The following is a 144,179-nucleotide window of genomic DNA, read 5'->3' as shown; positions in this document are numbered from 1 at the left end:
AATATGCTGACCCAACCATTCTGTTTGCACAGATGCCAGCATGCAGTCAATCAAAGTTACTTCTTGATCCATCTCTAGACGGTGGCACATGGTGTCACATCAAACCTGCTTCAAAGTGGCTGTGAAGTCCAACAAATGAGAATCCTTGATACACTGGTTACTGTTCTAAGAGAATTTCACTGCAATCACCTTTGGGAAAGTGAAGAAATTATGCTTTTTAAATGTTTTCCAATTTTGATTTTGAAATGTTAAAGGAGTACAATTTAATCCATATTGAGAGTTACTCAAACTAGTCAGATCAAATAACAACATGTATCATTCAATAAACAAGATTGTGCATCATTTGAAATGTTTTATTTGATGTCCAGAAGAGCCGTTTCTGCATCCATCCAAAACGAGAACAGCATTCTTCTCACAAACAGAACAAAAGTTATTGATGGAGCTGTATGAGGAATCACCAAAAAAGGCAATACTGCTGCTATCAATAAGACGAGAGAAATATTCGCAAAAAAAAAAAAAAAAGCCGACAGACAAAATATATCTTATAATTGTTTCATGTTAGATGTGTATTTCACATTAATCGTGTTATTAATTATTGATTTAATGTAAAGCACTTCGAATTGACCTACATATTCATTCTTCGCTGTTACATCTCAACAGTAGCCAAAAGCGATCATGGCAACAAGTCGGCAAGTAGCCTATAACAATATATATAAAAAATAAGACTAAATAGGTGTTGAGCTGTAAATATATGTTGCCCATTATTGTAGCCACCAGAAAAAAAGACTAAGGCCACTGCCGCAGGTGGGGGAGGGGACCTCCGCCTGCTACATTCACATCAGCAGAAGATCTGCGAAATAAAACAGTCTTTTCCTTAATCCGGCTTGATGGAATACCCCCCAGGTGTCATCTCTTGTCTCCTTGCTGATGGATGGAGTGGGTCATCCTTTTCACTGATGCTTCAGCAGTGTCTCCAGCAGTTGTCTCCACCTATTGAGCAAGATTTTGAAACTTATGAGATTCTCATTTAATTAAAAATAAATAAACTAACATTTGACCTAGTTACTTTTGTTAAAGCAGCTAGGTGACAGTTGTCACCGGGGAAACAGCTGGAGGGCGGAGCCCGCCAAACACACCTGCTGCTCATCAGCCCGTCAGGCCAGGCTAAAGGCCTGGCAGAAGCAGCAAGGAGTGTCGGGTTATTACTCCGTGACGCTGCTCACTTGACTCGACTGGTAGCGCTTATTCAAGAATCAACTGTTGATCCCTATGACTTGCTTTTTGTCCGCCCTCGAGCGTGATTTTGTGTTTGTTTTTTGTCCGCCCTCGAGCGTGATCTTTATGTTTGCTTTTTGTCCGCCCTCGAGCGTGATTTTTGTGTTGGTTCGTTTTGGTGGATTAAAACTATGTTATCCACATCCCTGCCGTGGCTCTCCTACTTTCCTGCATTTGGGTCCTCCACTCACACACCGTGACAACAGTGACACTGCTCACATCTTAGTGATACAGATAGACTAGCATTTCAAATGTTAAATAGCCAATATTTAAATAAGAGTAATGTTACATTGGAAAATTTAGTAGAAATTAAAAGTGCAGGAAAAAAATACTTGCACAAATATTTGAGTACTGTGAGTGATGAGTAAACTAAGAGTGTAAAGGGTTGAGGTTAAAATACCTGTAGCGGCTTAAAGATTCACTCGCAGTAAAAACATTTTGTTTTCATTTTATTATGATAGTAAAAGTACATATACTGTAATTAAAATAAAATTATTAAATACAGAGGATAAAGGGTTGAGGTTAAAATACCTGTAGCGGCTTAAAGACTCACTCGTAATAAAAACGTTATGTTTTCATTTTATTATGGATAGTAAGAGTACAGATACTTGAATATAATGTTACTCAAATACAAGTAGCTGAGTACTGTCCACTTTTGGTTATAGGTTTAGGTCATCTTGTAAAACATTCAATAGGGTTCTGTAGCTTTATAATAATTTTCACATCTAAGAACTAAGCAGCAGTTTATGAGTTGTTGTTTTTTAGATTATTTTTTTTTTTTACAGGTACAAGCTATTGGTCGTATGTTTACACTGGTAGGCTTCAAATCTTGAAATAAAATTCGTGACTTCAATGTGTTCAGTTTTCGTGACAACAACATGAGATGACCTAGCTAGCACCGGATGACGAGCTTTGATTGTACAATTAATCTTACCTTCATACTAAAACTTCTTTCTTTCTGCCCACTTTGAGTGCTCTGCATGTCAACCAACGTTTAAGCTGTTCCACACAGTGTTTGTATATTGAACCATGTTGAAATTTTCATGCCTGGGACGTCCTCTTCTTCCAAAATGACGCATAAACTGGTCTGGTTACTCTGTTTGGAATTTCGGATTTGTGCATATTAATGATAAAAACGTGGCGTAATTTGAGTTCAACCCACTGTCGTTCGCTCAACCAATGAGGTTGAGCTTTAGCCCGCCCAAATCCTCCAGAGCCCGCCCTCTTCTTCTACGAGTACAAATCACGGTGCTCTACAAGTACGAATCAGTTTTGCACCATTTGTAGCGAGATATTTGGTGCAAAACTCACGTGACTGGACAGCAGCAGAAAAACCACTTGTGACTCCCAGTGGCGACTTCTTTGACTGCAAATTGTCATTTCTGCAGGTACAAATCACAACTTTTACAGATACAAATTTACACTTTTTTGTACAGGTACAAAAAAAAATTTGGACGGGTACAAATCATGACTTTTACAGGTACACATTTGTTTTTACTGATACAATTTTTTTTTACAGATACAAACATTTTTTTTACAGGTACAAATCACGACTTTTACAGATACAAATTTAGACTTTTTTCTACAGGTACAAATTTTTTTTACAAGTTTGTTCTGCACCATATTTACCTCCATACATACCTACTTCCAGTAAAGTTACAGTCAGGTCTGAGGAGAGGAAAGCCTCACATGTTCATTATAGGTATATTTCATCAATAAAAATAATTAGTCCTGTCTGGAGATTAACATTTTTAATCTAATTAATTACAGTATTTTTAATTAATTAATCTAATCTATTTATTTTATTCTCATATCTGCTAAAGGTCCCCAAATATATAATTTGAATTCTAGGACATAAAAAAATTGTAGTGCATGACTCATGAATTGAATACACCAAGAAGAGAAGATTTGAAATCTACATTTCTATTGTTGAAGTGTGCTTCATAAATGAAATTCAAAAGAAAACGTTTAAGAACATCAACAAACCAATTATTTTAAAAGATAATCTAAACTTCAATTTAGTTCAAAATTATATAATTATATAAACTAACAAACTGGTAATCAGGAAAAAATAGCGGTTGGAAGGAGAGGTTAACAAAAATATAAAGCTACAATATCTGGGTCATAACATCTCAGACCCAGAAGAGGAACTGGGGCTACAGTATCAACTGATCAAATCAAAAACCCACCCCAAGCGTTACAGGTTCTGACAACAGACTAACTAACGATATGTGTCCTTGAGTTTCTCAGACAAACAAGCTTGTTTACATTGAGAGTCTTAATTGATAAATCAGACTGCAGCTGCTTTTTTTCTTTTTTCTTTTACAAAATGTACAAATCACTGCATTCTTGTTAAGAGTCCCATCTTTGTTCTTTTTTTGTTAATAAACTTTCGTTTAACCACTAGCACTACCAGAATTTTAAAACAACTAGATCTCCCAGAGCCGTCATTTTGATAATTAATGGTTATCATTTGCTGTTTTGAGTAGCTAATAAAACCCCTCTCTTGCTTTTCTGAGGCGAACAAGGGGTGGACCTTTATTGATTTCCATTATCAGGCTTGTACTGTCAAAAACGTCATGACTCCATCACATCTAGCAGTCTATTTTTTTTACTATAAGCTACTTGAACTGCCGGGGGGGCTGCATGGTCTTGTTCGGACTTGCTGTTTGGAACTCCCGAGTAATCCAACGAACATTATCGTGATTCGTCAGACTCCCTGTCAGTTTTGTCTCAGAATGTCACTAGCTGTACAGTCTCCTCTGTTCAAGGGGGGGGGGGCTTAAGGCGGATCCCGGGGCCACGCGGGACCCGCATAACCCAAATGCCCTGACCGAGAGCTTTTCAACTGTGTATGTCCTGTCCATGACATTCTATTCTATTCGAATCGTGCCATTTTCAAGAATCGATCTATAACTTTAAGTATTGTGGTTTTACCGTGGGAGGCTGGGAGTCCGGTAACAAAGTCCAGGGAAATGTTGGCCCAGGGTCTGGAAGGAATGGGGAGAGGCTGGAGGAGACCCATCCGCGGTTGGGTGGACGCCTTCTTCCGGGCACAGACTGGGAAAGCGTCCACGTATTCACGTACCGATGTCTCCATGGCTGGCCACCATAATCTCCGGGTAATGAAGAACAAAGTCCTGCGGACACCGGGGTGACAAGACAGGCGCGAGGTATGTTCCCAGTGGATTACCTGCGGCCGCAGCCCCTCCGGTACATAGAGACAACGTGGTGGGCAATTTTTGGGAGGGTTCGAGTTCTCGAGAGCCTCCTTAACGTCGTCCTCAACTTGCCATCCTACGGCTTCCACCACACAGTTCCGGGTAAGGATGGGTTCTGCTTCAGTCTCAGCGGGCTCGGGTTCATGCCTGTTTTCTTACAAATAACTCTATTGCTGATAAAACTGTTACAAAAATACATCCTATTATTATTAGCGACCATGCACCAATCTCCCTTACCCTACAAGTTGATTATATACCTTTAAACCACCCCCGACATGGTGTTTTAACATCTCACTGCTAAACAACGCAGAGTTTGACAATATTATAAGAAGAGAGTGGGCAGACTTTTTGGAAATAAATGACTCTCCAGACTTATTTCCATCTTTTCTCTGGGAAGCTGGGAAAACAGTAATTAGAGATAAAATTATATCATATTTATCTTATAAAAAGAAAAATTTGAAAAAAATTAGAAAAAGACTTGGAAGATAAAATTAAACAACTGACGGATGAGTACGCAATAAACCCAAATAACCAAATATGGACTGACTTACAAAATACAAAAATACAGTTAGACGATATGCTATCTAAAAATACAGAGTTTATAATACAACAATTGAGCTACAACAACTTTGAATATAATAACAAATCAGGTAGATTTCTTGCAAAACCAACTTCAACGCAATCGGGAAAAATCTCTTATAACGGCTATTAACTCTTTGACTGCCAAAAACGTTAAATGACGTTTAGTAAAAACCTACGGCGGGCCACTAAGGACGTTAAAAGACGTTCTCCAATTTTTTTTTTTTTTTTGGGGAAACGGGTGGAGGAAAGCCTTGGCCAGCTGTGGTGAAAGTTTCAAGCAGATCTAGTTAGCCTAATGACTATTTTTGGCCCCTAGATGGCAGCAATGACTCTCTTTTGACAAGATTGGGTAGGCGTCAGTAGAAGACGTGAGGCGAAGCTAGAGGGGACAATGGCTGGGGAAGGGAAGAGAACATGGCTGCAAGCAGCTCACACTTGAGAAATTTTTTCAAAGACGAAAAGCATCGACTAACGCTAAAGAGCACATTGATGACGACGATGATCATCATCGATGATGATGATGGTGACTCCGAGGTTGGAAGCATTGACGCGGCAGTAGAAGACGTGAGGCGGAGCTAGATGGCTGGAGAAGCGGACAATGGCGACTGGTTGCAAGCAGCTCACACTTGGGAATTTTTTTCAAAGACGAAAGGCATCGACCAACGCTAAAGAGCACATTGATGACGAAGATGATCATCATCGATGATGATGATGGTGACTCCGAGGTTGACGCCGAAGTTGGCAGTGCTGATGCGGCGGATATGACGACGTCATAAAGGTTCACGGGCTAGCGATGCTAACACCGGAAAACGCGGAGCACAACCGAGCACGCTCAGGCGGACGCTCAGGCGGACGCTCAGGCGGACGTTCAATCGGACGACGAAGAGTGCCTCGAGTCCAATGCATATTCATCGGAGTAGTGGGTACAGTCTGCTACTTGCTATTCCGCGGAAAAAAAGGCCGTCAAGAAAGTGTAACGTCTGTACGCGAAACGGACAATCGAAGTGAAACGTATCTGTTGTGCAAATCCTGCTCCCTCTCCTTGCACGCAGGGCAGTGTTACAAAAAGAAAAACTGTATTTGAAACATCCACATAATTGTAAATAGTACCACAGTTGCACACATTTGTAAATAGTTTGTGAAATTGAAATAAACGTATTTTGCTATCTAAAAACACTTTTTCATTGTTGGTGGTGGTGTATTACAGAAGTAAAGCACTATTTAGGTGTTTGTGGCATCATTCATGGACAAAAAGAAGTGTAGAATTCACTATAGTGCATGAAATAACATCGTTTCACAAAAAGCTCTTTTTCTCCGCTTTTTGTTTCAAAACAGAGCATTTCGGTGAAACTAACCATTTTCTATTGTTGATTACTGAAGAACGGAATAAGGTAAAAACAAACTTTTTTCTGATGAAAGATGAGAGTTCAATCTTTCATTTGGTAGTATGTGTTTCTGAAAACGTCTGGCAGTCAAAGAGTTAAAGGGACAACTGGTGAATGCACACAATCACCAGAAGAAATTAATCACATTTTTTATAACTATTATCGCAACCTATACTCAGAAACTAACAAGCCTAACCCTGAGCATATTGAGGCATTCCTTAGTAGCTTAAATATACCTCAGTTAACTACTGAATATAACGATATGTTAGATGCGCCACTTACTATAAACGAGTTGAACAGTGCTCTAGATAGTATGCTTAATGGCAGAGCACCTGCTGGCCCTGAGGGTTTTCCTGCTATATTTTTTAAGCACTTCTGGTTAATGCTTGCTCCACTATACTTAAGAGTAGTAACAGAAATTAAAACTAATGGCTACATACGCCCACACATGAATACAGCAGCAATTAAACTTTTATTAAAGCCAGAAAAAGACCCCACCCTTCCATCAAGTTACCGTCCGATTTCACTAATTAACACTGATAAAAATTATCACTAAGGCTTTTGCATCTAGACTAGACACAGTAATCTCGACAATCATTCATAGCGACCAAACAGGCTTTATTAAAGGTCGTCACTCTACTAATAATATTAGGAGGCTCTTTAACCTTATTAGCATGTCACAGCGGCAAAGTTAACTGGTCTTTCCTCTTTGCTGTTTTAAATAAATTTGGCTTTGGGAAGTCATTTATTCACTGGGTGTCAGTATTATATGATTCTCCTAAAGCTACAGTTACTAGTAATGGGATTATAGCTCAGAGTTTTACTCTACAGAAAGGCACAAGACAGGGATGCCCACTGTCCCCTTTATTATTTGCAATATTTATTGAGCCACTTGCATTAGCTATACGCCAGGAAAGAAGGATTCAAGGAATTCACTTTGGGGTAACAGAACACAAAATTAATCTATATGCCGATGATATTTTACTTTATTTAAAAAAGCCTAATATTTCGTTAGGGGAGGTATTTAACTTAATAACTAAATTCTCACATTTATCAGATTATTCTATTAACTGGACAACATCAACACTACTACCTATTACAAAAAAATCATGGAACCCTGCAGACCAGGACCCACACTACTCATTTCCTATAGGTAATTTAAAATACTTAGGCATAAAAATCTCACCTAAATTAACTGATGTAATTCATTTAAACTTTACTCCACTTCTAAATAGCATTTATAGTGACTTGGAGCGCTGGAATAATCTTCCTATTTCTCTAATAGGACGAATAGCCACCATTAAAATGAAAGTTTTACCCAAAATAAACTATTTTTTCTCAATGATTCCATTTAAACCTACGGCTAACTGGTTCCAGTTGTTGGACTCGGCTGTGACAAAATTTTACTGGAATAAAAAAAAAGAAAAGATTAGTCTATCGACTATCTATCAGAAAAGTAAATCCAAAGGAGTCACCAAATTTTATGCACTACTATATAGCAAACCAGATACAATATATCATTCTATGGGCACAACCCAACAGAGATACTAATTTTTGGCTGGAACTAGAACAGAGGGATTGTAATAACCTCAGACTTCTAGATTTACTCTTCATTACAACATTGATTAAGCAACATAATTGTTTTAAGAACCCAATGATTTCCGCCACCCTGACTGCCTGATGGAAGGCACTAGAAATTACAAAAGCCGAAGTGGAGCCCTGCGGGCTTTCTCCCCTATGGCATAATTCCGACTTTCAATTTAACAACCAATCGTTTTATTTAGGTGTGTGAGAGCAGAAATGAATTACACATCTCCACCATTTTTTAATCAGATAATGTGTTTATATCATATCACATCCTTTTTCCAAAAATACAAATTTTTTTACATTATCTGCAAGTTAAAAGTATGATAAAGAAACAAATTCCAACACTTCGGGGTACGCTCCAACCGCCTGTTTTAGCTAAAGATATTACCAAGCTTTCTCCAACAACAACAAAAAAACTCTCAAAAATATATAAATTACTTTTGTATACTGATAAAATGTCTCTACCCATCTCGAAATGGGAGACAGACTTGTCTATAGCTCCGGAATCTGACTTTTGGATTCAAGTTTGTGAAAACGTATTTAAAATGACAAAACACACAAATTTACAACTTATCCAATATAAAATGATTCATAGAACATACATTACTCAATATATGATGAAGAAAATGGGACTCTCAGACTCCGACATTTGTCTCCAGTGTTTACAAAACACTACAGACACTTATTTTCATGCTTTATGGTTATGCACTCCGGTTATGTATTTCTGGACTAAAGTCTTAGAAAAACTTTCCGCTATCTTGGACTGTAGGATACCTCCAAACTTGTGTTTGCTAGGTGACCTAACAACAACTGACTTACCACGTAAACAATTTCAATCTACACTTGTAGCCCTTACTATCGCAAAAAAAACAATTTTTGTTAACTGAAAAAATAAACAAACTCTGAATATCGACCAATGGTCTAACCTCCTCATAAATCAAATTTTAATGGAAAAAGTATCTGCCTCAAATAAAAACCAAATATCAAAATTTATAGAAACATGGTCTACATATATAGAATATTTTAACCTAAATCTGGTTACTTAATTCTGCCTGTTAGCGAGAGCCACCACATCGCGATAACTTACATTGCTGTTTCTCTATTTGGCAATTTGTAACTAATGGTTGTGTTTTTATAGTCAGGAACCCAGTTGCTGCCAGCAGGATCGAGCAGACTACATCAAACGACACCTTACAGTCACCAACTCCTCAAGATTCCCCTCCAATGGGCAAGGGTTAATATTCGGATTCACTGCATGCCAGTGGGTTACTTCTATAGGTGCTGTCCCCCCTGGCCGGGCGTGGGCGACTCTGCCCCTCTGTTGGCTGCTGGGTGGCGGCTGCGTCTTGGCCATTCCCTGGGTCTCTTGGGGGGTGCTGCGTTGCGATGCTCTCCCTGGTGTCCGGGGCGGGGCCGCCCCGGCGCGGTCTGTCGCTCCGGGCCCGGCGACGCGGTTCGGGGCCTGTGGGCCTCCGGGGTGCCCCGTGGTTCCCTCTCCCCGCCCGTCCTCCGCCTCCCTGTCCTTTCTCCCTCGTCACCCTTCCTCCTCCTCTCCCCGTCTCTCTGCGGCCCTGCCGCTGCCCCTTGCCCTTCTTGTCGTCTCCCCCTCCCCTCTCCGGCCGGTGGCCCCTGCGGAGCCCGGGATTGTCCCTTGGTGCTGCTATGGCCTGGGGGGCCCTGAGGTGTTGTGCTTGCTCTGTCCTGGCCGGGGTCGACGGCTCCCCTCTTTGGTGGAGGTTTTCATGCATGCCAGATCCACCACACCAGCATCTATCGAAATTCAAACACAATCTGCTTCCTCCTCTGGTCGTTGAATCGGTGGAGGTTGATGTCTGTGGATCTTACTCTGCTTCATCTATCCTTCCTTCCTTTCCTCAGTCTCTCCTTTTGTCTCTTGAGGTCTCCCTAATTTGTTGGAATTTAGATGTTTCTGGGGTTGGTGAAAGACTCTGGTTGGTAACCCGGTGGGTAGTAGGTAATGTCTGGTCGGTGCTGGATTTCACTTTCCTTTCTTTTCTTTGATCTTTCCTCGGGTCTCCTGACAACCTCACGACTCTAGCTGGATTCTGAAGTATTCGGTTTAGGTGAACGGTATGGGATTTTTAATGTTTTTTAGGTGAACTAATGAGTACACACTCACACGCACGCACACATGCACACACATACAAAATAAAAAAAATAAAAATTATAAAAAAAAAAATAAGAGAGCAATGATGATGACATGTCAAATCGGTAAAATTACCGAATGAACAATACTGAGTTCTTAAGAAAAAAAAAGAAAAGTTGTTCTGCCTCCTCGAGCCAGTACCTCCACTCCTCGAGTGCTACTTCTACCGCCAGAAGTTCACGGTTGCCAACGCAGTAGTTTCGCTCGGCCTTTGAGAGCCGCCTGGACAGAAATGCGCAGGGATGGACCTTGCCATCCTCCTGGCAACGTTGGGATAGGACGGCCCCGATTCCGACGTTGGAGGCATCCACCTTCACCACAAACTGGCGCTTGGGGTCCGAAACTTTGAGTATCGGGGCCTCAGTGAACCATTGCTTCAGAGCATTGAAAGCGGTATCAACCTCCGGCGTCCAGCGGAATCGTACCTGTAGAGAGGTCAAGGCATGCAATGGGGCAGCAATGGAGCTGATGTTCCGGATGAAGCGACGGTAAAAATTGGCGAAACCCAGGAACCGTTGGACTTTCTTCCACGATTCTGGCGTGGGCCAGTCCCTTACAGCGCTGATCTTGCCAGGCCTCAGCTCTACCCTTACTGGTGATACTACAAAACCCAAGAAGGCGATAGTGTTCACGTGAAGGAGACTCTTCTCGGCCTTCACATACAGCTTGTGGTCTAGTAACCGTTGAAGGACTTGTGTCACGTGCTGCCGGTGGGTCGCCAGGTCTGAGGAGCATATCAAAATGTCATCCAGGTATACATATAATCAATGAAATCCTTTGGTACATAGGTGTCAAACTCCGGTTCTGAAGGGCCCAGTCCTGCAGGTTTTGGAGGTTTCCCTCTTCCAACACAAGCTGATTCCGATCAGCAGGATCGTTATCAGGCTTATGTAGAGCTTGCTGATGAGCTGATCATATATCAGCTGTGTTGGAGAACGGAAACATCCAAAACCTGCAGGACTGCGGCCCTCCAGGACCGGATTTTGACACCTATGCTTTAGTACGTCATTTATCATGGCCTGGAAAACTGTGGGAGCGTTGGTGAGCACAAAAGGCATGATTAGATACTCGTAGTGGCCCCGGGTAGTGTTGAAACCGGTTTTCCACTCGTCTCATTTAATCCGGACGAGATGGTAGGCATTCCAGAGGTTCAGCTTTGTGAAGACTTCGGCTTGTTGCAATTGGTCGAATGCGGATGACATCAGGGGCAGGGGGTAGCGATTCTTGATTGTGATATCATTCAGTGGACTGTAGTCGACACATGGTCGTAGGGAGCCGTCCTTCTTGCCTACAAAGAAGAATCCAGCCCCGGCCAGACATGAGGACGGCTGTATCACTCCGGTTTTCAAGGATGTGTCGATGTAGTCGTTCAGGGCTTTGCGTTCAGGCCCCGAGACTGAGTACAATCTACCCTTGGGAATGGTCGACCCTGGGATCAGGACGATGGAACAGTCATAGGGTCGATGTAGAGAAAGAGACATGGCCTTGGTTTTGCTGAAGACATCACGAAGGTGATGATAGCAGGAGAGGACTGTGTTCAGGTCCGGATACTCGTCAGCTGTGGTGGAAGCGAGAGACACATGGTTCGGTGGCCCCTGAGTCAATGAGGGCTGGCAGATCTGTGGTGACGGCATTGTGAGTGATCATGACAGGCGTGAGTTTTCGAGCTTTGGCTTGTTCGGGGATACATGCTCGTTTGGCGGGGCAGGTGACCACCAGATGACCCGATTCACCGCAGTAATAGCACCGGCCTTCCCGGCAGCGGCGTTGTCGTTCCTCCGGTGTCAGTTGGGCTAGGCCTAGTTGCATGGGTTCGTCGTCGCTTCCTCGGATCCCCATCTGGGTTGGTGTCGGGGAAGGAAGAAGCCGTGGAGCTACCGTGGCTGGTGGTCGCAGGAGAGGTTCTCCTTTGGGTCCCGCTAGCCTGAGCGAGCTCCCGCCACCGATGGTCTTTGCGGATGGAGAGTGAGATCAGCCAGCAGGTCAATGGGGAGCAACAGTTCTTGGATCTGCGTGGTAAGACCCTTCAAAAAATGATCGTAAAGAGCCATCGCGTTTAAGCCACTCTCGGCTGCCAGGGTGCGAAACCGGATGGCATAGTCTCTGACAGACTCCCTGCCTTGCCAAAGATTGCTCAGCTATCGAGCCTTCTCTCGATCCGTATTGACGGGATCAAAGACCTGGCGAAGGGTTGTACGAAAGTCGGAGGCGGTCTGGCAGGTCAGAGAGTTCCTTGCCCATTCCGTGGTGGCCCATGCCCTGGCTCGTCCGGTCAGATGAAAAACCATGAAGGCCACGCGGTAACGTTCCGTGGGGAAGACCTGTGGGGAATGTTCAAAGTGGATCTCGCAGTCGGTCAGGGAGGCCTGACATTGTCCAGGCTCTCCAGAGTAGCGTTCCGGGGAAGCCAGCCTCAGGCCCAGTCCGGCAAGCGAGGAAGTCGGAGCAGAGGGTTCTGCCGGCAGTTCCGGTTGTGCGGCGGATACAGTGGGGCCACGCAGATGACTCACCAGTTCCTGTACTTGCACAGAAATCTCGCCCATTTGGGTGATCATGAAGTGCTGGAACTCTTCCTGGTGTGACAGACGTGCCTCCTGATTCCGCAGCGTGTTTTCCAGGGTCCCTGCTGGGTCCATTATGTCTTGGCCTCAACGGCAGCAGTTTATTGATAAACTCAAAATCATCTCTAGCAGAGGGGAAAAAAACACTTAACACAAATTGCTCAAAACTGGAGAAAAAACAGGGCACTCAAAAAGGGACAACTAAAGGCACTCCACTCAGGAGGGAAAAAGGCACAAAAACAAGGCACAGGAGCAAGGAAAGGCAAACAAGGACTGTGGCTCAAGATCTGTGAGAACGCTTCCATGCAAGGCGTGTGACATTTCAGCACTTGGAGCTGGCTGATGCCGTCTATTTATTAGGTGGGAATTGGAGACAGGTGGAAGCAATCAGGAACTGGAACTGAACATGGCAGGAGAAAGGGCAAGTGACCTGGAGTGAGAGAGGTGGTTAGTTCTTTCAAAATAAAACCAGAAATGGATGGACCAAACTAAGAGCAACACAGGCCCGCTTACTGCGGCGTGACATTATTTTATTACATTTATTGGGTGACAGGTTTATAGCAAAAACAGGGCAATTATATGGAGTTCAAGTATTTAGTTTAAGTGAAACACTTTGTATGTGTGGTCTAATGTGTGACACAAATATACTTTCTAAATGTTTATTTGAAACATATCTGAAATTTCTTTCTTTCCCCCATATTGTATATCTATTTATTTAGAGCAAAATGCATCTCAAGTCTTTCTAAATACCTGTGTGTTAATTATTATCATTATTGCAATCATATATTCATTATTATTGTAAATGCCACATGGTAGGTGATTTGAAAATTCAATACATTCTTGAAAACTGATTCTGCTGTCTGTTATTATTCACACCACGAGGCTCCATAGCCGGACCTATTCTGTGTGCCTTTTTGAGCATCTTGGCAGTAGTCAGATCTAACCGCACTAGTAGCGTTACTTCTCCCAAACTGAAGGACGTGAGTTCATTCCTCAACCCTTGAGTGACTTTTATATTTTTTTTCCTAATTCTTTATTTTACTCTGATACTTAAGTGAAAATATTACTCTAAAACTGAGTCTATCTGGTCCCACTCTAAATCTAGTCAAATTTACTCTACAGAATTTACTATGCAGCAACTGTCCTGCGGTCGGTGCACTGGAACGATAACTGCCTTTCCAAGTTCAATGAGATAAATAAATACTTATCAATAAGGGGAAATACCACCAGCTGGACAATTATTGACTAGTTTTGCATCCCCACCAGGCGCCGTTGTCGTTGCTGCTGCAGGCTTTTAGTCACTGGTAGAAGCCGCTGACGCAGAAGCAGTGAAAAAAATTATTTTTTTAGTAACTTGGCAATAAACTTTTCGTTTCCTCTTTTTGGCCCCGCTGGGATGGCCTCTTTACATTTTTTACTTTCTCCTGTCTTCTCAGTCTCGCTCGCAGCTTTTTATTATCTCAACCATCTCAAAGATCAATAATAATTCATACTTGATCAAATCAACGGCCTCTAGTGATGTAAAGAATTATTTGCCCGTGTCCATACTGCTCCCTGAAAATCCCTGACATACCACTTGTTGTCATTGTAGGAATTATTTTGGAGGATTATTATACATTTGCCGTGTTGAAGTAAATTGCCTCTTGGGAAACACAAGTCAACGTAATAGTGTAGTAATTTCTGTTTATGATTGCTATGTATTGCAAAGGAGTGTTATTGTTATTGATAAATGTCTACATCTGAACCTGACAGTCATTGTACCATATCGTCAAAAATAATTGGTCTCTTGCCCCTGCAGCCTGCGATCCTTGTGACGGCCACCGTGCACTCAATACTGACCACGGTGCATGACCACAAAGAACCCTTCATCTCTGTGCAGCACGCACACACACACACACACTCACACAAGTTTGTTTTACTATCTTTGTTGGGCCATCTCATTGACATAATAATTTACCAAACCCCTTCCCCTAACCCCAACCATCAAAAATGATTGCATACCCCCATTCCTTACCCTAACTTCAACCATAACCCAATTCAAACCAAAATTCTAAAACCAAGTCTTGACCCTTAAAAAGAGATCTGAACCCAGCAAAATGGCCCCATATGGACGTGTGGGCCCCACAACTCTGTGAAATCCCGAAATGTTGGCCCCACTATGTAACAAAAACAAGACCATGCAAACAAACATACATGCACAGACACAATCCTTGGGAAGAGTGAATGATGCGGGAATGCAGACTCGCCAATCAAATACAGGACAAAACAAACAAAAAAAAATTGTAAAGACCCTCTTGGGAAGCATTGTTTTTATCATTCTTCTGATGAATTATTTGTGTTTGGGGGGGACCTAAATATAGCCCAAAACACACCAATTATACTATATATGAATAATTTCGGACTTGACTGTTAAGTGCCCGAGCTTGGTTAGGTGTCCCTTTTTTTTTCAACAAATCCAAGGTGGCAACCCTACTTACCGCTGTCGCGAGAAGTGAAGCCAGAGGTGGCACTCTTACGTTGCCACTCACTTACATTGATTTCTCTGCAGTTTTATTGCGTTATTTTTTGTCTCTACGCGGAAATGCTCAAGCACATTTAAACGGTAAAAAATTTGCATAATGTTGGCTATACAGGTAGTCCTCGAGTTAGGTCGTTCCGACTTTACGGCGCCCGTGCCTCGTCCGTAGCATCTTCTTTTTCGTTAATTTCTCACAGTAGCCACGCCATTTTAGGTCCCATATTATGAAAATGGACTTTAGTGGGGTTTTCCAACAATAATATGCATCCCCGGCCTGTCTACAATCCAAACCAGGTATGAAAAAAGTCCGTCCACAATTTCTTTAGCTTTCTCCTCCTTTCTTAAATGTGTGCTTCAAACTGGCAGATTAAACTTCTGTGACTTAGTGACGTCAAAAAGACATGGAAGTGCACTTGACCCAGCCCCCTCGAGTTAGTGGCACCACCTCTGGTAAAGGTTTGTCACACCCACTGAAATTCAAGAAGCTGGCTGCTCCTTTCTTTTTCTCTCCCTGCTCGGAAATGCTCCGTGAAGAGGGGAAACAATGATCAGGAACAAGTGGTTGCTTCCTTCATCCCAAGTCTTTGAGAAGACAGTGGATTAATTTTATTTTTGAACCACAAAATATTGGTTCCTCTTCCAAGTCGCGCAAATATATATATATATTTATAATTCGTTTTTATTGAAAATTTACATCATATAAGCATGAAAATTTACAAAGTATTCTTTACACACATACACAAATATGTGGGAATACATTAAACATAATGCCATTTTTATAAGTATTTTGATGTAAATATTGACTTTAACGGTCAAATCCGACTTAAGTCGAAATTCGGGTTACATCGCCAGCGTAGGAACGGAACTTGGTCGTAACTCGAGGACTCCCTCTATTTATTTACCAACTATACTAGGTAAAAATAGGTACGGCATGGTCAAAAAATTTAACTTCCGCTCTCCGCTGATTGGTTCTTTCACTATTTGGTCAGGAACGCCCATTTTGGTTTGGAATGGCTCCTTTTAACTACGCACACCAGTATGCTGGTTAGTGTCAATAATTAGATTCATTTACACAAGGAAATGTTTTGAGTGAACATTACCAGACTGTAGCGATGGAACAGTACACGGTCACTTACTCATGTCTATGTACCAAATGTTAGTTTGACTCTCTGATCCTCGTTACCTCACTTCACCTCGACCTCGTCTTGTTACCTCGCCTTGTTCTCAGATTTTTGTAAGTACTTTGTACAATAGGTATTTTGCACTTTTTCTGCAAGCATTTTTGTCAGTCTTTTACTTCCGTGTTTTTGTGTACACTTTCTGTTTTCATTTTTGTCCCTTGGCTTTTGGTAAGCGCTTTTTGTTAATACTGTAACTTAAGTTTGTTGCCCATTCTGTTTCGCACTGTTATGTCCGAGTGCTAGTAAACAGAAAACACGTTTCGGCCGTTTGTTCACGACAAATAAAAAAGGTGATATTCCCAATTCGTATTTGCTGGCAGCATTCTTGCAAGATGTCACACTTTTTGCCATTGTGTATAGCTTTGATTTTTTGGGGGTAAATAAACTTTTGTAAATCTTTATTTGTGTCTGGGTTTTAGGGATCCGCACACCCCTATACTTAACAGAAAGTACTGCCCAGCGGGACGTATATCTCCCGACACTCTCTTGCTTGGTAATTGGAGGTGCTGGCATGTACACCGGAGCGTTTAACATCCTCAATAAAGATTGAGACATAACTTGCTTTAGTGCATGAATTCATTCGTAGAAATACTGTATTGAAGAAGTATTCTTTTAACAGTTATATATGTGTAATTTCAATTGAAGTTTAAACATCACCTACATTTTTGTTCTTGTGTAGTTGCCATACTTAGTGACTTGCTGCGCATGCGCCCCAGATCGTGCAGGTGCCACAAATAAACCGCCATTGACTGGGCACTGGAGTTTTAACTTTATTACTACTTTACAGCAGTTTTGATTCATTCAATCAGTATTAAGTGGCAAAATTGCCATAACAACCAACACTACAGCAATGTTGATGACGCAGTTTGACCACACTAGCACAAGCCCATGGCGTCACACGCACAATTCTGCCATTTTTGAACGCTCGTATAAGTCGTAACCTTGCATTCCCAAACACTTCGTGCACCTCTATTTAGTGTACACTTCATTGAGGAACAAAGGGAGTAGTGTGGGTATTGGGACAAGGCCTGTTTCAAGGCTATATCATCTTTATTTTTATTTTTTGAGCCACAATTCAAAAGCAATGTCTTATTGTCATTGGTTAAGTTTCATTAAATTAATTAGTATTACTGCTATTACTATTTTTTTCTTTATCTTTTTTCCTTCATTTACAGTTGGGTCATCACTCTTGATGTCATTAACCCCTGGGCGTTATTTGTCCATTTTCTGGCTTTTTTCTGTTTTTCTGTTTTTCATCAAAGAAAAAGCATTTGAAAAAAATACGCTAGGGACCTGACATTTTACCAGGATTGTTTAAAAATGTAGAAGTTCAAATTGGCGCCATGCTGTAATTTATAATTATTACCAAACAGGAGGGAGAGATTCACATGAAGTTGTTGTAATAATGCCCGATTTTGGCTCATTGACTCTCATTATAAATCACAGTTTTTGATATGCTGTAAACCTGATGTGTTATAATGCATTTTCCGTGATTACTGATGCAATCGCTTCTTTGACGAGTCATAAACATGAAAATAGAGGAATTTGTGTGTTTAGAGTGTTAACACAAGAATCCACTAGGTGGCGCCAAAGGCTAATAAATGAATACAAAATGCATGCATAAAAAAATTCTATTGTTAAAATGACAAGTTTTGTGCTATTCGGAAAACTGCCATTGTGTGAAAACTGGGCATGCAGAAAAAAATTCTATTGTTATGACTTATGGACTTATTCAAGGCTCTAAATATGTCATATGAAATATTCAAATTAGTCTTTTATTTTATATATATATACAGCATAGTTAGTCTTGCTATTAGCATAATACCGCTACTATTGTCCATAGGGGGCATTAAAAAAATAAAATAAAATAAAAACTATATACGTATAGATAGGTCTGATGCCACTGAACATTTTGAGCGGTTGAAAGTGAAAAAAAATATTCATAAATAACTAAGTTATCTCACTTCAAAGGAAATGCCTGATTTTGGCAAAATTACAAGAGTTTTGAAAAATGCCATTGTGTAAAAACTGGGCATGCATAAAAAAAATTCTATTGTTATGACTTATGACCTTGTTTGAGCCTCTAACTATGTCATATGAAATATTCAAATTAGTCTTTTATTTTATATATATATATACAGAATAGTTAGTCTTGCTATTAGCATAATAGTGCTATTATTGTCCATAGGGGGCATTAAAAAAATGAAATAAAATAAAAACTATATATGTATAGATAGGTCTGATGCCACTGAACAGTTTGAGCGGTTGAAAGTGAAAAAATATTCATAAATGACTAAGTTATCTCACTTCAAAGGAAATGCCAGATTTTGGCAAAATTACTAGAGTTTTGTGCTATTCAGAAAAATGCCATGGTGAAAAACTGGGCATGCATAAAAAAAATTTATTGTTATGATTTAAGGACTTATTCAAGCCTCTAAATATGTCATATGAAATATTCAAATTAGACCTTTATTTTTTCCTTTATACAGCATAGTTAATTTTGTTGTTAGCATAATACTGCTATTATTGTCCATAGAGGGCATTAAAAAAAACTTATTTTTTAAACTATATATGAATAGATAGGTCTGATGCCAGTGAACATTTTGAGCGGTTGAAAGTGAAAAAAATATTCATAAATGAGTTATCATTCAGTTATCATATCATCAAGTTATCACACTTCAAAGGAAATGCCAGATTTTGGCAAAAATTACAAGAATTTAATCAAACTATAATAACGCCCAGGTCAAAAAATGTTCTACCTCATTTTGGGGGAATTTAACAGTATGGGTTGAACCAATAACAACCCCCCCCCCCCCCCCCCAAAAAAAAATAAAATTTGTAAAATTAGAAATAATGATGAACAAATGGATACACAATCATAATAAAATCAACTGTATCCTGAAATGGAGGAATAACTATATTACATTTTAAATTAAAGCTCAAAGTCTTACATCGCTCACATTATCTTGGGCATACAATCACACACACGCGCGCGCACGCACGCACACGCACACACATACAAAACTCATTTAATGTAGACTTCAGTTAAGGATGTGCTGTTTCCTCACACCTGCTGCTGTCTAAAGAAGCCATGCTGAATTGTGACCATTGACCTGTGGTGAGAACACACCACACCGTCTTGTTTCCGACCATCCATAATGAGGAAGAGGGTCATCTTCTGTGGGAGGTGTCTGCAGGCCACTGAAGGACACCTGCAGCCTTTATAAAGTGACCATATCACCAGATTTCCACTCTCAGAGCTTCTCACTGGCTTCATGTCCTCCAGACAGTGTTGCACTTCACTAAAGACTGCCCAAGGTGAGTTGGTATCCTTCAAAACCTCCAGATAGTGAAGAGTCCATAACTTTAAAAAAATGCCTTTCCAGGTGATCAGAAGATGATCCTTCTCATGTGGTGCATGCTCGGCCCCATCTTCTTTTCCATCAGTATGGAGGTTGTGCTGGATAGACGGAGTCACCTGACGAGGTATTTACAGTAAGTCTTAAATGTTTGCAAACATAAGAAAATAGTCTTGAGCTTGTTATAAATAGAGAAAGTGTATTTTGAGTCTCTGCTTTTTCCCCATAGCTGGCATTCGTATCAGTTGGAAAAGGGGCAAAACATAATCCAGAACTACAAGAGACATTCCGAGGGAACGTTCACCAATGACCTGTCTGGTCATCTGGATAAAATGAAGGCCAAAGACTTTGTGGCGTGGCTGACCAGCATCAAGCGAGAAGGGTAAGCTCAAAGCTGTCAAATTCAGAAATGGAGCAAACATGACAGTTTTGAGGGGAATGACTGATTTTTTTTTTTTCAAGTGTGTAAACTCTCTATATAGTGTAACACTATATTTTAATTTCAGATGTCATGGAAACTTGCTCCAAATCACTGCAAATGTGTAAGAGTTTGTCCAAGAAGCATACAAGAATATTGTATACCACCATTATTAGTAGTAATAGCAGTACTGGTGAGACTTGGATTTAATAATGCATCTGTCCTTTTGTGTGTGTGTGTGTGTGTGTGTGTGTGTGTGTGTGTGTGTGTGTGTGTTTAACTTTGAAATGATTTATATTACACCATTTCAGATTCACATTTGAGAATAAAGCCTTGCCAGTTTGCAATGTTTTTGTATGTTTTGTTGCAATAATTCATATTTAATGTGTACCGCATCGTAAAATACACAATAAAGAGAGAATTTTATATGACATGAAGTCCTTAAGTGTTGATCCTCTCGTCCTACCACACGGGGGTACTGTTGCTCACCAGTCACCACATCAGGCAATTTAGTTACTTAGGATGATTGTGTGTGTGTGTGTGTGGGGGGGGGGGGGGGGGTGTTTGTAAAAACAGGGCTGCAGTAAATGTGCGGTTATAAATGAAATAGGCTATAAAGGATATACCCTTTAAAGAGTGGGGGTGTTACCTGGCCGTTAAAAAAAAGCTCTTTTATTAACTCTTTGACTGCCAGACGTTTTCAGAAAAGGGATGCTGTGGGTGCTAGCCGATTTAAGCATTTTGACTGATCTTTCAAGGTCCACAGAAAATTTTGTGTTTGGACTATGGAAACACACATACTACCAAATGAAAGATTGGACTCTCATCTTTCATCAGAAAAAAAAGTTTGTTTCTACCTTATTCCGTTTTTGAGTAATCAACAATAGAAAATGGTTAGTTTCACCCAAATGCTGTTTTGGACCAAAATACGGAGAAATCAAGCTTTTTGTGAAACGATATTATTTCATGTACTCTAGTGAATTTGACACCTTTTTTTCCCATGAATGATGCGACAAACACCTAAACAGTGCTTTACTTCTGTAAAACACGACCACAAACAATGAAAAAGTGTTTTTTGATAGCAAAATATGTTTATTTACATTCAACAGTGTAACAATTTGACAAAACAATTTGGCAAACTATTTACAAATGTGTGCAACCGTGGTACTATTTACAATTGTGTGGATGTTTCAAATACAGTTTTTCTTTTTGTAACACTCCCCTGCGTGCAAGGGGACGCAGCAGGATTTGCACAACAGATTAGTTTCACTGCGATGGCCCCTTAGCGTGCAGACGCTACACTTTCTTGCCGGCCTTTTTTCCCGGGGAATAGCAAGTATATACTGCAGTGTGTGTTTGGCCATGTTGCCATCAAGTCTACTATCAGGATCATGATACGGTGACGTTACGGTGGTGTTACGTCTGGCTTCCTCATGTTCTTCAGTTCCGATACCGGGTGGTAGATGTTCTGATCCATCTTATCCACTCCATTCATGGTGGCATCGTAGTCCAGAACCAGTGTCTACTCCGTGATCAGACTGTACCCACTCCTCCGATGAATATGCATTGGACTCGGGGTACTGTTCATCGTCCGATTGAACGTCCGCCTGTGCAGAAGTACTCGGTTGTGCTCCACGTTTTTCCGTCATCAATGTGCTCTTTAGCATTGGTCGATGCTTTTCGTCTTTGAAAAAAATGCTCAAGCGTGAGCTGCTTGCAACCGGTCATCGGTTGTGCTCCGCGGTTTCCGGCGTTAGCATCGCTAGCCGGTGAGGCTTTATGACGTGATCATAGCCGCCGCGTCAACGCTTCCAACTTCGGCGTCAACCTCGGAGTCACCATCATCATCGTCGTCGTCATCAATGTGCTCTTTAGCATTGGTCGATGCTTTTCGTTTTTGAAAAAAATGCTCAAGCGTGAGCTGCTTGCAACCGGTCGCCATTTTCGCTTCCTCAGCCATTTTCCCCTCAACACTCTAGCTCCGCCTCACGTCTTCTACTGACACCTACCCAATCTTGTCCAAAGAGAGTCATCGCTGCCATCTAGTGCCCAAAAATAGGCATTATACTAACTAGATCTGCTTGATACTTTCAGCACAGCTGGCCAAGGCTTTCCTCCACCCGTTTCCAAAAAAAAAAACATAGTGAATGTCTTTGAACGTCTTTGGCAGTCCTTCGTAGGATTTTTTTTTGTGTGTGTTTTTTTAGCACAGGCTCCAATTTGTTTTGAATGCGCATAGTAAGTTCTGCTCAAGAAATCATTACTCAAGGACAAGTTGGCCTATATGCAAAGTACCAGAGAGCTGAGAGAGAATCTTGTTCACATTCTGAAGAACTGTTACTGTTCTCAACTGCTATCAATAAAGAGTGAGAAGATTGGATAACATAATTTTTCCCCTCAATATTTGAACTCCTTTTTTTGGGGAATACTTCATGCATCCCAGACACACCCAGATTTTCTCCAGCTCTCACTCAATTAGTCTTCCTGAAACCCCAGAACAGTTGAAACCACTTGTTTCATGTCCTTATAGGGATAATTCATTTTGGAAGATTAGATCTAATTAAAGTCCCATCCAGTCATTCTTGGTCATGTGATGTGGTTATTGTTTTTTATGTGTTTAAATTACAGCAAGCCAGAGAAAAATGGAGCTGTGGACTACAATTGTCCTCCAGGATGAAGTTTGGACACCCCCGCAATTCGTCATCATCATCATCATCATCCTCCTCCTCCTCCTTGTCCTCCTCCTCCTCCTCTTCCTCCTCCTCATCCACATCATCATAATCAGCAGCAGCAGAATATAAGGATTCAAATGCGACCTGATGTTTTAGGGATTTACGTCCAAAGAGGATACACATACTGTACATGTGACAACATGGAAGGACATGTGTATGCACGCGCACGTGTGCGCGCAGTTGTGGTTCGCTGCGAATTACGTCGCGCATCTCTTTTCCCCATACAGATTTTTTTTGTTCCACAGCCATTAGTGCGGTGCGTCTGCCGCTGCTGCCCCGCCTGAATCGCCTCAAAGATGGGTTATGGATGTCCAATCTCCCGGTGTCTCCACCCAGCAGCACCAACATCATCACGTCGGAGGATAGCTATATCCCCGCCCTGCACACGATGTAATCGTCCTCTCTTTGGATCTCGTTTCTTTTTCGAAGATCCTATGGCTTGATCTGATATGTTTTCCAATGCATGCGTGTGATGGACGCGCTGGCCTAAATACTAGGGGAGTGTGCTCCTGACTCCGCCTCAACTGCTGCATGAATTTATCTGCACTGCAGTGCTCCAGCCGGTACCTCCCTTCCCTTTCTCACCCTGCTTGTCTCACCTCACGACAACGGCATTCTGGCAGAGCCAGGATCGCCAGCAAGATGGGCTGAGGACTTAAGTGTCCGTCCTTACTCCTTTCCATAACGTGACATAGATGGATGTTAGATTCAAAATCCTAATGCAAATGCGTTCACTCTAAAAAATAAACAGCCTAAATGAAAATTAAAAGTAGTATGGCGGGGGTGGGGGGCGTTATTGCACTCCCCTGCCTCTCTTTGGCACAAGGGATGTTATACAGTATTATCACGACAATGGTATATTAAATATCCAAGGTTGACGCTACGATATGAGGTGATAAGCATCATACTAAAAGTCATAGGGCAGTTATCGGTGAGCCTTAGCGACAGTCATCAATCTTTAATGTTCTCACATTTACCTTCCTATTATTGCTCACAGGAGCAACCTATATCCAATTTTATATTATGGGGGAAAAAACACAATAAATCAAATACATAAATAATAAATCAATCAATCAATAAATGTTTATTAGCTGTGTTCTACTCATCGTAAATTATTATGCACAAACATCTTTACCAGATAAAAATGCACAAAACACCTCTCGCTGTTCAAATTCAACAAGGAAACGGTAATTGCAATTCTGAATAATTCTGCAGCATCCATTCGTCTGTTAGGTTTGTTTCCCCCCGCCATCGGGGCTTATTGGTTTCATCCTGCCTAAACAACGCCTGATTGGTCTGACCTAAAAAAGGACGGCTGCAAACGTATCAGCGGGAGCGGTACACGATGTATTCTCCAGAGTTTGTGAACTCACAAATACCACCAGAATTCATCTTGCTGGCATGGTTAGTGGGGGCTGGCCGGCGGGGCTGATGTTGGGTCACATAAACTCAACGTGGCTAAAAAGGCGGACAAACCAGCGTCCGACATAGGGTTGCGCATGATGCCGGACACATAACTGAAAATTAGGACTGTCCGCTCTAAATCCGGACGTCTGGCCACCCTATCCTGGCAGCTATTGAAAGCTGACTCTGTAGTTAGCCTTGCATTGGCCCCGCATTGGAATCATGCAGCCAGAAAAGTTCTGTTTGCGACCAGCAACTGCAGCAGTACGACGTGATCATAGCCGCCGCGTCAACGCTTCCAACTTCGGCGTCAACCTCGGAGTCACCATCATCATCATCGTCGTCATCAATGTGCTCTTTAGCATTGGTCGATGCTTTTCGTCTTTGAAAAAAATGCTCAAGCGTGAGCTGCTTGCAACCGGTCGCCATTTTCGCTTCCTCAGCCATTCTCCCCTCAACACTCTAGCTCCGCCTCACGTCTTCTACTGACGCCTACCCGATCTTGTACAAAGAGAGTCATCGCTACCATTTAGTGCCCAAAAATAGTCATTATACTAACTCGATCTGCTTGATACTTTCAGCACAGCTGGCCAAGGCTTTCCTACACCCCCCCCCAAAAAAAAAATACATAGTTAACGTCTTTTAACATCTTTGGCAGCCCTCATTTGGATTTTACTAAACGTTATTAAACGTTTTTGGCAGTCAAAGAGTTAATGCCTTTTAACAAACTAAATAAGCCCAGTTACAAGGTGAGGACTGCAACCACAATACCACTCAGCCACATTTCACCGAATGTTTTGTGATCCTCTTGTGTCCTTGCACTGCAAAAGCCAAACGGTTCGAAAGGAAAATGGTGGCTGCCATTCGGATTCATTGCGAGAGCGCCAACCAATTTGACGGTGCTTTACATAAAGAGGTCAAACCACAAGTTTGTACACAGCAAATGGCAAATATGCTGAAAAGATAAACGTAAACACATAGTTTGAACTGGAAGGCTGCTTTATTGGTAATAAAAAGGTTCGTGCTCAAACGAAGACAATCTTTCATTTTTTCTTTCCAAGAGGTTGTGCAACACACCAGCATATTGTATATCCTTTTCCCTCACATTTTTAAAACATTGTGACGAATGAAAACAAAAAACACTTTTTAATTTTTTCAGCAAAAACAAAAATGGCTGTCGTAAATAAACCATGCGTTAAGAAGAAATGTAATGAGTCCTACAATCAATAAACATCATTACAAAAATAAATTTCAGAGGGAAATGAAAAGGTGGAGGAACTTAAAGAGAAAAGTATCAAAGGCAAGCTGCTTTTTCACAAACCAAGTGGGTGACACACACACGCACGCACACACACAGCACTAGTAGAACAGGACATTGTTGACTTAGCTGATTTATTTTTCTCATTACAACACGCACACTTGAATATTGAGACGAAGTGAGGTGTCTGCATGACAGTATTTATGACACCACATCCCTGATGCATGTTGTGCTCACCCGCTCCACCCAAAGCCTCACCTTCCATATTTAATTATTTATTTTTTTAATGGTTTACAGGTGTGGCAGACATCCAAAAAGCAGAAAAAGGCACATGCCATTGAGTGGAACATTATAAAACGCAAAAGGTGAGGATGAGCTTTCATGGCACTGAGTTTGATGGTGGAAGAAGGAGTAAAAGGTAGGCAGGTGGTCGGCGGGGGGTGGCATGATTAACACCACTTGATGTCTTTGAGGAAGAGCTGACTGGCAGAAAATGGCAGTGTGCACAGTGTGTGCGTGTGGTGAGTGAATGACATGCTGGTAATATTATCATTATCATCATGATCGGGCTACAATTCAAACATATAAACTTCTCCCCACCCCTCCTCCATTAACATTGAAACATCCAGTGAATGTGTTGCACAGAAATCAAAATGTGACAGTATTCTTCTGTTTGATGTATATACATATAGACATATATGTATACATGGATAGATCTTTTTATATTATATATTTATATATATATATATATATCATTCAATTCAGTCACCAAAAGTGAAAAGTGTCTCAAAAAATCCAAAAGGTAACAAATGTGACAAAGGGCATAGCTGGAAGCCATTCTATATTATTGTTATGATTCTTTTTTTGTGTGTGTGATTAGTAGTAGTAACAGTTTTAAAATTCTTTATTTACAAAAACACAACATAGCATGCCGATAAAATAAAATTATATGTTACAATATTTATAGCTTCTCTCAAAAAAGTCGTTCTTTTCCAGCGATTGTGCCTTTTACATCGTCACCTGCGCTGTATATCCACGTCTTCTTTTTCTTTTTTTTTGGTCTTTTTTTGTTTGTTTTGTTTTGTTTGTTTGTGGTTGACGTGGTGAATTAGTCAGTCGGAGCGGATCCAGACGGCACAGCTCCTTTCTCTCATTGGGAATGTATTTGGTTTCAGTGTGCAGCAGCCAAACCTATTGGGAGACCTCATGATGTAAACAGACCTGGTTTCATGGTACAGACAAAAGGGGGTGTTTTCGTACAGGCAGTGTTTAACACACCAAAATGGCATTACTGGTGCGACGGCGGACGCTGGGCAAGTCATCCGCTTAGAAATAGGACCATAGACTGGCACGTACAAAATAAATGGCAGGAACACCTCAAGAGGCAGCTGGATTGACAAAGCCTCGCGCATCTTCACGGAGGAGAAAATATCCACAAAACATCTTTGATTGCTCGCACACCTTAGCCGCATCCACGTGAGGCCTGCTGATGTCTTGCTCTTGTCGCCTTTGCCCGACTCACTGGAAGTGTGTGAAAAAAACTTGGTGCCAATGATACACTGACAAACATGGCAGTTGATTCTGTTGTTGAGGACCACCCGTAGACAAATTATAGCGACCACAAGCCCTTTTTGTTGCATTCTCCAATTCCTTCTATTCCTGCTAGGCACGACAAGGTAAGTGTTCGGGGTCGCTGTGCGCTGACCCGCCCGCACTTTGCGATGCTCCGCATCTTTCTCCAACCTTGTGGGAGGACAGCAGAGAAGACAAACTCCCAAATGGTGGTCAGAAACACGTGACATTACATAACCACTCATTGGCTGAGAAGCTCTAATGCATCACAAGCACAAAAGAGGAAATCTTCCTCCACTGTCTACAACAGTAGTGGGGATCCCCTAGTAACATTTGTGCATCCCAGATCAAATCACTACAAACTCTGTGGCATACAAACAGCAAAACAACAAAAGTGACCCGAGCTTTGCACACCCGAGGGTACACTTCTGCCTCTTCGCCACCGCCATTCACATGCAGAGCAGCAAAAAAAAACCTTGACGTTTAAGCCGCATTGGAAGTTTGCATTGAAAGAGCTCACAAAGACTCTATCCGGCTGATTCTCCCCAGTGGGCAGCCGCCCCCAGCTCACACTGTGAAACCACTGCAGGGTTATGAGCATTAAGTGCCATGTGGAGTATGATTACTCATGCATGATTCCTGATCAAAACATGCCTTCATGCAAGTCACTTCTATGCATTGAATAAGCACAATAATTATTATTATTGATCTGAGCAAATCTCCTGCGGCTTGAATCTAAACTATGAGCAAAACCAGAATGTCTTTTCACTATGTCAGCATAGTAAAGAGATGAAAGTGACATGAGCTTGATCGTTTTTTTTTTTTTGCTGCTCAAATCATGTGAAAATGTACAGAGGTGTGAACAAGCTAAAAGAACGACACATTTGTCTACATTTCAGTATTCTGCCCAGAGGTGGCAAATCCAGGTCCAGAAAGTAAAAACCCTGTCACAGTTAGGCTTTAGCGGCTAAAGCCTAACAGCTAGCTAGCACCAGGGGCTAAAGCCACACTGTTGATGGGTTTTTACTTTCTGGACCTTTTGCCATCTCTAATTCTGCCTCCCATCTATCCATCAATCCCACGCTAGCTGGCTTGCTCGCTTGTGTGGTTGATTTGTGATTTTCTTCTTCTTCCTTTAGACTGATGTAACAGTTCTAGCGGTGCTCCCGCATGGAAGTTTTGCAGTGAGACTTCACATGCTCAGCAGTGGCAGGGACGATGCTATTCTCTCAATCGCTCAGCAGAGAGTTGTGTGCCTTGGCAAGTTGGTCCCCAAAACATACAGTATATCTGTATGTGTGTATGTTGTGAGTCACTATGTTCTAAGAACTTGGTCATTATGCAGCAAAGTTCCACAGTAAACTGATTGTGTTTGGTTCAGCTGTCTTTGATGACATAAGAAACCACCTTGCCTCAGTAGTCTGTAAACATTTTTTCCCAGTGTTTGTTATTTTTTATTTTTATAACTTGCAAATGACCGCTGTTTCTACCTCGGTGGCGCTCAAGAGTCTCATGGTGCCTAGCACTTAGATTCCCACTCGTCTTTTTGGTTTTTGTCCTTCTCTTTCCTGGCCCACTCCTCTTTGTTGTCGACCTGCTTCTCCTTGTCAGGTTTGGTCACGCTGTCGTAAGAAGGGAGTGAGGCTGTGGATGGCGTGCTCTCTTTCTTCTCCTGGTTGGTGCCGCCATTCTCCAGCTTGTTGTTGGCAAATGCATGGCGCTTGAAAATGATGCCGCGGCGGATGAGGTGAGCGCGATAAGCGTTCTGGATGATCCTGGCTGAGACGTCCTCCTGCTTGCGGCGCAGCGTGGTGGTGATGGGCTCGTACGACACCTTGGAGGGGTTGGCCGCCACAAAGCGCTCCTCCATCTGCTGCCTCAGCATGTCCAATTCACCGCTGTCGCCCAGCACACGCTTGGTGAAGGCAAACAGGATGTCTAGGCAGTGGATGCGATCGCCGCTCACCATGGGCATATCCATGGCAATCAGCTCGATGGTGTTGGGCTTGGGTACGCGAAGCGGGTGCTCGAGTGCGTCAGCAAAGTCGGACAGCTTGGCAAAGGTGATGAACTGAGAGGCGGTGGGGTCAAACTTCTCCCAGATCTCATAGAAGGTCTCAAAGTCATCCTCACTCAGTGGATCGGCGCTCTCCTCCGTGGCTACGCTGAAGTTCTCCAGAATGATGGCAATGTACATGTTGACCACAATCAGGAAGGAAATGATGATGTACATTACAAAGAAAAATATGCCCACTGAGGGGTTACCGCAGTCACCCTTGACCGCGGTGCCGGGGTTCTCCAGGTTGGGGTTGCAGTCTGGCGGGTAGTTGAGAATAGGCAGTAGCAAGCCGTCCCAGCCGGCCGAAGTGGTAATCATGAACAAGATGATCATGCTGTTGCCAAAGGTCTCAAAGTTGTACAAGTCGTCGATGCCAGCACCATGCTTCACGTAGCCAAAGTTGGACATGCCAAAGATGGAGAAAATGAACATCACCAGGAAGAGCAAGAGGCCGATGTTGAACAGGGCTGGCAGTGACATCATCAGGGCGAAGAGTAACGTCCGGATGCCTTTTGCTCCTTTGATGAGACGCAGAATACGTCCAATACGGGCCAAGCGGATCACTCGGAACAGTGTCGGAGATACAAAGTACTTCTCGATAAGGTCGGCCAGGAACATTCCTGTAAGGATAAACAACAACAAACTACATGTCAGCATGTACCACGGCTGGGTCAAAAGAAGTTTGAAGAGGACACATGTAAGACTTTTTTTCTCTTTTTTTTTCTCTAAAAAAATGTATAAACACGTTCTATTTTAAATATTGCCATGATCCCAAGAACGTATTTATACGTTTTCTTATATTTATTTTTATTTTTATGCTAGAGCATACAGAAGGCTTTGATGCCGCTTGTGACCTGAAAAGGTGGCTTAAAGCAATGGTAGTTGTTACAAAAACGGCCAACAGGTGGCAGCAGAGTATAAGAGATCAGCCAGGGCCATGTTGCAACAAGCTCTTTTTCCCAGTGTTTTAAACAGATTTGTGAATAATGATGAAAACATATACTATATTCTAATGCTAATTGCTGCAAAACAGAAACGGATCCAAATATACTTTTTTCCTGATGAAAGAGACTCTAATCTTTCCTTTGGTATGTTCCATGTTTTTATAGCAATAGAACACAATATTCTGTGGGCCTTGCAAAATCAGTCAAAATGCAGTAAAACAGCCGGGAGCGAAGGGGGTTGCTTCAGTGAAAATGGCTAAAAGTGAATGATTTAAAGGGGAAGTCAACCCAAAAATGTTTTGGGGACAATAATTTGTTCTATGTAGCCCCAATGGTCTAAATATGGTATTCTGGTTAATATTGCGTTAGTGGAATATGAGTTAAGCAGCAAAATCCAGCCGTCTTTATCCATCTCAGGGGACGGCCATTTTGCCACTTGCTGTCGACTGAAGATGACATTACAATTGATCAGGTCTCAGGTAACAACCAATCACAGGTCAGCTTCAGAAAACAGGTGAGCTGTGATTGGTCAGTGCCTGAGCCCAGAGCAACATTGATGTCATCTTCAGTGGCAAAATGGCTGCCCCGGGAAGGATAAAAATGGCTGGATTTTGCTTCATAACTCTCATTCAACAAATGTAATATTAATTAGAATGTCATGTTTTGACTAGGGGAGTCACATAGAATTTATTATTGTCAAGAAATGTTTATGGTTGACTTCCACAAAAAACTAACTTGCTGAGACAGATCGTTGGGTCTCTGCTGTGCCTGCCCACACAACAAGTCAAATAAAAAAAAACAAGTCAATATTTTGCTAGCTGGCAATTCTGAAAAACTGTCTGTGAGCGAGTTCTCAATTTGCGCCCTCGGTCTGCAAGTAATCATCTGGTAATGATCCCTCCAACATTTATAAGACATTGTGGTTGAAAGTTGCCCTTTCTAAGTTTCCAAAGTTTCCGCATTGCGCGTACGCAGACCAGAGCAAACTGTACGTGGATCGCGGCTGTGCACGCAGCTGTGTCAGTTGCTACATGCTACATTTTTACGTTGGTACATGATCTGCGCGGGTGCATTGGTACAATCGTCAATAAGCACGCAGACATTTGCATTGATAATTCAAAACCCCAAATGCAGCACAATGGCAGTATCTCATTTCTGACCCAAGTAGTAAGTCTGCACTTTTTCCAACCTTGGCCTCAGACTTAAAAGCGCTGATTCTCATCTCAGTCGCCTCAAACTCAGCTGTGAACTACTCCAGTGAGTGTTGAAGAATGCGGCTTGATGAGGCCAAAAAGGCAGATCTCCAAAATAGGCCTGTTCAACACCTTGACTAGAAATTCTGTCAATAAAAATTATAAAGAGTATCGTGACAAAAAGCAGCCTTGGCGGAGTCCAACGCTCACTGGAAACGAAACTAACTACAGTAGTTGCTGTCAATGGGGACGCAACTCTGACACCAGTCGTACAGGACCCATATTAAAGACCCCACACTCCCTGAGCACTCTACACAGGCCTTCTCAGCCTAACACATTACAATTCAGAGATAGTAATACTGTATTATATAACTAGATAGAATCTACTGCTCATGCTATGTAGTGGAATAGCAGAGCTGGCCGGACCGTCGTCAATGAAAACAGAAAAGTGTTCCAAACTATACTACGGTCAACAAAACTGGACAGCTTGAAGTTTCTCTGTCCCACAACTCACCAACAATCGAAAGGATGACCACCACCACATCAAAGATGTTCCATCCATTGGTGAAGTAATAGTGGCGAAGCGCAAAGAGCTTCAGCAAGAATTCTGTGGTGAAGACCACAATGAAGATGAAGTTCACCCAGTAGAGGACATTTTCTGTCTCATCAGATTGGTCGTCCGTTTCCACCATCATGGTGACCATGTTGAGACAAATGAGGATCATGATGGAGATGTCAAAGACTTGCTGTGTGACAAAGTCAAAGACCATTCCTTGGATCTTGTTCTGTGGAGACAAACAGACGTCACGACATATAATATATAGAGGACCACTGCAGTTTCAACATTCGTAAATTCACATATTAGTAGATTGTTTTTGAACCTATCCACTGATTTCCAGACCCCTGCTTAGTTGCGTTTTATTTAATTTTGTTTATATTGTTTTAAACCAATATGCTTATTTGTGATGCCTTTGAACCTGATCTAACATGATTTAATTCACTGTTTTCCCCTATTTTTTCCTTTCTTTTTTCTGTTTTAGCTAATTGTGGTCAAGTTCGGTCCCTATTCCCTGTGAATTGCACACAACAATAAAGAATCAGACAATAAGCCATGCATTTTTCCCAGCTCCCACTTCACTGAGTCTTAAAGTAGCACTAAGGAACTTTTCAACCTTAATAAAATATTTTTATAACCCTTCGATGAATCATCGACTTAAAACTCGTTAAATGGTACCTTTGCCATGACCCAAGGGGGTCTTTAGGGATGTCCCGATCCGATCAGAAATCAAGCCCGATCACGTGGTTGCTGACTCAATCGGAATAGGACATTGTCTCCCGATCAGGATTCGGATAAATATATAAGGGTTATTTTTTAAATAACTTTTTATTAGATCTGGAGTTGCGCGATCGCACAGAGTGAGACTTAATTTTTCCACACAGCGTGCGGCATGGCGTCACTTTGCAACAGTGATACTATGTGCATAATGTCACCGAGCGGCGGGGCTAAGCAAGGAAATGACGCTGAGGTATTTGGAAGTAGATAATAAGTTATCATCTTTAATGTGGAAAGCGGAGACGGTACCCCTTAGAGGCGCTCGATGTTAGGCATTAAACTCCAGTCGCTATTAATTAATTCCGCTCTTTAGAGTGACTTGATTACGCTACAGTCCAGAGGTGGGCAATCTCGGTCCTCGAGGGCCGGAGTCCTGCAGGTTTTGTAGGTTTCTCACTTCCAACACAAGCTGATTCCAATCAACAGGATCGTTATCAGGCTTATGCAGAGCTTGCTGATGAGCTGATCATATATCAGCTGTGTTGGAGAAGGGCAACACGCAAAACCTGCAGGACTGCGGCCCTCGATGCCCACCTCTGCGCTACACGGTGCTCCTCCCCATAGCCACTTATGCCAGTGCACATGGAGCTAATTTTAGAAATAGCTAGCAAGCTAACAAGGAATATATATATTTTTTTTAATTGTTGAATCAGCGGCAACATACGTCAAGTCACGGGTCCTCTTTGCCACTTGTACCGGTGTATTCACAAAATACAGAGCTATGACATAAAAATGAATGGGGGCTTAATGTTCAATATGCAGGTGGGACCCGACATGGCCGCCCAGCGTTATTGGAAGAAAGATAATTTCCATATTTATTTTGAGCAGAACAGAGATCCAATAACATCAAAGCTTATTTACATTTTTAAAATTTTAATGATGAACTGGCCTGTCCAAAATTCCGGGCATATTCCACCACCTACAGTCTTTTGAAAAAGGCAAATCTGGGGCCTTTCTAACAAAATTACTTTGCAAACCCAATAAAATGACAGACTATTTAAAAAATAATAATAATGCAGCATGGGCTCTTCAAGGTTAAACTTTATGTGACCCAATCAGTAATAATAAACGGGTCAGTTTTTGTACTGTTGCTGACTATTGTTCTCTTTATTAGCAATATCACTTGATTGAAGCATTTTCTAACAATCCACACTACAAAATAAGCCATACAAGTACATCATATGTAAGTATGATTTATACTGATATCGTATCAGGTCAAAATCGGCATCTTTCAATACTCAAAGCTGCAATATTAGTGAAGTGAAAATTATCTACGTACACTGAAATGCCAGCCAATCTGGTTACACTTACACAACAGAAAGTGGGGGCCACAGTATAAGTGGAACAATGCATCATATTTCTCAATGAATTAAATAACTAAAATACTAAGATTGTATTAGTATTGCCTTAAATTATTGTGTGGTAAACAGTAATTTCTTGAAGAGTGATTCTTTTCTTTTTAAAGCATACTATACCTGTGGTCGAGGGATGGGTTTCTGAGGCTTTTTGGAGCCCAGTTTCTTCATGGCATTGTAGTATTTCTTTTGTTCCTCTGTCATGAAGATATCCTGACCTCCAAAGTAAAGGGGGAAAGAACAAAAAAAAGAGGTCATAATCTTGTAGTAGGATTAAACAAAAACAAAAACAAGAAAAGAGGAAGGACGTGTTGGACTTATCTTTTTCTTTTGCTGGTTGAAGTTGTCAATGATCACACCAATGAAGAGATTGAGGGTAAAGAAGGAGCCAAAGATGATGAAAACCACAAAGTAGATATACATGTAGATGTTGACTTCATAGTCGGGCTGGTCTTCCACCTTGGGGGGGGGGGGGTAGAGAGAGAGAGAGAGAGAGAGAGAGAGAGAGAGAGAGAGAGAGAGAGAGAGAGAGAGAGAGAGAGAGAGAGAGAGAGAAATTTGTCAAAACTGGCAGAATGACCTGGTACAAGAGTAAAATAAGCCCTATCTGGCCCCATTTTGTGCATCTAATTTGAATTAATAAAAGGCACGACTGATGAGGAGTTAATCACTTGCAGGCACACTCTTTTTGGGCAATCCTCCCTTTTGCCTCACGCTAACCTGTCACTTTGGGCTTTCCTGAACCAATGGTGGAATATCCCTCTCCAAAAAATAACAAAAGCGGAGCGAATGGACCACAGAAAGCTGAGAGGATTTAAAAGCAAAGATACGTTTAGCATCTTTTTTTTTATTTTGAATTGATAGTACATTCCAAAAATAAGAACTCCACACCGATAACAATAAGAGCTTTATTTTTGTGCCCAGTGTAAGTCTAGCGCGAAGCATTGTCTAAATCTGCACAGAGGCAGGTTTGAATGAGTGTTAGTATTTTCACAGATGAGTGATAGCTGGCACATTGTGACGGATTAAAAAAAAAAAGGTGTTATACAACTTTTAGCAAGACGAGAAACAGAGCGTGCAAAGCATCTTATCAATGTTCATCTTTGGTGTATTTTGATGAAAGCATGTCACAAAACACCTGGATTTTAATTTGTATAGAAAAAAATGCGCATTTAAAACATTGCCTGTGCAGTTGATAACAGTTTTATGATCGTTATAGCTATTCCAAATATAATTCAGATATTAGAAATGTACCTCTCTGGAATCCACAGCTGCATACATAATGTCCATCCAACCTTTGAATGTGGCCTTTGAAAAGAGAAACATGTTTAGACATGCTAGTAAACATTAGTGGCAGAAAACACAAAGAAAAGCTAACATTTTAATGAAAGGCAAAGCAAAGAATATCCAAACTCAAACCAACAGTGCTGCATGTCCAGTTCAACAGCTTGTGAATGGAAAGAAAGAAAAGAATAACAGCGGAGAAACACTCAATACACATAATGGAAAGCAGCCTCTGAGAACTGTGGATGCATATGAAAGAAATGAGGCATGGCGGCAAGTTAAAAAAACAACAACAAAAACAACAACAAACAGAGAAACAACAGTCCAACAGGAGTTACGCTCTCACCACTTGTAGCAAGGCCAGGTAGCCGGCGCCCACATTGTCAAAATTTATTTTGACGTTCTTCCACCTGACCTCCGTAAAGTTTTGTTCAATGAGGGCCTCACACTGGGTCTTGTTGTTGACCACGTCAACAGGAAAGTACTCCTCGGAGGTCTCGTTGAAACAAAAGTAGTACTTGCCCGCAAACAGATTGACCCCCATGATACTGAAAATCAGCCAAAAGATGAGGCAAACCAGCAACACATTCATAATGGAAGGGATGGCTCCCACCAAGGCGTTGACTACCACCTAAACCAGATTTGCAAAGACAGGATACGACACTGTAAGCATCAAGAAACACAAATCAATCATTTCAACCTTTTGGCAGGACGCATCATACTGTTATGGCCGTACATTCACTCTTAAAAATGCTTTTTCATTATTATTCATTCATTGTGTTATTATTTATTTATGTATGTGTATGTGTATTTATGTATGTATTTATTAAATAAATTATTATTAGTTATTAAAAGGGGTGTCTTTTTTTGTCAATTTTTAATTGTAATTAATTGCAGGACTTCAATAGTTAACTCACGATTAATCGCAAATTTTATATCTGTTCTAAATGTACAATAAAATGTACAGTAAAATATTTTTTTCTCAAAATTTTCATACACTTGTTAACATAAAAATGTTAAACTATAAGAAATATGGCTGCATCTTTGAGTCATTGATACAGTAATTTTATAATAATTCATAAAATTGAATTAAAATTAAAAAGATGTACTGTAAATAACGAGTGTGATATTGATTGGCGTTAAGGTAATTTTTCTGCCACTAGATGGCATAATTGCATTTGAAAGTCGTTTGTGACAGCACAGTTTTTAACATGAAGTAACTTGTGAAATTCTGCACATTTTTAGAATGTTTTAGAACTTGACACCAGTCTCCACAAATATATGCATTATTGTTAAGTGCTAAATTTTGACGTGGATGTTGCAACTGGAATTCCCCTTTCCAAGTAAGGGGTGGTCATTAGTTATGGCGTAAAAGGAACTTTAAATTAACAAAAAATTAACGCACTCATTTTGACAACCCTATTCATAATATCATTGAGCTGAACTAGTCTCACAGGGTGTTGAAATGAGGTGGACTAAGTGCTATGTGGACAGCTATTACCTGTATGTAGAAGATCACTAGTGCCATATGGATAACTAGCATCATGCGGTGAAAAAGTACTGAGTGGTGTACTAGTAATGCTTGTTTGCACTAGCTATATTTATTTTTGCATACATGTTTTGATAGTATATGCTTAATACAAAAACAGTACACACTCAGCTCTAGTCTTTTAATATTAATTATTCATGTGGATTATTCCAGATTTTCTGAATTCAAGATTCCAAATTCCAATTATTCTTAATTATAATGATAACGTTTTACCAGCCTTTATATTAGTTCTGATTGACTATGTATGCCATACCAATATGATGTGTCCAACCTTACAGTATAGTAAGTCCATCCAATAGTCCATCTAATTAGTACATTGTTATATTCTCAATATGAATTTGTTCCATGAGTAGCTCAATTAATTCACACAATTCTATACCAGTCAAAATAATAATCAAACTAGGCCAAATATATTCTTAGCAGTGTAGTCTAATTCACTGAATGTTACGCTAACATAGCAGTGCTATTAAAATGGCAGGCTGACAGCTGAGCATGCATGTCATTGTTTTGTGAAGCCATATTCCCTCTCTGTGCAGCACAGTTCTCTCAGCATGCCACCGCCACTGCTGCCAATGTGCAAAAATCACGTGGACAAATCGGCATCCACAGTATGTGCGCAAATCAGTATTTAAAAAAAAGTATTTGTTGCACCTGCTGAGAGAATGGCTCGAGTTGCAATGTGAACAACAGATAAACTATTTTCCAAATATGCTGTTTGCAAAAGCAGGAGTTAAAAAAAAAGAGGGGAAATTGCTTTCCAAAACGCATAGTGTGCACCAGCAGTTCAAGTACATGCGTGTTACATGGCGTTGTGCAATCTCAAGAACCATTCAAATCAATAAATCAATAGAGGAATAAGTGGATAGAAAGCGAGAGCGATTCAAGAAATCATGGCAGCTAATGTGTTTGACATCTTTGTTGCCATTTGAAGTACATTTAAACGAGCAGATTAGTCAGTAAAAGACTGAATGCACTGGGCTAAAAGGTGGCAGGTGTTGCATTGCTCACAACAGAATCAAGGTGACGAAGCAGTGATAAACTTGGATTTACACTTCTACTGACACTTCAAGAAGTGTTGCAATTTGACTATTATGTCAACAAACTGAAATAGGCTCTACTAAACAAGTGCCTTATGACAAAATAATGATGATGATAATAATGATAACACCAATAATAGTAACTAGACAAAGTGCAATTTCTGCTGAAATTGCATGGGAATGCTGAAAAGCTGAATGCTAAGATTTGAACGCAAGTGCTTAAATCGTTTTAGTGAAATTATAATCCATTTCCGGATAGGATAGTCAGTTGGTATTGAACCATTGAATGTACTAAAAGTGTTCCAATGGCGTATTTCTTTTGAAAAGTGTCATCTGATGCTGAAAGATAACATTCAATTTAATAATTTCAGTGAAATTATAATCCATTTCCAGATATGATAGTCAGTTGGTATACATGTATATCACTTAGCATAATGACCATGGATATATTTGCAATGTACAGTCGCAGGAGGTATTCAAACCTGCGACCTCCTGGTTACTGGACAATGCACTTTACCAACTGCGCTACCGAGCATTATCAGAAAACTGGTAATGATAAGTTGTATGTATGGAAGTGGACGTGGAAAGTGGGACTTAGAAAAAGTTCGTTGTCAGTCCTATTGAAAATGAATGGGGGAAAGTTGATATTTAATGATAAATTGTGCAAAAACTGTAAGTAATGTGGAATCAGACGATATATTCCCAGGTTGGCGTGAATTTTTGAAGCAAGTTGAAATTTGAACGGTTGTCAATCGGATGCATTATATGGAGTTTTGCACGGCAAAAAAGTGGGAAAAATAAAATGCTATAATAAGTAAGAATAAAGAATCCCAATAACATATGTGTGAATGCTTTTCAGTATTCTCACAATAATAATAAATTCAACATTACACAAAAACATAAATTTTTTAATCTTCATTATTGCAACTCTCCTGAATCTCTTTCATCTCTCTATGCATCCACTTCCCCATTTATTTATTCATTGGTCAGCGTAGACATTGGTCAAACAAAACATTAATATATATATACACCGATGAACATCAACATTGTGGTCAACCTGATACAGCAGGATATTTTTCCCCTTTTGCCTCTCTTTCCACCCCCACGCAAAATGTCCTATCTATTTATTTATTGCACAAGAAAAGCATCTAATGTATGACATCCATACAGCCTATCCAGAGCCTTAAATGCTTGCTCATACGCTTTGCATTTGAGTCAATGGACAGCTCGTATGAATGAGCCTTGATGCACTTGATGATTGTACGCAGCTTCTCAATGGTTGTTTGTCATTTTTGGAGGAACTAAAACACTGTTTGCCGTTCTTAACCCACAACTCAGAGTGAAGAGTCGAACGGGGCCGTTCACTTCCCGTGTAAATGGAAGGCAACAGGTAGCCAGGGCCTGCTGTATGCTCTTTATGGTGTGCATGACATGGACAGCTTGTGTGAAATGGCAGCTGAGCAAATTTGCCAATCTTCTGCCTGCGCCCCAAAAAGGTGGGCACCAAAATGGAATGAGTGGAATTAGATGAAGTGTACATTGGCTGGCAGAAGAAGAACAAATACACAATACTGCCACAACACTGTGGGGGGGGGGGGGGGGGGGCGCTTATCTCAATCCCTGACACTCCCCAGGAGAGAGTGTGTCGAGCCTTCAGCAGAGGCGGATTATTGGTGGAACGGTAGGACGAGAGGGTAGGGAGGGTTGGAATTAAGTGGGGTGAAATTGGCTGGGGTGGACGCCGCCCTGTGCTACATGTGCGGGCCTGCAGGGGGCGGATGTGAAAAGAAAACAACCAGTCCAAAAGTAGGGGGTGGATGGAAACTTGTGATATTTGACTAACGGTATGTGATAATCAATCTATATTATAAGAACTGTGAGGCACTAGCTCCCTATTAATCAGCTTGTAACGAGAGATATCAAAGTAAAACAAGTCTTTTTTTCCCCCCACAACGCTTGTGATGTTATATAAAAAAAATTATTAGGGCCCAAGCAGCAGGACATATGAAGACCCTCTTAAATGGCGCAATTATTTTTCTTCTGATGAATGGAACGGAATTTTTTGAGAACTGCAACATAACCAAAAACTCCTTTAATTACACACCCACTTTCACCACAAAATTTGGTGTACATCTATCATAACAGCAGCATGTCGATAACATGCGTTAGGTGCAATGAAGACTCTAAATTGTCCTAAGGTACTTTATAATCAATGTATATGACTGATGCGTATAGTAAAAATCGATGGGGACGGGTTACTAACAAGCCATGGCTTCTACCCGCCAGCCATTCTTTCGGCTGTCAATGTTGCAAATGATATTATGTGATTGATGTAACCTGTAATAATGTGTCCGAAAGGAAAAAATGAATAAAACAAATAAAAACAAAACAAGGTGTGAATACAAGCAGGGCGTACTGCGCCTCTCGCCCAAAGTCAGCTGCTTTAGGCTCCAGCTCATCTGTGGCGCTGATGAGGATGAGCAGTCACAGTAAATTCTGTAGAGTACATCTGACTCTATTTAGAGTCAATTTGACTCTATTTAGAGTGGGTTCAAATAGACTCCGTTTTAGAGTAGGCTATTATTTACACTTGGAAGTATGACGGCGTATTAGGGGCACGTATAAATATATTTTTTTAAAGGGCGGGGGCAATATTTTGAGTAAAAAACTCGTAAATTTGCGACTTTATAAAGTGGCAATTTGCGAGAAAAAAACTCACAAACTTACGAGAAATACACATAGCGTAGCTATAGTCTAATGTGAGGATTATTTGGTGGCTAATGGGACACTGTTTATAAAATGAAAAGGCAAGATGGAGACGGATTTATTCTTAATTTAAACTTTACTTTACTCGTCATACACGGGAGCTAGAGCAACAACACTTCCTGATCCCCTATCAGCTGACTAAACACTAACCAATCAGAAAATAGCATACTTAAGGCAAATACAAGTGAATGACAGAGAGCAGCAGGTTTAGCCTAGCACTAGCTAGCACCACTAACTTGTACAAAAAAATACCAAAATGTATGAATGAGTAAATAATAATTCTGAAAACATAACTGTACAAGTAAATATTTATTATTACAAATTGGCAGTACCCAATGCTTCAAAATGTGAATACTTAACATGATATGGTTAAAGCCATTACAGTACTATAACCGAAAAGTACTGGCACAAACATCCGAGTAGTACACTATATGTATTTTTCGTAACTTTCTGAGTTTTTTTCTCATAAATCTGCCACTTAATAGATCGCAAATTTGGCACTTTATAAAGTCACAAATTTACGAGGTTTTTCTCGCAAATTTGAGATTTTTTTTCTCTGAATATTGCCCCCGCCCTCTAAAAAGATCTATATTTATACATGGCCATAATACACCGTCGAATGGAAGAGAGTAAAATGAAGTATTTGTAAAAATAAATAAATAAAAGTCACTCAATGGTTGAGAGGAACGAATTCATGACCTTCAGTGTGGGAGCCACACTACCACCTGATCTACCCCTTCTACTGTTTGCTAATCTCCAAGAGATTAAAAACAAGATTTTGGTCTATTTACTCAAACTATTTGGTCCCTCTAGAGTTACAAAGATTCCAGCTGACACAAGCGATTTACTAGCACACAGCAGGAGCTGCGGCTCAGAGGGTAGATCAGCATTCTCCCAAACTGAAAGTCATGAGTTTGTTCCCCAACCCTTGAGTGACTTTTATTTGTATTTACTTTTTTAATTTTTAATAAATTTTTGATTTTACTCTCTTCCAAGTGTAAATATTACGCTAAAACTGAGTCTATTTGGTCTCACTCTAAATAGAGTCAAATTTACTCTACAGAATTTACTGTGTGTAGAAAATGGGTGGATGGATGTCAGGACTCACAAAAAAGTCTCAAGGAATCATGGTTGAAAGTAGTCGAAACACTTTGACCTTCTCTAGGGAATTTACAAGTGTTGGCCTAAATATGAAGCAGGTATCCTTGCCAGATTGGCAACACTAAGATTATCTAATGTGGGTGGTGCAGGGCACCAAAATTTGATAATCATTCCAATTTGTTTCAAACATAACTGTTTACTGTTCACGGCATGGGCAGTTTAGATTCATAGTGTATCACATTCAAACTCAGTACAGCATTAACAAAATAGTTGGAAAGAATACTCAATACTGTATAAGAGGAAAACTATATTAAAAGTTGTGATATTTTGTGCCGCCTCCGAAATCCGACACAATTGTCTATTAAGCGAACCTAAAACAAGCTCCTTGCAAGCTTCCGTTGCACATATTTCGGGTGTTACTGGTTGTCTCGAGGCTTTGGCGTCCTGTGGCTTCCTGATGGTTGTTGTGAAAATGCACTGAGGGATGGTGTGTGCTGGGGAAGGAGTGGGAGGTTATGGGCATGTGTATGGGAAGGCTGTGAGGGAAGTAGGGAGGTAGTTGCGGGTTGTCATCTTCATTGAAAGCAGTGGTTGAGAATCAGGCCAGATGAGAAGCTAATTATTGATTTCATTGCTGTGTGAGATGGCGTGTAAGCGTTGACACTGTAACTGGGACACAATTCGGAGTCACCAGCTTGCAGCAATGGAGGAAGATTTCAGAATGTCTCCTTTGTCACTTATGTGATGAGGCAGCTTTACTATTAAAAAAAAAATCACTGTCTTTAGATGAGGTTTTTAGATAGTTTGATACAATCAATTGCAATGCATATTGGTCTGCTGTCACTATACAGTAGCTGCATCATGACTTGTTCATTAATGCTAACAAAAAATAAAACGAAGACATGGTACAGGATTGGAAAGGTTTGGCTTTCTGGTTTTAAGAGAAATCCCCCCCACCCCCTAATATTTTGTGTATTTCTTTTTCGTTGTTCTTTTGTTGATAGTTTTCAGTTCTAGCATGCTTGAAACTGTTGAATGGGCATGCGAAAGGATCAGCTGCTTAGCTTTGGATCTTACCCTCATCCCTTCAAAACGTGACAAGGCTCTGAGGGGTCTCAAGGCCCTTAGTGTCCTGAGTGATTTAATGGGCCCTAGATCGGAGTAGCCCAGCGCATTAGCGACAAGGCTGACTATAGACACCTACACAAAAACAGAGAAGCAAAAGAGGTTCCAAACTGTTAGAAGTGTGAGATTATTCACTAAGGAAGAGAGAGGGCCCTGGCTAGGGGAGGAGAGTTGCTTAACATACACACATAAATCTATGAATGTATATGTATGTATAACATTGCATTTATACATGCATAGACAATTGAGACAGAAGGTCAGTGTTTAGTATACGTTTTATCTGCATAATGTTTTTTTTTTAGTAGCAGAAGGCCAAGGAGGTTGTTAATGTCAGTTATTTGGGGCGAAAGTCCAGTGTACCTGTAAAGAAATGGAATTGAGCGAGAGTGATAATGTAGAGTAGAGTATAGCGTAGAGAATAGAGTGAGCGATGGTAGGAGCCAGAAAAAGAGAGAGAGAGAGAGAGAGAGAGAAAGAGAGAGAGAGAGAGAGACATAAGACTCAAATCAAGGGCAAATTAGGCAGAGAAGAACGTGGCACGGTTTAGTACAAGCGAGAGGAGCTTGGGGGGAGGGGTGGGGGGTAGACCTGGGGAGGGGAAGGCAGGATAAAGAAGAAGAGAGGTCGCCCTGCAGGAGTCGATTAAACACCCAACAGATTGGAGAGCCTTACCCTTGCCCCTCTAACATTGTCTCTCCGTGTCGTTCTTGGGCTCAAATCCCAATCACAATTTAAGACAGACAAACTAACGGTACCTAAGAGAAAGAATACAAGTCAACATGTACAAGTGTGTCACTGGGCTGCCATCATTTCTCATACATCATGTAAGTTCAAATGGTCACACACTTGTGTGAGGGGTAAGGGGTAGGGGTTTAAATAGGAGAGCCACAGTCACATGAACCACACACACACGAGACTGGGAAGAACGTTTAGGGCACACCCCATATACTTATAAACACTTGAAGGACAGCAAAACTTTATTGACTACAGTCCAGTTGTACACAATTAACAGCACACAAGAAGAAACGGATGCAGCCCCTCTTGTGTCTAATGTTTTAGGTGCAAAATACAAACATGTGCCAGGGACGGACTGACCATTGGGAATTTCAGGAAAAATTCTGAACGGCCGCGGTCCATCCTAGGCCGATATGGACCGGAGTTTTTATAATTATTATAACTATTTTGTTTGTTTGTTTTTTGCGTCCTTAGGTCCTATGTATTTTACAATACCATACGTATATGTACCGAAAGGGAAAGAAGAAGACATATATATATATGATTTTTACAAAATAATTATAATTTGCAGCATGCGATTTGACTACCTTTGATGAAACTTACTATATTGCATTCAACTGCACAAGAATTTTATTTATTTTACATTTTCACCTGAATGGAGTATGCTTTACTTATTTTTGCACGGGGTTTTGTTTCCTGAATTTCTAAATAACCCATTTCTGATGTTAAACTTTTTGAAAAATTATTCACATTTTAGTATAGTCTCAGTAGTTGTCTTAGTTTATTCTGTGTGAATGTCACCCAAAAGGCATTTTTTTTGTGTGGCAGTGCAACGTTAACATAATCATTATTATACCAAGTTTAGTAAGGCAGGCATCAACATGGCATTCTAAACGCGGCAAAATTGGCCTTTGTTCGCACTCATCGAGGGCCTCTCCAACTCAAATTCCCGGGCTGAATTTGGAGCCCAGTCCGTCCCTGTGTTTTCAAACAATATGAAATGAGCCAAAGTGTTTGTTAACCACGGAGTCCCTGTAGCTGCGGCCTGTAGAGCTGATCTAAGCCCAGTACATTTACAACACTACATTGTTAACAGGAGGAGGAAATGGACGATAGTGAGAGTGATCAATAATCAGCATTAATGCTTCTTGATGGCCGCTTGGTAAGTAATTGCAGGAAAGAGTTGACCGATCACCTCCAGTGTATCGCTGGCCATTAAGAAGCCGGAGGAAGGAGAAGGTCCAAAGGTTGTAAAGTATAGAGTTTTGCCAAGATTAACAAAAACAATTTTAGGGTTGGAACCGTCATCATATTTCACCAACCACCAGTGCGCCTCATTGGACTAATTTCAGCATGTGTGTTTTGCTTGATCTTTGACACGTTGTGACTTTTTGCGACACAAAAGCAGAAGTGAGCAAAAGTCTTGCTTCTTTTAAAGCCAGGTACAAACATACCGCTAATCAGGCTAAAATTCTGAGTTAGGCCCAATCCCATTACTTCCTCTTCACCCTGCACCATTTGTCTCGCTTATCTCTTCCCTCTCCTTTCTACTTCTTTGGGGTGGCAGAGACAAAAAAAATCCCTCTAGGAATCGAGAACGTACTATCGCTATCCAATCCGCTATGTCGTTACCTCGAGACACCGCAGCTGCGTGCTGATTGTGACGTAACAGACGCGACAATAGCGAGCGTTTACCAAAACACACAATTGTGCCAATTTCTGCCAAAGTATAGAACATTCGATAAAACCACTATCATTACTATGACATTCAATAAATATTAGCTTACTTACATTTACGCGTCTCCTGCGTTTTGCTGGTGTCACCATTACTTCCGCCATTGCTTCCCACGGTGTTGCCGTGGGGGCATGACTGTAGTAAAGAAGAACCTAGGGAGGTTGGGATCTATCTTCGTGAAAAGGGACCTGCAGTCCTCGTCTCTAACCCTCCCCCTACTTTTTATGGAGAATTGGGAAACTCCTTTGTCCCCGTGAACGCGCATTCATAAGGGGGAGGGACGAGAGGAGGGATAAGGGGCGGTATTGGGATTGGGCCTTATTCTGGCTATTCCACTTATTGTGAGCAATTATCCTGTGATGTTGGGAGTGTTAAGACTGATTTCCCCCCCTCCCCCAACCTGCTCTGAGAAAGTTAGGACCGTCAATTGTAAATGCGTATGCCATGACTATAATATGAACGGTAGCCAATCAGGAAATAACCGGAAGCTGGCACTGTTGCAGACTCAAAAAGAGAAGTGACTGTTTGTGTGAGTTTAAATGTGAGTGCGTTGAGTGTGACACAAGTCAGTCACCAGAATCAAAATGACCATAGGAGTTTGCAACCATTGCAGTTACCACATAAGCTAATAATTAGCCTTGCTTGTTTGATTTCTTCTTTAACTATTATTCTTTCTTCTTTGTAATTTCTGGCAGTCTGAACTGGATGCCCTATGGCATTGCCTACCATGTTGTCTCTCAGATTTCCGTCTTGGTACTATGACTGACATTTGGTTTTGGGGAGCTACTTGCAAATGTGGGCGGAGATGCAGTTATGTGTACAGTATGTGTGTGGTGTACTGTGTTGGTCATCCCCTGTACATCACAAACAGAGCAGTAAGTACACAGTATAATTGGCTCTCTCACATTTTACAAATAAGTTAAAATTTTAAATAAAAATACATTAAAATTGGTATGTGTGTACTAGGCTGAGCCCAGTTAAGCACGTTAGTCATTTCATTTTGGTAGGTTGAATTGTTACTTTCTGTTTTTGATCCATTCCTACTGTTATTAACAGTCAATCAATACTCATTTACTGAAGCTCACATTTTTCTAGTCTTTATATCTGCACATTAATATGAATTGCACATATAGACTGGGGACTGAGGGGTGTAGCCGTTTCTTACAAACAAGGAAAATATCAATAGTCTGTCAACACGTGTGAGCACTTCCAACCAGCCACTGAGGACCAAGTGGCCAAACGCACCACATAGAATACATGAACATCAAAGCTTACCAAAGTCACGTAGGGAGGATCGTACAGGCAAAATCTTCATTTTAACCGGTGTCAGAGGAAATTCAGTGTGAATGCTTAAAGATAAAATTATAGGGAGAAAAGCAGACTACTAATTGTTTCGGCCACGTCCATCTTCTCGAAATCAATGACCTAGTTTTGTGAATATCATATGCAGCCTTTTAAAATAAAGATTTTGCCTTCATCTACACTACAGTGTTTGGGGTAGTTGTCACCTTCAGCCTGACCCCATGGAGCGCACCCATTCGGGGTGCCCGGACTATGGCCCCCTGCTGGGCCAGCTGGGTGGGTGTGGCTTCAGTGTCTCGGCGTCCTTCTGCAAGTCAAGGCCAATGACATCTGGGGCTGTGATCCCAGGATGATGAAAGCGCAAAACAAACAGAAATAAAGCAAACTAAAACTAGAAGGGAAAAACACAACAAAACCATGAAACATAATCTGAGTGGAAAAAGAAGGAATGAACGAAGAATGACACCTGCTAGACTCACATACTGAACTTCAATTTTGAAAGTTTATAATGTATACATTTAATTCAAATATTAAAGGAGACATATTATTGGAAATTTTATTTAACTCATTCACTCCCAGTCATTTACACTGAAGCAGCCCTCTTCGCTCCCGGCTAGATTTTGACCGATTTTGCAAGGTCCACGATATTCTGTTCTATTGCTATAAAAAACACGGAACCTACCAAAAGAAAAAAAGTATATTTGTATCTGTTTCCATTTTGCAGCAATTAGCATTAGAATATAGCTAAATTTAATTATTATTCACAAACCTGTTGAAAACACTGGGGAAAAGAGCTTGTTGCAACATGGTCCTGGCTGATACTCTTCTGCCACCTGCTGGCCATTTTTTGTTATCATCATGTCAGAAGCTGTAGCATAGCCTTCTGTATGCTCTAGCACAGGGGTGGGCACACTCGGTCCTCGACGGCCGGAGCCCCGCAGGGTTTGGATGTTTCCCTTCTCCAACACAGCTGATATATGATCAGCTCATTAGCAAACTCTGCATAAGCCTGATAACGATCCTGTTGATTGGAATCAGCTGCGTTGGAGCAGGGAAACATCCAAAACCTGCAGGACTACGGCCCTCAAGGACCGAGTTTGCCCACTACTGTTCGAGCATAATAAAAAATAAAATAAAATAAACATTTAAAAAACAACAACATATAAATACGTTTTTGGGAGTGAAGGACAAAGTTTAAAAAAACTTAGTTCTATGTTTTTAGGTATGATTTAGTTGCTTATGTACAAAAATGTGGGCCTCTTGAGTGCCTGCCCACCAATCAATTAGAAAATATACAACCAAGTAAATCTTTTATCTGCCTATCCTCATCCAGGTGTAAAAATGCAATCTTGCAGTTTTTGAATCAGCACTTGTTTATTTATTTTCATACTAGCTGCTCACCCTCTTCTCACCTACATTGTCTAGCTCGAGCATGGGCAGTTAATAAAAAGTGCACTTGACATTTGTCATGCAGCAACGGGGGGAACGGGGAGAGTAGTGGCTCATTTACATGAAACAAAAATATCTCAAACAAAACCAAGTCATTGTAATCAGGCTGATGTAAAGTGTACTGTAATTCTTCACACCCTATGTCTATTTTGAGTGAAGAATATCAGACATTTTATAAGAGCACCTGAATTTTTTTTACCCCCCAATGCAAAATATGTCTCCTTTAACATGTACAACTTTAAATTAACATGTAACACTGGATTCTACATCTGAAACGCCCTGCCGTCCACATGAACAGAGCAAAACATACACAAATGTGTAAGAAAAAGATGCGGTAACACAAGGGTCATGAGGAAAAGAGGCATGCGCATCCACACAAAGAATAAGATGGGCTGGTTTAATGATGGTGCCCCACCACCCCCCCTTTGCAAGTCCACGGCCACAGTTGCATCCCACAACACAGCACAGCAGAGGCCACAACACCAACCACCACAATTCAAACTTTTTTTTCTTTTTTCTTTTTGCAGGGGGAGCGCAAGTGAAGACCAAACTTACCGCAGGGCGCCTGTCACCCACCATCATTACATCTCAGCAAAACATCATCACATTGCTGAGGGTACACTTTCCAGAGGGAGTGAGCAGGGGGGGGGTGGGGGGAAAAGGTTGTCACTCTTGACAGCACATTCACTGGCTTGGGAAGCTGCACCGTCCCAAGTGCTTTGTAACACACCTACTGAGAGGGAGACTCCAATAGCAACAACTTCGAATGATGCTACCTCGAAAGTCTATGAGGAATCTTAACTTGTAAAAAAAAGAAATTGGTCGCATGCACATATATTAGGTGTATGAGGTTATGATATTGCGGTATTCAAAGTACCTTGATATTGTTGTGGTCTTGTCACTGTATAAAACTATGGAGGACCAAAACTGCCAAAATTAAAAATAAATACATTAATAAATAAATAAAAGTGAAAATAAAAACAGATATAAAAAAAATGTCATTAAAAAAATTATATATATATATATATATACATATATATTTTTTTAATTATATATATATATATGTGAGATTTCAAAAAAAAAGTCGAAATAAAAAAATATATATATTTTGCAATGGCAGAGTCCAACCCAAGACAAGCTTAGGTCCACCCCCTCATTTGAATTACATTTCATCCTGACAGAGCGTCTGCAGCATGAAATAAATGTAAAAGCAAAGCGTTTTTATTTATTGATTAATACTTAATTCTATTTATATATTTATTTTGACTTTTTTTATCTCATTTTTTTATTTTTTGTAATTTTATTTTATGTATTTATTTATGGATATATATATATATATATATATATATATATATATATATATATATATATATATATATATATATACATATACATATTTTGTTGTTTTTAATTCCATTTATATTTATTTTTTATTTAATTTTTAAATTCGATTTTTTATATCCGTTTTTTATTTTCGCTTTTAGTCATTTATTTATTAATTAATTAATTTTTAATTTTGGCAGTTTTGGTCCTCCATATAAAACAATGGACCGTTGCGCTTAAAATTTTTATTTGGGTCGGCTATACATTGGCATGTCACTTAGCAGGGGTTACAGTGCTCTCTCAGATTTCTTACAACAGTGTATAGTGGTACCTCGATTTAAAAGGACGAAATAGTGAAATAGGAAGCGTGCTAAAATCGTGTCTCATGAGAGCGACCAAATGCGCACCAGTTGTCAGTACAAACAATAATTTTGTACTGTAGTTTTTAGGCCACCAAAATAAATCTTGAAAGAGTGGGCTTCAAGGGATGACGCCCTCCCCGCTTTTAGTCAATTAAGTCGAGATTTCCCTTCACAAGGCCGTGTAACCCATTTGACCATGTGACTACATCACAAGATACACAGATGATTGGCTGACTGGTCAATTTAACCAAAATGTGTTGGTAATGTGGACTGACGAGTAAGATTTATTTATCGTTCCATTCCTAATATACATGTAGTTATAATGGCTGCCAATTCGCTATTTGCAGTGGTGCCCGATCCCCAACCCCCGCAATTAGCGGAAATAGTGGAGGTCAATTAAGTATAATGAAAAATGCATAATCTGTCAATTTATATTAACAAATGACCTTTTGCAAAGCCACACCCTGTAAATGCAGACTAGCCAATGACAGTGCAGTACAAATTAGAGGTCAAACACACTCTGGTGGCACGCCATTGAATTCAATGTATAATGTAAGATTTTCAAAAGATATTTAAGTGAAGTAAAGTATCTACATTCTGGAAGTAACTTGCCCAACATTGATGATGATAAGCGCTATAGAAGATGGATAGATAAATAGTAATAGTAAACTAAGAGTATAGCAATCTCCACAGAAAGTTCTGCTCCTTAATCTCGTTGCTGTCTTAAAGTACATGGTTGACTTGCTCTTTTGTGAAATGTATCCGTTAGCTTGCATCTCAGGTTGTTTTGCATGAAGTGACACAATTAAGATTTTTTGCTTCCATGTGTCACAAGTGTATAGGACGTATCCCATGTCAGTATGAAGTGGAAAAAAATTCAATTCAGCACGGAATCAGACCACTAACAAATGTGAATGGAAAAAAATGAAGTACATATCAGATATCTGCCATGGTGAGTGCAACATGTAGATTGGACATACCGATTGGCATTTTGACTGCCAGTTGTTGACGCTTGTTGAATATTTTTCATGTAATTTGTGCATCTGCATGTGGGTTGTTTAATATATTCCATCACTTGAGATGTAAATGGAAATAGAGAGTAAAACATTTTGACATTAAATTGGAATTGGACTTGAACCTGCAATTTAAATCCAGCCTTATTTACTTGTGTCCCTTTGTTTAGGTAATGTAGCCTTCAAAGGCATACACAGCCTTCTGACTGCTTCAAATTTAAAACGGAATTTTTACAAAAATGGGATTGAATGGAAGCATCCGGGTGAAAGCTTAATGGATTTAGTAACAGTAACTAAAGGGGGTGGGTCTTAGCAAAAGGTCAGTGATAACTGTGGGACTTTGACGCTTGTGTTTGCCACTGTGCTTTACGCCGCATGGTAGTCACTGACAGGAGTCCATTCACAGGTTTGGGCGGAGGTGTTGGACACTGTGGAGAGGAATTTAGTTCAAGAAGAAGGACAGAAGTCAAAGAAGCTTTTGTCCTTTTTGTCTCCTTTTAAGTTGGATACTTATTATGGAAAATACCCCAGAGGTGGCAAATCCAAGTCCAGAAAGTAAAAACCCTGCCACATTTTGGCTTTAGCCCCAGGTGCTAGCTAGCTATCTCTCTAGCTAGTTCCCATGGTGCTCGTTTACCTGCTAGGGATCTAACTAGCTAGCACCCGGGGCTAAAGCCAAACTGTGGGATGCTAGCGGCCTACCCTTACCAAAAAGTATATTTAAGTATGCTTGAAGTATACTCAAAAGTAGGAGAGTATACATCCAGTTTGCTTTTCTTGTACTTATTGGAAGTATACTGCATCAAGTAAATGTTAAGTGTACTTATAAGTATACTAAAACATATACTAAAAGTTTACATAGTATATACGTTGAAGGCACTCGATAAGTAAGGAACCAAAATTTTAGGTTACATTTGTTTAGAAAGCCCTAAAGATCATGTGGCTGGTCAAGGTCGTTACCTTAAGTACCAGTGTTTGCTGGTTTGATCCCTGCCAATTATCACTGGGGTTTTTGCTGTAAACTAAACTGTGGACATAAGTTAAAGTACCACAAAGTATACTTTCAAGTATGCTTAAGTATACTTATTAATATACTTTAGAATATACTTAAGTATATTTTAATTTTTAAGTGCACTAAAATGTTCCAATTTAGTCCCAATGAGTTTACTTAAAGTTTATCTTTAGTACAAGAATAAGTACACTTGAAAACTAAACTTAGCTATACTTAAGTATATTCTATAATTTGTACTTAACGTATACTACTTTTTGGTAAGGGTAGCTAGCTCCCATGGTGCTCGTTTACCTGCTAGGGAACTAGCTAAATAGCTAGATAGCATCAATGACTAAAGCCAAACTGTAGCAGGGTTTTTACTTTCTGGACCTAGATTTGCCACCTCTGAAATTCCCCAATCTCTATACATAGAAATGACTCAAAATGGTAAGCTAAAATGGTTCTGTCTTAAAAACTGTAAGTGCTTAAGAATAGAATGATGAATCTTCTCTTGTCCTTCAAACTTGACACAAGACACAAGGAATAGAGAAAGGGGACATTGGCAGGCTCACGTCAACACCAACGACATCGTACAAGTCAAAGACACTTCTTTGAAACATCCCACAGCTCTGAGTGACACTTGAAAATAGCTGAAATCAGTAGGTGAGTTATTAATTGTTTGGTCCAAACATTTCCTCAAATCCAATTTCAAAATGTTGCATCAGGCAGAGAATTTGGTCGTGCAGTGAGTATTGTTGCACAAACAGTATAGAAGTGTCTCAGAGGAGAAAACCAAGCAGAAAAATTGATTGATTTCAAAGTTAGAGGCATGTGTCCATTTCATACGGACAGATGCAGAATGTTATTATAAAATACATTTATCAGGGCTCCAGACTAAATGGTGGCATTTTGTCCCTAAAATTTGTGACAGTGCCGCTATATTTTTCATCTACTCGTGCATGAGTGACCTATAAATTTGCAGATTTTTGTGTGTGAATTTATTTTGCAAGTCGATTTCTGATTCATGTATGCCTCTAACTTGTGCCTCAAACATATCAAATTAGGGCCCACTGTGCCACTAGTAAAAAAGTTAGTCTGGAGACTTGCTTATACAGAACTATATACATAACATCAATTAGAAGCTAAATAGACCACATGTCTATATACCAAGGAAGTTTTCATTTCATTAGCAACCTACCCATTGTCAATTGACAAGAGAACACTAAAAACATCAAATCGTATAGTATATCAGTATCCTAAGCATATTCATATTTATTTTTTAATATCCTCAAAACATTGCTTCACTAACAATATGTTCAACACAAGCAGTAACAGCATGGTATTTACATTTAGTTAATATAATTATTTACATGTATTAAATGTACCATTTAAAGGGACAGTGTGTAGAAATGTTTGCCATCTAGTGGTAAATTAATAGAATGCAACAAGATCGAAGCACGTGCATTTTGAAGCACGTGCACTACAGTGCCTCAAGAGACCACCAATTGCCACCAATTACTACGTTTGCAAAGTTCTTCTCCTTCGGCTATTGGTAGCAGAAAAATGGCAGTGAAACATGCCAGCCTCTTGTAAGGTGATACGCGACCTATGGAATAGGGATGTAACGATAACGGCAATATCGCGATATTACAACTGACACAATATCGTCATCGTCATGTCACGATAGGAAAAAACAACACATTTGTTAAAAAAAGTCAAGTTGATTTCCAATTGTGCAGTTCTAGCACACTCTGGTGGTTAGTTTTTTAGTGCAGTTTAATTTCCATATGGGATATTTTGGCCCTTCTATGTTAAAAATCCATGCTAATCGTCAGATGAAGGGGAATGTAATATGAAGTGAGTCAATATGTGGAAGAACTCAATATGTGCGTGCATTAACAAATAAGTGTCTCAATATTAAGTGTTATTAGAGATTGTATGTTGTTTATGTGCATTGCTGTTATGTACACAAGCACAATATTGTGGGTTTTTTTTTAGTATGAGGTCATATTTTTCACAATATCATGACCTTTTTTAATATCGCCATCCTCCCCACAATATTGTGATAATTATCGTATTGTGAGGTTCATAACGTGATAATATTATGTTGTGATATTTGGATATCGTTACATCCCTACTATGTAATATAATTAAAGTTAAAATATGACTTGATTATCGCACCCATCTAATTGTCACACCCATCCCCTAGAGGGGCAGTGAGCAGCAGGGGTCGCGCTCGGGAATCATTTGCTGATCTAACCCCCCAATTCCAACCCTTAACGCGGAATGTCAAGCTGGGAGACAATGGGTCCCATTTTTATAGTCTTTGGTATGACCCGGCAAGCGATTGAACCCGTGACCTCCCTGTCTCTGGTGGACACTCTACCACTAGGTAAATGAGCTGGAGTAATAAACAATTACTAGCCCTACAATTATATTTAAAAAAATGTACGCTGCTGTAAGAACATATGTTTTCATATTATTGAAATTGATAGTGTTTTTTTTATGTTTATTGAATGAATACTGAAAAACAAAAATGTCTACACACTGTCTTATTAAATAGTGCAGTATATTTGTGGACTGAGATGTAGTAACGGATTGACTAAACGCTCTAATAGAGACCAGAGATGTACTTACATCCACAATGAAAAAATCCAGCCAACACCAAGCGTTGGTGAAGTACTTGACAAAGCCATAGGCAACCCATTTCAGCAGCATCTCCAGGATGAAGATGTAGGTGAACACCCTGTCTGCGTACTCCAAAATGATCCGGACGGTTTTCCTTTGCTCAATGTACACATCCTCAAAGGCCTTCGGGAGAAACAAGACACAAATATGTCACATGCAAGAGATTGCTGATTTACAATCCTGCTAATGAATTTTGTGAGGCACCAACAGTGATTTACAGCGAGAATAAATCGCTGTGCTGCATTTCATTTATTTATTCAAGAAGCATTTGACACACACTTAGGAATTTTTATTTATTTATTCATGTATATATATTTGTTGTTGTTTTTATTGCCATTTATATGTATTTTTTGTATTACATTTTTTAATTATATTTTTTTATATGCATTTTAATTTGAATTTTTATTCATTTATTTATTTTTTATTTTGGCAGTTTTGGTCCTCCATGCAATCCACCCCTGGTAAAGTACCTCAATTTGATAAATGTCGCGGTCCATTAATCAAAGCAGGAAGACAGCAGTACTAATGTGAAATCACCCCCCTACCCCCACAGCACACTAGGCTGTAAATACTCGTATATAATATAATACAATAATTTGTGCCCGACTCACCAGAGCTCCACTGCTGAGGAGGATCATAAAGATGATGAGAGTCTCAAACCAGTTGTGCTCCACGATCAGGTAGCAGGTTTTCCTCAGGAACCACCAGATTTTCCCCCAGCCCATGGTGATATCGACATCACAGCACTTGTACTTAGCCACGCACGCTGTGTGCACACAGAGGGAGAGGGGGATTCTTCTGTCAGCATTACAGGATGAGTTTTAAAGCAGGCGTCATCTTGTGCTAAATCGCAGATTACACCAGGCTTTCAGTGGGACTGTGCCCTTTTTTTGCTTGATTAGGTGCCTCATATGTCATTAAAAAGGGTCAGATTCATTAAAGAGCTCAAGTCCTTCTGTCCTTCAAGTGCTTCTGGTAACAGATAAAATACAGAATTTATTAAAACCTTGATAGCTTGTTAGAAATAATGCTGATTTTGCTTACATCGTTGAAAAAGTAAGCCCAGTACACACACAACCATAATTGGGCTGATTTTGAACCTGATTGGCACTTACAAGTCATTCCACATAATGAGATGACTACAGTGTTACCAGACAAGCTAACAGCCTAGCTTCTTTTATTTGCTCTTCTACTACTCCTCTTTCTTCTTCTTCATATTTTCTGGCAGTCTGGTTGCCATGTGGTACCACGCTGTCTCTCACAAGTCAATGTTGGTACTAGGACAGATATCTGGTTTGAGGGAGGAGCATCATAGTTGTAAGTGGATATATTGTTATACTGTATGTGTGATGTGCTGAATTGGTTCATTGGCGATCTCAAGTACACTTCACACAATAAGAGCAGTAATATCAACATACATTTTTCAACATGTGTGGGCTCGCTCACATTTTAGATTCTTTTAGATGAAGATGTTCATAAAAAAACAAAATAAATTTAAAAAAGCAACATACCAGGCTTTCTAGTGACCTGACTGAAACATCCCCCACTGAGTTAAGGTCTCACAATGTCTTTTAAAAAGACATACTGCATATGCACACATATCTTGAGGGCATTTAGGGATCAGTGACAGGGATAGAGAGAGTCAGACAGTGATGATAAATAGTGGGCATGCTCGAGTGAGTCTTTATAATGAAACTGTCCTTCACCCAGCTGCCCTATCATTGTCACTCAGCCCAAGGGAGTCTCGGTGCTGTTGACTAGAGGTAATGGGCGCCATAGGAGCAGTGGCCTCACCATCTGTCCAACACGCATCTGGTTCCATGTATTCCTCCACCGTCTCCACCACCACCACCTCCTCCACATCTGGCTTGATGTCAATGGTGCTGCCCTCAGACGAGCTGGTGTCATCCAGCTGCAAAGACGCAGATGTTAATAACAACACCAACAACATATTTCAATTCTTAAGGTAAAAAATGTCATGTTATGCCTTCTATGTGGCAAATTCTTTCACATTAAATAATGGATTAGTTGTACAGCGATACTTTGCAACGCACTTAATGTTCTCTCCAAATAATTTGTGAAAATTATGTCCTTAAAGTATAGCGTTAGCAGTTGTTTCATTGTCGTGATAACTGGAGATGACAGCCAGTAGTCACGGTGATATCACTATGCAGATGAAGATGTAAACTACCGTTAACTTTTTGCGCTAGATGCTAGTAAACTGCCAGATGCTTGCCATATGTAATCAAAAGGTTTGAGTGCTTTGCTGTGTTATATTTTAACATTTTGCATGACATTAGTTGCTGATTTTGTTTTGGACTTGTGTGACTGTTCATGAGCTGTTGGTTACGTTACAACTAATCCACTGTTGCTCAGTTATTTAACTCATTCAAACCCCAAAACGTGTAAATACGTTTTTTTAATACTCTAATTTACTCCCAAAAACGTATGTATACGTTTTTTATGTTGTTCTATGCAAGAGCATACAGAAGTCTTTGATGCAGCATCCGACATAAAGAGGTGGCTTAAAGCAATGGTAGTTATTACAAAAACGGCCAGCAGGTGGCAGCAGAGTATAAGAGATCAGCAACAAGCTCTTTTTGACAGTGTTTTCAACAGTAATGTGAAAAATTATGAAAACTTAGCTATATTCTAATGCTAATTGCTGCAAAATGGAAACAGATAGAAATTTACTTTTTTTTCCTAATGAAAGAAGAGACTCTTATCTTTTGATAGGTTCCATGTTTTTATAGCAAAAGAACACAATATTCTGTGGGCCTTGCAAAATCTGTCAAAATCCAATAAAATAGCCGGGAGCGAACGGGGTTGCTTCAGTGAAAATGGCTGAGAGTGAATGAGTTAATAAACAATTCATAAGATTTACAGTTTCTTGAGTCATACACACCTCTTTGCTGTTCTCATTTTCTGACTCACTGCTGAAGTCTTCTGTATTAAGGTTCTCAAAGTCGGACTCTCCAACCGCAATGGGTACGCAGACGGTTAGGTTGGGGTTGTGGATGAAGGACATGTGATCTTCATCAATCATATACTTGCCCACGCTGCTGCCAATGCCGCTGGTCGTGCCATTGCCGTTCTTTGCATAGTCCAGATCTCGGTTTATGTCTACCCCGGTATGATTGGCAATACAGTTCAGCTTCTTGTCATACATGTCATCCAAAGGCTTCTGCTCATCCTCCATGGGTGGTTTCCTCAGCAGGCTGGCCACCAGCAGCCGCATCTTGGCTTTGAACCACGCGATGCCTTTCTTGATACGAATGACGGAAATCTGTAGGTTGTTAAGCTCGCCGTCGTCATCTGTGGCAGCCAAGTTGTCTGCACTGAATGAGCTCAGCAGCAAGGCAAGGAACAGGTTCAACACCTTTGCAACGAGAAAGAAAAAAAGGTCCGCAAATGTACTGCCATCGACAGAAGGCATCAAAGTAAATTGTAGTGTAATTTCACGAGTCAATCCATGCTGTCTTTAAAGGGGGCTCACATGTTTCATTTACATGGCAACAAAGTCTGTTTGCCTATCAAAAGATGAGGCTGGAAGGGCCTAGCACACTTGCGTGGAACTTCTTTTCTTAACAGGCTAATTTCAACAAAACAACAACAAAAAATAGGGCATGTAAAGTATGATATAACTCTTGACCCTTGGGGTATTTTGACAAAAAGAATATGTCCACAGTAATGTTTTAAAATCTGTAAAGGAACAAATAGAATGTATGAGTCTCCTATTTGTACTTTTCTCATCTTTTAAAAATTACGGAAAAGGATTAGGGCCAGTGGAGAGAAAAGAGAGAGAGAGAGAAAGAAAAGGGTTGGCAGGATTCACTTTAAAGTGAGAACTCTGTAAAAGTCAGAATTCTCACTTTAAAGTCAAAATCCTTTTCAGTAAAAAATAGATGGCAAAGTAATGTGTTTGTTTCTTTAAATACATACAACAAAAGTTTATGATATATCACAATCCAACACCTACTCACCACCAAATTGCCAATGACCATGACCATCATGAAGACAATTAGACACATTCCCTGGCCAGCCACCTCCATGCAGTCCCACATGGTCTCAATCCACTCGCCGCACAGCACCCGAAAGACAATCAGGAAGGAGTGAAAGAAGTCATTCATGTGCCAACGTGGCAGCTCACAGTCGGCGTCGATCTTGCACACACAGTCTTTGTAACTCTTTCCAAACAGCTGCATGCCCACCACGGCAAAGATGAAGACAATGATGGCCAATACGAGAGTCAAGTTCCCTAAAGCACCCACAGAGTTTCCAATGATCTTGATCAGCATGTTGAGAGTCGGCCATGATTTGGCCAGTTTAAACACTCTCAGCTAGAAAAAGGGCAAAATAGGAAAGGACATCATTAGTCGGGTAATGTCAAATCACTCAAATCTACACATGGTATACCCACCCCCCCAACATGTGTCAATATGCAATTGCTAAAATTGCCATTTACCAGTCGGAATGACCGCAGCACTGACAGACCCTCGACGTCAGCTAGAGCAAGCTCTACTAAACTCAGCGTCACAATGAAGCCGTCAAAACAATTCCAGGCTTCTTGGAAGTAGTAATAGGGATCCATAGCCACTAGTTTGAACATCATTTCCCCAGCAAAGATCCCAGTGAACACCTGGCGGGAGGGAAGGAAGGAAACATCGAAGGGCAATTATCAGAAACATGATGGATCTGCAAGGATGACTTCTGGGATAGTGAGGTTGGCATATACAATATAGTATGCATAATGTGGTGAGAGCAGTTGCATCTGTAAGGATCTATTTTGCGAACCCCACAGTAAATGGTAAAATTATTATTCGGCTATATTTCTCTACAGATCAACAAAAGATTAAAAATAAATACAAAATTAAAGATGCAAGAAATGATGAATGGGCCCTTGCACTCAATTTTTCATGGCAAATCCCTGAAGAACCCAACAGTTTCACACTCCAGTGACAATTGGAGATTGCGGCCTGTTGAAGCCAATGTACCACATCATCTGCAAAAAGCAGAGGTGCAATACCGAGGCTACCAAACCAGACCCCCTCCTAGGCGAAGTTCAACTGCCAGCAATGTTGACCCAACTCTGACACCAGTCATACAGCCCGTAGGGTATCCTGTACTCCGGAATCCCGGAGCACAGGATCACAAGAAGCTGCACGGTCGAACACCTTCTCCGAGTTCACAAAGCACATTAGACAGTAGACTCATTGGGCAAACTCCATCGAACCCTCAAGGACCCTGCCGAGAGTGTAGAGCTAGTCCACGGTTCCATGGCCAGGAGAAAAACTAAACTGCTCCTCCTGAATTTGAGATTCGACTTTCCAACAGACACTCCTCTCCAGCACCACTGAATAGACCTCACAAGGGAGGCTGAGGTTGGAACACCATATATAGTACCATGCATGCACCATCTTTAAGTTTTCTCTTTTTTTCCCTGACGGGTATGAATGAAGTATCAAACAGTCAAATCATTAATAAAGCCACTGGTCACTGATTCAGTGGAGTTTGGCGTTTCTCGATTTCACTCTGCTTCATCTATCTTCCTTCCTCTGGTCTCTTGATGTCTCTCTAATCCTGTTGGAATTCAGATGAATCTGGGGTTGGTGAAAGATTCTGGATTTGTAACTCTGTGGGTGGAGGGTGATGCCTGGTTGGTGTTGGATTTCATTTTGCTTCATCTTTCCTTCCTTTGATCCTTCCCCCGGTCTACTGACAACTTCACGACTCTGGTGGAACTTTGAAGTATCCGGTTAAAGGGTTTCAGGGGAATTAAAGAGCGCAGACAAGCAAACCCCCCCCCCCCCCACACACACACACAACGCAAACAAAAACAAAAAGAGTGATTATGGTGACATGTTGACTCGGGAAGGCTGCCAAATGAATAATATTGATAATCTAAAATAATTGTAAAAATTCTAATAAATTAATTAATAAATATGAAATAATACTGAGCTCTCAAAAAAATCATTAATAAATTAATTTAATTTCAATGCATTTTGACTTTAATGTGCGAGGATGGGGGGGTGCAGCATCTCTGTTCTGATGTTGACTGTTGATGTATACTGTGTGTAAAATGCTACACGATGCATGAAAGGCTGGTTTCACCCCCGAGCAAAACAATTACATTGCCACTTACTCACCAGATTCCCCACATAGAGCATGTCCTCGAAGTCGGGTGTCATGGGGTAGTGCTCCATGGCCATAAAGAGCGTGTTGAGGACGATGCAGATGGTGATAGCCAAGTCCACAAAGGGATCCATGACTATCAGGTTGACAATCTCCTTAATCCTCAGCCATCTGGGGGAGCATTCCCATATCAGGAATGTGTTTGAAAACTTATACCAGCATGGTGGACACTTGCGCTGGGACTCCTCCAGTTCTGAAGACATAGCGCAGATCAAATGTCACAACCAAACATACGCGTGCGCACGAGCAAGCCACATGCAAAGGTCTTGAGTGACAGAACAATTGTATGTATCTGTATTGCTGGCTATGCAAAGCGGATAAGCAGGAAATACATGTCAAACTATCCAACCAATAAGAGCAGCCCTAGTTAAAGAATAATGAAAAAGCAGGTTAAAAAACTGGGTTAAAGAGGCAGTACCCTCCACTAGTGTGTTGGTAATGACGCTCATGACACTGTTGGCCCGCTCTTTTCGCCCAAAGGAGGTATTGAGCTGGTCCACAGACACCATCAGGGAGCCAGACAGCTTCTTCTTCACCTCAACCTCAGTAGTGGGCTGTCAGGAGGAGAGGAAGAATCAAGCACCCATGGAGAGGACATGAACACCATCCCACATCGCCACAGGTGGCTGGCAGGGGGAAGCGGACAACAGCATTGGCAGTAAAAAGTCGTCAGGAATATTGGAGTGCAGGTATCAGGGTATGTTTGATTTTTTTTTGGGGGGGGGGGGGGGTCTCAATGCTCGGTAAAGACCTTTTTATATGCTGTAAATTTATCCAAAAGTGAAATTAACTAATCTACCGAACGAAAAATTTTAAGAGGTTGTCCAAATTAAAAAACTTAACTGTCAACTGCTTCTCCAAGAATGCACATTGGGGCCTTTCATGCCATTGCAATATAATTTTTTTTCTTGCAAACTGATGGTTCTGTGTGCTGCTGCTTACTTTTATAAATGCATAAATTGGAAAGCGATCAAAAGAATAATAAGCCAAGAATAATAAGTGAGTCGTTCATATAAGTCCAGATGTCATGCATGGGCATGCTCCAAGTCAAAGAGGAGAGGAATCTACAGACTCATTTGTCATGCTTTTGTTTTTTGCTGTAGCTCTACCATGCTAGCTATCGCCACACGACTACAATAATTCAATTCAGTCATGTTAATCAGGAAGTTTGGAAAACAGAGAAAGGTCAAGACATACAAGGACAGCAGCTCTCCTTTTCTTTTTAAAATATGTTACTTTGAGATGTGATCTATGCATTAGGTAAGCAGATAAAAATGTCTCTGCTGGCTGTCTCCTCCCCCTCCTACTGTAACGCTACCCACACAGGCTTGCAGAGGCCCTGGATGCCTGAAGGAGGAAAACAGCAATGCGATGGACTATGTTAACTCATCATTACATGTTGCTTTAAAATCAGGGTGGTGGGGTATGGAGGATCAATATATAAAATATATAAAAATAAATGACTAACTAACTAACTAAATAAATAAATAAATGAAAATAAAATACAGATATAAAAATATAATTAAAAATATAATTAAAAATTAAATACAAAAATAAATATAAATGGAAATAAAAACAATATATCCCTAAATAAATAAAAGTAAAAATAAATACAAAAATAAAAAACGAGATTCAAAAATACAAATAAATATAAAAATAAATGCAAAAATACATATATGAATATAATTAAATATCAATCAATAAATAAAAACACTCTGCTTTCACATTTTGTTGTTTCATGCTGCAGACGCTCTGTCAGGTCGAAATGTTATTCAATTGACAGGGCGGTCCTAAGCAGAGCGTTTTTATCTATTGATTGATATTTAAGTCTATTAATATATGTATTTTTGTATTTATTTCAACATTTATTTTTGAATCTCGTTTTTTTTTTTTTTTATATATATATTTTATATCCGTTTTTATTTTCACTTTTATTCATTCATTTATTTATTTATTTATTTAGTCAATTATTTATTTTTAATTTAGCTGTTTTGGTCCTGCATAGTGGGGGAATGGTGTACAGTATCAAATATGGAAGGTGTCAATCTGGAAGAATTCATATTGCACCACACACTGACATTCAAAATTATGAATCACATCAAAATTGCTGGTAAGTCAGTCACCCAGTTTCTCTAACCTATCAAATCTAGGGCTGCCTGTATGTTTATAAATGACTCCGTCCTTTGCTTTACTATGGAGGGCAGCATACACTGCAGGCGTGGGAGGGGGGGAGTTGGGGGTGAGCACTGAGCTAAGAGATACATACGAATTTGTCAAGATGACAGATCAGAAGATGAAGAAAGAGAGGAACGGACGAGAGGGTCAGGGGCAGGGGGTCCATGCCTAGATAGGTCTACTCATTGACTTCCTTACACTGTCATCAGTAGCTGCCTTATCTATTTTCACCTCAGGCAGAAGGCGTCCACCGGGGCCAATGAGGGACACAACGCCGTTGCAATCCACCGTGCTGTTCCTCTTCCCGTGGTAGCCGCTATAACTGCTGCGCCGGTACGGGCTGAATAGGGAGCCCCGGCGTTCCTCGCACTCCTCCACCGTGCTGTGTTCGTCGTCCGCAAACTCATTCTCTGAACCCACATCCTTGCCGCGACCCTTGAAACTGAAGATGCTGCTCTTGCTGTTGTGGCGGGACAGGAAGGGCGAGCCTGGTATGCTGAGGAGAGACTAGAAAGGAGCAGGTTTGGTTGGAGTGGGACAAAAAAATAATAATAATAAAATATTTGCTGTCTACCGTTGACACCGGTGTCTAGTTATAGCTACATTTGGGGGTGTAAATGTCAGTAATATTTAATATACTGTTTTTTGGTTGTTGTTTTTTAATACCTTGACCTTTTTGGATGGTCATTGCTATGTTTTATGGACAGATGCACTTCCTGACTCAAACTTACCCAGTTTATCTGGTTTTGGGTTCAGCACTGAGTTGGCTGACTTGCCCCACTAAGGCTAGGTTAGTTTACAGCTAGGGCTGGAAGATTAATCGAAATGTTATCGTGTTTAGATTTTGGCTTCTATCGATCTTTAAAACGCAAGGATGGAAGAAAAATTATTAATGTGCATTACAGCGTGGTGTGTTTACAAGTTCCCTACATTGTGAAAGCACTCTGAATGCACCGGAGCGAAAAATGTGATTCTGCTGTCCATAAGCGTCCTTTAAGCTGTTTAATGACAGTCCAGTTGGAGTTAACTGTAAAGCTAAACACACGACAAGGAGAATTACATACAGTGTATATTTAAATACAAGACATGCTTCATTTTTAACACATCACAAGCCTAGCGATAATGCTAATGTAAGTGAATGGAAGATGAAGACATTTAATATTTTCAATTTGATGTTTTACTGTTTTTGAATTTACTTATAGGCATATCAATGTGATATAATCATGAGTGTTTAAAAAGAATACAGTGGGATGGTGATTTTGTGAACTTTATTTGATCTTCGTACCCTCAATGCTGTTGGAGGGGCAATGTGCATGATGTGTCAGAGTCTCTTGTCATTTAGGGACTGAAGGTCTGGGGTCAGATTTTGATTACTTCTGTTCCCCCAATCAAGAAGGGGAACTGTATAAAGATGTCTGTTTACCATCAACCTTACACCTTTGTTCAATCTAGGAGATGACATGTCTGCCCTTTGTTCAATCAAGAGCCGGGAGGAGGAACCTTTTATCTTTTGAGTATAAATGAGTCGATGTTCTGTAAATTGTCACACTCTTGGGGGGTCTACGTCGCATTCAGATGTGGATGTCCTAACGGTGTCTTTAGAAGCTTCTAAATAAATTCTTGCAAGAAAACTTCTTCATCAGATCCTGAATACAATTATTTGGACACGCAAAGATTACACTTAATATAGTAGGTAATAATTCCTTCAAAATGGTGACGCCGACGTGGACTTATTGAGACGTTTTTTCAACAGCTGTGATTGATCCTGAACACCGGATTTCTAAAGTGCAAAAATATTAACAAGGTGAGTGGACATTTTATCCACGTAGAGAAATTCTGGTTGTTTAGGATCAATACAGTTGCATTTCGTCTGTGCTAAGTTGTATTTGGGATCTGTGAACAAGTTAGGGGGGTTGTAGTAGTACGGTGGGACAAAGTCCTCGATTTTGAAAATTACTACGACATTGAACCATGCATGGGAGTTTTTTCCGCGGTGGAATAGGTTGTGTTTTTTATTTTTTCGTGTGAATAAGCTACTGGGCGTGCGGTGTGGATTAGCCGCCTGTGTGTGATATCATTCACACAAGGTGTGTGCTGTGTGGAATTATTAAACCGAGGGACATAATTCCTCGGTGTGTGTGTGTTGGGTTTAAGTCGCGCATAAAAATGCCCCGTGTTTACGGAAGTGACGTCAAGTCGGAGCGCTCCGCCGTTTTAAACGGCATAAGACATTGAGTACCACGGGGGAATAGGCTGTTGTGGTTGTTGTGATGTTATAAGCCGCTAGTGGTGATCGCACTATGTGTGTGCTGATGTGTGTTGTGATATAAGCAGCTCGCGTTGATCACGCGTAGTGATGCTGAGTTAAACGCCCGTATATTGCGTGTATCGCTACGGTGCCGTGGAGTGATATAAAAAGCCTGCCGTTTTTTCGGTTCAGAGCTGTGTGATATAAGCCGCCCGTGAAGATACAGGATATATTTGTTGAAGTCGCGCAAAAGGTATTTAATATCTGTTTCATTTTCGTCTTGTTTGTGTTTGTCTGAAAAAAAAAAAATATATTATTTTTTTTGGGGGGGATTAATGAGAATACTTTTGATCTGTTATATCGTAGTATAATAAGTGAGACGTCACTGACTTTATAAATATTAAAAACGACTAATTACTACATATTATGGACGAAAAAATTCGACCGTAACTAAGGAGGTTCGATTTGCATAGACTTCCGGTCGAGAGTCAGAATTGGTCGCTAAGCGAACAGTGAGTTCATGATGCTGGACGCATTTCCACCACGGCGTCAACGTAAGTATGAAACTCTTTTAAATGTATGAATGCGCACTAATTGTGATAGTGGTTGGTTCTCACCGTTGTAAAATGTGGTGTGTTTGTGGAACTTGATTGTGTAAACAGCGCCAGACGCTGATTACCTCCGTGAAAAACACTTCTATAAGTTTCTTCGAATGGAAGAAAAGTTAGACGGTGTGGGGTCGTGAGCCAAATGTTGGTTTGTGCTAGAATGTTAGCGTTGGATAGCTCTGTGAAAGTTGCGCGGATGACGATGTTAAGTGATTTTGAGAATGAGGAGGCTGATGCTAAGCTAGCGGCTCTGCCAGTGTACAGTTGCCATGCACGGGAGATTCGTTTTTGGTAAGACGCTACCGCGCGAATCTGTTTTTAAGGCTAAGGATGAGTTAGCTGCGAGCAGCCGCATCTGTTAAGAAATTGGAACATAAATTGGAGGAAGTGTTGACTGTGAAAGATGACCCGCGGGGAAAATTTGAACCAAGCGAGAGCTCTTGGCTTAGAAATGAATTGTTGAGTGTACGCGTTTGTTTGTTTGGTAAGCTCCATGGTGTGTTGTGGCCACGCGGTTTTTCGTTGTTTGTCTTACAATGTGCGCGACGTGTCTGTGTCGCAGCCGTAACGTTGCGATGGATTGTGCGCGAATAAGTCGACATTTGAGCTATAAGTACGTGGTGAAGTTATTATTAGACGAATAAACGGTGTATTTTACAAATGAGTGCGCACTTCGGAGAGGTTTGTGTTCGTCTGTGGTTCAACAACTGAGACGCCACTGAATTAAGTTGAGGAGTTTGTGTTGTGTGTGAGTGTTTGTTGAGCCCAGTTGGTGAAATGTTGGGAGCATGTGTGGATTGTGTGATTTTTTCCTTGTTTGTGTGCCTGCAGGGAGTTTGTGACTGTTTGTGTGACTCTGACAATGGGAAAGGTGTGTTGTGTGATGTTCTAGCGAGATTTTAGAAATCAAAATGGCCGTTTGGTCTGTTTCTCCTCACTGCCTTTGTGGAGATGAGAAAAGTGCAGAAGTTAAGTGAATGGAAGTGTAAGTTTGTTTGAGACAGCGATTTTTAAGTGTAGGAAAGAAAGAAAAAGACGGGTGGAAAGTAATTTTTTCCCTCCAAAATCCTTTGACCTCAAAAAAGGGTGAAAAAGAATGGTAAGCAGGAAATCTGCATATTTTGAAAGTAGGGGAGAATTCTGCCTTTGTCTGTGACAATTTTTAAAGCTCTTTCCCCCACGCTTGATTAGGGACTAAAGGTTTGAAAGGATGGGGGCCGTGAGCTGCTGTTTTAAGAAGGTGGTGATTTGTACTGTTGTCTGTTAAAATTAAATTAAACTAAATAAAAAGGACAGGGGGTGTGATAAGTTTAGTCCTCTCTCCCATTGTCTCCATTTGGGAGACTTGTAGTCTGTTGTGTGTGTGAATAGCAGGGGTCTTCTAATGCTAATCTGTTAAAATCAAATTGTTCCTGTTATGCGGAAGGATATAGAGGTCTAGGTGTTAACTACAGGCCACTATCATATTATTTTAAAATCAGATCTGTGTTTTTTTTTATAGTTGAATAAGTAATAAAACCAAATTTTAATTGAAATAGACTTTTCATTTTTGATTTTTTGATTTCCCCTGCATCTCTGATAACTTATTCGTAGGTGTGAAAATGATTTAACCTTTGTCCTTATCTGAGTCCCATTCTAGAAGTCTGAGGAGCCCTGAAATTCGAAAGGACTTCCATCCAAGTGGCCAGGGTGACCGACAGCTGTCACATTCTCTTAAATTTGAGGTAACACGTAATGAAGATGTCTATGGTAGACATATGCGTAAATATAGTACTACTACTTGCTATAGTGTAGTGATCAAATTCAAATAAAACCACAAAATAAATAAATGAATAAATTAAAAATAGTTTGAAAAACCAAATATTTTGGGGGAATTTTTTATTTTATTTTTTCTTGGAAATTGAATGACAACAAGCAGTGTTCTCTTGCTATGACAACAAGCAGTGTTCTCTTGCTATGATCTCATCTCCCTCTGTCTGTTCCGAGTGTATAAATGTTTCGGGCAGGTTCAATCTTTGACTGAAAGGTGTTTCACTTGGGTGACTCAACCAAAAAGTGCTGGAAATGGAATGAACAGCATTCTCCTGCTATGCTTGATGTTCAGAGTGGACGGCGAACTGAACAATGGTCACTTTCGGGGGGGAAGTGACCACACGGACTGCGAAAAGGATGGTACACTGTAAATCCGCTCGTCCTGTGACTGTTCAATGACTCTTATGCATTGTTTGAGCATAATGTCTAGCAACTTTTTGAGCAGACAGGATTATCATCGATTCTGCCATGATGAACTTTTCCTGAGAACTCCAGTGCACAAAGCCCAGTGCCCGCTTTGAACTTTGCCCTGCATAAACTGCTATCGACAAGGACAGGAAGAAATATGAACTCCGGTTGTGGACTCAAAGTTCTGGAATCATCTGAGTTTGGTGCCTGAGGTCGTATGTTGTATTCTGTTTGTAGACATTTGCACTCTGTACTATGCCAGAAAGGAGATGTGATCTATAGCAACGCAGTTTCGGAAATTGAGAACAGCTTATGTGAATTAGGGTAGTATAAAATTAATTTTAATCTTTAAATACTATATTTTCCGTTGTTTGATGCTTGTTGAATTTGGCCTTCTATTTTTTTCTTTTTTCCCATTTCTCTTTTATAACTTTGGCTTCTCAGAGTGGACTCAGATATGGAACACTTATGGCAAATTTGCTGGTTAAATTTTTAATTTTGATTAAGCTCAACAGCACTGATCTTTGGATTCCACGGGGAATGCACAAAGGCAAAGTTCCCTGCTGTGTTTTTACAAGCCCCCACTACTCTGTAGAAGAGGTGAGGTTAGTTGGCATTTTAAGAATACTTTTTGGTTGGTTTAAAGTAGGGATTTTGTTTTGTTTTTCTGATTATAACTCGTTTCTTTTACTAGTTGAGATGGCAGATATTTGGAAGATTTGTGACCTGCAATAGATTAATGGGGTTGTTTAAAAAAAATAAAAATAAAAATTCTTCTCTTCCTGACCCTAAAAGTCCTCCGCTGCAGTATCTTAATTTAAATCTGCTTAAGTTGTTTGTTTTTCTCACTTTAAGTTGCCTGAACAGGATTCAAATTTACATTACAAACTATTGCCTCAAAGGCTTTTGTTTTGATGGCTCATGGCTAGCTCAGCTGGAGATCTTTTTATAGTTCTGGTGTTGGCCAAATTGTCACAATTTTTTTTTTTATTATTATTATTTTTTTTAATCTACAGGACACAAGGTGTCTGTTTTTCCTCTTTGAAGCAGCAATTTGGAAGCGGCTGCAGTTTTCACATTCAGGTCTGAAATGATCAAAATTGATCTTTATCAGATGGGGGAATGATTGGTCTGTCTGAGTTTGTTGAAAAGGAAGTCTGATGTGAGAATGATTGGTCTGTCTGATGTGAGAATGACTGGTCTGTCTGTGTATCAAAAGGAAGTCTGATGTGAGAATGAAGTTTGGTGTGAGGAATTTACAGGCGAAGAATGGAGCGAGAATGGAGAGGATTCGACTTGGAGAAAAGTAAGTTCTACAAAGATGACAAAAGACGACCCTTATAGCAGAAATACGGTAAGTATGTTCCATCTCAGAAACGATTGAAAAGTATAATTTCTAGAGCCCATGGAATATGCCATTTAGGTGTGGAAGGAACATTGACACACCTGGGTGACATTTTTTCATGAGACAAGTTGTTAAAAATGAACTGCAGTGTTTATTTAAGGTATGAGTATAAATCTCTTCTCAGACTGTTCATGGCCCGGCCGGACATGAATAGTTCTGAGTTAAGATGATGTTGTTTTTAAATGATTTACACTGCTATAATAAGAAACCAGCATTAAAAATACAGAAATTTGATGTACGACAAAGAGCACATTTATGCTAAAATCTACAACAGTAAATATCATGGTAAAATATTTGATTAATCATTATCTACCATCATAAGGGTTTCCTAGGAAGATTGGATCAGACAAACCCACTTGAAAAAACAAAACTTCATAAGATATAGAAAAGGCATTGAGATTAAAACATATTTGATTTAGTATATTATCTCTGATCTCAAGGACATTAAAGAAAAATAGAAATATTAAACAATTGGCCTCATAAAGTTTCAATGGCAACAAGACTTTCATTATTATGCCATTGAATGTACAAATGTCATTAAACGGATTCTGTTTGAATGCCACAACAAAAATAACTTTTTCCGTGTCCAACAGCATGTTTCAGGACCTACAGAACTTAAACAATTAACATTTGCTAAAAAAACAGGTGCTCTTTTCAAAGTAAAGAATGAAGACTATGTATGTTATGAGTGACTAAATGAAAATGATTTTGCACACAGATCTGGTTTGCTGATCATAATAGTGGGAGCCACACGAGGTCCCAGGCTCTTCAATCACATCAATTGACTCAGACCGAGGGGGTTGACTAAGCTGCTGATCTGCGTCCACACCAATTGGAGCCATCTAACGGATCCCACCACACCTGGTTCCAGTGTCTACCTGACAAGCTGCCCAAGGACGCGGAGGAAAGAAGATTCATTGGAGTGCCTTTTCCCTGGGCACGGATTGACACAGTTGGAAAAGCTGATCAAGTGTCAATCTGCTGTTTGAAAGGGGGAAATCACTCAAATCCCCTTTTCATCAATTCACAAGGATTGAGTCACACTGGGAATGAAGTCCCGTGACCTTTCCTGGGATCTCTGGCAGTGAGCCAGGGTTCGGAAAGAGGCTGACAAACGCCTCTTTTTTTTAAAAATTTACCAACTGTCGAACACACTTTTCATTCAACAAAGACCTTCATCAGGAGATGGCTTCGAGGGACGGACACATCTGCTATTGCGTCGTGACACTTAACCACATCACATAGTGTTATGCCTCACATTTATTATGCCCCTTCCACTGAATTTTTTAATGAATCAATGAATTCTGACTGCTAAGCCCCTCTATCTTTCTCTCTCTCTCTCTCTCTCACCTGCTATTCTTATTTCTAAACTCCACACATAAACATTGCTTCATTTTGCGACGATCAAGATCCGCGCTGGACTTTCTCTCTAGACTATTGTGGGATTAAATGTCCGGTTTTTGAACTTATAGAAGTTCAATGGTAGGACTGAAGACATTTAATATTTTCAATTTGATGTTTTACTGTTTTTGAATTTACTTATAGGCATATCAATGTGATATAATCATGAGTGTTTAAAAAGAATACAGTGGGATGGTGATTTTGTGAACTTTATTTGATCTTCGTACCCTCAATGCTGTTGGAGGGGCAATGTGCATGATGTGTCAGAGTCTCTTGTCATTTAGGGACTGAAGGTCTGGGGTCAGATTTTGATTACTTCTGTTCCCCCAATCAAGAAGGGGAACTGTATAAAGATGTCTGTTTACCATCAACCTTACACCTTTGTTCAATCTAGGAGATGACATGTCTGCCCTTTGTTCAATCAAGAGCCGGGAGGAGGAACCTTTTATCTTTTGAGTATAAATGAGTCGATGTTCTGTAAATTGTCACACTCTTGGGGGGTCTACATCGCATTCAGATGTGGATGTCCTAACGGTGTCTTTAGAAGCTTCTAAATAAATTCTTGCAAGAAAACTTCTTCATCAGATCCTGAATACAATTATTTGGACACGCAAAGATTACACTTAATATAGTAGGTAATAATTCCTTCAAAGATTGCACTTCAGGAGTGTTTTTCCTTAAAATAACGAATATTCACACACAAAATGATTGGAAAAAACACATCCACAGGTAAGAAAACATTATTCAAAGGCACAAATTCTTCCCAATTTGTGAAAAACAATTAACTTTAATAGAATTCAATTGCAACTTTCTTCTGTTCCTAATTGTAAGTGTGTACACCATGGTTACATGGCACTACACTGCCCCCAAGAGGCCAAATGCGCAGAATCACCCAGTATTTGTTTTCAATTGCTATTTTAGTGTATAGTATTAATATTTTACTTACTAATTTAATTTCTCACTATCCTTGTAAGTCATTTTTAAACCTGAGTTGAAGGATTCACAGAATTTTATTTTCCTCAAAATTCATGGATACAAATATATATATTTTTTGTCAATACCAACACAGTTAAAAATGTTAGTATATAAAACCAATGAATAATCGTTTCATTAATCATGAGTTCAATCAAAATAATTGTGATTATAATTTGTTTCCATAATTGTCCAGTCCTACTTACAGCACATGGCATTCCAAGGTGGTCTCCTATCCAAGTAAATAACCAGGAATGACCCCGCTTAGTTTTCCAGATTAGATGAGATTGTTTGTTCTCAATATACTATGGCAGTTGTAATTGGACATTGTGCACTTATTCCTTCTGTATAAATCCAACTCACACTGCCCAGTAAGTGTGAATGTGAATGGAATGACAGGCAATATGTCACCTCGATAGTCACCAAAAAGCCTAGTTTCCACAAAGCAGTGCTGTTTCACTCAGTAAGGTAGGCTACAAATTTTGGGCGTTCTCCATTGTAAGAGCTGGAAGACCTTGATTCATGTCACATTAGCTGCCAAGGTGACAAGAAAGGCTAAAATAGCATTGGGAAGTTACCTCAATGTGTGCCACTACCAACATTTAAATAAAACCTCAACAAGCTCAAATGAAATGTTATAACAACAGTCTGCCCGAATGTAAAGTGAACAGCAATTGCAGACGAGCATGGCACATTACGTAAGTCCCATTTTGTTGTTTTCAGAAGCCCACAGTATGCAACAATATGAGCGCTGCCGTTGCAAAGATGCAGGATTGCTCCCTCTGAAACATTCATGTCATTACAGTGAATTATTCAAAGCCTAGACGTGGGCACATCTACACCGCTGTATGGGCCGTTTTATGCAGCTCCTCCCTGCTGCCGCTCAAATAGCAAGCTCGTTACCCAGCTGACAGTGAGAAATAACGGAAATATTTTCAGTATGAGTCATACCATTCAATTAGCTTTGCACTTGTGAGCCATTTACATCCAGTGAACAACCTTGGACACAACTTGAAATCATCCTGAAGTACTAAGGGTACTGGTCTGTGTTTTGGTCATGCAAACACAAACCTCAAGAGCAACTATTTATGTTGAAAACCTTTCATGGCGTTCACATATAATTTAACATCATATTTGTTATATAATAACCATTTAATGGAGTTCATGAGGTGTCAGCCCACCTAACTGGACCTCATTTCATCTAGCTTTAAATGATTAACTCTGCAGGTGTGTTTTGCCTTTCTCTTTGGCTTTTCTCAACACTTACTATGAAACAACAATATTGGTACAAGAGTAATAATATCCAGAAGTTCTCGTGAAGTTATATTCCAAGCAGAAAAGACTGTCCATTGTATTGTATTTTTTAGTGTCATCACAAGTGACGACGAACTAATGGGTAAACTTGTATAACAATAAATCATGTTGAAATGCAACTAAAAACATTACCTGACCAGTTAAAGATTTATGGTGTTAATAGTATAACCGCAGTAGAATAAGAAATGTTGTTTTAAATCAGTGGTTCTAAACCTGGGTTCAAACCCCAGGGGTTCAGTGAGAAGTCTCAGGGGTTCGGCGGAGGCCAAGACACACACCCGACTTAAATGATTCATGATGATACATCTTTCTTGACCATCATTGGCTGCAGGTGATCACGCTACATTGCTTGGCCTATTTGTGCTGCAGGGAATTTGGTGGGCTCAGTAGTTGATTTGTAGTTGTTGTGATGGTACATCGTGTGATTTCTTTATTATTGTAGTCCCTTCATACTAACTATGTCGAGTATATATAAAAAAGAAAGTATGTATAAGGAAACATATGGTGTTCAGGGTTCAATTCTGGGGACCCTGCTGTTTTCCTCATATCTGCTGTCCCTGTGTTGCATCTTAAGAAAACAGCGGTGGTTATTTTAAAGTGCTCTATAAATATAGAATTGGGTTGAGTCAGCTTCCTAACTGCATGATTTGCAATGCCAAGTTAAGCAATTCTAATCCAGCACAACCAGCTATCTAGCAAAACTAAAATAACACTTCCTTAAACTGCTTGGAGCTGGGGAATACAAGAATACAATGCTTTCTGAATTCAAGGTGAGAACCAGATTTGATAAAAAGTGTAATCTCCCTATTTATTTTGTTCACCAGTAAACTCTATATCCGTCTTGAATTTGAAAAAAATATATATTATATTTTCATTTTCAATAATGAAGGGTTCGGTGAATGCGCATAGGAAGCTAGTGGGGTTCAGTACCTCCTACATTTTAAACGTTGACCAAAAAGGAAGTTGGATTAACGTCACAGAACAGATTGCGATTGAACTTGGAGGTACCGCTATAGGCAGACGGCAGAGATTTGCACCTCACCTGGTTCATAATAGAAGATTTTCGCCCCAGGCGGTTATCGGGAAAACGGAAACGGCTCCTCTTGCTGCCGTCGTCCGACTCGGACTTGACAAACTTCTCACTGTCGCCTTTCTCCTTCTCTTGTTCCTTCTGTCGCCACTTCTTCTTGCGGTTGCGTCGCTCTTTGGCACTCTTGGAGCTGAGCTTGGACATCTCAGAAGAGCTGCATGACAGCCGCCCTCCTCCGTCATCCTCGACCGCATCCTCCGATACTGTTCCAGCTGAAGTTGCCATGGCAGCGGTCTGAGGATAAAATATAAGTATAGCATCTAACAGTAACAGCACGATGGTCTTCTCCCCCAAAATACTGACTTGAGCTTCTTCCTGCTGTTTCTTGAGCTGCTCCAGCATAGCTTTAAACTCCTCCTCCTTCTGCAGGGCCTCCTCCATGGTGGCTTGGTTCTGCTCCTCGTAGGCCATGGCCACCACAGCCAAGATCAGGTTGACCAAGTAGAAAGAACCAACAAAGATCACCAACACAAAGAAGATCATGTAGGTCTTTCCTGCCGCCCTCAATGTCTGTTGGGAGGGAAACATTAAATGATGAGCTCTGTTAGTGGGGAAAAGGCACTGCAGCTTTAGTGTTAGCTTAAGCGCTATTAGCGACAGTCACATGAAAAATCAACTTTTTGGAGCTTTTAGCCATGTTAAAATGCTAATTCCTCACCAAAAACATCACCAAAGTATTTTTTCCTCCATTTGCCCCTCTATTGAGAAATTCTAGGTCATTTTGCTCTCCAAGCACTATTCAGAGAAGAGCTTCAGCAGGAGCCGGCTCGGACGAGAGGGGGCGCGGCAACCACATGGGGAGAGGCTGGGTTTTACTGAACCAGACGTTTTACTTCCGCATTAAAAAAAGAACCAGCAAAACACCTAATATTTCATGAAAAATTACATCGCCATGGTGTCAAAGGTAAATTTTTATAATTATATGCCTATAGTTAACTGTGGAAGGGCTTAAAATACCGTGATCTAATCCCTTTAATTTATACACGTCTTGACGTTAGGACACGCTTGGGTTGGGAGGGTCTGGTGCTTGGAGAGCAGGAATGACCAACCATGCTCAGAGATGGATGAACGGAAGAAAACACCACTTTAGGGTGTTTTTGGTGAGGAATGAGCATTTTAACGAGGCTAATAGCTTCCAAAAGTTGATTTTGCATGATACAGACCTTTTAAAGAGTTCAATGTTTATGATGGCCAACACATAGAGTTAAGCCAAGTCACAGACTCCATGGACAATAGCCAATCGGGAAGCTCGCTGAAGCTGGCGTTGTTGCCAGACACAAAATGTGGTGTAGGGTCTCTCATACTTTCAAAATATGTTCTGATATTAAAGTCATGTCATGACTGGTTGTCAACTACTTTTATCGTGTTCTATTACTATTATTCATATAGTGAAAAGAGCTTACACTGTAGAGGTCAGCTTAGCCTCAATGGGCATCATACACTAAAAGTGCATCCACACAAATTTGTGCTCAAAGTGCATTGGGCAGTTCGCCACTATTTTACTCATGACTGCCACCTCTGGCTTAAAGTGTAATTGAACTCTTTGTGTCAAGCTTGAATAAATGCTTCGGTTTTTCAGTTTTTGGGAGTTTGAGCTGGAGTTTGGGCTGTGCTCAAAGCCTCTTGTTTATTTTTTTCAATTTCTATCCCAATTGTGTCTGATGCTAGCTAACACAACACTACATGTTTGCGTGGATGAGCATGACGTCACCCTCCAACACTCCTTCCCTCCCCCTGTGGAATGTTCGCCCCGAAATGCTCTGAACTTATCACTTTTTTTTTACACGCGCCTGCCCCCTCTAACTGCAGTCTCTGTGTCAAGCTTGCACAAGGCAACACTCCACTCCTCTCCACCTCCAAGAAAATGTGGAGTGTTCGTCCCAAACACTCAAAACAGAAGGGAAGATACAAGCTGATAGGTGCAGTTACAGTTAAAAAGTCAGGGCTCTTTGTATTCATCTGGGCATTGGTGGCGGATGCATAATGTAGAAAAATCTTTAACATTAACATTCTAAACTCCACAATGCATCTTTAAGTTACAATAACATAAAGGCTGAATGATTTTTATTTTTTTTTACAGTGTAGAGATGGCAACAACCACTGCACCCACGAAAGGGATACCTGCATACCTGTGTATATATGTTCATGACATTAAAGACTGCACAAATACAGGTGCTCGTCAATTTTTTTTTTTTATATCCTCAAAAAGTTGAATAATTTCTGTAGTTCCATTCAAAAAGTCAAACTTTTATATCTTATAGATTCAGGGGCCACAACTTAAGTCATTTCAAGTATATATTTGTTTATTTTTACATTATTTGGGCTTCCAACTCAAAAAACCCATGAAAACAGGATGTCAAAAAATTTGAATAATGGGATGAAATCACTATGCATACTTCCCGGTGTTTAGCATGGGGAAAAAAGATGTATGTATGGTATTTTCAAAACGATATGTCAATCTTCAATAGTTGGTTGGATTCCCTTTGCCTTAATCACTGCCTCGATGCGCCTTGGCATTGCCTGGGGGTCCTGGAAGCCCAGGCTTTATTGATGCTTGCTGTCAGATCTTTGTTTTTGGGTCTGGTGGCCCTCATTTATATTACTGTATTGCGGCCCTTGTTTTCTTCTTGTAGTACAGTATGTTTTTGGGTCTGGTACTGTTTGTGCAAGGTTTGTGCTAAGTATGCCTTTTGGAATTATGGCCATACAGTTCAACCTTGGTTTTATTGGACCCTAAGAAAAACTCCCCAACACGTGGGAAAATGTGTTATGGTCCAATGAAATCAGGTTGAACTTTTTAGCCATAATTCCAAATTAAACAAGTACAAAAGAGATTTTATTCTTAAATACATTAATCGAGCAAATGAACTTATGCAGCAGATTTCATGGGGCAGCCTATAGTTTTGCCCTTATAAGTCTTTACTCTTACCCTTATAAACATCCATCCATTATCTGAACTGCTCATCCTCAAAAGGGTCGCGGGCCTTATAAACATTTCATTTGTAACATTTCATGAACGCAGCAATGTCAATTGAGCTTGATATAGAAAAAAAAAGTATGCTTATGGTAATGCTCTATAGAGCAATTGATCAGTGCATTGACGAGCGTGCTTATGAGCACTGTCGGTGAACATGTCAACTTTACCAGCATGTAGAGGTTTTCCCAGAAGTCCTGTGTCATGAGTCGGAAGAGAGCGAGGAAGGCCCATCCGAAGCTGTCGAAGCTGGTGTAACCGTAGTTTGGATTCCTTCCAGCTTTCATGCACGTATATCCCTCCGGGCAACGGCTGAAGGAGGCAGGGAGGAACGTTTCAGAATGACTTAGGCCCCGTCCACAAGGAAGCAAAGCCGGCTTCGTTCCTCAAACAAATCTCGTACACACAAAAGCATTTCAAGACTTGCGTGTATCCAAAAGAAGACGCTGAGGACATTTAAAGGCTGTAATGTATATGCCAAGTCTGGAGTGGCGCTGTAGCAAAGCCACAAAGAGTTAACGGAAAGCGTAGAAGAAAAATCAGCAAAGAAGACAGACACTTTTTTTTTTACTTTATTGCAATCTACAGAACAAACATGGCTTTGCATGTATTAAAACAACATGAAAAAGACGAACACAGGAAAAGTGACAATGGCGGGTGATTCAAGTACAACACCGCTTGTTGAACGTGGGAATAAAGAAGCAAAATATTTTGTTGCAAAAGCATAAGCAAGCTAAGAAGGCTGCGCAAAACGACTACGACACGGCTATCCGCCAATTGTTGTTGACAGATTGACGGTTAGCGCAGTCATGCAAGAATTGGCGCATACGTCATCAATCTGCGACAATGCAATGCGTCGTCATCGAGCTGCAACCATTACATCATCGCTGGAGGAGTATCCTGCGTAAGGTTTTCCAGATGGACGCGTGCGGTGCGCGTATTGAAATCTTTCCACTCTGGAGCCCGGTTTCAAAGGTGATCGGTTTCAAGCTCCGAAACTGCGACGTCATGTGGATGAACGGCTTAAACGGTAAGAGACTTGTGAGGATAAATTGAAACTGGCTTTCGTGTGGACGGGGCCTAAGTCTCTTTACAGTGGTACCTGGAAGTCGGAACACCCAAAATGTTGTACAAAATATGTTGCTGAAAAATAGGGTCCCAAATTTAAACCATTTTTGGAGTTCATCATATGCGAGCATCAGTGCATCTCACTAGACATCTTGGCCAACTAAAGGATTAACTTTTTGTTTGTTTGTTTGGAACACTTACTCTGAAAGGACAAAGAGGGGATTTTAAGTTATTTTTACATCTTTTATTTTGGTAGGTTTGTACTTCCTGTTTCTCTTCCATTCTCATGGGCTTGATTGTACTTTTGGACATCGGCATTTTGTTACCAAGCAGCTTTTTGTGGACGAAGGGCTTGAGTAGAAATGCTCAGAGATGGGAGAACCATGTTTGATGGTGTTTTTAGTAAGGAAAAAGTATTTTAATATGGCTAAAAGCTCATAAAAGTTGATTTTGCATGATATAAGCCCTTTAAAGTGGAAGTCAACCCTAAACATTTCTTGACAATAATATGTTATATGTGATCTCACTAGTCTAAACAAGACATTCTGATTAATATCACATTTGTAGAATTAGAATCATGAAGCAAAATCCAGCCATTTTTATCCATCTCAGGGGGCAGCCATTTTGCCACTTGCTGTCGACTGAAGATGACATCAATGTGGCTCAGGGCTCAGCCAATGACCAATCACAGCTCACCTGTTTTCTGAAGCTGAGCTGTGATTGGTTGTTACCTGAGACCTGAGAAACATTGTCAACTTCAGTCGACAGCAAGTGACAAAATGGCCGCCCCCTGAGATACATAAAAACGGCTGGATTTTGCTGCTTATTTCATATTCCACTAACGCAATACTAACCAGAATACCATATCTAGACCAGTGGGGCTGCATAGAACATATTATTGTAAAAAAAAAAATAGGCTGACTTCTCCTTTAAAATATTTTTAAGCTGATAATGATAATTCGTTTAATTAATTGATTTCTACATTGACTCAGAGGGATCACCCCACGCTGTTGTCATATTATTGAATAACGATAATATAATATAATATAATAATTATTATTAACGAACTATAATGGCATAAACTCCCTACGTCTGCAGAGCTCAGAATCCGTCTGCCAGCGTCATGCTAAATTTCACCAAAATTGAGCTACACCACCTGCGCCACAACTTAGACCTGCATTTAGCTAGTCTAAAACCTGGTCTACATTTAGTCACCAAATCGCTAGGTTTGTCGTGGGTATATGACAGATAATGCCAGAACACTTATCAAGGCATAGGGCGATCTACTGAATTCACAAACTCGTTAAACTATACTTGCCCTGGCACGAAACTGAAGATATGCCTGTTTTTACGCACGGGAGCCTATGTACAAAACAAGGGCCCTATGTTTGTTCCAAAATTGGGTTATATCAGGAATGGAACTAATCTTAAACCGAAGACTCCGTGTACAATTAATAAAAGTTTTCAATCATAGTAAGAAATTCTGTTTTGAAAGTTGACCAAAAATAAGTTTGACTAGTGTCAACATAATACGTTTGTTTTTATTTATTTTATATTTACTATGTCAACTCATTGCAGGCGTACCGAGGAGGATTAAGGACAGATACTCACCCTGAGTCTGAGCTGTTCCCACAGAGAAGAGCATCGATCTGGCCGGGCAGGATGTAGAAATTTGCTGAAGAACAGAAAAACACGCTGCAGTGAGGCATTAGTCGCATTTTATGCGGCAAGATTTGTTCTGTAATGTAACATAATCATGTTATTCTGTAAAATGTCAATTCATTGAGGCCAAAGGGGAAATTTCAATTCAGCTCAATACTTTTTGTCTCAGCGTTGCCAAAATGACATTGTGTGTACTTGTGGCAGCTTATTGGCTGACTCGTACACTGAGCCAGCCATGCCAGTTCACTCACTAAGCCCTGCCCTCTTCTCCCACTTACTTTTGTTCATGATGTACTCGTCCCAGTCGAATCCCTGGCTGCCATTGTTCAGGTAACTCTCGGTTCTGTTGATTGGCCAGAAGACACACTTGTGGCGCAGGTTGCCCATGAATAGCTGCAGACCAATGAGTGCAAAGACACTGAGGCAGAAGACGGTCAGGATCATCACATCGGAAAGCTTCTTGACAGACTGGATGAGGGCGCCCACAATGGTCTTCAGGCCTGAAGGAGACCAGTGATGACAAAGAGTGATGACACCAAGAGACCCATTTGGCAGGTATGAATCTTTCGACACTCTACTTCAAGTGTTCGGAATTTTAGAGGCGCTCTTTGTCTTTGGCAAATTGGACAACAATACCGACGATACAGCAATTGCGGGATTATTAAAATTTAAAAAAAAAATTTTTTAAATCATGTCATGAGTATTAGATTTTGTTGAGTATCTGAGGGCGGAAATACACCATAACACAACAAAATACTGTTGCAATACTGTGCAAACAATATCAATAGTATCACAATTTAAAGGAAGAAAAGCATCTATAATGCATCACCATATCTGCATGGCAAATTTATGTAGAAGTTGCACATGTGTTATTGAATATGTGAACATGATTACTGTTTTTACAAAATCAAACTGACGAAGATGGAGGTATCATAGAGTCAAAATTACCGTAAAGTACTTGGACATTGATTACCTGTCGGTCCAGTCGTTTTTAATTGGCACAATTACCCTTTCTTTATGTATTTAACCTGTATTAATCCAGGTAAGATAATTGAAAACAGATTCTGCTCTATTCTGAAATGATTATGCTTAATTTATCTACTGCATACACTGTAAAAAAAAAAAAAAAGTACATTTTAAGTAAATTCTAAGTAATATACTAATAATAATATTCTGGTAATATTCTAGTGATATTTTAAGTAGAATTCTAAGTAATTCTAAGTAAATTTTACAAGTACCGTTTTGAGTTAATTTGACCAGTTTATTAAAAAAAAAAAAAGGTTACTCTAACATTGAGGAACAAACTCGTGACCTTCAGCTTGGGATGGGAGACAGCCACTCTACCACTCTACCACCTAAACCACACCACTCTTGCTGTTTGTTACTGTGCTGCATTGCTGGTGTGTCCAATAGTAAGATAAAATTAAACTGGTTTCTTGGCGGTACGAAGAATCTACCTGACACCATCAATATACTAACACACAGCAGGAGCGGCATAACTCAGGTGGTAGGTGGCTTTCTCCCAACCTGAAGGTTGTGGGTTAATTCCTCAACCCTTGAGTAGCTTAATTATTATTATTTTTTAATAAACTGGTAAAATGTACTCAAAACTCTCCTTGTAAAATTTACTTAGAATTTCTGAGTGAAAAAACTTTACTAGGTTCTTTCAAGTAAATACTTGTTTTGTTTTTATTTAATTTATTCATTTATTTATTTACAGTGTAAGAATTTAAACGTGAGCGTTAAGAACGGTCACTACACTATCATTAAAAATATATAGTGATGCCAAATCCATAAATGGAATTTCAAGACATCATGTGCAAGAGAGCAGTAAAGGCAGTAAATGCATTTAAAATATACAGTATCTCTCTATCGATGTAACTACACATCTTTAACCAAAATGACAGCTTACACACAACTGTAGAAACAAAAACAAAAAAGAAATATCCAAGAACCTTCCCACTCTTTTCAAAATGGTCCAAGAGGATAATTGGAGTTTACATTTGATTGCCAATTGTGCATGGTGTGAGAGAGAGGGGGAAGGCTGCAGAAAAGTAAGAGGAAAGCACGGCAGCACAACAAGGGGCCATGAGACGGAGGCACAGGCAGGGTTGGGGTGAGGAGAGGGGGCGTAAACCACATGCAGGTCATTTAAACTCCAAGGCTGAACAGGTAGCAATTCAATGCCAGCACCATGGCGTGTGGCCGCTTTGCTTAACTGCCTGGTGTGAGGTGTCACGATGACATCAGAGTGCCACCCTAGCAGGTAAACAAGCATCCGGTTAGCTAGCACCTGGGGCTAAAGCCAAACTGTGTTTTTTACTTTTGGACCTTGATTTGACACCTACGGGGCTAGGCTACATTAAGATTGTATGGCAGGGTGAGAACCATTTTAGTGGTCCTTGATAAATTAATTTACCGTATTTTTCAGACTAAAATTCACACATTTTTTCATAGTTTAGCTGGCCCTGTGACTTATACTTAGGTGTATATCGCTGGCGTCGGGCCGAAACCGCACAAGTCACAATTTGGTAAACTACATAATTTTTCAAAAATCTGTACTATTGGTCAGTCCACACATATGGGTGAAAGAAAGAAAGAAAGAAAGAAAGAAGCCAGTGCCACCTTCCTTATAGCATGCTAAAGAGGGTGGCAGAAAATGCACCAAAAGTATTTGCCAAACGCCAAACAAAAGTCAGGAAGACATGGAAGCAGGAGAAACAGTAGTCACGGCAACGACTGTGTGACGTATCCCCAGTTTAGCATACGGCTTCCTTACACCACAACAAAGATTTGCTGCAGCAAAAGGTTCAATAACTGACCAGGACTATTTCTACCTTTAGCCTAAATTTTTGGCCAGTTAATGTAAGCCATTTTAAATTAAAAAGAAAACCGATACCGTAGTCAGAACTGTAAGTTTCATCCAACAGGAACTCTTCTCCTACAGTCAACACAGGCTGCGTTTGAAGAGATTTTTTCTCTTCATGATGCGTTTTTTGACTGGTGCGACTTAGACTTCAGGACAGCTTTATAGTCCAAAAAATATTGTACTTTACAGACAAAAGTCATCCAACTGTTGCCTCTGGAATTTAAATTGTAGAAAAGAAGAAAACATACTCTTGTACACAGTAAAGTCTGTAGTGTAAATTTGACTATTTAGATAGGAACCAAATAGACTCAGTTTTAGAGTTAACTAAGATTTACAAAAGGAAGAGAGTAAAAAAAAATGGAAAAAATCAAATAAAACTTTCTCAAGGTTTGAGGTACGAACTCAGGACCTTCAGGTTGGGAGACTGCCACACTACCACCTGAGCTATGCCCCTCCTACTGTTTGCTTTTCTCCAAGAGACCAAATAAGATGTATTTGGTCTGGAGGAAGATTCCATGCAATCATGGAATCAGCTGCAGCTGACATGAGCGATAGACTAGCAGAACGCAGGAGCTGTGTGGCTCAGAGAGTAGATTGGCTGTCTCCCAAGCTGAAGGTCGTAAGTTCGTACCTCAACCCTTAAGTGACTTTTATTTTATTATTATTTTTTTCAGTTTTTTATTTTACTCTCATCCAAGTGTAAATATTACTCTAAAACTGAGTCTATTTGGTCCCACTTTAAATAGCGTCAAATTTACTCTACAGAATTTATTGTGTACAAATGTTTTTCATTTCTCCGTGAGGTTGTCCAGAGGAAGCATGACACCTGCTCAACATCCTCCATTGACGGACACGTAAGACTTGGGTCAGTGTCATTCACGAATATCAATTCAAGTCAAGTTCACACTCTGCATCTTCTACCCTCTACTCACTGATTCTTTTTCTTTCTGGGTTGTAAAGAAGAGGGAGTGAAAAATCAATAATTAAACTAAAAACTAAGCAAAAAGGAGGAAAAATCAAACTGTCAATGCCATTTGTCAGCCAAGCTCTTGGTAGAATAAGATTAGAAAAGCAAGTGACTGAGAAGCATCATGCAGCATAAGAGATATGTTGACAAACTAGGCTTGGCAGTCTTCATACATTAATAACTTTGTGGGTATATGAGGGGCGACGATGATCCTGTTTAGTTTTGTGCAACAACATTACTGAGTGTTTTATTTGACTTGCAGTTGTTTTTTTTCTTGTCAATTTGAGAGACACGGTCACATTAATCAGATAAACTAACGGATTGTTGGGAAAGAGATGAGTGCACTCCAACAATGTTACTACTAAGGCATCTTGCTTATGTTGCTTATGGGGGTCGGGGGCTCAGAGAGTTAAACCACAGCTGCTGTGGAAACCAACCTCAAAATGAGAGTGCTACTGGGACAGAAGAAGAGTGCAGACACATTGGAAGGCCCTTGAGGAGACTGCAAAGCCTATCAAAAATGTATTAGTACCATTTTTGATGATTTTGGAGGATAAAAAGAACTAAAAAAAATGTCTGTCTCCAATTGTTTTTGCTGCTGCTTCAAAATCATAATTGTATTCATAGTGAGTAGAAAAGAAAGGGTGGGAAGATCAGCCTTAGTGTTTAAACGGAGTCTCACCTGGAATGACAGAGATAGTTTTCAATGCTCGGAGAACTCTGAACGTTCTCAGCGCAGATACATTGCCCAGGTCCACAAACTCTGTTATATATCTGGAACAGGGGAAGGATCACACACAGAACACACACGATGACCAAAACCAAACACGGCAAGAGCACAACACCAGCGCACCAGGAGGAAAAACGACGCCACTCACAGAGCCTGTCCACGGAGGAGAAGGGTGGAAGGTAAAGAAAGAAAGGAGGACACACACACCTAACACCGACCCCGCCCATTCGCCCCCCCAGCCACCAACCTGCCCAATCCTATCTTACCTGGAATGACAGAAATAGTTTTCAATGCCCTCAACACCCTGAACGTGCGCAGGGCTGAGACATTGCCTAGGTTTACAAACTCTGTTATATACCTGCAGGATCAAACCACAGTTACAACAGCTGGTTATTTTCATGTGCACACATAAGCACAAGAAAAGTGTACAGGTGAAAGGATCGATAGCTATACAGTGGTACTTCCACTTACGAGTTTTGTAAGATACGAGCAGTCGCTGGGCAGAGTTTTTGTATTGAAAAACTTTAAAACTATGATGAAACAAACATAATTACAATTTGCTTTTTTATCCAGAGCACATTCACTTTGTCGTACGAAATGCCAATTGCTTAATGCTAACACGCAATGCAATACACCAAAGACGGGCTAACAAAATTAGCATTGATGCCATGGTAATTTTGTACCTTTAAATAACCCACAAGCGGTAGGAAGACATGCAAACAGAACATACAACAATATTTTTCCGAGAAAAACAACTAACATTATTATTATTATTATTATTATTATTATTATTATTATTAGCTTAGTAGCTGATTAGCTCTTGTCTTCTGTGTTTAATCATCAAATTGGCATTGGTGTTTTTAAAGGTGCTGGAGTGGATAAAAGGCATTTCCGTTCATTTCAATAGAGAAAGATGATTTGAGCATTTTGAGTTACAAGCGCGGTTATGTAAGAAATGAAACTCGTAAATCAAGGCACCACTGTGTACTCATATGTAAAGTGTACAAAATGCACAGTCGAGCACAATGTATCCCAGCAGACATGCCTCCAGTTGACCTTTCACGAACATCCACCTCCCCCTGGCAACTGCTGCTAGGTCGTTTTCAGTGTGACACTTCCACCCTAGAGAAATATTACCTAATTCTTGGATGAGGACATTTAAGCAACATGCCTTTGAAGGTTTGCAGCTAACGCATACAGATGGCTGAGCCAAAGTGAACATCCCCTCCAACACTGTACCTATTCCCTTTTACTATTGCGGTAATTCAAAAGCAAAAATCAACACATCTATACAAATGTTGCAACTAGAAGCACTAAACTAGTTTAGTTTAGCAAGCTGAGTTTAGCTGAACACGTAGCTAAGCATGTAGTAACTAATCCTGACCAAAAAAAAAAAAAAAAACATAAGAATCATGCTATTAATTTACACACAGTAGATTTAGGTACACAACAAAAAAATCCTGTCAACCTCGCTCAATAATTTGTGCTACTGCAAGTTCCCCAAGCACATCTTTTAACCATAATTGCCTTTTAGAAGAGAAAAAAATAATCCATTGTAAACCGTCAAGTCACATGTGTTGGACCTCTTATCTATTATCTATGTGCACAAAAAATGGCATGGAATATATACAACCAACATGATATAATGTTTCATCAGCTCTTGTTTTCAAAACGGCGTAAGTTATAGTCATATCAGGTGACAAAAACTATCTTTGTATTTCATTTCACCTTAAAGGGGAGTTTGCAATTAAAAACAAAACAAAAGCTAATCTTGATTTAACATTTGTTAAAAGTCAGTATGAGCTGACAGTAGTAAATAATGAAAATCATCTGTGGGGAAAAGAATGTACTTTGTGCAATTCGACCTCCCGCCAGACTTAAGCAAATTAATTTATTCTTCCACCCTATCAAAGACTATCCGTGTGTCTCGTGTGCTGTATTTATAAGGAATTTACAGTGTCGCTTCAATTGGCGACAACTCATTTTATAAATGCACCGCATTGCACGCATCTGTGAAAATACCAACATGCGGTCAAACGCGTGTCTGTGCAGTGGGAAAGCTTGCCACAATAGCAGCCGTGGCCAATATTAACTTATTTGTAGTGCTAATGCTAATTTAGTATTACTTAGTATAGCTATTTTGTTGAAGCTGTGAATGCCTTTTTAAGGCTATTCGTTAAGATTCCAGACTTTTACAATCGCAGGTCTTTATGAATGGTCATGTTTGCGAATTTGGCTGGTGCTCGTTAGTGAGGGGCGTGGCTTTGCTCAGAGACTCGGGGGAATGGTGATTACCGAAGTAAGGCTCAAATATTGCAAACATTGCAAACTCCCCTTTAAAGCAGCATTTTACTATGAATTCCATTTTACTTTAAAGCTAAGTCTTGCCGACATTATTCATTCCAGTGTTTTAAACATCCAACATTGTTTGGGACACCCTACAGTGTGATGTATGGTAGATATGTTGGCCAGGGAAGAAGAGTTCACATAATACAAGAATGGTTGAAAAGAAAAAATCTGTATGTCCGAGGCGTCACGGTGAGTCGAGTGGAAACCTTGAAGTCCCAAAGAGAAATACTAGTGATGTTTCTCAGCAACAATGAAGGAAATACAGAAGATGAGTTGTCAGTCAGATCATACAGTACAACAGTACCTTGAAGTTGAAACTCCCCAAAACTTTACGAACCGTCATTATACATGACATCATCATCTGGCATCAGCTGTTAGCATGCCTCACTAGGCCACATTTCAGCCAGCATGAAAGAATTAGGGTGATATTTAAGTGCTGCTATCCTGGTAGTTTGCTACTACTTGTTCCTCTGTTGTTGGCTAATATCGAGCAAATTGATTTGATTTGGATTTTCCATGAGTGGTGTGGCACATTTGGGTAAATCAATTTGTAATATTTGACAAGAAGTAGCACTGATAAAGTAGTGCTAGCTAGTCAGCTGTCAAGGGAGCATCACGTTTGTATCCTCCCGATTTGTGAGCGGAAATAGTAATTTAACGTGTAAAAGTACAACTTTATTAAATGTAGTGCTTTTTTACACAACTTAGTTTAACAACTGCAATTTACAATATCATATATAAGTATATATTAAATATGATTTACTATATACACACACATTCAAAGGTATTTTTTATAGATGTACCACAATTTCAGGAGAATCAGAACAAGACCTGCAACTCACATCGGCGTCTTTCCAGAACGTTTTTTTTTTTAATGTAATCCTAAATTGGATAAATCCTTTGTATAATTTCAAATGATACTTCTTTAATATATTACTCATAATGATATAACATCTAGTCATGTGGTACACAGTTACGGGAATGCTTTAGAACCAGGAAGCTTGCAGTAAGAACAACATCTGGGCATTCCGTCCATTCTTGCTTTTGCTTTTGCTTACTTTCAATTGGAACAGTAATTGGGCCACGACTGATGACGTTTCACAAGATCACAAGCACGTAAGTATGGACAAAAACGCATATTGAGTGTTTAATTTATATCTAGGGTGGCCAGACGTCTGGAATTAGGGCAGACAGTCCTAATTTTCAGTTACATGTCCGTCGCTGGTTTGTCCACCTTTTCAGCCGCGTTGACTTATGTGACCCAACATCAGCCCCGCCGGCCCGCCTCCTGCCCACGTTTGTCAACTGGTCTGGAATTAGCCAAGAGTGAGAAATTCTCATATATCATTGCTTCAATAAATGTAAACAAAGCTCCATGTGTGGCTATCTGATTATGTCATTTCATCCCAGTGTTCCTTAACTGTTTAACTGAGCCCGCTAGCAAGCAAAAAAAGGCAGCGCTAGCAAAAATGCCAAAACGCTGGACATCTTTCAATATTGAATGGACGAAAGAGCACAACTTCCTGGTTAAAAGCAGTCGAGAGTGGTTTCACGGTTTCTGCATGCTTTGCCGGTGTGATGTGGACGTGAGCAGTCAGGGCAACGCAGTCAGAACGTCACGCGAAGATGGAGAAGCTTAAAGCAAGAGGCGAGCAGCAGGTGCGCCATCATTGAAGACATTTTCTCCTTGTTATTTGCTTTTCAAAATAAGTTATGTTTTGTGGCACGTTGCACTTTTACAGAAGCAAGTCACTGCTTAATGGTTTAACCCATTAAAGGGAGAAGAGTTTTGGAGTGGCTTCAACTGTAGAAGTGTGATCACACGCTCCCGGCCTTAATGGGTTAAAAACATGGTAGGCTACTGGAAACGGAAAAAAATTGTCAAAAAGAAGTTTGACTTTCAAATGATATTTTTTTACCATTTAGTTACACAAACATGATCTATAATCTATGCAAACTTTATTGTTGATGAGAATACACCGCGAGTCTGATGTACAGTGTTCCCTCGTTTTACGCTGCGGTTAGGTACCAAAAAATACTCGCAATAAATGAAATCCGCAAAGTAGTTATAGCTTTATGTTTTCCATTTATTATAAATGTTTTAGGGCTCTAAAACCCCTCACCTCACAGTTTATACTCCTTTGTCATTGAGGCATTTACATTTTCTCACATTTCTCTCTTGTTTAAACATTCTCAATGTTCAAACCTTCAGCTCACCGCTCCCTCAGGGGATGGGTCAAATGCGGAGAACAAATTTCGCCCCACTTAGATGGGTGTGACAGTCAGTGGATCTTATCTTATCTTATAAATTTGATATAATAGGTACATTAATGTAAAAAAATTAATAAAAAAGAAAAAGGCATGCAAAATTGCACTAAAAAAAACTGTGAAACACGAGGCCGTGAAAAGTGAACACTTATTTTTTTAAAATGTGTCCTCCTTCTTGGCCTTATGAAAGTGGCCACCCTATTTACATAACGAGTGGTTGGCTTCATTCGATGCTTGTGTGACAATGGTTATGAGCACTTCTAATTGCGTTTTTTATTGTTTTTTAATATGAATGTTAAACTCATTTTCTTCTGGTTCTATTTCTGTGACAATTACATTAAAATATTGCCTGTATAGTTAAAAAAAATAAAACAAACAGGCTTTATTATTGTGACAGTTTGACTATAGAATAAATGATCACATATATAATTGCTCTCAAAAGGAAACGTAGTTTGAACCTAGAAAAATTCCCGCGGAAATTTTGAATGGGACTGCTGACTCTTGTAAATGAGCTGAACAGTTTAAAATTTAATGTGGAAGTTAACCATAATCAACAGAAACTAAAAATATGTCACTGTCACTTTAAGAGCGCACACACATTTTTGACTTGGAGCCGTCACGCGCCCCACATTCCAATGAGATTGTATGAGAGTAGCACCCCTTGAACAAAAGCCTCTCACGGCTTAACGGTTAAAGATACAGATTCAAGAAATGGCTCGTTAGAACGGCAAGGGTTTGGGGAACACGAGCATGTTCTCATTTTTTTAATCGGATGAAAAATGACCAAATGAGAGCAGGTTGAAAACTTATGATTCATCAGAAATGAAGAGCGAAAGGCGCCTGAATTTAACATGGAAGAGATAGGCGAGTTCGTCCGACTTGTCCTCTCATAAAGTGAAAATAAAGGTACTAAATGACACCTTAGCCAAATAAAAGTTAATTTGTCTGAAAGAAGACACTCGTGACTACAAAATGTGAGAATTTGATGTCTAGTGAGCAAAGATTGTGGCCATGGTGACGAGTTGAAGTGAAACTTTTGGAAGTACATTTATTTGTTCCCGCCACTCTAAAGTTAATTGCTCCACTATGGCACTTGCAATACACAACAATGGGAGAAGGCTATTTGTCTGCTGTTTGCTCACTATCTTTGAACCCGGTACGGGCCGCATTTAAGCGGAAAAATCGGTGGAAGATTAAAAAATAAAAATAAAAACTAGAAAAATTCCCGCGGAAAATTTGAATGGGACTGCTGACTCTTTGGTAATGAGCTCAACAGTTTAAAATTTAAACGACTGGAATCGGTCAAGAAATGTGGAAGTTAACTATAATCAACATCAACTAAAAGTATCTTACTGTCCCTTTAAGAAACATGCACATTCACGCACGCACATTTGACTTGGAGACGTCACGCGCCCCACATTCCATTGAGATTGCATGAGAGTAGCACCCCTTCAACAAAAGCCTCTCACGGCTTAACGGTTGAAGATACAGATTCAAGAAATGGCTCGTTAGAACGGCAAGGGTTTGGGGAACACGAGCATGTTCTTATTTTCTTAATCGGATAAAAAATGACCAAATGAGAGCAGGTTGAAAACTTATGATTTATCAGAAATGGAGAGAGGAAGGCGCCTGAAATTAACATGGCAGAGATAGGCGAGTTGGTCCGACTTGTCCGAGCTTAAAGGGAAAATAAAGGTACTAAATGACACCTTAGCCAAATGAAGTTAGTTTGTCTGAAAGAAGACACTCGTGACTACAAAATGTGAGAATTTGACGTCTAGTGAGCAAAGATTGTGGCCATTGTGACGAGTTGAAGTGAAACTTTTGCAAATAGAAGTAGACTTTTCTTTTTTCCCGCCACTCTAAAGTTAATTGGTCAACAGAGTGGCGGTAGAAGCCTAATTCACTCACTGTCTTTGAACCCGCACCGAGGGGAGAGCTTTCATTCCTTAAAAAATATTTCGACACTGAGCTAAAGATGGGAAAAATTCTTACAAAATGAGCTAAAATTCGTATCGGTCAGATAACGTATGCGTGCGCAGCGTGTCTTGGAAAAAGGTGCTTTAGGTGTGTGATTTTGTCTTTCCATTTCCCATTCATTCCTATGGCACTTTTTGGGGTAGTTTTTGGGGTATTGCGTCGCCATGGTAAGTGGGAATTCCTAGAAAAATAATGCCGCACCGAGTCCGATCGAGCCGCATCGTTTGATACCTCATTTGTCCCGGTGCGATCTACGGTACGGGCCGCATTTTAGCGGAAAAATCGGTGGAAGATAATATAATAATATTTGCTATAATAATAATAAGCCCATTTTCTAGGAATAGTAATATGTGCTGCTTGCTTGCTACGCAAAGCAGTCCCATAATAATAAGCCCATTTTTCTAGGAATAGTAATATGTGCTGCTTGCTTGCTACGCAAAGCAGTCCCATAATAATTTACGCAACAATAAACCCCTTTCTGTAGGATAGTAATATGTGCTGCTTGCTTGCTGCGCAAAGCAGTCCCATAATAAACCCCTTTCTGTAGGATAGTAATATGTGCTGCTTGCTACGCTCAGCAGTCCCATAGTAAACAAAATGGAAGTCTTTTTGTCATTTGGGAAGAGATTGTGGTCAAACTTCAAAGTACCACTATACTTTCTCTGCCCACACTTCTCAACACCACCAATTGCATCATGTGGGCTTCTTTCAGTAGAAATCTCCAAGTGGTAACATAAGAGAGAAATACTTACGCCATGGAGATGACCATAAAGTCCAGCCAGTTCCATGGGTCTCGGAGGAATGTAAAGCCATCTATACAGAATCCTCGTGCCGTGATTTTTACAAGAGACTCAAATGTATAAATTCCTGTGAATGTGTACCTGAAAGACAATGGTATCGACAGGGTCAATTCAATTCACAACATATCATCAAATAACAACAATCTTAAGTTAACACATGCAAAGCATACAGTAGCACTAGACTTGAGGCACAAAGTTTAAACATGATCATTTTGAGAGAGATAATATTGAAAGATATACTTACTCTACTTGTTTTGACCACTCGGGAGGATCACTAAAGGTCATGAATATACAGTTGGTCAAAATAGTACACATAATGATCATGCTGAAAAGAGTGAGCAGTAGGTTAAGGGGAAAAACGATAATTGGAGGAAATGACAAACATAATGAAACTTTTTAAAACCTTGTTGTTAACATTTTGGTATTATTTACATATTATTTAGTTATTCAAATGGTTATTTTCCCATCAGTACACAAAATAAAATAGCATGAATCATATATTGACTAGCTAGACTCAATAACATCCGTGCTTCAAGTTGTGTTACTGTTCAAGTTTCATGTCCAATATACAAGAGTCCTCATCCAATTTCATCCACATATTGTTTTACATTGATCAGAAAATATAAAAGCCGTATAAAAGTCTCAAAAGGAGAATCAATAAGGAATCAGAATGATAAACAATATCAGTCCTTTGATGTCTTCCTTGTCATGTGTGGGGTCTGTCACAATTTAAAAATCTGTTGTCAAAAATCGTTGGGAGAAATTGACTCATTAAAACATTTAGGGCCATATATCAACAGATGCAAGTAATACAGATAGTAATGAACAACAGCTCAAACTGAAGTCAGCAAAATAACTTGCTTGTTCCTACTGGCAGATTATAAAGCTGTCTGTTATTCACTTCTATTTCCATGAGTGTCTACTGCCTATTCCTCGTGTGAAACACATAGGACAGATCATCATAAATAATGCACACAGGCAGCAGCATATAAAAAGGATATGAATGTATCAAAATTTTAATAGCTATTTGCCTAACCAGATTAAAAGGACTTATGAAGTACAAGGCAGGTGTGGCACTGAAACGGAAGATTGTCTTCCCCCTATTTAGCACTATAAATGTCTGTGGAGAGAAGAACAGAGGGAGAGAAAATATGTATCAGTAAATAGCACATTTGATTTGAAAAGCAACTTAAAATGCATAGACCCATTTTCTCATGCATTGGAATGCACACAAAAGCACAATTAGTGCTGCACTTAATACCATATTTCGTCCATTTGAGTTCTGAAGTTAGAAATGTGAACATGTGCATGAAACCATGTGTGACAATAAAACCAATGTATTCCGCTGGAATATGCTACATACAAAATGATATGACCAGCGGTAAGGGTTGCCGTCAAGCTGAAGAAGGAGTCCTATTGGGCCTTTTTGGCCTGTGGGACTCCGGAGGCTGCTGACAGGTACCGGCTAGCCAAGCGGAATGCGGAATGCGGCTTCGGCGGTCGCTGAGGCAAAAACTCGGACATGGGAGGAGTTCGGTGAGGCCATGGAAAACGACTTCCGGACGGCTTCGAGAAAATTCTGGTCCACCATCCGGCGTCTCAGGAGAGGAAAGCAGTGCGCCGTTAACACTGTGTATAGTGGAGATGGGGTGCTGTTGACCTCGACTCGGGACGTCGTGAATCGGTGGGGAGAGTACTTCGAAGACCTCCTCAATTCCACCGACACGCCTTCCTTTGAGGAAGCAGAGTCTGGGGACTCTGAGGTGGACTCCCCTATCTCTGGGGTCGAAGTCGCCGAGGTGGTTGGAAAGCTTCTCGGTGGCAGGGCCTCGGGGGTGGATGAGATCCGCCCGGAGTTCCAAAAGGCTCTGGATGTTGTGGGGCTGTCGTGGTTGACACGTCTCTGCAGCATCGCGTGGACATCGGGGACAGTGCCTCTGGATTGGCAGACCGGGGTGGTGGTTCCCCTTTTTAAGAAGGGGGACCGGAGGGTGTGTTCCAACTTTAGAGGGATCACACTCCTCAGCCTCCCAGGTAAGGTCTATTCAGGGGTGCTGGAGAGGAGGGTCCGTCGGGAGGTCGAAACTCGGATTCAGGAGGAGCAGTGTGGTTTTCGTCCCGGCCGTGAAACAGTGGACCAGCTCTACACCCTCAGCAGGGTCCTCGAGGTTTCGTGGGAGTTCGCCCAACCAGTCCACATGTGCTTTGTGGACTTGGAGAAGGCGTTTGACCGTGTCCCTCGGGGAATCCTGTGGGGGGTGCTTCGGGAGTATGGGGTACCGAGCCCCCTGATACGGGCTATTCGGTCCCTGTACGACCGATGTCAGAGTTTGGTCCGCATTGCCGGCAGTAAGTCGAATTTGTTTCCTGTGAGGGTTGGACTCCGCCAAGGTTGCCCTTTGTCACCGATTCTGTTCATAACTTTTATGGACAGAATTTCTAGGCGCAGCCGAGGCGTTGAGGGGGTCCGGTTTGGTGGCCTCAGCATTGCATCTCTGCTTTTTGCAGATGATGTGGTGCTGTTGGCTTCTTCAAGCCGTGATCTCCAGCTTTCACTGGAGCGGTTCGCAGCCGAGTGTGAAGCGGTTGGGATGAGGATCAGCACCTCCAAATCCGAGACCATGGTCCTCAGTCGGAAAAGGGTGGAGTGCCCTCTCCGGGTCGGGGATGAGATCCTGCCCCAAGTGGAGGAGTTCAAGTATCTCGGGGTCTTGTTCACGAGTGAGGGTAGGTTAGAGCGGGAGATCGACAGGCGGATCGGTGCAGCGACTGCAGTGACGCGGACGCTGTATCGGTCCGTTGTAGTGAAGAAGGAGCTGAGCCGAAAGGCAAAGCTCTCGATTTACCGGTCGATCTACGTTCCTACCCTCACCTATGGTCACGAGCTGTGGGTCGTGACTGAAAGAACAAGATCCCGGATACAAGCGGCCGAAATGAGTTTCCTCCGCAGGGTAGCCGGGCTCTCCCTTAGAGATAGGGTGAGAAGCTCGGTCATCCGGGAGGGACTCAGCATCGAGCCGCTACTCCTCCACGTTGAGAGGAACCAGTTGAGGTGGCTCGGGCATCTGGTTCGGATGCCCCCTGGACGCCTCCCTGGGGAGGTGTTCCGGGCATGTCCTACCGGCGGGAGGCCCCGGGGACGACCCAGGACACGCTGGAGAGACTACGTCTCTCGGCTGGCCTGGGAATGCCTTGGGATCCCGTCGGAGGAGCTGGCTGAAGTGGCTGGGGAGAGGGAAGTCTGGGCTTCCCTGCTAAAGCTGCTGCCCCCGCGACCCGACCCCGGATAAGCGGAAGAAGACGGACGGACGGACGGACAAAATGATATGAGCTATTGCAGAAATAGCCAGGATGTTCTGTCATTTTGTTAAGTAAAACACATTGGAACAAAGACAAATGGCTGCCAGGATGTTTCTATTATTAGTATGTTGTCCTATTAATGCAGCAGCCCTGATTGATCACATGTTGTCCCTCCCTTTCCTACTGAATATTTGTGTGCGTGTGTTTGTGTGTTCTGTTTAGCTGCTGTCATTCTTTCTTGCTTTTTGAGAAACCAAAAGAAACTGGCAAGCCTCTTCCTGTGAATAACTTCATAATTGTTTAAATAAAACATGGCAAAGAGCATAAAAGTTTAATGAGACACTGCATTTGCACAAGTGATATGGCCGAGCGTGCTTTAACGAGGTCTCCCTCGCTACATTAACCCCCTGGCAAAGTGTGTGAGTGTGCGTGCGTGCGTCACATGACTCAAGTCATCTGTGCATTCACAGCCAAAAACAAATCATGTGTACACAAAGCAAACTGGTACATCAACATCTCAAGGCTGAATTTGGAGCATCTTCATTGTGATCACGTTGATATAAATTTGACTGACAGAGGCGGTCCAATCAGGTCAATGAGATTTTCCGCTCCCTTACTACAAGTGCAGTGTAGCACCTAAAATGCACTTGAGCATCGGCCAGTTGTGAATGATTTCGCAAAATGCACCTAGCATGTAGGGTTGGGCAGTTTTACGGTATCTTGCGGTGTCTAAAAATAGCAACAGTGTCACTTTCAGTACCGTCATAAAAAAAAAAAAACTGCAGCACAGAAGGACCTAATATCATATTAAATATTTTGATAGCACGTATAAATGCATAGCTGTGTTTTCAACTTAATATTATTAAAATTAATTAAAACCATTAGTAGGCTATAATGTTTCTTGTAATTGCATGGGGAATGGCATGACAGAAGTTGGTTAAATAATAAAACTGAATGCATGGAAACGCTAGAAAAAAATGTTTTTTAAAAGCCCAAATTTTACGCTTAGAGAGGGTGGATTTTGAAGCATATCGAAAAAAGGAAACTACGAATTTTTGAAAACAGGTTTTGCTAATAACCACTGGCAAGACCGGATACACGTCGCACGTTTTGACTGGATATTACGTTATACGTACGTTTGTAGTCCAAAAGCAATGTGGGACGATAGAGTAAGGTATGTTTTTAAATCTGAAATCATTTTTGGATTTATTTTTAAGAAGTGAATATTAATGCTATTTTAGATAGAAAACTGCAAATAAACGCTACGGTTTATCAAGAATTACAAAAAAAAAACCTCATACGACGTCATCGCACGGCGCAGTCACTTCCTGGTCTTCTTCTTCTTTTTTTTAAATTACTGGTGGATCACATCTCTATGGTGTATACCGCCACCTACAGCAGCAGAGTCCCTTCTCAACAGAAGAAGAACAGATGGAAACGGGCGTAAGTTGCATGTCCGTTTTGCGCATTTTCAGTAAATTCGCTTAAAAAATTCGAAACAATTAGATGGACTAGTCACATGACTGTCCATAGGACGTAATGAGGCAAGATGGACAGTCTCGCAGCTCATGACTTAAGTGCATTGGTCCCCCCAAAAAATGCAACTGCTGCAATTTGGCATAATTTTGGCTTCAGGCCTGATGGCAGAAAACAAGCCAGCAAATGCCGATGCGGCTGTATGCAAAATCTTCATGAAGACAGTAATGGCTAGAGATTGAAATATCTGAGAACTCATCCATCGTTAACTGCTGCAAAAGTGAACTTGACCCTGAGTGGAATTGTCATCAAAGTGTTGTTGCTACTTTCTGTAATGCTGCAATACTTCATATTAAGTTATAAACCGGAATTCGTTTGCTGACGTTGACACGATTAGCGACCATTAACTTGCAGACAGACTTGCAGTGGTCGGTGCAAGCTACAAAATAAGTCTAAAATTTGTGACGGTATTACCGTACACCCCAGGGTAATGAGAAGTCGGTAAAACCGTGTCAAAATTTGAATACCGCCCAACATTACTAGCATGTTTAAGTGTTTTTCTTGTGTTAGATATGTTTATCGTATTAGCCTGCAACCAACAAATGTGATGCAACCAATACTGTTTATTACACATACACTCTGATTTGTTTCGCCTCACTTCCGTATTAGCTGACAGGTGGTCCCGCTTCCAGTACCGCAGGCAACAACACTGCTACTATAGATTCATTGTTCCTTTGTCACTTTTTCCTTGTAACAGGTGCCCATGCTTCCACAGGTGCTGTCAATAACAGCAACACCTAATCTACTTATTGCTTCCTTTTCTTTTTACCAATCCATTCATCTATTTTTTTTATTATTTATGTACGTATCTATTTATTTATTTATTTATTTTTAAATTGTTTTTTTGAACGAAGCAATAAGACATACAAACTTGGCAACAATCAACAATTAATTTTCAATACAAATCACAATAAAATACAATGTTCATATACAAATGTAAATTACATTTAAGAAAAAATGAAATAAATAAAATAATAATAATTAAATCCCATTACAGAAATGAATACCAATATCTTTATTATATTTCTCACTCACTCACTCACTTTCTTCCTATAGCGCACAGGCGTCACATAATTTCATGTGGCCAACAAAAGCAAATTGTGTGTCTTCTTTGTGTTTCTGGCTAAAATCTGCAGCAAAATGGCAAATTGGCCTAGTTTTTCAATTTTCAATTTGAATGCTAAATATCGTGGCTTAATCCTCAACTCTTGAATAGAAATTTGTCGGTTTTACTGCAAACAACTCTCAAGCAATAACTAGCCATTCTTGCATTGACACTATTAGAGAAGTTTGCATGTTTACTGGAAAAGTGTACTCTTGTGGAATCGCTACAGTTTCTTGGCAAATAAAACATATTGATTGTACTTGGGGGGGATAATTTGATTAACATGTGCCGTGTATGGGTGAATTTTATTTGTTTAATATACAGAAGGCCTCAACGCTGTTGCTGCAAGACATCATCTTGAAAGGTGAGTTACGGGCATATTCTCTCATGTGCTTAATTCAAAAAAGGCTGTGCACTTTTTTGGCTGTGCAGATTACGCACCTTCATAAATTGTACGCAATATTTAAATGAGGGTGTCCCCTGTCAAACTTAGTGGTGTGCGTATTTTCCCAGAGATTTAAGCATCTTTCCTCTTGCACACTCAGGATGCTGTACTGAGGAATAGCACCTCTTCAAACTTATATTGCACGTTTTGATAGAATGAACTTATTCCGTGCTCCACGTCTGATGGCCGTATCATGACAAGCGGCTGGTGATGTCTTGAATTTGTTTGAAAGCAGCTCCCAACAACGCTTAAACAACAGCCGGCTCGCTCGTTTTTCAAATTTCAACGAATGGAACAGCTCCAAATTTGCATTCAGTCATGAGCAAGATACTCTGAATTACTTTTATTATAGTAAATATTAAATTAAATAGAGAATAAAACACATGGTCCTTCAAAGTAGCCTGTTAGATGAGCCGTGCACATCACTGATGGCGATCAATATAACTTCCAGATCCATACAAAAGTCAACTTCACATTTGACGTGTGAAATGTATTTTAAAGACGGGCCTGGACACGAGAAACGCCGCACATTGAAAGTTCGTAAAGATCTCACTATCTCACCTCACTAAGATTGGAAATCGGTGCTCAAAGGGGGTGTTTCCTGCAGGACCGTTGGGTTGCGAATGGGAAGAGGTTTGGGCGTGTGATTGACAGTGGCAACTCACGAAGAAAGCGTTTAAGGAGGCGTGTTCGAGAATGAGCCGGTGGGTGGCGGTAGTAGCGATGGGTACCGAAGACGGTACTTTTTGTGGTATAGACCGATTTGGGTTGGTACTTTTCAAAACACGTCTCTCTAAGTTGTGACTGTGTGCGAGTCGAATAGTTGACACAACATTTACGTACACCAGCGTACTGACGTCACCCACTCGCCCAGGATTTCACACACTAAGAATACATTTCCGGGTTTGCTAACGATCGAGATTTTTGCAGCACCAAGCCAAATGAATACAGTTGATGAAGTATAACAGCCTCCGCGCCGGGCGTAGGCTGGCAATCTCCTCGGTTCCCCGCAATTAGTGCACGGCTGAGAGGGAGGTGGCAGCGGTGGCCCTTGCTGCACCACACGCGTTGCCCGCACCAAAACTGAGAGGTCTGTCTTCCCCCACTGAAGTTTTTTTTGTTTTTTGTTTGCTATATTTGAGTCCTATGGGGGTTCAAACTTCAAACTCAGGCTTTACTGCACAAGAAACGAAGATAACATAAATTATTAATATTTACTGTTTAACTTCGCTCCTTGTGTTGCTCATTGCACAGAACTTTGCTTCACACTTTGTTTTTGTAATATTAATGTATGTGTATTAATTATACTTCAGTAATTGTAAAATGTTATACCTTTATTTTTACTATTCCTCGCTGGCTCATTTGTTTTACATTTTAAATTTGTCAAATTTTATATTTTGAAAAGTAATTGTTATATTGATTTTTAAAAAACATTTTACTGTTAAATAAACAATGATGAGCATGTATTGCCACCCAAATAAATAAATAAAATTTAAAGAGAGCGAGAGAGTAAACAAGTACCAAAAATTGGTACCGTTGAGTGCCAGTATTGATTCCACAGTTACCGAGAATTGGAACAGTTCCGGTTCAAACGTAAAAGGTACCCATCCCTAGCGACTATGTCATATTCCTCATGTGACGGCCACTTCTCGTGTAATGAGAGAACAAACAGTCAAATTGTGTTTATCCAAGTGTTAAGATGGCACCAAACACACTGTTTTTGCCCCAAATTCAAGCTTTCACCAAACATGCACTAAAATTACAAAATAATGACCAGGACATGTAAACAGCATTAGTAGACACCAGTCTATACAGGCTATCAGAAAGAAAGAAAAGTTGAGTACAACTTTAAGCACGGATGAGAGAATTTGCCTCATATGAGGTAAAAATTCACCCAATATTGTGGATGGAGCAAACAACAGCAAATGTTAACTGGGTATGGGGTAAAACATCCAGTGAAATCACTAAGCATTGCAGTTTAAAAAATATATATATAAATAATGTGAATGCTTTCATTACAGGCAGTCGTAAACAAAAGCCCAATGTGGTGGGGCGTAGTTTGCCTATACCTGGCATAGATCCAATGTGTTAATTGCCTGATCTTCCCCACATTTAAATTGCTGTTTTGATGACATTTGTTATTTAACATAAACACGCATTTTGAGTGCATGTCCCTCTCACTGTCTCTCACTCGCACACACGAGCACAGGCACACATATGCACACGCATAATCATGGACACAGCTGCCATGTATGTATCAAGTCTTTTCCCCACTCTGTAACGCGTGACTTAAGTGCTGCAAAGCTGCTGAAAATTTCATAAGGGGGTGCCGGCTAAGATGGCGAGTGAGTGAAGCAGGCGGCAGCAGCAGCCCAAGGAAGGAGGACGGCCGCAAAGGCAGGCACCAGCCAGCCAGAAGATGACGACAGACAAGGGAGAGGGTGGGAGCAGCCAAAAGAAGCGGACGCCATTAAGCGTGGCTGCATCATCTCATCAGCTACACTCGGGTGGCTCCTGGTGAATATTCAATGAGTCCTCGTCACCCGCTACCTTATTGGTTGATGTGTTGTATGGCGCCACATACACACAATGTTTGCAGTGAGCTCAGAAATACATGCAAACTAATTTTCAAAAAATTTAATTTTCTGATGATTACAACACTACTTGGTCTAGATGGGCAAAGTGTTGGATGGTTGCTGTGCAGTCACCGAGTCCCAACAATGCTACAACATCAGTACAAGGGGTGCAGAATAAAGTTTTGGGCTGACATGATCGGAAGTGAGATGATGGGCCCCTATTCCTGCCAGTTGGAAAGTGACGCCATCAAAATATATCATGTCTAAATGGCCATTTACTATCACAATATGATAAATAGAACGATGCCTTCTGAAGCTAATTATCATGCAAGCAAATTCCAAAACCCACATGCATGTGCATTGACATTATTGGGGGCAGGTGCTCAAGCCAAAGAAAAGAGCACACATGGACAAATTTAGTTAACTCATTCACTCCCAGCCACTTTCACTGAAGCAACCCCCTTTGCTTCCTGCTGTTTTACTGAATTTTGAGTGATTTTGCAAGGTCCACAGAATATTGTGTTCTATTGCTATAAAACATGGAACCTACCAAAAGAAAGATTAGAGTCTCTTCTTTCATCAGGGAAAAAAAGTATATTTGTATCTGTTCCCGTTTTGCAGCAATTAGCATTATAATATAGGTAAGTTTCCTCATTATTCACAAACCTGTTGAAAACACTGGGAAAAAGAGCTTGTTGCAAAATGGCCCTGGTTGATCTCTTATACTCTGCTGCCACCTGCTGGCCGTTTTTTTTTTTTTTTTGAATAACTATCATTGCTTTAAGCGACCTCTTAATGTCAGAAGCTGTATCAAAGCCTTCTGAATTCTCTAGCATAAAAAAAACGTATACATTAAAAAACATATTTATACATTTTGGCGTGTGAATGAGTTTTAAAAGCCGAGTATGTGCGCTCAAATAAACTATTTTGTTTTTTGCAGTTTTTTGGAGTCTGAGCTGGAGTTTGCTGTGCTCGAAGCTTCTTGTTGTTTTTTCAGTTTCCAACCCAATGATGTTGTACACTACAACTAAATTTCCACGGGGACGAGCATGACGTCATACTCCACCCATCCCCACCCCCAAGAAACCAAACACTCCACTCAGATGGGAAGATACAAGTTGATAGGCGCAGTCACAGTTAAAAGTCAGGGCTTTTTGTAGCTAGACTTTTGACGCGGAAAAGAAAGTTTGATCAAATTACCCCGATACTAGCCAACTTGCATTGGCTTCCGGTCCACTTGAGATACGATTTCAAGGTTTTGTTACTCACATATGAAATATTACATGGCTTAGCGCCTTCCTATGTCCTCAATTTAATAGTACCTATGTTCTGACACGGAACCTTCGTTCGCAACACGCTGGTCATCCCTAGAGCCAAAAAGAAGTCAGCGTGTTCAAGAGCATTTTTCGATTCGGGCTCCAGTGCTCTGGAATACCCTAACTTTGGAGGAGCCACTACCACTGTGGAAACATTTAAACCGCATCGTAAGACTCATTTTTATACTCTTGCATTTGGCTGAATTATGTGGACCTGGTGACTGCTGCTGCTTACTTTCCCTCCCTTCTTTACGGCTTGGAGAGGGAGTTAGGTGTCAATGACCGATTTGGATGCTGCTTTACCGGTTCTGCGCTGGTTGACTGGGACGACATCTGGGGCAGTTGCTGCCATGGAGATAGCTGCCCTGACCTTCCGGGCTGGGTTTGGATGAGGACCCACTTCCCTGACAACGTCTTCTTGCAGCGCTTCATCTTCTTAAATGGACTTTCACACTAGTTAATATTTTGTGTTTTGTGGATTTGGAGAAGACGTTTGACCGTGTCCCTCAGGTAGTCCTGTGGGGAGTGCTTCAGGAGTACGGGGTTCCGAGCCCCCTGATACGGGCTATTCGGTCCCTGCACCACTGAAGTCAGAATTTGGTCCGCATTGCCGGCAGTATGTCAGATTCGTTCCCAGTGAGGGTTGGACTCTTCACCCTTTGTCACCGATTCTGTTCATAACTTTTATGGACTTATGAATTAACTTGTGAATTTCTAGGCGCAGCCGAAGTGTTGAGGGGTTCTAGTTTGGTGGCCTCAGTATTGCATCTCTGCTTTTTGCAGATGATGTGGTACTGTTGGCTTAATCAAGCCTTGATCTCCAACTCTCGCTTGAGCGGTGCGCAGCTGAGTGTGAAGCAATTGGGATGAAGATCAGCACCTTCCAATCCGAGACCATGGTCCTCAGTCGGAAAAGGGTGGCGTGCTCTCTCCGGGTCGGGGAGGAGTTCAAGTATCTTGGAGTCTTGTTCTCGAGTAAGGGCTGGCTGGAGCGGGAGATCGACAGGCGGATCGGTGCGGCGTCTGCAGTGATGCGGACTCTGACACGCTGGAGAGACTATGTCTCTCGGTTGGCCTGGGAACGCCTTGGGATTCCGCCGGAGGAGCTGGTTGAAATGGCTGGGGAGAGGGAAGTATGGGCTTCCCTGCAAAAGCTGCTGCCCCCACGACCCGATCCCGGATAAGCGGTAGTAAATGGATGGATGGATGGATAGTTAATATTGTTTATTATTACAAAGGGTGATCACCACATTTGCGCTCCCTTCTCAAGGTTTCTTATTTTTCCACTCATGTTTTTAAAAAAAATTCCTTGCCCTCTTGTGGTTTCATCAGGGGATGTCGTTAATATTTGTTAACTGTGGGCATGTGAAGCCCTTTGAGACTCGTTTGTGATTAAGGGCTATATTAACTTGACTTGACTTTACTTGGTTGAGCATGCATGATGTAGAAAAAACTTTAATATTAACATTTTAAACTATACAATACACATTAAAGAAAAAAAACAGCAGTATTCTCTTACTTCTGTATTTATTTCTACTAACAGAATCCACACTACTTACATTGCCAATTTATCATTTCAAATTGGCCATTTTCTGAATAAAATGAAACCTGCAAAAAACATTCCAATCTACAAAACTGGTGACAAGCAAACTTTACAAATGATAGGCCTGACTCTGAATCCATTCACAACCAATCTCAAACAATCTGCAGTGTGGCACCGCGCCACGGGATGGCGCCTCTTTGTTTCTGTGGGCATGTTAGGCGCTTTTTCGTTTTTTGGGCTGTGAATGTTTTGCAGCCGGAGAGACACGATTATCGTAACACGCGGTGGTGCCTAGCCCACTCCTAGCCCACTGTTTTGTTTTGTTTTGTTTTTCTTTTTAATAAAAGTGAACCTGTGGACATCCAGTTGCTCTCCCGTTTTTGCTGTCCCGTTTTTGCTGTCCCGCTGCGCCGTCCATGGCTGACCAGCCACCGTGCATTACACCGTGTACACTTCCTGTTTTGAAGTTGGAAAACTCTGACTTCCCATTTTCCTGTTGTGCTCGAATGCAGCATTAGACCGCCATTTTGACTTATGACGTAAGCTCAGAATTGTCAGTAAGCATATTTAAATTACTGTTCAGAAGTTTGGGGAAACACTAAGGTATTGCCAAAAGAGGAATACAGAAAAAAATTTAATCAATTATTTTTTTTAGAAAATCAAACCCTCATTAAAAATTGAAAGCCAATATCTCAAGTCATCCAGTCAATCAGATCAGCACGTAGCTAATTTACTTAGGTTTGACTTTTCGTCCTCCAGCTTTAATGTTTTTACTGAGCTCAGCTGCAGCACGATGGAGCTAAAGTTGCATGCCGGCCATTTTATCCGCCCGTAAATCGACCTGCTGGGGCTGCTGCGTCCTCGCTCTGCCAGACCTCGCCTCGGCAATGACATATCGCAAAAAAATCTTTGACCTGAACTGACATCAAAGCAACGTCACCCCAGCAGACCTGATCCAGGCTTGTGATTAGAAAGGTGGAGGCAGGCACAGATAATGAAGCACAAAGAGAAGGAGCGGCCTGCTTTGCCTGCTATCATCGCCAGTGCGCCTCCTGTTTGAGCCTTATGTAACATGCCATGCTACTCAATATGAAGAGAAAGCTGCCTGTAAAGAATGTTTGCTATCTTTCAAGTTGTTCAACACGGCCATCAAAAAGAGGCAATTGTTGAACAAATAGGAAAAGACCATGACGGAAGATAGATTGAGGATGGCTCATTAGACTCATTAAGGTCAGTTTAACATACAAAAGCTTAAATTTAAAAAAAGCTTCATAATAGTGGTGGCAAAATGAGTGCGTTAATTCTGAGTTAATATAAAGTTCCTTTAACGCCACTAATTTTTTTGAACGACCGCCCCTGTATTGGGGGAATTTCAGTTGCAAGGCAGCGGACACGTCCACGCCAACATTTAGCAGTTCTGAATTTAATAATAATGTATATATTTGTGGAGACTGGGGTGAAGTTGTATTTTACAATTTTAAAAATGTGCAGAATTTCACAAGTTACTTGCATGTTAAAGATTAGATAGATCTTAATATGGAAAGAAAAATGCACTGAGCTGTCACCAATGTCTTACAAATGCAATGATGCCATCTAGTGGCAGAAAAATGACCTAAACACAAATCAATATCACTTGTTTTTTACAGTACAGGACTTTTTTTTAAACTCAATTTTATGAATTATTATGAAATTGCTGTATCAATAACTAAAAGATGCAGCCACAAAACTTAACTTAAAAATGTTTTATTGTACATTTAGAACAGATATTTTAAAAAAAAATGTGATTAATCGTGAGGACATATGATTAATTATGGTTAAAAAAATATCAACTGACACCCCTAGTTTATATGTTTTCAGTTTTATTTTCTCAAGTTCAATTCTCACATTGTGTAATTTGCCTGTAATCCTTGCCACAAATGCTGGCCAATGACACATATTGTACATATACCGACATTTTCAACCAAATGCATCACCCACCACCACTGAATTATTGACACTTCAACTCTCTTCCAATGTCTGACAACGTAATGCAAGCACATTAACAAAACAATTGGATTATTAGGCAAGTTGACAAGAATGACTCCCATGTAATATAAAAATAGTCAAGAGCACTGACCTAATTTCACTTGACCAAAACATGATAGCTTTTTGTTCCTTTACAAACATTTTTACTCATCATTGGCTTTAAAAATGCTGTAAAAGGATCTGATGGAATTTGTAAGAGTAACCTGAAGATAAATGACCTTCAAAATGTATCGTCATGTGAATAGCACTCTTTCACAATGCAGTGGCATCTCTCTGCAGGTGTAACGCCACAGACAACGTCATAATGCAGCAACAAGGGAGATGTAGACAAGGTCGCCGAGACCAGCCAGACACGTTGGGAGAAGTTTGGCTTACTGTAGGGACGCTTATGAGTCATTTCCGTTCCACAAAGTCCGTCGCCATATGGAACATTGAGTCACGGACTCTAACCTTGCACTGACTAAAGCTGCGAGAACCCCAATTTAAGAGCTCTTTGAAATAAAAGCAAAACAGAAAACAGCGCGACAGTTTCATTCCATCGCATCCATGAATCAGTAGCATGACATCACAGAAACATTCACGCAGCAAAGAAGATAACAAAAGGGATAACAATGGAGGACATGCAGCTCGTTTTTCTGTTGCTTCTTACAAGCTTTGTTTGACAAACAAAAGGCACATTTTGTATTCTTCCAGTTACTATCATGTGTCAAGCTCTGGCCTTTTGTTTCTGTGCAAACAATCACAAAGGTGTAAAAAAGTGGTATGGCAGGTCAGTTATTTCAATCTTTCCATTTATAGTGTGGATGCATCTTATTTTAGATGAACATGTTGCTAGTTTAGATTAACTGATGATGTGTTGAGTGAATCAAGAGCTGGCTACAACAAAACAGTGCACTCAATTATGCCTTCTTTTTTTTTATTATGCCACAAATTGATAGAATTAACAATCAATTAATCAATACATTTACATTTTGAAATAGAAGAATGTCTTTGAATGTTTTGAACTCCAGTGTCACATTGAGAAGAACAATGCTGCCCAGAAGAGGTGTGATGTAGCGTCAGGGCAGGCAGGGGAGGCAGTGCCACCCTGTCCCATTGTGAAGAGTAAAACAATAAAAAATAAAGACCTCCCCCCTTCCAAAAAAAAACTACGATTACATCAAATCAGAGCCGTATATATAGAGAGTTTGGCCAACAAACTGATTTCAGCAGCATGACATATGGACGCCGTCTTGTTACCCTCATGAAACCGAGTTAGCCAAACTCTCTCTATATATATACGGCTCTGCATCAAATTATTTTCCATTTTAATTCTCTGGTCCGTTCTTTACATTAATTTTCTTTTTTTTCTCCAGTAATGTCCAAAATGTCAACATTAAAATAGCTGAATGTGCGAATTTCTTGTTCAAATACGAGTGAGAAGAAAGCAGTGGCTACAAGCAACATCGTTCCCTGTGTGGCTCGCGTGCCCTGACACAATAGACATAGCTGTAGCTAAATTCATGTTCTATCACGCATGTACTGCACATGTTGATGTTCAACAGTTTGACAAATATATTTGATGAATGTGTCGCGTAATGCTTAGAAGAAGCCTATAGATATACATAAGGGAAAGACACGGTTGGTTGTCGGGAGTCTCCAACGATTTCTTCTTTTCACTTGTATTGAGGTACCTGTTTGCATCCAATAAATTCATCATAACTCGTCAAAATTTCTTACTGATTTTGATACATATTGCTATTGGTTTGTTAGAAACATCAGACATGAACCAGACACTTAGGTCATTTTAAAATTGGGGGCTTTCATAAGAGCACATTTTTCTCATTAAGAAAAAAAAAGAGATACAAAAAACATCAACAATGAACTTGACCCTATGTTAAATAGTCTTGTTTAGAGATTATTATCGCCTTAAGCTTGGTTTATGCTTCTTGGCACATCCATACGCCAACTCCATGCGATGAAATGATGTCATTTCACCAACCACGCCCCTCCATGTTGCGTCCGCATTGGCCGCATTTTCCACACCACGCACCTATGAGAATTTGTAAGCTACATGGAAGGTCCACTAGGAAAAAACATGGTGGACAAGCAAACACTGCTGTAAACAACAATGTTTTCTACCTCCCGATTCTTTGTTTTCATTTATGTTAAATCTTTTGTAGACTATTCACCGCAGCTGTTGATGTTGATAGTTTATTGGAAAAAAAAATATATTTCTATTTCTATTTCTTTTCTATTGTGGTGAAGTTTTGTTCATATGCCGTTGACGCTCTCTATTGCCTCCTACAGTCTGGGAGTATATCAACCACAGATGTGCTGAGCACGAAGGCTGCAAATTGTGTCCTCGCCGGATTCCACACATTCACGCATCAAACATTAAGGTTGGGTTATGCTGTGTGCATTATTGGACGTCATATTCTGGCGATGACGAATCACTTTGTCCCGCTGCCGCTGGTATAAATCGAGGGGCAGTTCGAAGCTGGCGTTTTATCAGCTCACCATTAGCGGCGAGGCTAACCCCATTCTTGCCGGGCATGTGTGGGCCATGACTTTTTCTTGCATCATCAGTCATCACAACATCCTGTTTATGCCGGCACCAATTGTTTTGGTGATAAAAGTGTTTTGATCATAAGTGTCAGCAACAAAAAATGCTTCATAAAAAAAAAATCAATGCATTTCCTTTTCGCAGCCTGTTAGATTCTTAGATAGATAGTTGTGAATTCCATAATTCCGATTTGTATTGTCTGCATTAAATGCTATGAATTATTCAACTAATACACCAAATTTGGCCAGCCACTGAGAGCTATGAGAGCTACAATCTCATCAGTGGACTCATCCACATTCTTACTGAAAACAAGCATTTTGTTTGTGACCCTGTATTCTGGACTGAAGTATTGAACTGCAAGGGGACATTTTCATGTTGCCATTATTTGATCAGTCAATAAGAAGAATGAAGGTTTATGTCTGATTTCAGGATCTCCGGAACATCACACACTGCTTTTGGACTAAGAACATCTTTAACTACTGCCTCTTCCTTTGTTCTGCCTATAGTCATTTTTAAAGAATTTTTGAATTTGGTAGAATCTTTTGATTGAGTTTATGTGCACAGACAGCGTTGTCACTGTAACTGACGTTGTATTTGATTGTGTAGTACACTTGTGTCACTTCAGCTGCAGTAACGCAGTAACCTGGAAGGGAGCAGAGGAATAAATTGTTTATTAAATTGAACAGTGTTTGCCTGCTGCCTCTCTTATGACATGAAAGTCAAGAATTTTCTCTTTTGCAGATGTGGTGTAGTAATTGGGTGCACTGGACATTAATCAACATTTACTGTCCAAACAACGAATGATTCCAGATTTTATGGGACGGATGGTAACCTTAGATGTTCTTATTTTTGTGATTCTTCCTGTTGTGGTGGTTTATTTGTGGTGGTTTATTTTCAAGTATTTCTTTGTTACTTTGAATCTGGATACACACCAATCTGATCACCTGGATCCTGATCGGATGATATTTGGCATTTTATGCAAGATCGGTAATCGACTGCAATGTCACAATTTGTGCGATCAATCAATGATGATCAATCAATGACGTCACTGATTGGATCTGCCAAATAAGTCATTACAGTAAAAACAACCTTGTTCACTCCGGAGTCATTCTGTGCTGCCAAGTGTATGAATGAACCAGAAAGCTAATCGATTTTTAGCCCTGTTGCCTCTGTTCCGCCTCAGCACCCTCAACCATCCAATCATGTATTTGTGCTTTCTGCATTTTTATTTAACTGGTAAAAAGTCATAAAACTATTTTATTTACATCAAATAAAATAACTAAGTATGTATGTGATTTATTTAATTTTAACATCTCTTTAATTCAAAATAGCCTTCATCACTCAGCATAAGTGACGTTAACTTCCGGTACGCACAGTCAGCAAATCACAGACGCAACTAGCAGTGAGGCGCATTGTTTGAACTAACACAGAAATACAGATGTGCTAAACTTCTGATAAATTACGATCATATCGAACGTTGAGTCAAGCAATTTTCGCGACACGTTTACTTAGGAAGTCAAAATAGTTTGCGTAGATAGGGGAAATGTCTGCCGGAGCCGAGTGGCATCACACGGCATCCTGTGCAGATGAAAAATGCAACACACACAGCCAGCTTCGGTAGCAGGAACAGAATGCCAAGCCATGTTTCTAGGAATGGGTACTATTGAACCGGTTCTGTTCTGATTCTCGGTACCTGGGAATTAATACTGCTACTCAACAGAGTTTACAATTTTGGGTATGTTGGTCTCAGTGTTCTTTTTTTTTTTCATTTACATGTTTCCCAGTGCCCAGGAATACATGTCGATGTGTTAGTGTGGTGGAGTTTAGCCCAAGAAATTATGATAACAGGTCGTTGAATACACATTTGCATTTTTTTAAGCTGTTAATGCAGAAAATTTAATTTTTAATCACTACTGCCACTTATGGCCAAAAAATGAAACTGCACACTCCCTTCTTCACGTACACAATGCGCACATTACGTCACATCAACAGACAGTGGGAGGAAAATTAAAATCCAAATCCAGTCTGAAAAATATTGGCCAGAGGTTTGCAGGAGTACTCATTGTGAACCTCTAAGGTGTTCATCTGCTAATTAAAAGACATTTTAGTCATAAATGCTCATATAAAAAGGCTATTGTAAAGATAATTTTTGGGCAAATTGTCACATAGCGCAGCTTTAATCTTATTGACATATAACCTGGCCCATCTGTCATTTTACTAAAGGGGGGCTTTAAAGTCCCTCCCCTGCTCTAAAAGCTGAGCAAATGATGATTCAACTCACTTTCTGAGAATTCAGGTAGTACGGATCAAGATCCTCCAGTGGTACCGCCACCATTCCCTTAGGGATGTCCCCATAGATGTAGGGCAGGCTCTTGCCAGCCTCCAGGTCACTGTTGGGCTTGGGCTTGTTCTCATCATCGTCATCACGGTAACTGCTGTCCTGCTTGGGCGGCTTCTTGTTCTTCTCCTCGTTGATGCGCAGCTCAAGGGTCGCCAAAGATTCCACATTAAACCTCTTGAAGCTGTTAGGTCCTGGCGGTGCGAGAAGGGGTGCGGCCATGTTTTCATCCTGCAACTACGTGGTCTTTAGGTTGTGACCATCCAAGGTAGAAGATCTGCGTGAAAATGGAGTAGAAAGCAAGTCAGTGTGTTTGTTCTTCACCATCAGTGCAGGGATCCCCAAATGATGCTACATGCACCCATGGGGATGACCAAAGACAGATGATGTGGGGTGTAACAAAACTGATTTGAATTGGAAAATCTATTTTGATTTAAAAAATGCAAGTGGATCGAATACTTCCACTTTCAAATGTATTGAAATATGTATTGAATCTTTTTTTATAGGGATGGGTGAGTACCGATACCAAGTATCGAGCCAATACCAGGCCACATTCATGTTATCGGTACTCGCGAAATATATCGATGCTGGTATCGTCCCTCGCTCTTGTGGCCATTTTTCGGTCAGGAACTGTCAGAAAGACTTGGGAGAAGGAAAGTTTTGTTCCATATCGTGTTTCCTGTGTGTCTCCCTATGTGGCAACACTTCCGGCAGCGCCATTTCAGTGTGCGTTACTGAGAATAAGTAAGTACGCTTGTTGTGAGTAATATCACCTATATCTGTAGTTCAATGTGTGTCATATATGTTTGTAGCTCACGTAACTTTGCAGTGTTTAATAGAATCATTTACGTTTGCTGTGCGCTTAATTGCCTTGTTAACGTCAGATCTGCAGTGCTAAAAATAGAACGGTGCTTTTTACTATTGAGGACTAGAATTGAAAAAATTAAAATAAAAAGACTAAATAAATCTGCAATTGGCTGGCAACCAGTTCAGGGTGTACCCCGCCTACTGCCCAAAGCCAGCTGTGATAGGCTCACACGCGCCCCCCGCGACCCTTGTGAGGACTAAGCGGTTATGAAAATGGATGGATGAAGACTAAATAAATAAATAAATGAAACATCACACACTAAACAGCTTGAGGATTTGGCAACTGATTCTCTGTGGCAACCCCTGAAGGGAAAAGGCGAAAGGAAAAGATGAAGATTGCTTGAAATGTACCACACATTTAAAGAAAACACAGGTGATATGACCAAGCTTCTCCTGTATTCTTATCCTGTTATAATGCTTGTGCCACACATGACAGTCAAGGGGCTCGAAAAGGTACAGCCAGCAAAACATCAGGTGAAGAGTTCAAAAGCAAAAGCCATCAACTGGTATCTTGACAACAATAGATGGTGTGTTCCTACTGCATAAGATGGTTTCATTCTAGAAACAGTACACAGTAAATTCTGTAGAGTAAATTTGACTCTATTTAGAGTGGGGCCCAAATTTACTCATTTTTAGAATAATATTTGCACTTAGAAGAGAGAAAAATAAAGAAATTGGATTTTTTTAATAAAAGTAAATTACGGGTTGAAGAACAAACTCATGACCTTCAGCTTGGGAAGACAGCCAATCTAGTCCCCAAGCCACACAGCTCCTGCTTTGTGCTAGTATGTCGCTCGTGTCAGCTGGAATCTTCCTAACTCCAAGACCAAAAACAATGTCTTTGGTATCTTGGAGATTAGCCAGTAGAAGGGGCATAGCTCAGGTGATAGTGTGGCAGTCTCCAAAGCTGAAGGTCGTAAGTTCGTTCCTCAACCCTTGAGTGGCTTTTATTTATTTATTTTTTCAATTATTTATTTTGCTCTCTTAGTAGTATAAGTATTAGCCTACTACTACTACTAAAATTGAGTCTATTTGGTCCCACTCTAAATCGAGTCAAACTTACTCTACATAATTTACTGTGTAGCTTATCTGAAACCAGAGGGTGACCGTTTACATCTCGCTGGGGAGAAAAAATTTAAAATGGCAATGAGATGTTGGAGAATTGCTCGTTTGTTTCCTGACTACTGTCAAGGTGCCCTTGACCAAGGCACCGACGAACCCCACCCTTTAGCTTAAGAGTTGCAGCACTGTTTGTTTTTCTTTATCACTCTGACATCTCTCCTGTATGTACGCATGTGTGTGACCTGTGTGTGCAACACAAATATAAAGAGTGTGAATTAAATGTTCTCTTCCAGGATTAAGATCGTGGACGCGTGCATCCTTCTCTATAGCGCTTATCCTGTTCAAGTTGACAAGAAGCTGGGAGCCTATCTCAGCTGACTTGGGGCAGAAGGCAGACAACACCCTGAACTGGTCGCCAGTCAATCACAAGGCACATATAGAGACAGACGTCCTTTTACGCTCACATTCGTACTGTTACTGAGTGGGAATTGAATTCACAGTCTGCGTGGAAGTCAGATGAGTGAACCATGAAATGGAGAAAAATTCATCCGTTCATTCGTTTTATGGACCGTTTACCCTCACTAGGGTTTGCGGGCGTGCTCATATGACTTTGGGCAATAGGTAGGCTTCTCCCTGAACTGGTTACCAGCAAATCGCAGGCAAATATAAATGTTCACAATCAAATTCACAGTTACGAACAATTTCGTGACTAGCACAAATCCAGCGGAGGCAGGTTAGACCGGGTGTTAGTAATTTCGCTGACACACAGCAAGCCAGTGTATTCAAATAAAACGGGTTGTGCTGTTGTGCGCGTGAACACGGCCAACTCCATTCGCCGCCAATCAAAGCGGCTTCTCTCATCTTTTTAACTGTTCCACGCTCATGTCATGCATGGAAACATCTCTTGGGTGGAAATGGAAGCAGAGATCTGTACAGGACTGGCGCATTTCCACAGCACTTTGCCGCTGCGCAGACAACATAAGTAGGTATACCCTTACAGAATGAGCTGGTGACCTCCTGTATCTGCCCACCGATCGGGACTGTGCTAGATCCCAGCAAAGCATAAATCATCCCCTGGGATGATTTTTAAAATATCAAAATGATGATAATAACAATGCCTTCAATAATTGATTTCTGTAATGCATCAAATTGTTTTAATGCCCGCTGTTGTCATATGTATGAATAAAATACAATAGCATCTACCACACATATTCATGGAGCTCCTGTACTTGTCTACCTGTACCTCGATCAAATCCACCAAAATTTCGTTAGGCAACAGTTTGACAGGTTCCAATGCAGGCATATGATTAGGCCAACTTTTAACCACCAATTTGTCATATGCGTCAAGGACACACCCTTGCTATGAGAGAACTCTCAGCCAAGAGCAGTCTACCAATTTCCCCAAAAGTCGCCGTGAGGCTTGCACCTGCACGAAAATCAGGATACGCTAGTGTTTCCGCATGCACCACCTATGAAAAAAAGCGCCCCTAGAGCACAGGTGTCCTACTCCGGGTCCTCGAGGGCCGGAGTCCTGCATGTTTTAAGTCTTCCCCTCCTACAACACACCTTATTCAAATGATCAGCTTATCAGCAAGCTCTGTTGGCGCTTGATAATGATCATGATCATTTGAATCAGGTGTGTTGGAGGAGGGAAACAACTAAAACATGCTGGACCCACAACCTCTGAACTGTGAGGCAGATGTATTAACGTGTGGATCAAGTTCACAATCATATTAAAGTTGAGTTACTTTTCAACATGATGGTAAAACGACAATCTATGTGGTTTACCAAGGACTCTGTTTATTTTGGTTATTGTGCCCCCTGCTGTTGTATTTGAGGGTTGCATTGTGTCGCAGGGAGGGGTTACTTTACTCACTTTAATCGAGAGTTACGTTCAGGGCTGGACTGGCCATCTGGTATTCGGGGCAGATGCCCGATGGGTCGGCGACTTTTGGGACTGTTCCGGTGCTATTCAATTATTATTTTCCTCCATTTTACCCCACAAGACCAGCCCACAATTTAGAGGGAGCAGTCCATTAATCAATTTACAATACAAACAGTAAACTGAAAACATCAAAATCAGTGGCAGAGCTCTGTGGTAACCAGGGGTAGCCAGGAGTTGGGATGGGCCGGCGGGCCTAAGTCAAAATGCCAGGGAAATGTTTTGGTGTGCTAGTCCAGCCCTGGCCACGTCAGTTATTGTGAAGAAAGAGATGAAAGCATGATTATACGGCAAGATCTTTGATTTTCCTAAATACTCTTAAATTTCAGTTTAGGAGGTGAAACGGTATGTCTAATGTGGGTTTTATGTTGTTGAGATGCGTCTCATTTTGTTGTACACAGTTTTTCGCCCAAAAATTGTGTTCTTCAGTGATGGACATGTGGTGAATAAATGCTGTTGAACATTGGTCGAGTCTTTCTGAACTCAGAAGAAAACCTTTAGGAGCAGTTACAACAGCTGTGTAACTAAAGAATGAAACTTTTGTTTTTTTAATCAAAACATACAAAGTGATATTGAATATGGAAACATATGTCAACAACAAACACATTTCGACAATAAGGCCAAATTGGGGTATAGTTTTCTTCAAATTAAATCCAGCAAAGGACCGATGATTGTCTCTTAAAAATGATCAAATGATCAAATGATCATGCTGTGTGTTAAGTGATTTTTCCTCCCACAGAACACTAGCCAATGGAAATTCTGAGCATCCAGACATTTCTAAAATGTCCGCAATGTAACACACTTTCTTTACGGTGAAAACAAACGGCGTATTGTATTGCGTTTGCCTGTGACTAGCATACAACCAGGTAGACTTATAGCAGTCGAACCAGTGTTTTAACTGGACCGGAATGCACTGGTACGGAACTCCGGCAGTTCTCAAAATATCCCTTGAGCGTTCAGGTACTTCTCAACGTGCAAAGAACATACTGTCAGCGTTCAATAATAACCTGGACTGCTAATGCCGCCTTCTCGCCGAAGTGAAAAGTGAAACTGACGGCGGCCATCTTGCATTGCCACTCGCTTAGCGCACCTACAGTAAGTTTTTATACAGTAATTTTTCTGCGGCAATTTCAATTTGATTATCTGCCTCTATGGTGAAATTGTCACAGTGTGTGCCATACGGTTGCACCAATAAGTGTAGGAGGAACTCTAAATGCAGAATTAGAATATAAATGTTCTATCATAATGTATTTTTATGAGTGCTACTCAAAGATTTGTCTGAATCATGTTGTCAGAACCATCAACAGTTAAATAAAAGCAAAGCCCATCCAGAAAAAAAATTCACTGCAAAATGTAAACTTCTGCAAGTCATGATTCACAATACTGAGATAATATACTCTGAATGGTTGCTGCAAACAGTAAAGTCTGTTCTTTGCTAGACCGCCTAATGCAACAGTCAAATAAGGGGAGTATTGGCACTTGTTTTTTCCCACTTAAAACACTGAGTCGAATGACATTTAGACACATGACATTTCATCACATTTTGAAATCAAAATAACATTGACAAATTAAATGACAGCGGTCTGAAGTCCAAATGCTTTTCAGTGAGCGTCCTTTCACCGAGTAAGACCACCATTTTGATATGTGACGTAATTGTCCATAGCGAGCTCGCCGAACGTAGTGCTGTTATCGGCCACAAATGGCCCTTTTTTAAAAAGTCTTTGGTATGACCCAGCTGTGAATTTAACCCACAGCCTCCTAGTTTTAGAGATAGACTCTACCACTAATCCACTAGATTAACAACTGATTGTGTCACTTCTTCACAATAACACACTTATCAAAATTGAGAGGAAGTATTAAATACGAGTACATGCCAAATTATGAAAATTTTTCACATTTAGAGACAGTTACCGGTACCTTCAGGTTGTGTAAAAGGTACAGTATACATTCATTCAAACATATGTAATGTCTAGTTTTACATAATTATATACAGCAAAATAACTTAATTTTTGCTCCTCATCAAAGCAATCATGATGGCCTTCCAAGTGGATTTGTCATAATAATAGCATAAGAAAAAATTATATGGCCTATTAAGAAATTTTAGGTTACACAAAAGTCATTGTGCCAACTTGACTAATAACTAGCCAAATTGTTTTCTTAATTCTCGCTTGTGTGTCGATTAATTAGACTCCCCCAAAGTTTACAAAGCTGTATTTCTGGACCTATAATGTATCATTAAAATATGACAAATTTTAATACTGATGCGATTGCAGTTGACAAATGTGTCAACTGTCATTTCAAAGAAAGTAGAACATTTGTTTCTTGTGTGAATGGTTGTTGAGCACGAAGATTAGCTTTGTAAAGGATGTCTTCTGTACAGATCTTGGCAAAGACATTTTTAAATTCTATCAGAAAATCTCCCTGTCCTATATTAGGATACTTTTTTAAAGCTGTTCTTTAATGGCTGCTCGACTAAGGAAAAGCTTTTCACCAGCGCATGATGGTTACATGCATGACAAGTGCTCAGCAAACTGCAGGAAATTTCAGGGTCAACTCAACTCATGTTAGCGAGGCAGCATAGGGTGGATTATTAGAGTACAACCACAAGTTTACTTGGGATGTGCCACTTTCTAGGCTAGAGATGGGCATCGAGGGCCGGAGTCCTGCAGGTTTTGCATGTTGCCCTTTTCCAACACAGCTGATATATGATCAGCTCATCAGCAAGTTCTGTATAAGCCTGATAATGATCCTGTTGATTGGAATCAGCTTGTGTTGGAAGTGAGAAACCTCCAAAACCTGCAGGACTCCGTCCGGCCCTCGAGAACCGAGATTGCCCACCTCTGTTCTAGACAGTTGAAGGTGTGGATTTGGTTCGTTTTTTACGCTTTCCCAACACCATCAATGTGAATATGTTGGTCGCTGTAAGGTCTCTCTCTCTCTCTCTCTCTCTCTCTCTCTCTCTCTCTCTCTCTCTCTCTCTCTCTCTCTCTCTCTCGCTATCATACACCGACAGACAAGCTAAAACAATCCAACATCCATCCCTTATGCAAAAACGTCTGTTTTTAAAATGGACCCCGGAATAGCGAGGTACAGCCTTATGCTGCTCTGCTGGCAAACACACACACACACACACACACGCACACACCGCGCGCGCGCGTGCACGTGCGTGTGTAAAATTACGATCATCAGAAAATAAGACTGTCAGGCCTTCGACGACGGGAAAAATATCAGTCACTTGATTCCACACACACAATACACTAAAATAGACACGCACATTTGGGCTTTTTCTGCTATGTGAGGAGTGAATGGTGGCGGTGACGACAAGGAGGGTGGATCAATTGTGTAACAGTGGAGGATACAGTGCGCAAAGAAGCAGCACATTGACCGAGACAAGCAGGCGGCAGGTTGCTGTTGCTGCAGTGGGTGGTAACAAAAACAAAAACAAAAAAAGAGCAGCCTCACGAACCATTTTGGCGAGACGTGCAAAATATGCGGCACGCTTGACTCCAAATCGTTTTTTTCCTGCGCGCTGCTTGAAGGGTGTGCACCACACCCGTGAAGCCTCTTCGACAAGCAAATCAATTCACACTGTGTGCATGAACATATTTGAAAACAAAATACAAAATATGACACAATGATGCATGGAAGGTACGAAGATTGAACGACTACTCACACGCATCCTGTCATCCAAGGTTGAGGCAATTGTCCCGCAATATGAAAATCATGTTTAAGGTAGAGCCAAGTGTCCCGCAATGTGATTTTTTTTTAAAGAGGAGCCATCTTATGTTCCGTCGTATGCGCACCCCTTTCCTCCTTTAGCACATAAGATGAGCACTAGACATTATCTACGTGCGTCTAGTCCGAGATGACTATGCTGAAGAAACACATTCAGCAATAAATAAAAAAATAAATTAAAAAAATGGGGGGATGAAGGGGGTGGGGAGTACCGGGCAGCTCTGCGACATTCACGCAAGACAACCCCACCAAAAAAAGGCATCTGTCTCCTTGCCCCTCACACACAACAAGTTGCACATGCAAAGCAAAGTGCGCTCACCTCGGAAGCGTCACTAGAAATCCGTGGAGCCGTCGCGGGACTGCAGAGGCGCGAATGGTCTGTGAGAAACTGCGGTTGTCGCCATATTGCTGCTGCCGTCTTCCCCCCAACCCCCCACCTCCACACGCACACCAGCACCTCCACCTCGAGCAGTAGCGGCCCTCCTCAGAGTGGGCAGCTTCCCTGTATAATTGATGACCCTCAGCACAATGTGAGGGAGTGTTGCCCGGTGCCTCCCGCTCCAATCCTAAAGGTCATTTAGGCCTGCAGCCTCCGCACCTCCGAGAGTCCGACGCCAGTGTGCCACCACGGGGAAATGTGCACAGATGGTGCGCACGAAACACGGTGTATCTCTTGTGTGTGAGTGAGAGAGGTCAATGCAGGAATGCTGCTGAGAGTTTAGAACTTGCACAAGGGTGCACATGTCTAGAAAGTCATGGAAAATAGCTGAACGCAACTTCCATGTTAGTCGAATTTCAAAATTAACAAACACACACAATTTCATTGGACAGAGATCAAACTGTCTCCCTCACTAACCTTTTTAATAATAATAATAATGCATCAGATTTATATAGCACTTTTCTAGACACTCAAAGACGCTTTACAAGGGAATGGATACATTATTCATGCACTCATACATTCACACTGTGGTGGCAGTAAGCTACTTAAGTAGCCACAGCTGCCCTGGGGCAGGCTGACGTAAGCGTGGCTGCCAGTGTGCGCCTACGGCCCCTCCCACCACCACCACCAAACATTCGCACCTTCCATACACCAATATGAGTAGCACTGGAGGCAATGTGTGTGTGCCCTTCTACTGCTTTATAACTTTGTCATTCTTGTCATAAGAGTGGAATGGAGTGCCATCATATCTTGCAACTCAGGGCTGGACTGGCCATCAGCATACAGGGCAGATGCCCGGTGGGCTGGAGTCTTTTGGGATAGATGGGGTGCTATTTATTATTTTCCGCCATTTTTCCCCAAGAGACTGGCGAACAATTTAGAGGGAGTTGCCCATTAATCCATGTACATAACTAGTACATAAATAGTACATAAATAGTGGAAGTAGGAGTAGTAAGAGAAGAAACTGAACAAAGAGCATCATGGACAAGTATTTCAAAAGAAAGATAGAAACCAAAGGTGATGCAAGACCTCAGAAAAAGACAACATTTTGCGCAAGTACAATCCTGATTTCATTAAATATGGCTTTGTAAATGAAGGAAATGAGGCGGAACCCTTTTACCGCCAAAAACTTTGATTTAAGTTAAGGACACGCCCACTGTATACAGCCAATAATGTCAACTGACGTCAACTATGTCTTTTTTTCCAAAATGGGCAGTGCAACGTCCTGTGCAGCACTGCTTTGTGAATGGGATGGAAAAATCCCAAAACACCCACTAACTATCGCCAGCAGATGGCAGCATTGTATCTCTTTTCAATGGGCTGCCGGGTGTCAAATTACATGAAAACATGGCGGATCTTAGGAAATAGAACATTTTCAAGGATGATGTGAACGATCAAAGCATTTGTCTCATTAAATTTAATTTACTAAACAAAAAGCATTAGTGTCAAAGTCATTGTTGTGCTGAAAATGTATTGTTTTCTCCTTATTATTATAAATTTTTGCTTAATGTCACTCCATTTACCTATTTTGAAATGGTGATTACTAAAGACCGGAATAAGGTAGAAACATACTTATTTTCTAATGAAAGAATGGAATCCAAGCTTTCATATGGTATCCATCATGTTTATGTGGACACAGCACACAATATTCTGTTTGCCTTGAAAGATGAGTGAAAATGCTCGAAATCGGCTGGCACTGTCGGAGTTGTTTTTTGGACAACGTTTGGCAGTAAAATCAATGTTGTTGAACGAAGCACGAACCACTCAAGAGAAAACGAAATGGGCTAGAGCTTCTGAAAAAGTCCATCGTGTCACTGCAAGTAGTTTTACAAGTGCTTTGAAAGACGTGTAGCACAGAGTAAAAAGGCGTTCACCATTGTGGAAGAGCTGCTTCCACCTGCCGCTGTGGAAATGTGCTGTGTGATGATCGGCGAGACTGCTGTAAAACAAAAGCTGCTGACCATCCCGCTGTCAAACGACACTGAGTCACCACATCACAGAAATGGCTTCCGACATTCAAAGTCAGCTACTGGAGAGAATAAATTTGATAAAATTTGAAAAATTTGAAAAATTTGAAAAATTGATAATTATTTTACTGAGCACGGCCTGGAATGGAAAAACTGTGTTGGGTTGTGCAGCGATGGTGCAGCGTCAATGACTGGCATGCATCATGGTGTCATCAGGCAGATAATTGATTGTGCACCTGAAGCTCTTTTCTCCATCGTGAAAGCCTTGTAGGAAAAAAAAGCTGTTGCCAGAGCACCACGAGGTTATGGATGTAAGTGTAAAAACCATCAACATTATTAAAAGTAATGCTTTGAACTCCAGATGTTTTGCCAAACTTTGTAAAGACATGCAAGCAGATAATGTCCAACTACTGTATCACAGTAAGGTGGGGTGGCTCTAGAGGACTGGTCCTCAATCATTTGTTTGAACTGAGGAATGAGTGTCATGATCCGTATTTGTTTGGTTTCGTATTTGATTTTGGTTCATGTTATGTATTTTCTTATGGTTCATGTCTTTCTCATTATGGTTTTGTGTCTACCTGTTTGTCAGCCCCTGTGTCTACCAATCAGATCCCTCAGCCACTTGTGTCATGTTGAAGGAATATTTTGATTACTATATTAAGTGTGATCTTTGCGTGTCCAAATAATTGTATTCAGGATCTGATGAAGAAGGTTCCTTGCAAGGATTTATTTAGAATCTTCTAAAGACACAGTCAGGACACCCACATCTGAATGCAATGTCGGGCCCCCAAGTGTGTAACAGTCTACAGAACATCGACTCATTTATACTCAAAAGATAAAAGGTTCCTCTTCCCCTCCTAAGTTGATTAAAGGACAGACATGTCGACTCCTAGTGAACAAATGTGTGATGTTATTAGTAAGCAGACGTTTACATAAAGACATGTCGATTCCAGGTTAAACAAAGGTGTAATGTTATTAGTAAACAGACATTTACATATAGTTCCCCTTCTTGACTAGGGGAACAAATGCAATCAGGATCTGACCCCAGACTTTTAGTCTCTAATGACAAAAGACTCTGATAACATCATGCACATTCCTATCTTCAATAGCTTTGAGGGTGAGAGGATAAAATAAAGTTCACAAAATCACCATCCCACTGTATTCTTTTAAATACTCATGATTATATCACATCTATATGCTTTATAAGTAAATCCAAAAACAGTAAAATTATAAATTGAAAATATTAAATGTCTTCAGTCCTACCATTGAACTTCTATAAGTTCAAAAACCGGACATTTAATCCCACAATAGTCTAGAGAGAAAGTCCAGCGCGAATCTTGATCGTCGCAAAATGAAGCAATGTTTATGTGTGGAGTTTAGAAATAAGAATAGCAGGTGAGAGAGAGAGAGAGAGAGAAAGCTAGATAGAGGGGCTTAGCAGTCAAAATTCAGTTTGATTCATTAAAAAATTCGGTGGAAGGGGCATAATAAATGTGAGGCATAACACTATATGATGTGGTTAAGTGTCCCGACGCAATAGCAGATGTGTCCGTCCCTCGAAGCCATCTCGTGATGAAGGTCTTTGTTGAATGAAAAGTGCGTTCGACAGTTGGTCAATTTTTTTTTTAAAAAAGGCGTTTGTCAGCCTCTTTCTGAACCTGGCACTGCCAGAGATCGCAGGAAAGGTCACGGGACTTCATTCCCAGTGTGACTCTATCCTTGTGAATTGATGAAAAGGGGCATGTGACTCAAATCACCATTGAGTGATTTCCCCCTTTCAAACAGCAGATTGACACTTGATCAGCTATTCCAGGCGAATCAACTGTGCCAAACCGTGCCCAGGGAAAAGGCACTCCAATGAATCTTCTTTCAGCGACCTCCTCCGCATCCTTGGGCAGCTTGTCAGGTAGACACTGGAAACGGGTGTGGTGGGATCCGTTAGATGGCTCCAACTGGTGTGGGCGTAGATCAGCAGATGGTTGCCCTTGGTGGCAGCGTTGAGCCAGAACTAGAGCTAGAACCAGAACCAGAACCAGAGCCTGAGCCAGAGCCAGAGCCAGAGCCAGAGCCAGAGCCAGAGCCAGAGCCAGAGCCAGAGCCAGAGCCAGCCTTAAATGGACCTAACCACTTAGAAAAAAACATTCACGTTTAGTTACTTTCAACCACACATATTCACAATCATTTATTTTTGAAGGCACATCTGCTTAGCTTATCTGTTAGCTTAGAGAATGTAGACACTATCTCCTTAATTACTGGGGGCCTCTCAACGTGTGACTCTCCCAGCGGAACATTGGGGGTGGGAAATGGCCTGTTTTTATGACCCTCAAAAGGAGTCCAGCCTTTTTATATCTTATGAAGTTTTTGTTTTTTCAAATGGGTTCGTCTGATCCAATATTCCTAGGAAACCCTTATGATGGTAGATAATGATTAATCAAATATTTTACCATGATATTTACTGTTGTAGATTTAGCATAAATGTGCTCTTTGTCATACATCAAATTTCTGTATTTTTTATCGCTGGTTTTTTATTATAGCAGTGTAAATCATTTAAAAACAACATCATCTTAACTCAGAACTATTCATGTCCGGCCGGCCCATAAACAGTCTGAGAAGAGATTTATATATATACTTATACCCTTAAATAACACTGCAGTCCTGCAGTTCATTTTTACAACTTGTCTCATAAAATAATGTCCACCAGGTGTCCCAATGTTCCTTCCACACCTAAATGGCAAATTCCATGGGCTCTAGAAATTATACTTTTCAATTGTTTCTGAAATTGAATATACTTACCTTATTTTCACCATGAGTTGTCTTTGCCAGCACTTACTTTTCCTCCCATGGTCAAAATCCTCTCCATTCTCCGCCTGTAAATTCCTCACACCAAACTTTATTCTCACATCGGACTTCCTTTTGATACACAGACAGACCAGTCATTCTCACATCAAACTTCCTTTTCAACCATACACAAACAGACCAGTCATTCCCCCATCTGATAAAGATCAATTTTGATCATTTCAGACCTGAATGTGAAAACTGCAGCCGCTTCCAAATTGCTGCTTCAAAGAGGAAAAAACAGACACCTTGTGTCCTGTAGATTAGAAAAACAACCAAATTGGGACAATTTGGCCAACACCAGAACTACAAGAAGATCTCCAGCTGAGCTAGCCAGGAGCCATAAAAACAAAAGCCTTTGAGGCAAAAGTTTGTAATGTAAATTTGAATCCTGTTCAGGCAACTTAAAGTGAGAAAAACAACTCAAGCAGATGTAAATTAAGATACTGCAGCGGAGGACTTTTAGGGTCAGGAAGAGAGGAGAAAAAGATTTAAAATAACCCCATTAATCTATTGCAGGTCACAAATCTTCCAAATATCTGCCATCTCAACTAGTAAAAGAAACGAGTTATAATCAGAAAAACAAGACAAAATCCCTACTTTAAACCAACCAAAAAGTATTCTTAAAATGCTAATTAACCTCACCTCTTTTACAGAGTAGTGGGGGCTTGTAAAATACAGCAGGGAACTTTGCCTTTGTGCATTCCCCGTGGGATCCAAAGATCAGTGCTGTTGAGCTTAATCAAAATTAAAAATTTATTTCGCCGTAGGTGTTCCAAATCTATGAGTCCAATCTAGAAGCTAAAATTTAAAAGGAAAATGGGCAAAAAATTAGAAGACCAAATTCAACAAGCATCAAACAACGGAAAATATAGTATTAAAGATTAAAATAAATTTTATACTACCCTAATTCACATAAGCTGTTCTCAATTTCCGAAACTGCGTTGCTATAGATCACATCTTCCCTTCTGACATAGTACAGAGTGCAAATGTCTACAAACATAATACAACATACGACCTCAGGCACCAAACTCAGATGATTCCAGAACTTTGAGTCCACAACTGGAGTTCATATTCCTTCCTGTCCTTGTAGATAGCAGTTTATGCAGGGCAAAGTTCAAAGCGGGCACTGGGCTTTGTGCACTGGAGTTCTCAGGAAAAGTTCATCATGGCAGAATCGATGATAATCCTGTCTGCTCAAAAAGTTGCTGGACATTATGCTCAAACAATGCATAAGAGTCATTGAACAGTCACAGGACGAGCGGATTTACAGTGTACCATCCTTTTCGCAGTCCGTGTGGTCACTTCCCCCCCGAAAGTGACCATTGTTCAGTTCGCCATCCACTCTGAACATCAAGCAGAGCAGGAGAATGCTGTCCATTCCATTTCCAGCACTTTTTGGTTGAGTCACCCAAGTGAAACACCTTTCAGTCAAAGATTGAACCTGCTTGAAACACTACACCTCGTAACAGACAGAGGAAGATGAGATCATAGCAAGAGAACACTGCTTGTTGTCATTCAATTTCCAAGAAAAAATAAAACAAAAAATTCCCCCAAAATATTTTGTTTTTCAAACTATTTTTAATTTATTCATTTATTTATTTTGTGGTTTTATTTGAATTTGATCACTACACTATAGCAAGAAGTAGTACTATATTTACGCATATGTCTACCATAGACATCTTCATTACATGTTACCTCAAATTTAAGAAAATGTGACAGCTGTCAGTCACCCTGGCCACTTGGAAGAAAGTCCTCTCCAGACTTCTAGAATGGGACTCAGATAAGGACAAAGGTTAAATCATTTTCACACCTACGAAGAAGTTATCAGAGATGCAGGGAAAATATAAAAATTCAAAAATGAAAAGTCTATTTCAATTAAAATTTGTTTTTTGTTTATTTATTCAACTATATTAAAATTTGGTTTTATTACTCATTCAACTATAAAACAGATCTGATTTTAAAAATAATATGATAGTGGCCTGTAGTTAACACCTTGACCTCTATATCCTTCCGCATAACAGGAACAATTTGATTTTAACAGATTAGCATTAGAAGACCCCTGCTATTCACACACAACAGACTACAAGTCTCCCAAAGGGAGACAATGGGAGAGAGGACTAAACTTATCACACCCCCCTCCCCACAGGAGACAAAAGGAGAGAGAGAGAGAAGGGGGGGACGGAAGAAAAACTTATCATACACACTCCCCTGTCCTTTTTATTTAGTTTAATTTAATTTTAACAGACAACAGTACAAATCACCACCTTCTTAAAACAGCAGCTCACGGCCCCCATCCTCACAGACCTTTGGTCCCTAATCAAGCGTGGGGGAAGGGCTTTAAAAATTGCCACAGACAAAGGAAGAATTCTCCCCTACTTTCAAAATATGCAGATTTCCTTCTTACCATTCTTTTTCACACTTTTTTGAGGACAAAGGATTTTGGAGGGAAAAAATTACTTTACACCCGTCTTTTTCTTTCTTTCTTTCCTACACTTAAAAATTCACTGTCTCAAACAAACTTACACTTCCATTCACTTAACTCCTGCACTTTTCTCATCTCCACAAAGGCAGTGAGGAGAAACACAGCCCAAACGGCCATTTTGATTTCAAAAATCCTGCTAGAACATCACACAACACACCTTTCCCATTGTCAGAGTCAGAGCAATAACAGTCACAAACTCCCTGCAGGCAAACAAACAAGGAAAAAAATCACACAATCCACACATGCTCCAAACATTTCACCAACTGGGCTCAACAAACACTCACACACAACACAAACTCCTCAACTTAATTCAGTGGCGTCTCACTTGTTGAACCAATTCAAGAGACCATAATTCTCACCGCAACGTTGCTCATTTCCCCTCCAAAAAATAAAATAACCACAGACGAACACAAACCTCTCCGAAGTGAGCGGACTCACTTGTAAAATACACCGTTACTTCGTCTAATAATAACTTCACCACGTACGTATAGCTCAAATGTCGACTTATTCGAGCACAATCCATCGCAACGTTACGGCCGCGACACAGACACGTCGCGCACATTGTAAGACAAACAACGAAAAAAACGCCACAACACACCATGGAGCTTAACAAACAAACGCGTACACTCAACCATTCATTTCTAAACCAAGAGCTCTCGCTTGGTTCAATTTTTCCCTGCGGGTCATCTCTCACAGTCAACACTTCATCCAATTTATGTTCCAATTTCTTAACAGATGCGGCTGCCCACAGCTAACTCATCCTAAGCCTTAAAAACAGATTCGCGCGGTAGCGTCTTACCAAAAACTCATCTCCTGTGCATGGCAACTCGTACGCTAGCAGAGCCGCTAGCTTAGCATCAGCCTCCTTGTTCTCAAAATGAAATTTAAATGTCTTCAATGTCCAGCTGTTTCTCATTGTCCTGTTGCTTTGCTTGTATTTAGTTCCTGGTTTCTGTTCAGTTCTTGTTGGATCATTTCGTTTGCTTTCGCTCCTCGTCCTGGTAATTCTGTCTGTAAATTTAGTCTGAGTGTTTGTTTTTTTTAATCTGTTTTGTTTTTTTGATATTAAGACTAGTCTTCTTTTTATGTTTTGTTGATTAAACGTTTTTGTAAGCAAACCTGACCCCCCTTCCTGCATTTGGTTCCTCAACACCTTGCACTTGACAGAATGATCCAACCAGAAATGAATGATAGATAAGTTCTGCGGCCGCCACACGACCCTGCTCCGGCGGCGCAAGCCCTGCTGCTGCCGTCTCTTCCTGCTCTTGTGGCGCAAGCTCTGCTGCGGCTGCCCTCACCGCTTGTTACTGCTTATATACATACATATATATATATATATATATATTAGGGGTGTTAAAAAAAAATCGATTCGGCAATATATCGTGATATTAAAGCGTGCAATTCTCGAATTGATTCAATATGCGGCCGAATCGATTTTTAGACATCAATTTTTTTATGGGAATATTCAACAAAACGTCTTACTTAAGCATGGAAAGAATGTTATATTAATAGAACATTAAGCCTTAATATTTTATTTCAGTGCTAGTCAGACATGAAACAGACTGCAACCTGTTTGGTAAATGCAGTGGCTCAGTTACAAGCCTGAATTTTCATACAAATCTTATAGTGTACATGTACAAGTTTACTGATTAGTATTTTCTAAATTTTAAATCGCAATACTCAATTTATAGATTAGTATGGGGATTAATCGGCATCAAATCCAATCGTGACCTATGAATCCATGATGATGAATACAAATCGAATCGCCAGGTACTAGGCAATTCACATCCAGATATATATATATATATATATATATATATATATATATATATATATATATATATATATATATATATATATATATATATATATATATATATGCGGCACAGTGAGTGACTGGTTAGCATGTCCGCCTCCCAGTGCAGAGGACGTGAGATCAAGTCCTGGCCTTCCTGGGTGAAGTTTGCATGTTCTCCCCGTGCTTGCATGGGTTTTCTCCGGGTGCTACGGTTTCCTCTCACATTCTAAAGACATGCATGACATTCTAATTGAACACTCCAAATTGTCCATAGGTGTGGTTGTGAGTGTGGATGGTTGTTCGTCTCTGTGGGCCCTGCGATTGGGTGGCAACCTGTTCAGAGTGTACCCTGCCTACTGCCCGAAGCCAGCTGGGATAGGCTCCAGCGCCCCCCGCGACCATAGTGAGGACAAACTGAGTTGAGAAAATGGATGTATATATATATATATATATATACATTGCTGCTCAAAAGTTTGTGAACCTGTTGAGCAATTTGGATTTTCCAATTGTTTCAACCTGATTTTGTTGTTCAATCTGAACCATTACATTTTATATGAAATGACAGGTGTAGGTTTAGCATTTCAATGCATTGTTGTTGTTTTTTTATTCAATTGTGTAGTCAAAGTTAAATAAATAATAGTTTTTGGTCAATTCATGTAGGTGCAAAAGTAAGTGAACCCTGAGCTGCATTGCTTAAAACAAGCAGTCAAGTAGGATCAGGTAGGACAAATTGGTAGCTAAACTAACCACTGAAATGGACCAATGAAACGAAAGAGGTTTAGTAAAGAAATTGTGCATCACTGACTGAAACAGAGACAAAACCACATCACTTTAGTTTTACCCAGGTGAACCCATACAGGTCAGTCATGCTGAGAGGAAGAGAAATCTCAGGGGACCTCAGGAATTGGGTAGTGACAGCACATCTGTCTGGGGAAAGCTATAAAGTAATCTAAAAAAAATTGAAGCAGATCATCTGCAACTAGAAAACTCTGAAAATTACTACAATCCTGCCTAGAAGTAGACGAACTTCTAAAATATCAACAAGAACCACAAGAAAAATGATAATTCAGGTGAAAAGACAACTCGAACATCACATCAAGGGATTTGCCAACCTCTTTTGCTGCATCTGGGACACATGTGAACGCTTCAACAATCAGAAGAAAAGTCAATCGACAAGGCTTTCATGATCAAAGCTGACCATCTCAACTTTGCCAGAGCTTTTTGGAAGTCCCTTCATATATATATATATATATATATATATATATATATATATATATATATATATATATATATATATACATATAGTTGTGATGTTATGAGTAGAATAACATAAAAATTACATTACCCAGCATGCCACAGTAGTTTAGAGTATGCGCAGTGACGCAGCTGGGAGGTAGTTATTCAACGAGTTGTACAACGAGTGTTGATGAATACAAGCTGGAAATAAATAAGAACGAGTTCAAACCAACACGCCTCGTCTCCTTCATTGGATAATATGAGAGACAATACATGGTGTCAGAAGTGGCCGTGAGCAGCCTCGGCGAGAAAGGGTTTGCCAAGAAGGAGCTACAAAAGCACGAGCAAGAGAGGATTTGGAGTTCTCGGCCGTGTGAGTGAAGCGTGATTGGCGAAGCTACATGCTAGCGGAGTTTGCTACAACGTATGTTGGCTATGAACTGCGGTGAAGTGAAATAAGGGATGCGGGACAGATTAAACAAGTAGAAGAGTATCTTGTGCCCGACGTAGAGGACAACCAACAACAAAAAGATGACATTTACCCCATTGTGCTGTCATGGATAAATTAAGCCCATCTAGTTCCATGCAACTGACTGGTAATCTTGCTAATAACTGGAAGCATTTTAAGCAAAGATTTACTATATATTTAGCAGCAAGTGGAGCAGGAGGTGATGATGAAAAACTAAAGGCTCACATTCTTTTGCATGTCATAGAAGAAGATGCTTTAGACCAGTGACGTGCAGTAAGCTCTAGGTTTGGCTAGGCAGGCAGTCACAAATTGAGACGCACGCCAATTACAAATTTGTGTGTCAGCCGACGGCAGGCGAGTGTACAACGTATCCTAGGATGACCATATTTTCATTTCCAAAAAAAGAGGACACTTAGCCTGACCTCCAGATACTTGATACTCAGATACAAGATGCCATACATTCCAAATATTTTAACATATGCCTCCTCTATATGGGTAGAAAATAAAACAAAAAAAACATCTGCCACAGTAAACGTTGCAGTGCACTCTGGCTCCCATTTGCCGCACAACGAAAAACGGACAATTTCAAACCCGCCCCGACGCCCGGAAAGAATATAATAAAGTGAATATCTCTCTGTAAAACAGCCTAATTCCTCACAAAATCAAGCTAGCAATAGCAATGCCAAACACCATGTAAAGTGAAACAGCCAGTTAATCAAAGCACATCCACAAAGCCAATCTTTCCTTTTGCACCATTCTTTGTGAAAAGTATGAATAATTCTTTGTCCCTGACTTTGCTGAAGATCCGGTAGCTAAAGCATTGGTGTCCCATCCTTCAAAAGATGGTGTTTTCCCTCAAAAGAAAGGCGTGAAAATAGTTTTATATTCTCCAGAATGGCGTCATCTTATCGCTTTGCTTTTGCTAAGTGTGTTTTAAATTCACGAATGCACTGTGCGAACGTACGTTTGCATAGGAATAATACAGCAACGTAAAAAGGCTGCGCAGCGATCTGCCTATTTGCGTAAAGGACTTTTCTACTGGGAAACTGAAGGTATTATTTGATTACTATATTAAGTGTAATCTTTGCGTGTTCAAAATACAAATCAACAAAACTGACTACGCAAGCGCGAACACACATCACTACGAGGACTAGGTTGGGAAAAGCACAATAGCGGTGTGCACAGCTGATGGCGAAGCTTGAAGAATACCTTGTGCCAAAACAAAATGTGACCTTTGAAAGGTACAAGTTTTTCACACATTACCAGCAGCAAAGAGTACTTTTTGATCAGTACTTAGCAGAGCTACACACGCTAAGCAAAACACGTGAATTTGACACTCTGAAAGACTCACTAGTGAGAGACAGGATTGTTTGTGGTACAGTTGATAATGCTCTCAGAGAAGACTGCTTAGAGAAACTGATCTTACATTGGATAAGTGTGTCAGTATGTGCAGAGCAGCAGAAACCACTAAAGCACAAGCAAAAGAGCTACGGAGAGGGGAAAGTGTGTGATAAATAAAGAACAAAGAAAGAAAACTTTTTTTTTTCAAACAAAAAGACCAAAAAGAAAAATCTATAGAATTCATACATAGTATTCACATGACGTCACTGACCCCCACCTGTCGACCCAGCACGCCTTTGGTGGGGCAGCCAGCGAGACAATGCAAGCAAATCCTGAGAAGCGCTCGTGTTGATTATGAAATGCATCTTCTGTTTCAATTTAATTACAACTGTTTTGATTTAGTTATAACTATTTAGAATTGGAAATAATTGCTTTGATTTACTCAGTATAGTTCTGTGTGAGAATTCAAATGATGTCAGGGTGTAATCTCTTTTCACATTCCTGAGAGCATGTGGTGGGGGCAAGTGAATGTGTTAATTAGATCCCTTTGTTTTACAACCAGGCGCCAGGATGTCTGCCTCTCTCTGAAAACAACTCAATTCTCTTATCTGATCCCCTGTTTAACATCATGTGACTCTGGGAGGTGAGCTGAGAGAGAGGAGGGACTTTGGAAGGACAAAAGAATATTAGGGACGAGCAAAAGGAGGGGCGACACAGATGAGAACCAACATGGCGCGGCATGGCTGCCTCTCGTCTGTTGACAAGCTTGTGACAATAAAACCTTAAGGAAATGCCTGAATTCACTGATCTCATTGTATGTTTTGATAATCAACATCATGAACATTGGAAAAGTAAGTAATCATCTTACTTCAAATGGTGACTCCGACGTTCGAGATTCGATGTTCGACGTTGCGTGTTGCGGAGTTCTCAACGGACGGGAGCCAGGCGCCAAGATAAATGTGAGTAAGAGGACAAATTATCCTCATTTAAAAAATGGATTCCTGTCTGTAGAGAACTCTGCGATGGTTTTCGTCAGCTAAATTTAACTAAGTTGTACGTGAGATCTGAGTGAACACTTATTAGTTATGTTTAAAATACGCGTTTGTTTGTATGTTTTGTTCCGTTGTGGGAATTCGGCGGCACGAGGTCTTTGTGTTTGGCTTTTTACTACGACGTTGAAATGTGCGCGATGAGTTTGTGTCGTGTCTACCTAGGTTAAGTATAAGGAAGTAACGTTACGATGGATTGTGCGCAGCTGAGAAGATGAGAAATGAGAGGTATACAGGTTGAAGCATGCGGTTTTATTCAATTACGAAAAATACATGGCAGTCTCGTTCTGTGAGGAATCTGAGAGATCTTAAGTCCGTGCATTTCTGAGGCAATTGCTAAATTGAGGTGAGATGTGAAGTTGGAAGAAACCTCTTCTTCCCTTTGTCTCAAAAGGGTGTGTGTGTGTGTGAGATGGGAATGTTCAAGAACAGGTTCTCCATATCTTGCTGTCTGTAACAGTTTTAAGCTTCCCTCCCGCTCCCTTTTTGTTTGAACACAGGCCTGTGGGATTAAAGGTGGGGGTGAGCTGTTGTTTTAAAAGGAGACTTGTAATCTTTTGTGTCAGGCACCACCTGATTGTTATTTTAATGAGTGTGCGTGCAAAACTCCTCTGATGCTAATCTGATGGTGACTGTTGGCTTCAAGCAGTGCAGACAGCTGTTGAGGTCTAGATGTTAGAAACAGGTGATATCCGTACTTTTATGTATGTTTAGGTCCGCTTTTTTAGTTGAATGTGAAGAAATAAATGTTTTTTGATAAAGAATTGTTATTGTTTATTTTTTTCCCTCTTCCTATCTGATAACTCAGTCGTAGGCGTGAAAATTATTTAACCTTTGTTTTCCCTCTCTGAGTTTCATTCCATTTGGTGTAGGCCATTTTGAGGGGGCGGTCCTGAGGCTTAGGCACAGTCCTTGGGAGGACCCCCATGTGGGCGCTGATCGGTAGTTGTCACATTTTAAACATTATTTGAGGTAACATGTCATGGAGAAGAGTCTAAGGTAGACAAATACGAAAATATAGTAATACTACTTGCTATAGTTTAAAAAATTATTTTTAAAAATAATATACACAATGCAGGTAGTGAACTCTCTTGCTGTGATCTCATCTCCCTCTGTCCATTACGAGTGTATAATGTATCAAGCAGGTTCAATCATTGGCCAAGGGTGTTTTTCTTGGGTGACACAACCATGTGCTGGATTAACCTGGCTTTGGGCCCACGATTGCGGACAGCGATCTCCTGCTCTGCTTGGTGTAAAGAGTGGCCGGCGAACTGCACGTGGCTACATTCATGGGGAAAAGCGGCCACAGACAGCTACAAGGATGGTACACCGTGTATCCACACGCACAGTGACTGTTCACAAACTCTTTTCAATGTTTTTGGTTGCGCATAATGTCCAGTCTATCTTTTGAGCAGACATATCGAACTCTCATCACTACTGCCTTGATGAACTTTTCCTGGGATCTCCAGTGACAACTCAGTGCCCGCTTTGAACTTTGCCCTGCGCAGCTGCTGACATCTGCTGGACAGGAATGGATATTGACTCCAGTTGTTGACTGAAAGCTCATCTGAGATTTATCACCTCAGGTCGTATATTGGTCTGATTGTATACATTGCACTCTGTACTGTGTCAGATAGGGAGATGTGATCTATAGCAATGCAGTTTAGGAAATTAAAAATTACTTTTGTGAATTTGTGATTGGATAGTTGGTATAATTTATTTCAATCTTAATTACTCTATTTTCCGTTATTTGATGCTTGTTGGATTTGGTCTACTAAATTTTGCCCATTTTCTTTTAAAATTCCAGCTTCTGGATTGAAACCATGGAAGTGAAACCAACAAAAGCGAGTTAGCTGGTTAATTTTTGATTTTTCTCACAGCACTGTGATCTATGGATCTCACGGAGGTTGATCTTTGAAATGTTCCCCTGCTGTGTTTCACAAGCCCCACTACTTTGTAGAAGAGGTGGGGTTGATTAGCATTTTGAGAATAATTTTCGGTTTGCTTATAGTAGGAGTATTGTCATTTTTGCCTCTGATTATAACACGTTTATTTTACTTGTTGAGGAGGCAGATATTTGAAAGTTTTGTGTGATTTGTAACCTGCATAAGATTAATGAGGTTGTCTTAACTCAATTTTTTTTCTCTCTCTTCCTTGACCCAAGTCCTCACACTGCGGTGTCTCCAATTGCATCTGCTTAGGCTTATTTACATCGTGTTGGCCTGGCTGGGATCTGTTTTACATCACAATCGCCTGCCTCAAAGGCTTTTGTCTTTTAAGGCTTCCTGTGGCTGGGTCGGCAGGAAATGCCACATGTGGTGCCTGGGGTTTGTTTGACAAGGCCCGATCTGATACTCCTTATTTATGAGCCACATGATTTGCGTCTGTTCACTGTTCCTTTAGTGACCTTATCTTTGCTGTTTGACAAAGGTCGAGCGGATCTTTGTCAAAAGGAGGGAAGTAGACTGGTTTGTCTGTGTGTATTAAAAGAGGAATAAAAGTATTTTTCCTCTTTGCGTGTTCCAAAACTTGAAGACAGATTTAATGTAAGAAAAAACACCTTTGCAAAAATGATTTTATCTATCAGAGATCTCTGGACACTTAAACTGCCTCTAATTCATCACTTAAACAGGTGGGATTCAGAGCGTCGAAATGTGTCTCTTCCGCGTGTACAATGGCTTCTTATAGTTAAAAGACCTCCTCTCTTTCATTTGTAGACAAAACATACTCTCTGGGTACTTTTCCATGAGCGATGGCGAAAACAGAGTCAGGAGTGCGTGTTCGAAAACAGATTCTGTTCTCAAGGACTAAATGTGTTTTCGCACAAAACGCTGAGAAGGAACTTTTTTAGACTAAATAGTATGTCCCAGCTTAAGGTCAGATTATTCCGAAATCAACACCACTTGCTCTGCACAGGACACAAAACATTTCGACAAGGTTAATACTGAAGAATTAAAATGTTAATAATGTGTAACAATGATTAATATATGAAATGAAGTATTAAAAATGTTACAATATCTATCAGTCCGCCCTTTGGGCTTTTTAAATAAAGCCCAACAACTAAATATTTAAACATTTTTACCAAAGGATTCCAGCGGGATCTTCATCATCGCAATGGCAGGTGCAACATAAGAAGAAGAGAAAAATGAAAACATTCTTTTTTGCAGGAGAGGAGGTCAGTCATATGTCAAAACAATGTGATTCATTAAAATATTTTTTTCAGTAAAATAAGCATATCATATATGAAGACAATGTGCTGTGATTATGTTAAAAAATTGTGGTGGGGGATCCCAGAAATAGCAAATTGGCATGACAGTCAGTATGAGAAAGAGTGTCATTATGTACGTGCAAATGGAGACGCGATTGAAGACTTGTTGTCGTTTGGGCTAGGGAAGTTTTTGTTGACATTTGTCAGTTCCGTTTTCGTTCTTGCGTTTGTTTTTTTAAACCGAGTCCTTCAGCTTTGCGATTGGCTGGCAACCTGTTCAGGTTGCACCCCGCCTACTGCCCGAAGCCAGTTGGGATAGGCTCCAGTACCCTCACAATCCTTGTGAGGACAAGCGGTCAAGGGAATGGATGGATGGATGGATGGATCCTTCAGCTCTTTTAGAACCCACATCAACTGCCAGAGATGATCACCGGGCCCAAGGTGTGACTCATTCTTTGTGGAACGCCCCGGAAAAAGGACACATTCCTCCTCTCTCCATTGAGTAATCCTTAGATCGTCTGGTGGAAACTGGAAGCAGTTGAATGGCCTCTCAGCTGGCACATCTGGTGGCTCGCTCCTGAAGGTGGGGGTTGAGCAGAAGGCGGACCCCCGGCCGGTCTAATAGGCAAGATGTGGAACCAGGTGCTCCGTGGACTGGACCAGATTGATCTTTCCATCACCTCATCTGGGTGCAGGACATTTTCATTAGTCATTAATAAACATTTATTCACATCCCTTCTTTTTGAAAGAGCATTTTGGTAGTGTTATTAGTTAGGAGTTAATGAATGTTAGTAAAGTTCTGTAGGCCTGTCCTGTGGAAAAAATTATGTTTGTTGTGACATTCAATTAGGATCCAGCCTTTGGCTGACTTTAATGACCTAAGCACATTCATTAATGCAAAAAATGAAAATCTTAGCCAATTCAAATCTGACGAGGCCAATTTTGTTTACAGAATATAATGATTATTGGAATGTTTTATTATAATATTTATTGTTATAGATATGGCATGAATGTGCTTCCAGCCATTAAATAAATGCAACTTTCGCCAACAAATAAAATCAAAAAATAACATCTAACCCCAGGGCCCCAGGGAAAAATAGAAATGGAACATATTCACCTTATTTTCGCCGTCTCTGCCAAAACTTACTCCTTCTCCATGGTCAAAGAAATCCCCAATTGTCCTCCTGTAAAATTCATTCTCACGGACTATCTATAATTATCACATTAAGACTAACTTTTAATTTTATATTTATTTAATTCAACATGGACTGTTTGTGTCCTTCGCGACGATATACCCAGACCGACCAATAATTCCCCCATCTGAAAAAAATCGACTTAGAGAATTTTTCAGACTCTAATAATATACAAGTTCTGCAGTAAATAAATTTTGCTTGCTTTTTGTTTAAAAAGGGGTAAAATTTTACATTTAACCAGTAAATTCGAAAATGCGTCCCAAGCAACTATTTAAATTTCAAAAGAGAATTTGGGAAAATGTTAGAAGACCAAATTTAACAAGCGTCAAATAACGGAAAATATAATTAAGATTGAAATAAATTTTTCCTTTTCCTTATTCCTTTTAGCTGTTTTCAATTTCTGAAACCAGACGAAATTTACCAGTATTATCTTTTGTACTATAAAAATATTGTAGCTTCAGCCAATGAATTTTACAAAAAATCTCAGTTTTCAGCCAATCCATCAAATATTATTAATACATAAAGTTGCCCTTAGTTTTAATGTTACCATTAAGCTTGCTAGTCCCCCTTGTTGATGTTTGTCCAAAAAGCTGACTGTTTTAAAATAGACAGAGATAAACAAATCAGATCAAAACAGAATAGGCATCAAAAGTTTCAAAATATAATAAATCTGTGTGTATAGAGTGTTGTCAATCAGTTCGTTATATTTATGAAATGTTTTACTGTAAATGTTATCACCTTATATCTGTCAAAAATATAGAGTGCAGTGTAAACAGTCAGTATCACATCATATGGTCTGGTATCACTAACTCAAGGAAACATTGTTGGTGGGGGCTGAGTCACCAGCGTAGTGGAATAGTTTTTTCACAGGACAGTTCGGGATGCAGGAATGCATTAAGGAAGCATTGGAGCAGTTTTTTAATTTAAGACTTTTGCATGTGAGTTCAGGGTGCAGTCATTGTGGAAACTTTCCACCAGGTGGCGCCAGGAACCTCTGCTCTCCATCAGGTGGCAGCCCGAGCAGGTGGAGTCAGGTATATTTTTGTGATGATGGCCGCATCACGGCCCTCGGAGATCTGTGTCCCGCTTGTATCGGTCCAGTTGACCTTGTTTTGAAATAATGACCCCGACCAATGACCCTCACTCGACTGAAAACATTAAAATCTGCCCCAACAGTATTTAGGTTATAACATGTCAGTAAATATTAAAAAACAAAATCTTCCTTTATTTTAAAAAAAATTCAAAAAATTTAAAAAATAATAAAAAATAAAAATAAAAATAATTAAAACAATGAAAGTTTACAATTTTAAATAATTGCTAATTATATGTCAATATTTGTTATGGTTTACAATATTTAATTTAATATGTTTTGCATATCTTCATAAATAATATTTAGGATGAGATTGGGACAGATATACTCTAACAATTTACAAATATAATACCGAATCAATTAATAAGTGTGTAGTTTTCAATTAATATCTCTCAATGGAGGCCGCAGCCCGTAAAGTCAGCCTTTGGTCAAACATCAAAGCAGAAATGATTTTTTAATTACATAGCACCTCAAATTATGTAAAAAAATGTGATTCTTCCAGATAGCTTCCCCATGGAACGGTCTTCCTGGACTCGCAAGGCCTGCTCCAAACTCTGAAATGGGACTTCAAATGTCGAATTCAAAGGTTAAATATATTCAGGAGAGATTAAAAATTATTTTTCTATTTATAAACATGGGAAAAAAAATCTCCTTTTTAAATTATAATTAACACAATACTTCATCCCCAGGATGGGAGATAAGGAATTTGTCGTCTCCTCCTCATAATGGCTGCCATCGCTTCTGAAAAGATATTTCAAGGTTAAATAATGTTCTCGCGTACGAGAAAAATCATAATGGAAGAAACAATCATCTTATAACAAAATATTCCACATTAGTTGCCATCCAAATTATTCGTTTTTTAGTTATTTTTATTATTATTAGAATAAGAAAAAATATGGCTGAAATATGTCATCTAATAACAATCCAAAAAAATTAAATATATACCTCTTTACATTAGTTGATTTGCTCTTGGCATTTTTAATTTGAAAAAAGGGGGACATCTGGCGGTCAAAATGAGTCATAGCAATTATATTAAGTAGCCCCGCTTTTTCAAAATGTGCACACCTTATTGAAAACTTACTCTGTCCCTTCTGAATACCATTCATATACTTCCTATCTTATCTGTTCTCCCCCATTTTAACCTTTTTTCATTAAGACGTACTCTTCCCTTCTATTTCAACATTACGCAAACCACCTTTTCACAATATCCTGCACATTAAAATCAAATGTCTCCTCCATTTTTATGTGTTGTTATTCGTTCAATATTAAATACATTTTAGGTCATTATTTAACAGATGATAATTTAACCCAGAAGTTTTAATTACGGCTAGCAAAAATCATTTAGTCCTTCAGAACAAAAGCGCACCGTAGTTTAAATTATAATTACTTTATTTAACGTTATATAAATGGTTATAACTTCACCAAAATACCTAAAGCTAGTATTCTAGCATTATTCATCATCTTATCCAAAAATACACGATTATGTGTCATTCTTATTCCACTCGTAAAAGAGTTCTATATCTCGTATTTCACATCGAACGCCCGGCGGCGCAAGCCTCAACGTCCTCCATCAATAAAATTAACTTACCGTAGCTTATAACGGCGCCATAAGATTTATTCCACCGCAATCGTGCACCCAGTCGTGCAATCATTTTATTTCTCGTCTTTATTTCATAGATAATTTTCCGTTAACAACAGCGCATGCGCTTTCAACTTTTTCAACGCGTCATCCCGTAGTTTAACGGAAGCTTATTCGGGTCAAACAATTATATTACGCGCTCGAATAAAGCGGACATTTCTCTTCTTATTTATTGATTCCCGTATGTTATTAGCTTATTATATTATATTATATTATATTATATTGTAGTTAAGTCGTATTAATATTTAGAAATGAAGTGACGTCTCACTTATAACAGAATTAGTCAACAACATATCTCCTCGCGGTCCCTTTAAGAATAACCGTGACGTCCGATTATTGTATCACAAGACAAAACATATAAGACAAACAAATATCATGATCTCCTCCTAAAATAATAAATACTGCTTTAAGTCAATCAAGAAGCAGTCTCTCGGCTGCAAGGAGCGAAGCGTTGTTTCCAACTTTGAGGCAGGCCTTATTATAAAGAGACTGCCATGTGTTTTCCATAATTAATACTGCTTGCAGCCTGAAAGCCACAATTATTTGATTCAATTGTGCAAATCCATCGTAACGCACCATCGTAGCGTTACGCTATACTGCTTTTAATCAATCATGAAGCAGTCTCTCGGCATTTTAATAGCGTATCATCTTTGTCAATGAAATTTGTACGTCTATTTCAGCCTGTCTGTTCACAATTGTTTGATTCAATTGTGCAGAATCCTCATCTGCGCTGAGCAAAATAATCCATCATTCAAGGATCTATTATCGATATCTTCACAACGGGCGATGTAGCCGCTGTGTCAATCATAATCTTCCTAATTCCACCCAAGAATCTTAGACCTCTAATTTACGTCTGTTTGCCATTCATTCAAGGAACCTATTACGATGTACTACCAGCGGGCGATCTATCCGCTGCTTCGATCATAATCTTACTCTAATTCCTTCCAAGAATCTTAGACATTTAATTTATGTCTGTTTGCCACCTCAGCGCGACCTTATTTCATCTTCATTTAATTTTAGCGCATTACCCAACAACGTGACGGCATTTCCGTATACAATGCTTACGTCACCACGTACGTGTACAGTTCAAACACCGTGGTAAAATCCGAAATCTGGGACTTCGCGTCCAACCAAACGACTTCAAAATTTATCACTATTTTTCTTACACAAATTCCATCCTCAATATGATTTTCAAGACGAATTTACCAGCCACAGCGTTCTCAGACAGGCAGAACTCCTAAAACGTGGATAAAGTGTCCACTTACCTTGATTAATGTGGCCGGGAGTTCCATTCGTCTGTGAACGCACCGCTACAAAACGTCGTTCTACGTTGGGGTTCACCATTTATAAGAGGAATAAAAGTATTTTTCCTCTTTGCGTGTTCCAAAACTTGAAGACAGATTTAATGTAAGAAAAAACACCTTTGCAAAAATGATTTTATCTATCAGAGATCTCTTGACACTTAAACTGCCTCTAATTCATCACTTAAACAGGTGGGATTCAGAGCGTCGAAATGTGTCTCTTCCGCGTGTACAATGGCTTCTTATAGTTAAAAGACCTCCTCTCTTTCATTTGTAGACAAAACATACTCTCTGGGTACTTTTCCATGAGTGATGGCAAAAACAGAGTCAGGAGTGCGTGTTCGAAAACAGATTCTGTTCTCAAGGACTAAATGTGTTTTTGCACAAAACGCTGTGAAGGAACTTTTTTAGACTAAATAGTATGTCCCAGCTTAAGGTCAGATTATACCGAAATCAACACCACTTGCTCTGCACAGGACACAAAACATTTCGACAAGGTTAATACTGAAGAATTAAAATGTTAATAATGTGTAACAATGGTTAATATATGAAATGAAGTATTAAAAAGGTTACAATATCTATCAGTATCGACACAAAGGAAGGTATGCACACATGACAGTTCATGTTGAATTAAATGAATGTAGACGAATTAGCAGATCAAATAGTAAGAAAGGTTGTGTGGTACCGACCTACACTCCAACTAACTATAATTCCACAGTCTGGGTGTGAGAATGAATGAATCCACAGGAAGTGATCGGGCTCTGACAGGAAAAAGACAGTAAATTCCAGGAAAGACAACACAAATGGCAGAAAGAAGGTAAATATGTTCCATTTCAGAAACAATTGAAAAGTCTCATTTCTAGAGCCCATGGAGTATGCCATTTAGGTGTGGAAGAAACATTGAGATATTTACACCTGGGTGGCATCATTTCATGAGACAAATTGTTAAAAATGAACTGCAGGACTGCAGTGTTTACAAAAGGTATAAGAGTATGTATATATATATATATATATATATATATATATATATATATATATATATATAAATCTCTCCCCAGGGTGTTCACGGTCCGGCCGGACGTGACGGCTCTGGGGTCAGATGTTGTTGTTTTTATATATGGTTTTCATTGTCATAATAAAAACCAGCATCAGGAATACAGACATTTCCTGGTGATAGTTAGATTATTTTATTTATGACTGGAAGCACATGCATGCCAAATCTACAACAGTAAATATCATGGTAAAACATTTGATTAATCATTATATACAATCATATGGGTTTACTAGGAAAATTTGATCAGACAATGGAACCCATTTCAAAAACAAACTTCTATAAAATGTAGAAAAGGCATTGGGATTAAAACACATTTGGTTCAGTATATTATCCCTAGTCCCAAAGACAGATTAAAGAAAAAATAGAAATATTAAATGATTGGCTTTATCAAATTTTGAATTGGCTACAAGATTTTCATTGTTGTATTAATGAATGTGCAAATGTCATTAAACTCAGCCAAAGGCTGGATTCTGTTTGAATGTCACAACAAACAGAACTTTTTCTGGATCCAACAGCACGTTCCAGATCCTACAGCACTTAAACAATTAATATTTACTAACTCCCAACTAACAAAAACTACCAGATGCTCTTTCAAAAATAAAGAATGGTGAATATGTATGTTATAAGTGACTAAATGAAAATGTTTTGCATACAGATGGTGAAGGAGAGGTTAATCTGATGCCGTATACTGCTCAAAAGGGAGAAGGACACATCATTCCACATCTGGTTTACAAGGCCCACCAGATCTTTCCCCGGCTCATCAATCTCATCACCTGACACCCGACCGGGGGAAAACAAGCCTGCAGACCCAGTGCCCCGGCTGTCTGTTCGCGGAGGATGTCGTTCAATGGAGATTGATGTCAAGTGCTTTTTCAAGGCATCATTCCACAAATGAGTCACATTCTGGGAAGATAATCCCGGTGACCAATCCTTCGATCTCTGACAATTGACCAGGGTTATGAAAGAAGCTGATAACGCACTTTTCCATTCAACAAAGAACTCCATCTTCAAAGTGGGAGCGCATTTCCGTCAGCTGCTGCAACGCGACACTCTTGGTTGAACATAAACACAACACATCGTGTTAAACCCCTTATATGATATGCTTCTTTCACTGAATATTTTTGAATGAATCAAATTGTTCTTTAATGCCATATGAACGCTACACTACCTCCTCTTCTGTTAAAGGAATGTTTCATTATTGCATGCTCCTGCTTCTTATTCTAATGATGATGTCTACTCTCCCTACACAACCATTGCTTAATGTTGCGCCAGCCGTTTGCGATGAAGATCCCCGCTGGAATTTTTCTGTGAAATGTTTTAATGTTTCTTTTATTTTGTACTCTTTTGAGAGTACAAGATAGGGACTGAAATGCATCTTCTGTTTCAATTTAATTATAACTGTTTTTATTTAGTTATAACTATTTAGAATTGGACGTAATTGCTTTGATTTACTTAGTATAGTTCTGTGTGAGAATTCAAATGATGTCAGGGGGTGATCTTCTCTTTTCACATTACTGAGAGCATGTGGTGGGGGCAAGCGAATGTGTTAATTAGATCCCTTTGTTTTACAACCAGGCGCCAGGATGTCTGCCTCTCTCTGAAAAAAAACCTCAACTCTCTTATCTGATCTCCTGTTTAACATCATGTGACTCTGGGAGGTGAGCCGAGAGAGAAGAGGGACTTTGGAAGGACAAAAGAATATTAGGGACGAGCAAAAGGAGGGGCGACACAGATGAGAACCAACATGGTGCGGCATGGCTGCCTCTCATCTGTCGACAAGCTTGTAAAGGAATATAAGAGTTTGTGTGTGTGGGGGTGAAATACAGGATGTGTGTGATGGACGTGGGCGTTTTAGGAATGGAATGTTGCCAACAAAGGATGCTAATTGCAGGGGGAGATGCAGAGCCGTGATAAGATCAGAGTAGGTTGTAAACCACATTTGTTTTACACCGGGGCGGAAAAGTACAAAACAGGAGAAGCCACCCAGTGACGCTGCGGATGAAGATCGGCCAATGGAAAGCAAGCTAAAGTTAAACTGCAGAAAACACATAGCCAATAGAATAATGCCAGGATGCCTTTGTTTCTGTGTCATTTAAATATTGTGTAGTATAACTATTCACTGGGGCAACTCGGATGAGACTACGTTGGCTGCTTGAGACAGAGACGTATAGAATTGTATGGGTAGGGACCCGGGACCCCAGCTGTTATGTATTAGATTTGAGTGTTAGGAATAAATCCACTCGTGTGTGAAAATGCCGGCTTCCTGATACCTTTCTATTGCAGAACGAGCATGCTATTGTTGGATGGGTGATAGTTTGGTAAGGTCACAAATTGGAGTCAGATTATTAACTTAAGTTTATATTAATATAGAAATAAATTCCAACAATTTATGGTGACCCCGACGTGATGCAAGAGAGGTAAAAAAGAAGTCTGGGACTTCGAGAAAAACCACAAGAGTCTGGGACTCGAGGATCTGGGATCCAAGTCCACACCAGGTGACGACCTGATAAAGAAGCCATACCTCCGACCGTCTTTTCTCTTGGGCCCACAGTCAAATAAGGTAAGCAGATTCCTTTTCAAATTCTGCACATTGGCAACGCTAAATTATAAGAGAAAGGAGGAGCGGAACGGCGTAAAAGTGTAACAGTGTGGACATTAGTAGGGTATAAAATCTGGGATTTACCTACTAGAATAGGTCGCAACTATTCGTGGTTAGATACGGTGTAAAATCTGGGATTTACGTATCGATACGGTTTAAAATCTGGGATTTACGTATCAGTGTGGAAGCGGTGTGAATGTAAAAACTAAAATTGAACTGCAAGAGAAGTGATTAGGACACGCGCGAGTGGATTTAAGGATGGCAGAGAAGAGAAAGTGTGATGAG

The 144,179-nt window shown here is 40.3% G+C and overlaps 1 protein-coding gene and 1 long non-coding RNA gene across 9 annotated transcripts in view; one reads left to right on the top strand and one right to left on the bottom strand.

Moving 5' to 3' along the window:
* Positions 1–342, top strand: part of LOC144034089 (uncharacterized) — a 1,258-nt gene extending 916 nt beyond the window's left edge. The window contains exon 2 of the long non-coding RNA XR_013288156.1: positions 33–342. This is a non-coding gene — a long non-coding RNA (uncharacterized LOC144034089). The remainder of the gene's footprint in view (positions 1–32) is intronic.
* Positions 343–26,505: 26,163 nt separating this feature from the next.
* On the bottom strand, positions 26,506–118,823 carry scn8aa (sodium channel, voltage gated, type VIII, alpha subunit a). 8 transcript variants are annotated; one of them, XM_077553250.1, is made up of 27 exons: positions 118,511–118,823; positions 110,529–110,862; positions 92,859–92,976; positions 92,101–92,191; positions 91,809–91,937; positions 84,726–84,817; positions 80,172–80,393; positions 79,843–79,906; positions 77,334–77,475; positions 74,493–74,699; positions 74,142–74,423; positions 63,130–63,438; positions 61,175–61,310; positions 60,711–60,949; positions 59,030–59,203; positions 58,548–58,904; positions 57,470–57,943; positions 56,359–56,476; positions 55,176–55,330; positions 54,514–54,687; positions 42,919–43,041; positions 35,735–36,019; positions 35,359–35,412; positions 34,426–34,563; positions 34,225–34,329; positions 31,931–32,201; positions 26,506–29,899 (listed from the first exon to the last, which is right to left on the bottom strand). In XM_077553250.1, the coding sequence occupies exons 2-27, from the start codon at positions 110,805–110,807 to the stop codon at positions 28,740–28,742; spliced, it is 5,898 nt and encodes a 1,965-aa protein (XP_077409376.1). In that variant the 5' UTR covers positions 110,808–110,862; positions 118,511–118,823; the 3' UTR covers positions 26,506–28,739. The 8 variants fall into 8 exon arrangements, with proteins under 8 accessions (XP_077409376.1, XP_077409391.1, XP_077409360.1 ...); XM_077553265.1 differs by having other exon boundaries at positions 63,163–63,438; XM_077553234.1 differs by lacking the exon at positions 84,726–84,817 and adding an exon at positions 84,412–84,503.
* Between the last annotated feature and the right edge of the window lie 25,356 nt (positions 118,824–144,179).

This window comes from Vanacampus margaritifer, chromosome 1 (genome assembly GCF_051991255.1).
Source record: "Vanacampus margaritifer isolate UIUO_Vmar chromosome 1, RoL_Vmar_1.0, whole genome shotgun sequence".
Classification (NCBI taxonomy): domain Eukaryota; kingdom Metazoa; phylum Chordata; class Actinopteri; order Syngnathiformes; family Syngnathidae; genus Vanacampus; species Vanacampus margaritifer.
The sequence above is the reverse complement of the archived record's forward strand: the minus strand, read 5'-3'. Positions and strand labels throughout refer to the sequence as shown.

Bases quoted from the DNA above. Each gene is read 5' to 3' on its own strand.
- scn8aa (XM_077553250.1), bottom strand. From the start codon at position 110,807: ATGGCCGCACCCCTTCTCGCACCGCCAGGACCTAACAGCTTCAAGAGG. The intron at 56,477-57,469 runs GTGTGTATGACT...GCGTCTTTGCAG, and splicing joins AAAATGAGAACAGCAAAGAG to CTGGATGACACCAGCTCGTC. The intron at 34,564-35,358 runs GTACATTTCTAA...CCCCCCCCCAAG, and splicing joins CAGCTGTGGATTCCAGAGAG to GTGGAAGACCAGCCCGACTA.